At 45.7% G+C, this 144179-nt stretch overlaps 1 protein-coding gene across 1 annotated transcript; it reads left to right on the top strand.

The window, feature by feature from the left end:
• Window positions 1-33866: 33866 nt before the first annotated feature.
• On the top strand, window positions 33867-116787 carry LOC138301736 (uncharacterized). The gene is made up of 6 exons (XM_069242245.1): window positions 33867-34114; window positions 40987-41114; window positions 56628-56762; window positions 72462-72595; window positions 106116-106296; window positions 115113-116787. The coding sequence occupies exons 1-6, from the start codon at window positions 33867-33869 to the stop codon at window positions 115364-115366; spliced, it is 1080 nt and encodes a 359-aa protein (XP_069098346.1). The 3' UTR covers window positions 115367-116787.
• The last annotated feature ends 27392 nt before the right edge of the window (window positions 116788-144179 follow it).

Below are 144179 nucleotides of genomic sequence, written 5' to 3'. Positions count from 1 at the left end.
GCAGAATATATTCCGGGCAAGTTGAATGTAGTGGCAGACTAGAACTCTCTGTATCTCCGAGATCCCAGTGAATGGCGGTTGCATCCCCAAGTGTTCCAGTTTTAGAATCACCTTTGGGGTCTGTGCTCAATGGACCTATTTGGTGTCGCCTGAATGCCCACCTACCACAGATTTACAGCTGGAGACCGGATCCGTTGGCAGTCAGTTTGGATGCCTTCCTACAATCTTGAATGGGGGAATTGAGTTATGCGTTTCCCCCATTTTCCATGATTCACAGAGTTCTCTCCCAAGCTCATTGTCAAGTGGCAAAGCTGGTTCTAGTAACCCCATTCTGGAGAGCTCAGTCGTGGTTTCCGGTGGCATTAGATCTATGTTGTGCTCCACCAGTGAAGATCCTGCCATCAGGGGATCTATTGTTATATCCAATGTGGCGTCCACACCCTCTAATTCAGGAGGAACAATTGTCCCTCATGGTGTGGAGGATTCCTGGGGACTTAAGCAATTCTCTGAATTTTCAGACAACACTAGATTCTTTCTCTCTAAGTCCCTGGCGCCTAGTACATATAGAGATACGCATTCGCTTGGAAGCGATGGTTGGATTGGTGTAGTAAGAGGGGTGTGGATCCCTTAGGGACAACAGTGCAAATAATTGCAATTTTTTTTTCCTCATTTAGCATCACAAGGATTAGCCTACAGAACAATCAACAATTTTAGGTCGGCCATTTTGGCCAAACATCTTCAAATTGAAGATAAGGCAATTGATGAGCATCTTCTAATATGTAAACTCCTGCGTGGCGTGTGTATGGTACGACCACTTCTCCTGAAATATACTCCTCCCTCTAGGATGTCAATGTGGCCTTAAAATTCTTACAAGCCTGGTCAGCTAATGTGGACCTTTTCAGGGAAGCAATTATCAGCTAAATTGATGATCTTGCTTTGCCTGATCTCCTGTCGATGAGCGTTTGATGGCAAGGCTCTGGACATTGCAGGTAGGGTTTTTACCCCATTTCAGGTTCCTTTTCATTTTTCTAAACACACAAAATCAAACTCTAAATGTAGTAGTTATCTGATTTTCAGAGATAATGCTCAATTGTGTGTGGTGCAATGCATAAAGGTATACAAAGATGTTACCCATGAATTTCCAAGAGATCATTCTGGCCAGTTGTTGATTTCAGTTCAGAAACCTTTTGGTCCTTTCTCTTCAGAGACTCTGGCAAGATGGGCCATGTGGTTGTTGAAAGAGGCAGGTGTTGATATCTCCATATTTGGGGCTCATTATGTGAGGGGATTGTCAGATTCTACTTTTAAATTGTTTCATCACAAACCTATTGTGGATGTTGCATATGGTGTTATCACTCAGCTTTAAACTAGCATAATCTGAAGCCTCTGGTCCTTACATGGAAAATTCTTCTAGCATTTGCGTCAAGAAGTTTCAATTCCATTTAGGACACGGAGGCTAGGATTAACCCATCCACGCATGAGCAATTTTCATGTCTTGTCATTATGATCTCATGTTATGATAAATTGTTTCCTCACCCTATCTAGTAGATGCATTGTGCTTTAGTCTTGGATGTTACAATATTATTTTTCTTGCAGATGAAAAATCTACTTAAGAACACAGTGGAATCCTACCTGAAATTGGGGATGTGGTGAAGATTTGGTTCAAGGTTACACCGGTTGTGCTGATTCGTTGCCGTTCTGCAAAGATGGGACCAAGGAATAGTTCGAACATCTATGTTGGTCAGTGGACTGGTTTCAAGTTCTTCAAGGTGTTGTCATTAGACTTGTGATGAGCAAAGAAAGAGGATTGACTATGGCTTTCATTATGACTTTGGTGGTCTCTGAGGAAGACCGCCAAAGCCACGGGTGCCAGAAGACAGCCAGTGCTGGCCGTCTTCCGCCCGCCATATAATGGGTACTGCCAGATTTCCACCACACTGTGGGCGGATATCTGGCAGTAACCATGCTGGCGGGCGATGATTCTCTGGCGTTCCTACCACCTGCACCGCCTCCCCAGTAGGACACCACCAGCCGTATTAAGGCCAGTAATACGCTCTGGCGGTGTCCTGCTGGCAGGGCGCTGCCGGCAGTGGCAGCGCCTCTTCCCGTTCCCTGCCAGACAACCTCCTCGCTGGACAAGGTAAGTCGGGCGCCTGACAGGGGAGAGGGGTGGTGGGGTGTTGTGTGTGAGTGTGTGGTGCCTACGTGGGTGTATGAATGTGTGCGTGCGGGTGTGAATGTGAGTGTTGTGGTGTATGCATGGTTGTATGCGTGTGAGTGAATGTGTTTATGAATCTGTGTATGTGTGAGTGAATGCGTGTATGGATGCGTGAGTATGTGTGGGTGAATGTGTGTATGGATGCGTGTGAGTGTGTGAGTGAATGCGTATATGGATGCGTGTGAGTGAAAGCATGTATGGATGAGTGTGAGTGGATGCGTGTCTGGAAGTGTAGGTGAATGGGTGTATGCATGGTGCGTGTGGGTGTCTGTGTGCATGTATGCAGAGAGTGGGGGTTGGGGTGCTATGTGAGTAGGGGGGCACTATGTGAGTAAGTATGGTAGAGGGGCTGGGGGCACTGTGACTGTAGGGGGGTCAGATGCTTGCTGGGAGGGGGTGGGGGAGCCATCTACCAGTGACAGGGAAGGAATTCCCTGTCACCAGCAGCCCTACCGCCATGGTTTTTGTGGCGGTGCTACCGCCACGGAAACCATAGCAGTAGGCCGTCTCCTAATACTGCTGGCAGTCCTCTGTGGACGGTATGGGTGGAGATGTGGCGAGTTAGCAGCGGCCAACCCGCCACACTCATAATGTGACAGTCTTCACCGCCAGCCTGTTGGCGGTGATACCGCCACATTAACCATGGTGGTCAGAAGACCGCCAGGGTCATAATGACCACCTATGTCTGTTAAGGACTATATAGTGTATGGTGGGCCCTGATTGGTCGGTCATATGGAGGCTATTCATATCTCATGGGAGATATAGTAATGTTTTGTTTGTTTTTATTGGATGCTGTGTTTGATAGCAAAGAAAGAGAAAGCATAATCCTTGCCTACGTGTCCTCAATAAAATTAAAAGTTCTTGACACGAATGCTAGAAATGTTTTGATTCAGGCACACACCTCTCACACTGTGCAATCAAAGCAATCAGCAGCAGCCCGCACAGGTTTGAGCCCAGCTCGCCTGACCTAAGCGACTCTCTGTGGTGGCTCTGGTGGGGGCCCTGATGCTGCAGGTGAGGGGGGATTTAGGAGGATTTAAATCAGCTGGTAAATTGTTTATAGGTATTTTAAGGTTATCAGCAAGTTAGTGGAAATGTTTTTTTAATGGGCAAGTGAACATTGATTCTGTGCAATTTTCCTCCTGAGGCTCCTTAGTAGATTCCTGGCAGCAGTGTCATTCGAAGGCAGTTCTGACCTAGTCAAGTGTCTGTCTGGCATTGTTTTATAAGGCATTAAGGCATTCATCTTGTGAATCTCACCTTGTTTGAGACTACTTTTGCTGGCAGCATAGTGTGCATCCTTTTTAGGTTCTTGCTAGTCAGCCTGGTGCACAGTTGCAGGGATTTAGGTAGCCTTGTGTGACTTTTGGGGTGGTTTTTTTGTCTTTGAGGTCCCTTCATCATGGCAGCAAGTGGGCAAGTGGGTTCCAAGTCTTCATGCATAGAGGCGCTGCTAGAAGCATTGATGCTTTGAAGGGACGCTGTGGATCAGGCCATAGCGTCATTGAGGTCACAGACCCCTGTTTCAGTCAAGATCCCCAATGAACAGGCGGACAGGCCACGGAGGGCAGGCGTGCCTCCCAAGGAGGCATTCCCACTGGTTATGAAGAGAGTTTTGGGGCAAAAGAGTAGAGGGACTCCACTAGGCTTGACAAGCTCTAATCAGGTTGCTGGCATCAGGATTCTACCTGTGTGTCAATGGCACCGGTGGATCTGAGCCCAGCCAAAGACGCTCCTGGTCAGGCAACAGCTCAGTACAGGACCGTGGTTGCACCAACTCTTTCCTCAGGTGTTGGGCCGGCTGTTGGTCGTGCTCAGCGGGTGGTTGGTCAGGGTACTGCTGTCAATGTTTCTGGGGCTACAGCGACGGGCAGTGTTGTGCAGAATTTTGGCTCTAATGTGGCTATGGGGATTATCCCCATGGGGTGATTGGCACAGCAAGATTTGGTAGCTCATTTGGCATCTGTGTTGCCTTGGCTTTCAGAGGTCAGTATGTTGTCTGCCCCTGTAGTGGGGGGTGCCCTAGCAGGGGTGGGGGAAGGTGATGTTATGGAAAGACCTAGGTGCCTGGTTTCTCACTTGAGTGCTGCGAAACATAGTCAGGGAGTGCTGCAGAGCTCATGCCAAGCAGGGGGGCAGATAGGGCTGTTCTCTCCATCTCAACAGGCCCAGAGGAAGGTCAGGCCTCCCACGTGGCAGTTGTGCCTGCGCAGCCCTTGAGTCTTACGCTGATGATGGCAAGTGCTACAGTGAGTGCCACCCCCTGTAGGTCTGGGCGATATTTGCACTGAACATGAGTGCTTGGGGCTACATGTGCCAATGGAAATTAAAAGAAAGGTATGGAAGGGGGCTTATAAGGAAATATTTAATCTACTTGATAAGTCTGAGAAAGAGGAGGTTAAGCACTGTAAGGAATGTGTACACTCTAGGGAATGCAGCCATTGGCCTCAGAAAAAAAGGTTGAGGAGTCTCTAGTCAAATGGGACAGGGCTTTCCCAATCTATCAGGCCATTTTGGCAGAGCGCTTTAATGATGTGGGTGCTCAACTGGCTTGTTATCAGAATAGGACTGTGGGTGGGCATGATCAGTATGGTAGTGCAGCCTGGAAGAATTATGATAAAGAGTTTAGAAGGATCGAGGCCAGTAGGCCAACCCTGATGTGGGATCAGATTGATGTAACCATTTGGCTTCGATATATATATATATTTATATATCATCCCAGCAAAATGGTCTAGAAAGTGGAGCACTCTTTCTGCCGGTGCCAGCATTGGGTTAAGACCACAACCCTCGGAAAATATTCCAAACAAATGGTGCTGCACTTCCTGAGGCTTTAATTTGGCAAATTCCATTTATGCACAGAGCAGCATTACAAAAAGCGTAACGCGTTTCAACTTTCCGTCTTTCTCAAGTGGTTTCAATTTGTAGGCACATATTTTTCTCATTAACATGCCTTTTATCATCTTAGAGGAATTCTTAGAAATAATTGTACAAGTTGCTTCCTTTCAGAGTCCTTACTCCGCTGTGGCTAATTAACCATACATCCACCTTCTGCTCATTTAACAACCATTCAAACTTGTGAGGATAAATAACATTGCCTTTGTTTTATTTGCTCAGTGCATTTAATCTCCTTCCTGCACTTTTAAAAGCAACACTCCCATGAAGTTGATTTTGTCAGCAGAACGTGTTAAAATATTTTAGAGAAGTTTCCACAGCAGACACATGATTCAGAATGAATCTGCTAAGCCCTCTTTATTTCTGTTTGTGTGACAATTTAAGTTTTATTGCACTGCCTCCGGGCCCTTTCCTCTCTGAATAAGTATTTGTGACCATGTATTTGCAGGACTTCTACTCACCAAAAATCTTGACAAGGATGTCCTGTTAGTTGCAGGATATCGCTAGGCGCATTTGAAGTTCAATATATGAATCTGTCTTCAAGTGTACTGTACACATGCAGGAAATTAGTATTTCTTCACCACCTGCATCCATTCATGATGTTTCCATATCACAAAACCGGTTGCTTCCACTGTATTTCAAATCCCAGCAAAATGGTCTAGAAAGTGGAACACTCTGACTGCTGGTGCCAGCATAGGGTTAAGACCACGACCCTCGCAAAATATTCCAAACAAATGATGCTGCAATATATATATATATACATATATATCAACAACATTCATGAAATACTTCACGAACGACCGCACTCCGGGATCTCTTGTTTCACAAAATTCATTTATTCAGGCTCAGTTAACTTCGTCTACAGCTCAACAATCACCTGCCCTACGCGTTTCGGTCTGAGAGACCTTGATCACAGGCATTTCCATGTTATATATATATATTCTGGCTGCAGGGTAGGAGGGGTCAGCCCTTTCGGACAGGGTAAGTGTCTGCCACAGGTGTTCTTTGGTCAGGCCTCTCACCCCGTAACAGTGTTTAAAAAAATCCAGAGATAATGGCAACAACAAGCAGGACTTTTTGGTAAAGTCCCCTCCCCGGTTAACCTGTGGGCAAAGGTCCCTTGGCTAAATACTTACACAGACCATGTGGCTGCACAGGTATTGTATGGCGGTTTTAGGATCCCGGCCTCAGGCTATGCAGGCTCTCCTCGTTGTAGGAACCAGCAGTCTCTTAGATCCAACCCAGGTGTGGCAATTGCAAAGATGCCCAAAGAGCTGAGCTTGGACCCATAGCTGGCCCCTTTGACCTAGTCTCCTTGGAGTGTTGTATCTCTTCCCCCGGGGGTAGTCCCTAAGAAAAGCCCTGGGGAGTTCAGATTGATACATAACCTGTCAGCTCCAAAGGGGCCATTCTGTGAATTAAGCTATTGACGCTCAGTCAAGTATGCGTCCCTAGAATAGGCAAATCAGATGCTGCAGGAGCTGGGGCCTGGAGCTATGATGGCTAAATCAGATATTGAATCTGCCTTCCAGCTGTTGCCTGTCCACCCGGACGACTTCCATCTCCTGAGTTTCCAGTTGTTGGGGGGCTTCTACTTTAACAAGTGTATGCAGATGGGTTGCTCTGTGTCTTGTTCCTATTTTGAGAAATTTAGCACATTTCTTGTGTGGGCTTTTAGGCACCAGATAGAGCACCAGTGAGTACTTCATTACCTTGATGATTTTCTGTTTCTGGGGCCCCCCTTGCTCCAGTAGGAGTGCAGAAGATTTAAGGGGCTTTCAGAGGCTAATGGGTGAGCTTGGGGTTCACCTCGTGCAGAGCACAACAGTGGGCCCCTCCATCATGATTAAGTTCCTGGGTATCGAGTTGCATTCCATGGCAGGAGTGTCCAGGCTTCCGGTGGGCAAGGATGGTGCCTTTTCACAAGCCTTATGGGTAGGTGTGGGGGCTAAGATGGTCACACTTCAACAGTTGCAAGGACTTGTGGGGTAACTAAATTTTGCTTGGCAGATCATTCCCATGGTTTGTCCCTCCTCACTGTCTACAGGTGAGGCCATGTCTGGTTTGAAGGGTAAACATCATCACACCAGGCTCTCCAGCGAGATCAAGCAGGAAATGAGGCTTTGTGATTTATTCCTGCATAATTTTAATGGAACAGTCATGTGGCCTAGGTCCAATGAAGAACTAGGGCCCTCATTACAACCCTTGTGGTAAATCCTGCTTACCGCCGTGCTGACGGCATCAAAATACCGTGGCTGCGGTGGAAATCTGCTACAGGTATTACGACCCACATCTCGTAATCCGCCATAATACAGACACCCACATGAGTCCGCCACACCAAAGGTCAGTGATAAACTGGTGATAGCAAAACCTACACCGTCACGCCAACAGAACTACGCCCACACTCTCACGACCCACGAATCAACGCGGCAGTCATTCAACTGCGGTAATCCATTGGCGGTACACACCGCCGCACTCAAAATACATACACATTTACAAAACACAACCACATTGGACAATTCAAAATACACACACCTGACACATACACACATCACACCCACACCACTATAAAACACACACCCATATTACCCACAACCCCGTACAACGATTTTATTGGAAGAAGCAGAGAGAGAGAGAGAATGGCAAACACAGCACCAGCATCCACAGGCACACAACACATCACACAGCACAACAAACATCACCTCACACATCGCCCACACCACATCATGGCACCTCAAAGACACCCCAGGTTTTCTGAGAAGCAGCTCCGGGTCATAGTGGAGGAAATCATCCAGGTAGAGCCACAGCTATTCGGATCACAGGTGCAACATACATCCATTGAAAGGAAGATGGAGCTATGGCGGAGAATTGTCGACAGGGTCAACGCAGTGGGACAGCATCCAAGAACACGGGATGACATCAGGAAGAGGTGGAACGACCTACGGGGGAAGTGCATTCCATGGTTTCAAGACACCAGGTAGCAGTACAGAGGACTGGCGGTGGACCACTACCTACTCCCACACAACTAACAACATGGGAGGAGCAAGTCTTGGCAATCATGCCTCCTGAGGGCCTCACAGGAGTAGCAGGAAGACTGGACTCTGGTAAGCCAAATCTTTACTACTATATCCCCCCACCCTATCTGCATGCTATCACAAACACCTAGCCCAACCCTCACACCCATTACCCCAACGCCCCACAGATACCCCACTATCACAATCCACACTTCCCAAAACCAAGGCCTGCATGTTACACCAATGCATGGACACCCATCACAAAAGCATGTCCAGTACAGATACTCACCCAGGCCTGAGGAAATTCGATTTTTAATACGATCGTATCGACCCGCCATTTTGTGGCCCGCCGCCATTTTATGTTGCCTTCACTCAGGCAGCACAGCGAACGAAGTCCATTCTGCCTTTTCTGCTTATTCTGCAACATGGTGTTCAAAACAGTCTTCTGCCTCTATCTTTACAAGACTGGTATTAAGGTCTGACCGAGTACACTAATCCCTGTCTGGTTTTCTAATCCTTGTTTCAACTATCTGTAGGCTCACACTATTCTCCACCGATCTTATCTTATCGTCTGGCCTTCGCTGTCCTTTGCTAGTATTCTCTCATTTCACAACTGTCTTCCAAACGCACACAAACTTATCGCACCACATGCAACTTCGTTGTGGATCGGTTAATGAATTAGTTCAAGGGAGGGGTGACAAACACAGCTGGAGGGGAGGCAACCTTAAGTCACTTGATACTTTGTTCTGTCTTGTTTTCCGACATTTCTATTGACTCTGTTCTATCTTTACATCATTCTTACTGGCTCCTTTCTATGTGTTCTGGGAGTGTATGTAGTTAATAAATGTTTTTTATACGGTATATAAGATTGTGCGCCACAAAGTAAAGTGGCAGTCTCCTGAGAACATACCTTGTGTACTTCTTGGACAACTGTACTAGCTGCAGCTAATAAAATCTGATCTTTTACGCCTGACAGAGTGTCCCGTGTCTCTGTTAGTTGAGGCAGGTGAATCCAAGGAGATTTCAGGCGTACCCTGCGCCGCCAGGCCCATAAGGTTCTGGTTCTTCAACTGGCGCCCAACGTGGGGCGGCTTCAGCGGTACCGGTTCTGCCTGAAGGTCGTGAGGAACCCCGCAAGAAAATTCTGGAGGAATCGCGAGCCACGTCAAGCGACCCCTGTATGTCGAAGTGGTCCGAAGGTCTTTTTCAGCGCGGTTACTCCTTCCTGACGGCTACTGACGACTGCTGCCCTGACTGCCGCCCTGCCTTGGCCCTTTCTTTGATGATGTATGGTAAAGCGAGACGATAGACGGGCCTCTGTTGGTGTAAGAAGACATCCTTAGTTAAGTATTTGGTGGGTCGCGCCCACAAATTTTGGTCTTTGTTTTGTCCTTAGGTTCTTAGATTTGGCCATTGCAGTGGCCAAAGCCGAGGGGTAAGTGCATTTGTGCTGTGTAAACTGAAAGTTTTACCCCCTTGATGTTTGTGAACAGCCAGTAAAAATCGTGAGATGTCTGGTCTGACTAAGTTTGGAAAACTTTGTTGCTTTGGTTGTAATAGGGACTCCCAGCTTGAGGACTCCTGTCCGATTCCTTCGGTTGGAACTCCCACATATGAGCTCTATTCTAAACATGGTGTTGGTCCTATTGCCTTTAATAAGACATGGACCCGATATACACAGAAAGATGGTGTTTTAAAATGGCCAGAAAATGGTAGTTTCGAAACTGATGTGCTAGATAATTTAGAAGCAACGTTATTTAAAAGAAAAGCCCGGCCGGCAATGTTTGACTCTTTTCGCCTTTGGCGTAAGGAAGCCAAACAGAGAGAAATTAAACAAGCGAAACGAGATAGGAAAACACAGGGAATGACGATTATACAGGCTGCTCAGCAATTCAAAGATGATGAAATAGATAATGCAATGGAAATTTCAGACAGACAGCATCGAATGGCAATAGATAAATGCTATCCGACATTGCCTATCTCTTCCCTTGATAAAAGAAAAGATTTTGAGGAAGATTCCTTAATGTCCCACTTATTGAAATTGCCTCCGCCCTATGTACAAGGTGCTAATGCACCCCCGATGTTACAGCCTGTTCAGCTGCCAGTTGTGCTTCCGCCTGCTCCAGCTTTTCCACATTTGCCTCCTCAAGTATTGCCTATGCCAGCTTTGCCTTTAACTCCTTTGCCTTCTGCTCCTTTGGCAATTCCTAATGCTCCTTTAGTTAATTCACCTAATACCTTGTCCCCTATCCTTATGTCAAATTCTCCATCTACGCGTAAGCGATTTGCAGATACTGTCTCTGGTCTCTTATCACCTTTCTTTGAAGCTTTAAATGTGTCTCCAGCTTTTTCTCGAAGACAGTCTCGTAGTCAATTCCCAGACTCCGAAGAGCGAGAAAAATTGGACTCACTTGCTTGTAGATGGATCAAGAAGGGTCCCCAATATAGTACGTCTGATATTATGTCCACCTTTCTGCAATGGAATGCACCTACGCAGAGATATGTTTTTAAAGTTATGTGCGATACTCTCGCTAAAGAATGGGAGGATATGAATTTGGGTTCGGTCCCACAGGATCTGTTAGATGTTCAGGCTGACTTTGACAAAGGACTTATTGTGGGTCCTAAGGTTGAAAACGCTGTCAGAACACTTATTTCTTTCAGATCCCTATTGTTCTCACAGACTTTTCCTGATTCTGATCCTTCAGTTAGGACAGCACTGAAAAACTATCCCATGAGAGAGGTTTCTCCAATATGGAAGGAAGAAGTTGCAGCAGCAGGTGCTAATCCAGCTATTCCTGCGCATTTTCAGCGCATATGGATACATGTCCCCTGGAAAAGGTCTGAAGTTTTAGCACTTAAACAGTCACTACCAGATTCACGCAAAAATCCTGCTGGTTACTATAAAGAGTTGTCGCAAACAGTTGATGCATGTACTATGAATCTAGCAGACATTGACATGTTGATGGGAAATGTAGTTCCACAGACAATATGGGCTAAAATTCGTAGAGAAGATCACGCTCAAGAATTAGGCGGCGATTGGAACGCTATTATTGCCGCAGATAGAGGTCAAGTAGGTGGTGCAAAGCCCGACGCTTTGATCTCAGAACTCCCTGGTAGGATTATTACATTAATGAAAACAATGATGCCTGCTTTGAGAGTTAATTGGGATAAGCTAGCAGCATGTAAACAAAAGAAAGATGAAAGTGTTTCCGATTTCTTTACCCGATTCGAGGAGACATTCATTGATCACAGTGGTCAAGATACGGCTACAGAAGGGGGACAGCGATTATTTGTGGATAAGTTTGTATATAACTTGCTTCCTGAACTATCACACAAGCTAAAAGACTCCGAGAGTTCATGGGCAGTTTCTTCTTCCGCCCAGATATTGGCTACTGCACAATATTATGAAAATAGAGACAAAGAAGAAAGGGAAAAACAAGAGAAAAAGACGAAAGAATTAAAAACTAAAGTTCTCTTGCAACAGGCTTATCCTCCTCGTTATGTTCAGCCTCAGTTTCAACAGCCTCCGCAGTTTCAGAGGTTGTATCAAAAGCCTGAACCATTCATTCCAAGACCTTTGCTAGGTCCCAATCAATGTGCTTATTGTAGGGAGGAAGGTCATTTTAAGAACAGTTGTCCGGCATTGTTGCAGCGTAATGGAGCAACATCTGCTTCACGAGGTCGTGGTGGTCTTCAGTCAGCAAATAGAGGTAGAGGTCGAGGTGTGTTAACCCAAGGGCAGCGTTCTTTTGTTCCTCCAAATTCCGGAAATTACTTTGATCAGCAAAATGTTAGGTCTACACAGTATTACAGTGAGGATCAGTATATTGAAGGAGGGAATGAAAGTCTTCATTTTGAATAGGACAGCCATGGACAAAGTAAGGGGGTTACGTCAATTCCAGTGGATCAGAATGGACCTTATGTTAATGTCACTACAATGGGTGTTTCAGAGCCATTTCTTTTAGATACTGGTGCCATGAGAAGCTCTATCATTCATTCTAAACTCCCTGGCGCACCTTTGTCTGGCTTAACGGATGTATCTGTAGGATTTTCTGGCGCCCCTGTTCGCAATCCAGTTTCTTGCCCTTTGCCTGTTTCAATAGGCCCTTATGATTTAGAAGCTCCGCTTCTTCTGACGAATGGTTGTGGTGAAAATCTGTTGGGTTTAGATCTATTAAAAAGAATGCATGCTACGATATATTGTTCACCTTCTGGTGTATACCTCACTCTAGGACAGAAAATGACTAGTCCAATGTACTTATCAAAAGATCAATTCCCACCTGAATTGCTTTCTCTTCCCGAAACGCTTTGGGCTACGGGTCCGAATGACGTTGGTTGTCTTGAGATCCCACCTTATGTTGTTACTCTTAAGCCCAATGCTGAAATGCCACGTATTCCGCAATACAGAATCTCTACTGAAGGTGAGAAAGCACTTCTGGAAATTGTCCATGATTTGATTCAGAAGGGTGTGGTTAAGGAAACGAGAGGAAATACATGTAACAGTCCTGTTCTTCCGGTTCTTAAACGCACTGATCCTTCTCAGCCTCCTGTTTATCGTTTTGTAATTGATCTTCGGGAGGTAAACAAGATTGTCGTACCGCAGTTTCCTGTAGTCCCAGATATCACTGCTCTGTTGACGATGATACCTTCTACAGCGACTTGGTTTTCAGTTATCGATTTAAAGAATGCTTTCTTTAGTATTCCCATCGCCGAAGAGAGTAGAGATATTTTTGGTTTTTCCCTCGGAGGCCGAAGCTTCCGGTTTAAACGCGCACCTCAAGGTTATTGTGAAAGTCCCTCTGTTTACAGTCAAGCTCTAAAATGTCATCTTGATGCCTTTTTCTTACCGTCCGGTGCCGCTCTCATTCAGTACATGGATGACTTGTTAGTTGCCGCTGATTCAGAGGAGATTTGTAAAAACGTGACCGTTGCACTGTTGCGTCATTTGTTTGATCTGAATCACAAGGTTTCTCCTTCTAAATTACAATATGTCTGTCGCGAGGTGACTTATTTGGGTCATCTCTTGTCAAAGGAGGGACGACGATTGACCCCCGAACGAATTCAGGCAATTGCACAAATGTCAGTGCCATCCACACAAAGAGAGGTACGTGCCTTTTTTGGGCATTACTTCTTATTGTAGACAGTGGATTCCGAGTTTCTCTTTATTGGCTAAACCGCTGTTGGCGCTAACTTTAAAAGATACGCCTCAGCCTCTTCCGTGGACTGACGAGTGTCAGAAGAGTTTTACTGATTTGCGTATTGCTTTGTGTTCTGCTCCTGTATTGGGTACTCCTGATTACAGTAAGCCCTTTACGCTCTATGTCCACGAAAGAGAGGGTTGTGCATTGTCAGTCTTAATGCAGCGTTTTGGAGATCAACAGCGACCATGCGCATATTTCTCAGCTACGTTAGATCCAGTAGCTAAAGCATTGCCTAGTTGTCTTAAGGCGACAGCGGCAGCAGCAATTTCTATTCGACAGTCTGCTGGAGTAGTGCTAGATAATACTCTCATTGTTATGGTGCCACATGCAGTGGATATTTTACTAAATAGGACAAAAACGCAGCATCTTACGAGTGCTCGGTTGTCCGGATATGAGCTGACGCTTTTGGCTAGTCACATACACATCAAACGATGTAATACCCTGAATCCAGCTACTTTGTTGCCTCTTCCAGAAGAGAGAGATGTCTCTGAACAGCATGATTGTTTTCTCCGTACTGAAGAAGAGACTAAGGGTAGAATTGACCTAAAAGACACGCCATTAGTGAATCCAGATGGAACACTATGGGTAGATGGTTCTTGTTTCAAGCTCCCGAATGGAGATACAGTTTCAGCCTACGCTATTACTACTTTGCATACGATTGTGGAGACAGCACGCATTAGACATAATTCAGCTCAGGCAGCTGAATTGATAGCCTTAACTAGAGCGTGTGTGTTATCCGAAGGAAAAAGAGTAAACGTGTACACTGATAGCCAATACGCTTTTGGTGTAGCGTTTAACTTTGGGCGCTTATGGAAGGAAAGAGGATTCTTTACTTCCCATGGTACTAAGATACAACATGGTCAATTAGTGACTGAACTTCTTGAGTCACTTACAATGCCTACTCAGATAGCGATCGTGAAGTGTAGTGCACACAAAAAGATTGTGGACGATGTTGGTCGAGGAAATGCATTTGCAGATGAGGTAGCGAAAAAGACAGCCAGAGACAACACAAGTCGAATGTATGTTGCAGGTCCCGCAAACTGCGTAAGAGAAAAGGGAATGTGTGAAGATACAGTAGAGAGTGTGAAATCAATTCAAGGAGAGGCTACGGAGAATGAGTTGAAAAAGTGGAAGGAAAGTACAGGAATGTTAGATGAGATGGGATGTTGGGTTGAATTATCAGAACATCAACGTTGGCTGTTACCAGATGCTTATGTACTACCTGTAGTTACTATGGCACATGGTCCAGCTCACCTAAGTGCAAAAGGAATATGTAAACTTCTGGCTCCAGTGTGGCAAAATGAGGGGATCCCAAAGTGTGCAAATAATGTAGTAAAACATTGTATTGTTTGCTTGATGTACAATCCGGGAAAGGGAACCCCAACTCCAGCAGGTCATTTTGCTCCTCCAACATATCCATTTGAGGTGTTGCAGATCGATTATATTCACATGGAACGATGCAACAACCTCAAATATGTTCTGGTGGTAGTATGTGCTTTTTCTAGATGGGTAGAAGCCTACCCTCTGAAGGACAATACTGCTTTATCAACTGCCAAAATACTTTTGAAAGAATTCTTCCCTAGGTTTGGTTTGCCGCGCATTGTCTGGAGTGACAATGGGAGCGAATTTGTGGGTCAAGTCATGCAAAAAGTTTGTGCAGGTCTTGGCATAAAACAGAAGTTCCACGCGGCGAATCACCCACAGTCGGCTGGTTTAGTAGAATGCTACAATGGAACCTTGAAGCTTAAAATTGCTAAGGTGCAAGCTAGCACAGGACTTAATTGGCCTGATGCTTTACCATTGGCTCTTCTGTCCACCAGAACAGCAGTACACTCTCGTTTGGGGCTTAGCCCTTACGAAGTGATATTTGGTCGCCCAGCTAATGTATGGGGAGTTCCTCGCCCTAAGAAATACTCAGACTTGCCATACCCGATGTTGATTGACTACTTGCATGACCTTACAACTAAATTGCGTGTTCTTCATCAACAGGTTCAGAGTGCTCTACCAGAGGCTTCCACAGACCCAGGTCATTCCATCCGACCAGGTGACTGGGTCTGCACGAAAAATTTCCAACGACAGAGAAATTTGGAGCACCGATGGAGAGAGCCACGCCTGGTTCTTTTGACCACAAGAACAGCAGTTAAAGTCGAAGGAAAGAAAAACTGGGTGCATGCCGTGCACTGCAAGAAAGTGCCTTTGCCCTTGCCTTTCGATCAGTGGGTCCGTAGAGGCATCAGTGACTCTGAAAGTGAGAAAGTTCCGCAATTTGTACCATTCAGTGATGCGCGTCTAATTGGAACACTTTCTGAGAAAGAGGACGACGACATCCTTCAAGAAGCAATACCATCGCATCGTCGCTTGAACACGACAAATCCAGGAACATTGTTTCAAAACCAGACTGCCTCTGGACAGGAACGCTATAATTTGAGACCAAGACCAAAGAACTTGTAACTTTCTCTCCTATGTAGTACTCTATCCCGGTTGCAGGGTCACGGTAGGAGTCTTAGTTACGACCTGAGTAAGTGGCAATAGGCCTGCAGGACCTCACAGTGTCATAGGACGGTAGATAATCGTGACTACAGTGATTGAGGAAGATTGCCGTGAGCATCCACTTAGAAAGATGGAGGCTACATTAGATAAAAGAGAAAGTAAAAATGTAAAGAATAATTGTAAAGAAATATATAGTCGTTGTAGTATTGCTCTATGCGTCATTATATTGTCGTGTATTCTTTTGGCATCTGTAAACTGGATCATTATTACTCTGCAGCAAAAAGTTGTCTCTTCTCCTACCTCTACATCTTCTTCTACTATCTCTCCGCACCTATTTCACACTCTTCCCCAGCATGAACTCATCAGAAGAACTGAATACTTTAACAATTCCTTCGTCCAGTTACATCAACATCAGTTAGTGATCAATACAACTGACTGTTGGGTGTGTGGACTCATACCACATACGGTAGAAAAAGGAATGCCATATTTAGTTCTTCCATTCTCCTATGAAGGTTCCGCTTGGGCTTATTTTGTCATTTTCAATAATGCATATCAAAGTAAAATTAAACAACCTGTCAGTTCACATAGTGTTGGTTCAGATTTCAGTCATAGTTTATTGATAAAAGGAATGGTAGCTATGGCTAAAATCATGGAAAAAAAGTGAAGCTTCCATAGATGAAAGAAAAGCATATACCAATTGGAACATAACTAATTACATTTCCAGCCTCAATGATAAGATTGAGCAAGGAAAATCTCCTCCGATACGGGTCATACCCCAACAAGGAAATTTCTGTCTGCAAATAAATGGTAGAACTCCAAACACCGGACAAAGAGAAAGTTTATGTTCCCATACATATGTTTATTCAGCCCTGAATTCACCGCCGTTAGTACCATCTCAAGGTACATACTTCGTTTGCCACGATAGGGCTTATACATGGTTGCCAGCTGATTTTTCTGGTACTTGTTATATAGCCTTTCTTCTTCCCCCTACATACACCGCTCCTGCGAACCATCATAAAAATAGATATGGCAGAGGGATTGTGGATTCGAAAGACACAGCAGGACAAGAGGGAGGAGATTTCCTCAAAGGATTTCTTCCCTTCTGGGGTCCAATGGCCAACAGCAGAAATATAAGGCAATTGGTTCGTGTCGTAGAAACCACCATAGACATCACTGTAGGAGCTTTAAGTAACATTACAGCTGAACTACAAGCTGATCGTCTTATGACCTTGCAGAACCGTGTTGCCTTAGACTTTGTTCTTGCGGATCGTGGTGGAGTATGCAAATTGATCGGATCAAGTTGCTGTATTTTCATACCTAATGACACTCCGACAGTATACCAAGCTATCTCTAAGTTACACATAATCTCCGAGTCGATTCATCAGGACGAAGGAGATTGGTCCTTTTCAGAGTGGTTTTGGGGATTGCTGTCCAAATGGGGTTGGAAGGTATTGACATTCTTTGGAGTAATTTTAGCTTTTATATTCTCTTGTTGTCTTTGTATGCACTGCGGTCCTGCCGTCTGCAACCTATGTGCTACTGCATGTATTCCCAAACCCAAGTCACAAAGAGCAGAGAATATCAAAATGATGGTACAGCAACAGCTTGATGACCTCATGGCCATAGACATCGACTCAGATTAACATGAGTTTGTGTATCTTGCCTGAGTTCTGGCAAAAGGAGGGTCTGAGGAAATTCGATTTTTAATACGATCGTATCGACCCGCCATTTTGTGGCCCGCCGCCATTTTATGTTGCCTTCACTCAGGCAGCACAGCGAACGAAGTCCATTCTGCCTTTTCTGCTTATTCTGCAACATGGTGTTCAAAACAGTCTTCTGCCTCTATCTTTACAAGACTGGTATTAAGGTCTGACCGAGTACACTAATCCCTGTCTGGTTTTCTAATCCTTGTTTCAACTATCTGTAGGCTCACACTATTCTCCACCGATCTTATCTTATCGTCTGGCCTTCGCTGTCCTTTGCTAGTATTCTCTCATTTCACAACTGTCTTCCAAACGCACACAAACTTATCGCACCACATGCAACTTCGTTGTGGATCGGTTAATGAATTAGTTCAAGGGAGGGGTGACAAACACAGCTGGAGGGGAGGCAACCTTAAGTCACTTGATACTTTGTTCTGTCTTGTTTTCCGACATTTCTATTGACTCTGTTCTATCTTTACATCATTCTTACTGGCTCCTTTCTATGTGTTCTGGGAGTGTATGTAGTTAATAAATGTTTTTTATACGGTATATAAGATTGTGCGCCACAAAGTAAAGTGGCAGTCTCCTGAGAACATACCTTGTGTACTTCTTGGACAACTGTACTAGCTGCAGCTAATAAAATCTGATCTTTTACGCCTGACAGAGTGTCCCGTGTCTCTGTTAGTTGAGGCAGGTGAATCCAAGGAGATTTCAGGCGTACCCTGCGCCGCCAGGCCCATAAGGTTCTGGTTCTTCAGGCCCCAAAATCACCAATCACACAAGGGCAAAGACAATAAGCCAAGCACAGGAGTAGAGGGTAACTCACCCATTGCACAAGATGGCACACACAGATACAATAACTATGCATTTACACCCCAACAGGACCCCTACCCAACGTCACCGGACAGGAGGTGCCAGACATAGCCAGTCCCCCACAGAGGAGGCCCACAGTGACGACAGCAGCTCTACACGCCTGGATCAAGATGACCAGCTCGGCCCATCAGGGACCTCGGGACAGTCGGTTCCCCTGCCACTGTCACTAACCACCACTGAACCTCCCCTCTCAGGAAACACCACCACAGCACCCACCCAGCAGGCCCATCCCTCTGTCCCCAGGACATGTCAATCAGCAGTGTGTCCACCACTACAGGGACCCCAGGCAAACCCAAGACAATCGGGGACCTGGGGTCAGTGGCAGTGGGCACACGGTTCAGGGGACAGAGGCACAGGACAACAGGGAAGCTGGGAGTACTTCTGTGCGATGGGGGGAGGACAGGCCCAGGGAACCCACTCTCCACGAGGCACTCTCCAACATCATGGGAGCAATACCACCATTCCCAGGAGACCATGGGCACGGTACTGTCAATATTCAGGAGACCCAGTGGCTGCAGGAAGAACAGTACCTGGGGATCGGGGAGGACTTGAAGGCTATTAACACCACCCTGGTCACCATTGCAGGGGTGCTGGCATACATGGCCAACACCATGAGGGACACAGTGGCACACCAACGGGCCCCTGACACTAGCCTGAACATTTAACAGCCCTCCACCTCTGCCGGCGCTAGTGGACAGGAGGTCCCGCCACAGAACCAACAGGCCACCAGCACCCCACCCCCTGCAGAAGGAGAACCAGCCCGCAAATGGTCCCTGAGATCCAGGAACAAGACAGAGATCATTGCCAAGACCCCCGCCAGGAAATAAGACTCTCCTGATTGTCACCCTTCTGTCGCACTCTGTTACCCGGTCCACCATGAACTGCCATTACTCCGCTTCCTATGCCCCCTTGGACAATGCTCCGTTGATACCAATAGACTGGACCCCACCATGGACATTCCTCCACCATCACCCCAGCCCATTGCACAGCCCCCTCCACTTATTAGCACAGAAATAAAACCCCTTTGAATCACAAATCAATCTGGAGTCAGTCTGTACTTTCACAGATGTGTTATTGCAACCTCTCAGAAAAATGTCAATTTTCACATACCAATGTTCAACAGTTGTTGGGCAGCAGTAAACATAGCAGAAGGCAGAAAGTGGTACCCAGATCTGTGAAATGGAAAGCCAAAGTGAACTGTCAGGGTCCATACACAGATGTAAAAAGGCAGAATCATGCACTGTCCTACAGTAGTATGATATGAGAGGAGCAGTGCCAGTCTCTTACCTGTGTCTCACTGGAAGTATTGCATGATAATGTTGTTTTGGTTGTCTATATTTTGTTTTTCTGCCTCCTCTTCTTCACTGTCCACAGGCTCCACAGCTGCTACAAGACCAACATCAGGCCCATCCTCCTGTAGAAAAGGCACCTGGTGTCGCAAAGCCAGGTTGTGCAGCATACAGCATGCCATGATGATCTGGCACACCTTCTTCGGTGAGTAGTATAGGTAGCCACCTGTCAGATGGAGGCACCGGAACCTGGCCTTCAGGAGGCCGAAAGTACGCTCGATTATCCTCCTAGTTCGCCCATGCGCCTCATTGTAGCATTCCTCTGCCCTTGTCCTGGGATTCCTCACTGGGGTCAGTAGCCATGACAGGTTGGGGTAACCAGAGTCACCTGCAAATATCGAGGGACAACTGTTAGACACTCACCAACCCTTAGGGACTCTCCCATACCCAGACACCTATTCAAACTGTGTTGGGACCTTGGGCTCACCTATTAGCCACACATGGTGCCTCTGGAGTTGCCCCATCACATAAGGGATGCTGCTATTCCTCAAAATGTAAGCGTCATGCAGAGAGCCAGGATACTTGGCTTTCACATGAGAGATGTACTGGTCTGCCAAACACACAATCTGCACATTCATGGAATGGTAGCTTTTGCAGTTTCTGTACACCTGTTCATTCCTGCGGGCAGGGACAAGTGCCACATGTGTACCATCAATTGCACCAATGATGTTGGGCATATGTCCCAGGGCATAGAAGTCACCTTTCACTGTGGGCAAATCCTCCACCTGAGGGAAAATGATGTAGCTGCGCATGTGTTTCCACTTGCCAGGAAATAAAGTACTGACAGGACCTGCACTAGAGGGAGGATTCCTGTGGGATGGCGGATAGCTGACATCAGGTCTGGCTCCAACTGGGCACACAGTTCATGGATTGTGGCATGATCAAGTCTGTAAGCGATAATGATGTGTCTGTCTTCCATTGTCGACAGGTCCACCAGGGGCCTGTATACCAGAGGATGACGCCATCTCACCATCTGCCCCAACGGACGTGCCCTATAGAGAAGAAGGGTGAGCAGAGGGTCATACACCACATAGGTTTCACAAGGGTGTTTAGAACAATTTTGATGTAATCGGTGTGTTGCGCTGTATGTTCGTACTCCTGCACAAAAGTGACATGACACAGTTAGTTGCCCTGCCATGTGGATGCCTGGCCAGTAAGGAGGGACAAGGGGAAATGAGGTAATTGCGCTGGCATTGTGCAGCTTTGCGGTAGGCGGCCGAAGACCGCGGTGCAATTCAGCATTGGTTATCATTGGGCCCTATGGGTTCCAGGAGCCAATGACGATGTACGCCGGCGGTGACGGTACGCACCACCGTGGACGTGACGGCCATTTTCTATCTGTTCACTCACTTGATACCTGACCCTCAACAGGAGAGGACATACACTGCAAGTGCTGCTGTGACCTGAGTCTGAAAGCGACAATGGCTATAGTATCTGGGGAAAGGGCCCCTGCCTTCACTGCGGAGGAGTTGGACAACTTGGTGGCTGGGGTCCTTCCCCAGTACACGCTACTCTATGGTCCTCCAGACAAACAGGTGAGTACACTGTGAGCATGATGGATGGGACATGAATGTATGGAGTGGCGTGGATGGAAGATACGGGGGGAGGTGGGCAGAGGCCAGCATGTGAGGATGATCAGTGTATGTGTTTCTGGGCCAGAGTGGGAGGTTGTGGCCAATGAGTAAGATGAACCGGACGGGGGAGTTAAATCCATTCCTACCTCAGTTTTCCTCTAGGTCAGCGCCCACCAGAAGAAGGGTATTTGGCGTGCCATCGCCAAGGAAGTGTGGACCCTGAGGGTCTACCATAGACGGAGCACCCACTGCTGCAAAAGATGGGAGAACCTGTGCCGCTGGAGCAAGAAGTCGGCAGAGGCCCAGCTGGGGATGGTCTCCCAACGTGGAAGGGGTGCCCGTTGCACCATGACCCCCTGATGTTCCGGATCCTGGCGGTGGCATATCCTGAGATGGATGGGCGCTTGAGGGCATCACTGTAGCCACAAGGGGGTGAGTACAGTCTCATTCAGCTGACTCTGTGCACTTTATGAAGTTTCTGGTAGGGGGAAGTGGGCTGTGGGTTCCCCTAGGCCAGGGCAAACGTGCCAGGATAGATCCATTGTTAGGCAGGCTCAGTGGCAGTCCACCCCCAAAAGTGGTAGTGGCCCTCTACACCTAGTCAGGCTCCTGTGGGTTCCAGGTGTGCATCAAATGGGTCTAGACACAGTCTCCCATGGGCATGTGATTTTACCCTGAACTGTTAGTGCATGGCCTAGTGCATAGGGCTGCTCCATGTGTGTTGTGTCCGCCAACGGTGGTGTTGTTGCAGGAATTGACTATGTGTCTCTTCTGTCTTTCCTTCCCTTTTTGTTTTGTCACCCTGTCCTTGCGTGCATTAGCATCATCTGGCGAAGGAGCATTGGCACCGGAGCAGTAGGGAGCTGCAACCCACATGGCCCAGGAGGGTGAATGTACGGAGTCTGAAGGCACCAGTGGGACGGAGGACGAGGGGAGCTCCACGACTGGGACAGGAGAAGACACCAGTGACAGCGACTTCTCCTCTGATGGGAGCTCCCTTGCGGTGGCGGGCATCTCTGTGCCCACCACATCAACAGGTACAGCCGCCACCCACCCTACCAGCACCGCCCTCCCAGCAGCCCCTCAGCCTGTTTCCCGTGCCTGCTCACCGAGGAGGGTGGGCATTTCCTTCGCCCCAGGCACCTCAGGCCCATCCCCAGTCAGCCCTGCTGCCCTCAGTGAGGAGGCTATTGACCTTCTGAGATCCCTCACTGTTGGGCAATCAACCATTCTGAATGCCATCCAGGGTGTCGAGGTGCATTTGCAGCAAACAAATGCATACCTGGAGGGCATTCATTCTGGCGTGGCAGCCCAACAGATGGCATTTCAGGCTCTGGCCTCAGCACTGATGGCAGCCATTGTCCCTGTGTCTAGCCTCCCCCCTCCAACTTCCACTACCCAGACCCAATCCCCTCTACCTCAGCCTATCCCAAGCACACCATCAGACCAGCATGCACACTCATCAACACACAAGAGTGGACATGGCAAACATAAGCACCACACATCCCATAGGCACTCACACAAGCACCATACCCATGCAGACACACCAACATCCACTGCCTCCACTGTGTCCCGCTCCTCCACATCCTCCTCCTCCCTCCCAGTCTCATCTCCACTCACACCTGCATGCACTACATCCTCAGCCACTACCTCCATCACCAGCACGCCCATCACCACACACCGCTTACGTGCAATCATCACTCCCACTACCATGCACACGTCCCCTGTGTCCTCTCCCAGGGTGTCTGTGAGCCCTTCTCCCAAAGTACACAAATGCAGGCACACACCCACTCAACAGCCATCCACCTCACAACAGCCTCCAGCCCATGAACCCTCGCCCAAACTCAGCAGACGTATACCTCCTACAACCACTACCTCTTCCTCCACTCCCAAACCCCTTCCATCTTCCCGTCCCCGTGTGTCTAAAAACCTTTTCCTCGCTAACATTGACCTCTTCCCTACACCCCCTCCCCCCACGTCCTTCCTCTAGGGCCAGGATGCCCTGATCCCGGCCCAGCATCTCAGCCACGAAATCCTCGAGTACGGTGGTCCCTGCAAGTCCAGTAGCATCGCGGGCGGCACTCATCAAGGCTGCCAATGGGCCACCTAGTGAGGCCAAGGATCACCCTATTCCACCACCTGCCAAGGTGAAGAAGGGGCCCACATGCCGTAGGGAAAAGCCGCACCAACCACCCAGCAAGGCCTACTCCAAGACAAAAGAGGACAGTGCCAAGGTCCCAGCAGCGACTTCCAAGGTGGGTAAGGAACATAAGGCTAAAGGGAAATCAGCTCAGGGCACGGAGCCTCCGGGTGAGGGACTGGTGACACCCCTTCTGCAAGACAGAACAGCAACCTGTACAGCGGTGGTCACCGCCGCAACCCCCACCACCTGCACCGCCACCTGCACATCTGCTGCCTCTGCTACAGTCCCCAGCATCATCCCCAGTTGGCAGCCGTCCGAGGCTGCAGGACACGTCCTGGTGTCTCCCTCCACAGGTGCTGACACATGCACCACTGCTAGCATTTCTGCCACTGACACCGCCGCAACCACCGCCACCTGCCCCGCAACATGCTCAGACAGTGCTACCACAGCAGACATGAACATCATCCCCAGTGGGCAGTCGTCCGAGGCTGCAGGAGACGTCCTGGACCCTGCACAGAGTACATGAGGCACCACAACCAGCACTGGCAGTGCCAGCAGTTGGCAGGCTAAGTCGCCGCAGGGTGGATTGTGTTTCTGCCTCCCTGGAGTATCATGCTACCTGTTCCCAGGAAATCTCGTGGCTCTGACACCCAGGTGAGAGAATGGGAACTGCCTCACACCATGTGCAGCACTCTGGGCACCAAGCCCACTCCAGAACCAGTGGAGAAAAGCATCCACTCACCCATTCCTTGGTAGGATGAAGCACTCTGGGCACAAAGCCCCCTCCAGAACCAGTGGAGAAAAGCATCCACTACCCCAGTCCTTGGCAGGATGAAGCACTCTGGGCACAAAGCCCCCTCCAGAACCAGTGGAGAAAACCACCCACTAGAGAAACTGTGGCCTTGCACTCCCCAGGACCAATCAGTGGTCAACCCACCCACTTGAGAGACTGTGGCTTTGCACTCCCCAGGAGCAAGCAGTGGGCATGGAGCAGTGGCGTCGTCCCGTCATCTGGCTGAGGCGCCCCCCCCCCCCCCATCCCCCTGAGGTGCCTGTTTTTTTTTACCGGATGCCCCAGTGTTCTCTCCGTTTTGAGGCAGGTATCATGTGTGGGCTTCGCCCATGCATTTTGGGACCACTGGTCCATGGACAATGAATGGAACACTATCTGGACTTGTGTAGTTGCTGTACATATTTGTATATAATGATCTTTTACAGACCTGTTTCCCTATCTGGATTTTCGATGATTACACTTGTTACAATCATTTCATTTTGTCCTTGCGATCTTCCGGAGGGTTACGGGGTGTATATGTAATGTTGATGCATGTATTTGTGTGTATGATGTTGTAGGTGAGGGTGGGGGTGGTGGTGTTGCGTGGGGGTGTCACTCTCTTTTTCCTTCCCCCCTCCCCTGTGTGCTAGGTGCAGTACTCACCGTGGTCGTCGCCGCCGTCTTTGATGTTCCTGGTAAAAGAGGAGGTAAACCAACACTGGTAGCACCTGTAACTCGGGCTCCATGGCGTCCTGGTTCCTCGTTGGGTGTCGAGAGGTGAGAGGTTTCCCTTCCAAGTACTGTTTCCACCGTGCTTTTGTTGGCGTTGGTACCGCCCCGGAAAAGCTGGCGGATTGGTGCTTTATAATACAGTGGGCGGTACATTGTGTTCCACATGTCTGTTGGCGGTTACCGCTGCGGTGTTTGTTTCTACCGCCGTGGCGGTGGAAGTGTTAAAGTGGCTGTCTGTGTTGGCGGTTTCCGCCATGGTCGTGATTCCATTTTTTTTACCACCGGCCTGTTGGCGGTATTACCGCCGCTTTAACACCGACCGCCAGGGTTGTAATGAGGGCCTAGGTCTCTTCCCTGATGACGCAGGCAGTGAAGGATTTGGTGCCATCTTTGGTGCATCATGATGTGTGCAGCCCTGGCCCATGGAATGGGTGTAGTCTGGCTTGGTTTCGAATATACGTTTTCTGAAAATGTTGCCGACCTTCATGGCTTTGACAGTGTGGCCGGAGTGCTTTCGTAATCAGTCTGTGATTTTCTGGTCAGATAACATGACAGTAAGCTGCAAGGTGCAGAATAACCCTGAGGCTACTTAAGGACATTGTGCTTCTCTGTCTGAGGTTGAATGTGCTGTTTAGAGCCAAGCATATGCCTGTTGTTTTCAACAACGCTGCTGATGCCCCATCCTGTTTTAATATGCAGGTTTTCAGGTCCTACCATCCAGGAGCGGAAGAATTACCAACACCCTTCCCGGAGAATCTGTGGCCCGATTGCTGCCCGAGATTACCAGACCTTGTGGCAGCCAGTTTAGCGTCCAGGACCAGGAAGGCATATGAGAAGCCATTTAATGCTTATTCAGAATTCCTTGGGCATGTGGGGTTATTTGGTTGGTCTGAGGCACCCTCAACCATGGCACTTTTAGGGGTGCTTAGGGAGGAAGAAAGGTCAGTTGCATGCACTAGGTGGCACACAGCCACCATTCCTCTCTTTGTGCAGCTGCTGGGTCACCCGATGAGACAAAATCTTTCCTGATGAATAGGGCTTTGAGGGTCTAGCCGTGGCTCGAGGGATCCATACCCAATTCTAGGTGCTCCATTGACACAGCCAAGCTAGCTGCTATTTTGGGGGCTCTCTGTGATATACGTAACTCCTCAGATTAGCTTAATGTTATTCAGGGCAGCTTTTACCCTAGCCTTTTATGGGCCACTCAACCTCAGCGAGTTGGTGGCCAAAAACATGGGGGATGTGGCAGGGGCTCAACAGCTAGCATACATTCAATAGTTGGGTGGGGCGAGGGCCTTGGCAATTAACATCCCCCATTCTAAGGTGAACCAAGGAGGAAGGGGTGAGCACATTCTGTTAAATAGGGTTACTGGTAGTGAGTGCCGACCTGTTTATAATTTGGCAGTTTTCCTAACTCAGCGGCCTCTTGTGGTAGTGAGGCCGGTGTTGGTACATGCAGATGGCACCACGCTGACAAGGTATCAGTTCTCACAAGTACTGAAGCATGCTCTGTCTGCCGTAGGGTGTGACTCCTCTGAGTTCAGTAATTATTCCTTTAGGATTGGGATAGCCACAGCAGCGGTGGTGATGGGGCTCTTGGGCTCTAAAGTAAGGATAATTAGCAGGTGGTCATCAGATTGTTACAAATGTTATGTTAGACTGCAAATACTTTGAGTTCTATGCCTTTTTCAGTTTTGTCCTTTTCTTTCTGTTAGATGGCTGGGGCGGTCGCAAGTAAGTCCTGTAGGTTTCGGTGCATGCAGGAGCCGAATGGATCACGGATGTTTGGGTCATCAGCCACTCCTATGTGCAACAAGCTGGTGAACTGTATTCAAGAAATGTATTTGCAGTACATGCATTACAGGCAGGGCACTTCCTTGCCTTTTATGGTCATGGAGGGCTCTGTCTTGCTCAGCTGAGGCTAGTGCTGGACTTAATGCTGCCTCTGGGGTGCTTGCCACTGGGCATCATCATTCTACATTTGGTTGGTAATTACTTGGTTAGCCTTGGATGGCGGCAGCTTTTTGAGCTGGAGGTCTCTGAACTTGGTTGTTTGGTTGAGAGATTCCCACATACATTCCTCGCCTGGTCTAACAACATCCCCTTGTTGCAGTGGAGGAGCAGCCTTTCAGTCACAGCGTTTAATGACTCAGTGAGAAGGGTAAATAACAAGGCTGGCAAGTAGTTCAGGCCACCCAGACTGGCTGTCATTCCACATAGATACATTCAGGGGGAGCGTTTTTCCCACAGGATGGGTTGTACCTATCATGGGCCAGCAATGACATGTTTTTAGAGAACTTCTTGGCTTGGTTGGTGCACCGCCAATAGAAAGTGGGGGACTGCGGTAGGGAAGGCCAGATAGTAGGCCTACTACGCTGGCCTGTGGCAGGTTGAGATCACGATTGGTGCGGCAATTCGGCTTACCTTTCTTACCTGAGCAGAACACCAAGGTAATGAGACCCTCCAAGGGGTTCTGGCTGGGAAGCAAAGGTGACATCCAGGGGCACAGGTGGTTGCAAGTGGTCGCTGGCCTCTGGTCCCTAGGGCCAAACACCCATGCATGTGCAAAGGGCACGAAGCTAGCACTGGCCTTTGGTGGGGGGTGAGTCTAACGATGGAGGGGATGCTTGAGGTAGGTACCCTGGCAGGCAGGCGGGACCCCTGCACAGAGATTGCATCCCAAAGGGTAGAGGGGGTAGAGCGCTCCCATATGGAGTGTCTACCCCAGGTCCACTTATCCATGTATGGAACCGGGACTGGGGTGTCACCACGGGATTCAGTCAAAATCTTATCCACAGTTACTAAAAAGGATGCACAGGAACTGATTCTTAGATAATGGTAGGAAACTTGATGTATAAGCGTACTATGTTAAGGCTAGATATCTACAAATGCTAATTTGATCTGTAATTATGATGGGGTTACTGTGTAAATTGAAATTGTGTTAAGTGATGATTGATTTATGTAGTTGTTTGAAAAATAAAATACGTCTAGGGATTTATGACCCCTTAACCGAAAGGATGTGATTTTATTATCTCAAACTGATTTGGGGCCCCGGGTGGGAGGACTCTGGGGTTGGCAGGAGGCCTCGGTGGTACCAGTCCATATGAGGAATATAGATAATTTGCAGTAAACTTTATAGTGAATGACTACAGGCAACTATATGACCTGCCCACACGCACCTTCAGTGGATCAGAGAACGCACCCAATGTGGTCAGAGCTCATAGACTCATTCAGTGCATTAGGTGTGGAGGTACGCACCATGAGAGATCTAAAAAAGAGAAATCGAAAAATGAGGAGGTGAATAAAGGATATATTCTCCAGTATTCTGCCTCTGTCTCACGACTCTCAATGCACATATACTGTCCACCAGCTACCCAGACCAACTTGATGATGTGCCTCTTCTAGTGAATTCCAATGTTAGGCCAGGTAGGAACCAAACCCCTCTATCTTCCAACTACATTAACATTCCCACCTCATTTCACATGGTCCTAAAACAGCACATATTGTCCATTCATATATAGGCAGACATCTCACACTTATCACACACGCACAGCAAACCTCTTCCCCTTAATAGTGAAAAACATTCTAGTAATCTTGGCACATTCTAACTTTTGTTTCTCTTTCCACATATCTAGTGCATTGTGTGCACTACTTGTGACAGCAATAGCCCATTGTATGTCAGGACGACGACCATGCCCATCATCTCTATGCATCCCTACCTCCCAGCCAGATATGCCTCATTAATTTCAATCTCACAACAGCACTCTTAAGAAGTCAATATCTTTGACAGTCGTATCTCAACAGTGCCATTCACATACCTTGTGCGTACACACAAAGCCAATGAACCCTTTTCAAATGTGTATATTGTAAGCGAATAGGGTCAAATATGTTCACCCATAACATGTTTTCATTTGCAGTCCTTGTACTGTCAGCCTCTGTGCCACCTACTTCCACCTCCACTGCAGCGGCATTGGCTGCATCGCAATGTGGAGTGGCCTCAGACATCCTAATATGTATACTACTATTTATCTCAAATGCATATAATTTATCTCCTTTCTCATTCCTACTAATGTTAATACAATAATTGATTTTTCAATATGAAAGGAATATGCCATATCCCTCATTTATATTTATCAGCATTTGCACAGTTGGTCACAGCTATCACAGATGTTCTCATTCACATTGTTAGAACTCTAAAGTATATTTCTATGTGTAGGAGCTGCTTCATCAAGGGATCTTCAGCACTACTGGTGAGCAGCTGACATCAAGGGACCAATCCACACAGCAAGCATCTTCGGGGCTAGAAAGTAAGGCGTATCCCTACCACATGTCTATGGTCACATACCAAACAACCAATACCCTTCTATACCAATCTTATGTTCCACCAATCTTTAAGTGCTATCTATGCGTTAACATTCCCACCTCATTTCACATGGTCCTAAAATAGCACACATTTCCCATTCACATATAGGCAGACATCTCGCTTTTATCACACACGCACAGCAAATGAATGTACAAAATGTTTAGCAGTCGTCTTTACACCCTCTTAAATATCTCAGTCTCAATTCTCATTTCTCATTCCTTGTAACACTTGAGGACAAGGGCCAGATTTACAAGGCCCTAGCACCACCTTGCGCCATATTAGCCTCGTTTTTTTACGCTAATGTGGCTCAAGGAGACAAATTTTGCAGCGTCATATTTACAAAGTGGGGAAAGGCATGCATTGCGCCACTTTGTGACATCTTGTGCCACATTATGCCTGTGTCAGGCATAATGTACGCAAAGGGGGGGATTCCAAGGTTAGGAGGCCCACAAAAATGGTGCAATTAAATCTACAAGAGCTCACTGCGCCATTCTTGGTGTCATTTTCAACACCTGTTTAAAGCAGGTGTTAAAGTGGCAAGCCCATTTTAATCAATGGGCCTCGATGCACTGTGCTGCACTAGCATCAAAATGTTTGATGCTAGTGCAGCAAAGCGCTATAATAGCATAAAAAATGTTGCCGCTATTGGCCTAACGTGTGCCATGGTGCACCGTATTGTAAATAAGGCCCGCCATTGTGTCGTTTGGTGGGGCTGGGGCAACTCATGAAAACTGTCGCATCAGCACTGATGTGCCAGTTCTTTGTAAATATGCACCAGAGTTCCTCGGGATGATACTATTCAGGGCATTCCAACAAAAGGCAGTGTGAAATCCCGAGCGAAAACTCAATCCTTTTGAAAGCTGCCACCTCTATGCTTACAACCTGCCTCTATAGCGTTTCCATTACCTTTGTCTGAGAGCGACAAAGCAACTGGAGAGTGCTGCCAGGCGGCAAATGACAGAACCATGTAAGAGGGACAAAATGCGGTACTCCTGCTACCAAATGCCTAAGGACTGAGAAGGATGGGATGTAGAAGTAGTTTACAACAAGGCATGTAAAAGAAAGTAGTGTCGTAAAAAGAAAATAAAGGGATGATTTAAGTTGAAGAGGCGACAAGGACCCACTGTGGTCATGCTAAAAGCAGTGCTTAATTTGTGCTTGTTGTTTCCGGTGCTGAGCACCGGCACTTATTTGTGAGGGCCGGGACTTATTCTTATGCCTCAAGCATTTCCTGCGAGCAAAAGACACATATGGGAAAGACGGAAGACGGAAAAACTAAAAAGCGTCATAAAGGGAGAAAGTAGAAAGTTGCAGGATGAGCTGAAGGGGCAGGGGAGGCCCTAAATGGATTGAAGAGGCCCGAGATGGCTTCAGGATTACGCTGCCTCAGTATTCAGTGCTGGCAGATTTAATTACAGCAGTCTCGTGTTGAAGAGAAGGGCTTTGAGCACCGGCACCTCTTTATTTACAAATTAAGCACTGGCTAAAAGTGACCCAATCCCCCATGCACCGAAGTCCCTCACGAAAAGGTTCTCGAGGCCGACCCTTTGCAGTTGTGGCTCCCTGCTGGGGGAAGTCTTCGCATGGCCCCTTCGTGCATTTGACAACTGCTGCACGATTAGAACATTCACAATCCCATCTTCTAAGCAGTAAGCCTCATTTAGCTACACTTCTGTGCCACTCCATGGCAAAAGCCCCACTGGCTGGCCTCTGCGGCCTAAAAACGCTCCCAGCGACATAACATCTCTGAAGGCTCAGTCCAGTGCACACCGGCATCTATCACAACCCCTGCTTTCGAAGGAGGGCTGCTTTCTGCTTGACAGGCAGTGCCCCTAACGATAGGTATAATAACTGTAGCGTAACTGAACTAATATCACAAATTATCAGCCCGGGAAGGATGATACCCAAGTTGGCAGTGCTAGATTTGGAACTTTTGACCTCGGTTAGCATACAATCAGTACAACAAATACATTACAGTACCAGTGTCACGAACTTTCCAATCCACCTGCCAAAATAGGGCAGAGTGCGAGCACAGAGAATAGGTGGATTCGTAAAAGTGTCCTCTCCAGGCGGATACACTAAATTTACTCTCTGTGTGTGTACAACTGCATTACATCAGAAGTGTTGGTGTTATTATTGCTTGATACGTGCGAAGAGCACAACGTGTTTTCCTACAGGTTGCAGCCCTTTCTGAAATCTCGGAGTGACAAATGTATACTAAATAGAGCATGCTTGTGTATTACGCCTATGTACATAGTACAGCATGAGCTTGTTTATATTCTATGACTGACAGAATTTGCTGTAAGATGTCTTTAACATTTTTGGTGGGCAAAAATTATAATAGATAACTAAAATCAAGCCAGTTAATGGTCTCTGCTGAATATTTGTGTGCGTGAGAATCTAAATATAAGTAACATCTGTTTCATAACTTTGTAAAGGTGTTTAACCCTTACATTCCAGTCAGGTATTTGCGCAGTGACAATCTGGCCAAGTTAGGTGGAGTGAACAAAGCCAGTTCTCTAAAAAAACAAACTGGAGACTTCATTTGTATGCTTCCTTTCTCCGAGCAGCTCGCATTGCTGCTGTGCGTTAAACATCTGACGCAAGTGTACTCATTGCATATGTGTCAGTTGTGTCGGTTAACTAACTTTATGCCAATCTAACAATGTTTCCCCACAGTTGCACTCCGTCTGTTTGCTGTAATGGAGGGTGACGAGAGCAGACACAGTCTAGTCTCTATATGGGATCATTCAGGAAGGGGACGTAACGGGAGGTGGACGGGATTGGTTATAGGTAAGAAGGGGGGGACAAAGGGAGGGGGTTTATAGGGCTGAGGGGGAGGGACCAGCCTCTTCTGCACTAGCTCATCGGGCGGTGCAGAAGTTGTCCGCCCACCCTGCAGGAGGAAGAAGGATAGGAAGCGTGTGATGTGGGGTTTGGGTTGATGGAGGAGTGTGTGTGGGGGGGGAGAACGCCAGTTAGGGCAGGTTGCGAACAGAGATTTTCGAGGCAGTAGATGGGGGAGGGTGGAGAGTCAGATGTGGGCATGACCACCCTTCGAGGGGGAAAAAAGAAACAGGTGAAGGATGAGAGTGTGGGGAATGCTCGAAGCAGGTAGGGCATGAAAGGAAAAGGGGGGAATGGAAGTGAAAAGTGAAGGAATGAGTGAAAAGGATGATCGAGGAGAACTTAAAAGTGTGGGGGTTTCTAAAGTTGGAATTTGTTAGATAAGTTAAAAGTTATGTATAGGTTGCAATCCCGTCCGAAATAAATGGCCTTTTACACTAAGTAGACTGTGTCACTGACTGTGTCCTGATGTTTGCGACGCATAGCCAGTTCATATCCGTGCTGCCACCCTCATGTAACACGTTATCACACACGCCTCTGACACAAGGCGGTCCTGGGTACCAGCACTGCTGTCATTGTGTGATATTTGCACGTGATAGTGTTGTCCATACGACATCATCATTGGGCAGGCGTTCCTTGGATGTAGTATCAGTTTTGAGACCATTTGAATAGCTGCTTAGAAACTCCACAGACATTTAAATTAATTTAAAAAAGGTGTTTACCTTTATTAATAGTTTGCCTCTGTCTAATTAATTACTGATGCACTGAATGGTAGATTGGTGGGCCTGGCACTCGATTAATGATAAGTGGTTAGGACTTGGAATTCAATCTGTGCAGCACCATTCTGAATTGTTAGCTTTGGATATTTTAACTTCTTTAAAAATGATTCTGCACCAGTATGAGAGCTGGCATGCTTGAACTTGTTTGGCATCAAAGGCATTTTTAGCTGTTGAATCTGAGGCCAAAAAAAACCCTTGATTTTAATGACTGTGGCCCTCATTATGACATTGGCGGTAAAACCCACTTCCCGTCATGCTGACTGCCGCCAACAAACTGCCGCCGCGGCGGATATCCGTTCACCATATTATCACACTCACACACCAATCTGTCACTATTCAGCCACAGACACACGTCCGCCACACCAAAGTTCAGTGATAAACTGGCGGTATCAAAACCCACACATTTACGCCAACAGAACTACACCCACCACATTATGACCCAGGAATCACAATGGCGGACATTCAATGGCGGTAAACTATTGGCGGTCCATACCACCGCGCTCAAAATACACACACACAAACAAAAAAACACCACATTGGGAAATTCAAACAATACACACCTGACACCCATACACACACCACACCCACACCACTATAAAACACACACCCACATTATCCACAACCGTTTACGATTACAAAGCATTGCCACCAGAGACAGAAAGCAAGACCACTGACACGACCAGAGCCACACACTACTCACACCTATACACCACTCACGTACCCCACATCACACACCCCAACACATCACCCTACACACCCTCACCTACACAACTCACACAACACCCATGGCACCACAAAGACACCCCAGATTCTCAGAGGAGGAGCTAAGCGTCATGGTGGGGGAAATCATCAGGGTAGAGCCACAGCTATTTGGAGCACAGGTGCAGTAAATATCCATTGCTAGGAAGATGGAGCTATGGCAGAGGATCGTGGCCAGGGTCAAAACCGTGGGAAAGCACCCCAGAACAAGGGACAACATCAGGAAGAGGTGGAACGACCTACAGGGGAAATTACGTTCCATTGCAGCAAGACACCAACTCGATATACAGAGGACTGGCGGTGGACCCCCACCTCTGCCGCTGCATCTAACAACCTGGGAGGCGCAAGTCTTGGCAATCATGCAACCTGTGGGCCTGGCCAGAGTAGCAGGAGGACTGGACTCAGGTAAGTCATCTCTCTACTACTACTACCCCCCTACCTGCATGCCATCACATACCCCCACCATCACTCCACCACCTCCCACACACCCCGCCATCACATATCACTCATCCCAATGCCAAATCCTGCATGCCATACCAATGCATGGACACCACTCTCAGACCTGCATGGACACCTAACACTAAAGCATGCACATTAGAGAGAACTAATCATCCCACCATGCACCAACATACACAAGTGAAAGCTGCCAGGGCAAATACAACGAGGGCAACCCACTGATGCAAAATATGTCACACACAAAAACAATAACACTGCATTTACATCCCTACAGGTACCCCAGCCAATGTGAGCGGCAGAGAGGTGCCAGCACTATCCAGTCCTTCCACAGAAAAGGCCCACAGTGATGACAGCAACTCTGGTCGCCTGGATCTGGATGACTAACCTGGCCCATCAGGGACTGCTGGATAGCCGGTTACCCAGGCCCAGTCACACACCACCACAGAGCCTCCCCCATCAGGAAACACCACCACAGCACCCACCCAGCATACCCATACCTCTGTCCCCAGGACACGTCAATCAGCAGTGTGTCCACCACTACAGGGACCCCAGGGCACACCTCATACCCAAGACAATCAGGGACCTGGGGTCAGTGGGCACACAGTTCAGGGGACAGAGGCACAGGACAACAGGGAAACTGGGAGGACTGCTGTGCACCAGGGGGAGGACAGGCCCAGGGAACCGGTTCTCCAGCAGGCACTCTCTGAGATCCTGGGAGCATATCAACATTCCCAAGATACGCAGGGCCAGATCCTGGACAATGTGCAGGAGAACAGGCGCCTGCAGGAGGGACAGTACCAGGGGATCAGGGAGGACTTGCAGGCCACCAACAACACCCTGGTCTCCATAGCAGGGGTTCTGACAGACATGGCCAACATTATGAGGGAGGCAGTCTCACAACAGCTGGCCCCTGCCACTAGCCAGACATCTGAGTTGCCTTCCACCTCTGCTGCGGCTAGTGGACAGGAGGCCCCGCCACAGGACCAACAGGCCACCAGAACCCATCCCCCTGCAGAAGGTGAACCATTCCGCGAACATTCCCTGCGATCCAGGCAGAAGCCAGAGACTACTGCCAAGACCCTCGCCAAGAAATGAGACTCTCCTGATTGTCACCCTTGTGTCCCAGTCTGTCTCCCTGACAACCTTGAACTGCCATTGCTCCCCTTCCTATGTCCCCTTGTACAACACACCTGTGCTACAAATAGACTGGAACAATACCCTGGACTTTCCTCCATCATCACCCCATCCCCTTGCACTTGCACCTCTTCTTCTTAGCACTTCAATAAACACACTTTTAAAAAATACAAGTATGGAGTATGTCAAATGTTCTATGTATGCATTCGTTTAACGATGTTTAAACATTGCAATTCAACTGTACTGTATTGTTCACATCTTATAGACCTGTAGTTGGCTGCAGTGATCACACCAGGAGCTATAGGGGGGCACCAACATCTGCAAAATGAGTTGCCAAGGATACAGGGAGTGGGCATAGAGGAAATAACAGCATGCCAGTGCCAAAGATAATCCAAAAATTGACAATGAAATGTGAAGTACCACTGTCTTACCTGTGTGTCTTTGGAAGTATTGTCGAATCACTGCAGTTCTGTTGTCCTCATCCTCTGCCTCGTCATCCTCACTCTGCACAGGGTCCACTGCTGCCACAAGGCCATCTCCAGCCTCCTCTTCCTGCAGAAAAGGCACATGGCGTCTCAAAGCAAGGTTGTGCAACATGCAGCATGCCACAATTATCTGGCAGACCTTCTTGGGTGAGTAGCACAGGGATCCCCCAGTTAGATGGAGGCACCTGAACCTGGCCTTCAGGAGGCCAAAAGTACGTTTGATAATCCTTCTTGTTCGCCCATGTGCCTCATTGTAACGTTCTTCTGCCCTTGTCCTGGCATTCCTCACAGGGGGCAGTAGCCATGATAGGTTGGAGTAACCAGAGTCACCTGCAAATATCGAGGGACAACATTTAGGCACACACTATCCTATATGGCCCTCACCATACCCATACACCAACATATACTGGGTGGGATCCAGGGCTCACCTATTAGCCATACCCGGTGCTTCTTTAGCTGGGCCATCACATTTGGGATGCTGCCATTCCTCAAGATAAAGGCATCATGTACAGACCCTGGATACGTAGCATTGACATGGGCGATGTACTGGTCCGCCAAGCACACCATGTGTACATTCACGGAGTGAAAACTCTTTCGATTTCTGAACACCTGTTCATTTTGCCTTGGGGGCAAATGCAATATGTGTTCCATCAATTGCCCCAATTATGTTGGGGATATGTCCCATTGCACAGAGTTCAGCCTTCACAGTGGCCAAATCCTCCACCTGGGGGAAAACAATGTAGCTGCACATGTGTTTAATCAGGGTAGACAATACTCTTGTCAGCACTATTGAGAACATTGGCTGTGACATTCCTGCTGCCAAGCCCACTGTCACTTGGAAAGAACCAGTTGCCAAGAAATGGAGCACAGATAGGACTTGCACAAGAGGGGGATCCCAGTGGGGTGACAGATAGCAGATATCAGGTCAGGCTCCAGTTGGGAACGCAGCTCCATGATTGTGGCCCTGTCAAGTCTATAGGTGAGGATAATGTGCCTGTCCTCCATTGTTGCCAAGTTAACCAGGGGTCTGTACACGGGGTATGTCTCCATCTCCTATTCATTCGCAGCGGCTGCAGTCTAAAGGACAAAAGAGTGAGTAGCCAGTCACCAACTGAACATTGTAGCCACAACAGTACAATGCAGGTATTTGTCCAGTATGTCCTATTTTGAACTGTGACGCAGTTATTATCCAGGGCCTGCCCCACCCTGAAATGGCATCCGCCAGTCTTGTGTGGAGGGACAGGTGGAAGTAAGGTAATTCCGTTGACGTTGTGTGCCATTGCGGGAGGCGGCCGGAAACCGCCGTACAACTCCTCTTTGGCTAACATTGGGCCCTATGGGGCACAGTGGCCAATGGTGATGTACGCTGCCGTTGACGGTATGAACCGCCGCGGACGTGACCGCCATTTTCTATCTCACCCTCACTTGCTACCTGACCTTCAACACGAGAGGACCTACACTGCATGTGCTGCTGTGACCTGTGTCTGGAAGCTACTATGGCTCGTGTGACTGGGGAAAGGGCCCCTGCCTTCACCTCAGCGGAGTTGGAGTGACTAGTGGATGGGGTCCTACCCCAGTACAGACTGCTGTATGGGCCTCTAGACCAACAGGTGAGTACACTGTGAGCACAATGCATGTGGAATGAATGCATGGAATGGTGTGTGTGAAGGCCTCATGTAGGGTGTGGGTGCATGTCCCCTGGGCAGCGTGCAGGTTGTGTGCTGGGCCTGTGTGTGCAAATGGCGACGTGAAGGGATTTGGTGGGCCATAAATGTAACAGGCAGGACGGTCTGACTGAAACCATTTCTTGTGTGCATTTCTCTGCAGGTCAGCGCCCATCAAAAGAAGAGTATATGGCGTGCCATCGCCAAGGATGTGCGGACCCTTGGGGGTCTATGGCAGGCAGAGCACCCACTGTTGGAAACGGTGGGAGGACCTGAGACACCTGGCATGGAAGACGGCAGAGGCCCAGCTGGGGATGGCCTCCCAATGAGGAAAGGGTGCCCTTGGAGCCCTGACCCCCCTGATGGCCCGCATATTGGCAGTGGCCTATCCGGAGCTGGATGTGCGCTTGAGGGCATCACAGCATCCACAAGGGGGTGAGCACAGTGCCCATCATTACTACTTACGCATGGTAGGGGCGTACCCGGGTGGGTGATGTGTGTCAGTGGGTGCCCCTAGGTCAGGCCTGACATTGCAGAGAAGGTCCCATGTTGGGCAGGGTTATGAAGTCATGATCCTGCTACCTAGCTTGTAGGCATCCACAACTGGTAAGGGCTGTGTGGGTCCAAGGTGTGCTGTATTTGGCGGTATGTGCCCCTTCCCATGCCTTGGTGGCTGGCATTATAACTGGTAGTGCATTGCATAGTACGTAGGGCTGTTCACTGTGTGTGACAGTGGTGTGTACTCCAACGGTGGTGTTGGTGCAGCCATTGACCAAGTGTATCCTTTGTCTCTCCCCCCCCCTTTTTGTTTTGTCATCCTGTCCTTATGTGCATTAGCATCATCTGGCGGAGGATCAGGGGCACTGGCGACGGAGGGAGCTGCATCCCACCGATGCTGAGGGCACCAGTGGGAACGGAGGGCGAGGGGAGCACCACGGCGGAGACTGGAGGGGACAGTTCAGACACAGATACCTCCTCCGATGGGAGCTCCCTGGTGGTGGCGGAACCTTCAGTGACCACCCCAGCTACAGGTACATCTGCCACCCCGTACCAGCACCGCCCTCCCAGCAGCCCCTCATCAAGTTGCCCGTGCCCGCTCACCCAGGAGGGTGGGCATCTCCTTCGCCCCTGGCACCTCAGGCCCTACCCCAGTGAGCCCTGCTGCCCTGAGTGAGGAGGCTATTGACCTCCTGAGATCCATCTCTGTAGGGCAGTCAACCATTGTGAATGCCATCCAGAGGCTGGCAGCCCAAATGCAACACACAAATGCATTCCTGGAGGGCATTCACAGTGTTTTTGCGGCCCAACAGAGATCAATCCAGGCTCTGGCCTCCTCTCTGATGGCAGCCATTGTCCCTGTTTCCGCAATCCCCCCCCTCCAACTTCCTCTTCCCAGTTCCATTCCCCTCAACCCCAACCTATCCCAAGCACACAGGCAGACGAGCATGCACACGGGACAACACACAAGAGTGGAACAGGCAGACACAAGCACCACACATCATCCCACAGGCACTCACACAAACACTATCCAGATGCAGACATACCAACATCCACTGCCTCCACTGTGTCCCCCTCCTCCTCCACCTCCCTCCCAGTTGCGCTTACACTCACACCTGCATGCACATCCTCATCCACTACCAGCATCACCACCACCACGTCTAGCAGAACACACAACTCACTGGCAGACACCTCTACAACAGCCATGCACACGTCCCCTGCGTCCTTTCCCACTGTGTCTGTCACCACCCCTCCCAAGGTACACAAACACACTCAGACACCCAACAGCCATCCACCTCACAACAGCATCCAGTCCATGCACCTGCACCCAAACACAGCAGGCAGACACAATCTACACCCACTCCCTTTTCCTCCACTCCCAAACCTTCTCCCTCTTCCCGCCACAATGTCCCTAAGAAGCTTTTCCTCTCCACCACTGACCTCTTCCCTACCCCCCCTGTCCTTCATGTCCGGCCAGGGTGGCAAAAACCCAGGCAAGCACCACAGCCATCCAGTCCACGGGCCCAGTAGTCTCCACACCCACTCGTGGTGGGAAAGGATCCAGGGCACCAGCCAGCCTCAAAGAAAGTGTGCCTGCCCCAGCTGCTGCCCAGGAGGGCAATTAGCCTGCCCCAAGTGCTGCCAGGAAGGGCAAGGAGCCTGCCCCAAGTGCTGCCCGGAAGGGCAATGAGCCTGCACCATGTGCTCCCCGGAAGGGCAAGGAGTCTGCCCAAGTGCTGCCAGGAAGGGCAAGGGGCCTGCACCAGCAGGCAGGAAGGACAAGGGGCCTGGTGCAGGGACTCAGAAGGAGCCCCCACCACCAACCATGGTTGTGCAGCCATCCAAGGCTGCAGGGGATGGGCTGGAGCCTCCCCCCCACCACCACCAGCAACACCACCACCAGCAGTGGGCAGCCGTCGAAGACTGCAGGAGATGGGCTGGAGCTTCCCCCACCACCACCAGCAGCAGCACCACCAGCAGTGGGAAGCCGTCCGAGGCTGCAGGGGATGGGTTGGAGCCTCCCCCCACCACCAGCAGCAACACTACTGCCACCACTGAGCAGCCGTCACTGCCGGCGGACGGTATGTTGTCCTGCCTCCATGGGCTGCTGTGGTGTCTGCCACCTGCAAATCCTGTGGGTATGACACTCAGCTGAGAGACTGTGACCTTGCACTCCCCAGGAACAGAAGCACAGGGCACGCTGCCTCCTCCAGAACCAGTGGGTAAGACAGCCACCAACTTCAGCCTCCCCAGGAACAAGAGCACAGGGCACGATGCCCCCTCCAGAACCAGTGGGTAAGACACCCACCAACCCCAGCCTCCACAGGAACAAGAGCACAGGGCACAATGCCCCCTCCAGAACCAGTGGGTAAGACACCCACCAACCCCAGCCTCCCCAGGAACAAGAGCACAGGGCACGATGCCCCCTCCAGAGCATGTGGGCAAGACACCCACTTGAGAGACTGTGGCCTTGCACTCCTCAGGACCAAGCACAGTGCATGTTGCCCTCTCCAGACCACGTGGGCAAGTCACACACTTGAGAGACTGTGGCCTTGCACTCCCCAGGACCAAGCACAGTGCATGTTGCCCTCTCCAGACCACGTGGGCAAGTCACACACTTGAGAGACTGTGGCCTTGCACTCCCCAGGACCAAGCACAGGGCATGTTGTCCCCTCCAGAACCAGTGGTGTTTTTCCATCTGCCGGCTGAGGTGCCCTCCTGTTCCCCGTCCCACTGAGGTGCCTGCCTATTTTCCAATTGATGCCCTGCAGTGTTCTCTCCATGTTGCAGGTGACAAGTGGGGCCTTGGACTTTGGCCTGTGGCCCACGCACAATGAGGACTGGGCAGTGTCCCTTGAACTGTCCGTGTTGTTATTATTACACTCACTTTTGCACATTCCTGTAGTCCTTGCTTTATTCCTCAGGGGTTCGGGGTAAAAATGTTTTATTACTGCAGATGATTGTGTGTATGATGTTGGGGGTGTGTGTGTTGCATGTGTGTGTCACTCTTTTTTTCCTCCCTCCCTCCCCTGTGTGCTAGGTGGCTGTACTCACTGTGCTCGTCTTCGTCGTCGTTGGTGTTCGTGGTGGAGCAGGACGTAGAATACCATAGGGAATATGTGAAGTTTGGGCCTCATGGCGGCGAGGTTGTTCCCTGTGTCTCCAAAGGTGAGTCCTTTCCCTTCTGAGCTCAGTTTCCGCTAGGCTTTTAATGTCGTTGGTACCGCCCCAGAAAAGGTGGCGGATTGATGTGCCTTAATATGGTGGGTGGAACATTGACTTCCACCTGGCTGTAGGGGGCTACCGCCATGATGCCTGTTGTTTCCGCCCTAGCGGTCGCTATGGTAAAGTGGCTGTCTATGGGATTTCTCCCCGGCCTGGTCGTAATTTGGCAGTAGTTACCGCCAGCCTGTTGGTGGAATTACCGCCACTTTAACACCAACCGCCAGGGTTGTAATGAGGACATATGTGCCATTATAGCATGAACAAAAGGAGGAAGCATTAATCACCACCTGAAGTGCCTAGACAATCATTTTATTTCCAAGCGCTGCCTATGATTCAGTATACACAGCAGCGCGCTGTCTGAGTTGCTTGTGACAAAACACAAGCTGGAGAGCAGAGACATGACTTTGTTTTCATTACTTTTACTGAACTGAAAATGCAACACAAACATGTTTCTCATGGATGATAGCACAATCAACTTCATTTTGCATCCGGGTTTATGTAACCAACGTGACAAGGAGGGGCTGCAGAGGAATGAGGTATGGGGCAGTGCAGAGCAGTCACCTCAAGAGTGGGTAGCAGCAGACAGGGGGAAAGAGTGGGACAGCAAAAAAGGATTCTGAAAGCATGGGATTTAAACATAGATAAAGCTTGATGGTGGCGTGGAGGAGGAGAAAAAACATGAAAGAAGTATTTCTGTAAACAAACAGACAACCACGCAGAAAATATATAGCGTAACAGTCACCGTTTTAATCCATTTTTTCAAAACTTTCTTGCAGTGGGAGAACGCCCCTCAAATCCCAATTTTGTGCTTCAGGCTCGCTCGCATCGCTCGCTCATTATACTCGGTGAGACATTTTCGCCCAAACACTTTGAAAATCCACCAGCCACCACTGGTGGTCAGAAACATGAATATATTAACTATCAGTCTGAAACTTATATGAGCATTGAAAAGGGGGTTACCGCGAAACACACGTCGGCTATAGACACACATGTGATGATTGTTTTGGTAATTTGAAGTAACAAAGGAAAAGATAAAAGATGCCAACTTGTGATGAAATTAAGGCCCATATTTATACTTTTTGACGCAAAACTGGGCCGACGCAGTTTTGCATAAAAAATATTACCACCGGGTAACGCCATTTCTGTGCGCCGTGCGGGCGTCAAATTTATACTATGACGCACGGCGGCGCAAACCACAGGTGTAAGTAATTTTTTTTACGCACACCGCAGCATCACATCGTAAAGGAAAACGACGTTAACGCAGCAGAAATGACTGTGAGACGATTTACGACACCACAAACCGGATATGTGGCGCTGCTTCAAAAATCCCCGCAAACACAGCCATTTCAGCAGAGGAGAGCCAAAATGGATTCCAGATCCCTGTACAGACTCCAGGAAGATGAAAACGGACCAGGAACCAGCCAGGAGGACCCACACAAGAACCAGGACAGGGAGAAGAAGAAAAGAAAGTGTTGCTTCAGTGCAGAGGAGCAGGAAATTCTGGTAAAAGAGGTGACGGAACACCAGCACCAACTGTTTGTCACCTCAGAGTTGCCAATCAGTAGGAGAGAGGCAACATGGCAATAAATTGTTGAGAATATTAACAGTGTGGCAGAAGTACGCAGAACAGTCATTGAGTGCAAGAAACGCTGGCATGACTGCAAGTGCAGGACAAGGGAAAAGATGGCCAGGAACAGGAAGGCAGCACTGGAGGTGGGGGTCCCGCACACCAGGAGCCCCTGGACCACATGGAGGATATGGTCGCAGCCGTCATTCCTGAGGAGATCGTCACAGGGATTCAAGGACAGGACAGCGCAGACTACCAGGAGACAACGCAACATGCAGGGTAAATCGCATGGGAAACTAAAATGCACTAATGATAACTGCAACCGGGGGGGTGGGGGGAATACTGACTACACAATGCATGTAAGTCATCATATACATGGAGTGGCATGGGTAAAGGGGTACGGCACGGGGGCATGGCCTGTACAGAGAAAAGCTGGGGCACAGCATAACACAACACCAACAACATTTCCATGGGGGTATGCTGCCATGCCAACAATGTTGCAAAGGTAAAGCCACGCCAGGAGGGAAGGGCACAACGTCAAACTGACATCCCATCACACGTCAGCTACTATACCCCCTACATTAACTAGGGCCCAATTAACAACCTCTAGCCATACCGACAACTGCATGGGCTGCTGTGGTGTCTGCCGCCTGCAAATCCTGTGGGTATGACACTCAGCTGAGTGACCTTGCACTCCCCAGGAACAGAAGCACAGGGCACGCTGCCTCCTCCAGAACTAGTGGGTAAGACAGCCACCAACTTCAGCCTCCCCAGGAACAAGAGCACAGGGCACGATGCCCCCTCCAGAACCAGTGGGTAAGACACCCACCAACCGACAACTAACATCCATCCTGCAAGGACTACAACAAACTGTAAAGAAATTCACCACTGCAGTAAGGGAGTTGCCACAACACCTCACACTCCAAATCTTCCACTGCATGCACAAAGGCAATCATGACCCCCTCAGGGCAGACCTGGCTGCCTACCATTGTGACATGGCTGCTATTCTTAAGAACCAGCAGATCCTGCTTGCAGCAGTACTGCCTTTAAGACCCTCACAGGTAGCAGCTACCGGGATGTCTGACTCCCCGTCTACACACACTGACGTGTGTGTTGCCCCTTCACAACCACCACCACCAAGGGCAGGGGAGGCAACACACACATCAGAAGATGAGGACATGGAACAGATCACCTTCACACGTAAAAGTACCCGGAAGCACTAGTCCCTGCCACATGGCCACCTATTACCAAGGTCCTGCCCTTCGTAACATGCCAGTTTTGCAACAACTGTACTCAAGCACTGTTCGGCAAACCACTGTCTATCTTGTCAGATGGCCTTGTGATTGTCTCTCACTAACTCATTGGCAAATCATGTCCCTCTGCACTGTCTGACACTTCACCCCAGCATGTCCAATGAAATGTCCTTTTGCACTTGTGTAGGATCACAATGGAAGATGTCACTATAATGGACTCACAATCATGGACAATGTACATATAGCACTACAGCACTTTTCAATAAATAGCACTTACACAACCACTTTGTCTCTGTGTAATGTGACACATCAAACGTGCAGTAGACCACTGAATTTTGCCTCCTGTCAAATTACATAGCATGTCAATACAACTGTCCTGAAATAATGTAGGCTGATAACTATGCACAGTAGCCAGGATTCTACCATACTCTGCCCTTCCTAAGGGTAATATGTGAGGAAAAGAGAAACTATACACCATAATGCTGTGTTGGACAGAATAATGCTTCCTCGAAGGGATATCTAAACCATAAAATAGTGCCTTCAAAATGTTGCTTCAATGCAAAACTAACACATGTAACATTGCCCACAAATATAAGCGAAGTAACCAAACTGTATGAATGGAGGTGTATGAGTTTACATCCAAATAAGTAATCTTGCTGAACAGTGTAACAAATGATCTATGTGAGTTATGTACACTATATTACAAGAGAGCTTACTACCACTCACCTTATAAGGGTTTCCTTGGACATCAGACTGCAGTCACACATAACACAGGGGGTGATTCTGAGTCTGGCGGGCGGCGGAGGCCGCCCGCCAGACTTCCCCCACCAAAATACCGCTCCGCGGTCGAAAGACCGCTGAGGGTATTTTGGGATTTGCCCTGGGCTGGCGGGCGACCGCCAAAAGGCCGCCCGCCAGCCCAGGGCAAATCATCCTTCCCACGAGGACGCCGGCTCAGAATTGAGCCGGCGGAGTGGGAAGGTGCGACGGGTGCAGTGGCACCCGTCGCGTATTTCAGTGTCTGCATAGTAGACACTGAAATACAAAGTGGGGCCCTCTTACGGGGGCCCCTGCAGTGCCCATGCCATTGGCATGGGCACTGCAGGGGCCCCCAGGGGCCCCGCAGCACCCCCTACCGCCATCCTGTTCCTGGCGGGAGACCCGCCAGGAACAGGATGGCGGTAGGGGGTGTCAGAATCCCCATAGCGGCGGAGCCCGCTCCGCCGCCATGGAGGATTCACAAGGGCAGCGGAAAACCGGCGGGAGACTGCCGGTTTTCCGCATCTGACCGCAGCCGAACAGCCGCGGTCAGAATGCCCTGCGGGGCACCGCCGGCCTGTCGGCGGTGCTCCCGCCGACCCTGGCCCCGGCGGTCTCTGACCGCCGGGGTCAGAATGACCCCCATAGTGTCCCCAATCATAAATCTGGAAACACTGTATGTGACATTGAAAACATACTTAATGAAAAAAACACGTTGGGATCCATAGTAACTGTGATTGGTGGTTGCAATGAATGGTCTAATCTTTGCAAGGTAGCTTTGGGGTAGCTGCCAATGTTACAGCTCAGTTGGGATATGTTTGCAGCATAGGACACAAAATGTAATACAAAATAAAAACTGTACACTCATGCCAAGGCCCTGATCTACAAGCATGTCACACATAGGGTAAAGGGTTTACTACATATTTATTAATCAGGCAAAACAGAAGTGAAAACTCGGGGAAAAGCCTTACCTACCCTAATCTACTCTAACTACTCATTACCCACAACTGTCCCTAATTATCCTAAGCTAAACTTACTTATCACATTTAACGAAACGTTCTAAACATCAACCCGCCACCCCCCTTATGAGACGGGACACATGGAGGACAACAGACACTAACCTAAAAACATACTATCCTATACTAAACAAATATATATATAATATATATATATATATTTTTTTTTAAACACACAAGAACCCCAACATTGCCCACACACACCCACCCACACACTAAAAAAGAAACAGTAGAAATATTCAGGTCTCCCCCACCCACTAACACTAACTAAACTAACATCCTATACTAACCCAACACTAAGCCCCCTAAACCCACAAAGTATAAGAATCAGGAAAGAGGAGGGAGGGGAGGGAATCATGTCCGTCAACACAGCTACAGGTTGGCCCTCCGGAGGGTCCTCTTGATTGACCGCACCCACTGGTTTACATGTCGCACCTCCTGCCGCAGTCGGCTCATCTTACGAAGGACAAGGTCCAATTTACGGTGCATCTGTACAAAAGCAGCAGGGTCAATGGTTGCAGCTGGGGTGGTCTGGGTGCCAGCCGAGGAAGTGTGGGGTCGTGTAGTGTCCATGGTTTTGGGCTGCCCTGCAGGTGGTGCTGTGCTTGGGCGTGGAGCACTTGCTGAGGTGGTTGCCGCAACGGTCTCAGCTGCTGGTGGTGCCACCTAGGTGGTAGTGGTGCTGGTGGTGGCTGTGGTGAGCAAAGAAGGGCCGCCTTGTGGAAATGCCCTCCAGGCTCCAGGGGCCCATTTGTACCGGTATCTGCGGTACCCAGACTCTACTTGAAGTATGTGCTGATACCTCATTGCCTGCCGTTGAAACTCCCTGACATGGATGGGTGTCATATTTGCAGCTGTGAAGACAAATAGAAAATCTAACATTGGGAACTGCATTGTGTGAAATGGCACAAGAAGTAAATCAGACAATACATCAGTTGTACTTGTAACAGCTCATGTCATCATACAGATCATTGCTTGTCCCTGAGGAAGTACATGGCAAGCCAGCCTACAAAGGTTCTATCACACATAGCACATCCAAACCCTACAAGATGGGTAACAACTGGCATGATTTTGGCATCTATGTTCTGCCAGTTGTCAGCTAACAATCATGCAGCCCATCCTCCGCCAATGCCAGGGCTACAAATGTCATTGTACGGGATGGAAATCTAAGGCCACATGAGTTGCAAGTTGTAAATGGACTTGATAGTATAGCACTCATGTGGGAAACATGAGTGTGTATACTAGGTTCAGACAAAAGATTCACTGATTTACATGTCTGTGTACCAAACTTGTATCATCAGTCCTAGGTACACTATTCACAAACCCATGCCTGTGTTTGAGGGTGGGGGTGGACTAACAACTAACAATTTCAAACAACCAGGACACCCAGGAAGCTTAGGAAAACCAGAGATGTGTTTGGCTCAACACACACACCACAGGTAAGGAGTATCTCCAAATAAGAGATAGCAAACCCTTGACCAATCCCAGCGCCACACATGTCTGAAAATGCAGACCTTTGTCCACATCGTTTACTACCAGTAAGCCATGACTTACAACAAACACAGAGATGCAAGAACACCCCTGGCCATGAGTTGCATGCACACCTAGGCCATTGCACTCAAGTGCCACATACTCATAGCACTACATGTGGAGCTACATGCTGCTAGGAAGTTCAACCTACAGGTTAATCAGTACATTAGTGAATTGGGAAGCAGAAGTCTGTAGGTAAGCATTTTGCAGGCCCATTCTGGGAGAATTTGGGTCTGACTGGCTGACCAAATCACAAATTAGGTCCAATGCTACTCTTTCTGATACAAGTGTTATCCACATGACTCATCCCTATTCAGATTGCAGGGCCTACAGGACTGACCTAGAATCCCTAAATAAGACAATAGGATAAGGTTTGGCCAACTCAAAGATGGTGATAAAATGAAATTCCACTCATGGAACAAAACAAAAGATTGGCCAGCGCATCACACCTTGCTATGTGTTCAACACACAGGAGTCCATCACACATCACCAGCAAACACAACACATAACAGACATATCAACACTTACTGGAGTTGTCTGGGTCTTCAAATCTAGCCACCTCTCCAACAGTGTAGGGTGCCGGTCCACCTGTAAGGCATGGAAGGGAGAAATGTGCTCAATTTGTGTGCACTGTACAACAATTCCAAAGACAAATACTATGTGTAAGATTACATAAGTAAGTAAAGCCACTCAGACATGATGATACTGCATCCGATTTGGCACGCATAACATGTACATACCATGGGTCTCCAGTGAGTGTTACACACATATCTGCACACATGCAGTGGCCCTAACTATCATGTGGTGGCAAACATGCTCTTCATTAGTGAGCAGACATAATAATGGAACAACAAACTCCAAATACCAGTCTAAGATGTTAGCTGAGCGCAGCTAGAACTTTTTCCCTATGTGTCCAAATCCAGATCTGACATGTATCCGAAATGAAGAAGGGCCACAATAATCCCTAAGATTTTTGGAATTTCCATGATCGGTTTCCTTACACACTCACCAGACACACATGTGACATATGTTTGGGCCACATTGCTATCATCAATAGATGTGAAGCCTGCACTCATTTTCAGCCTCTTGTAGTGTTTCAAAAGTCAGTCTAGCTGTTGCGTCAACAAATGTTGGTAATGAATTGGAAATTTCTATACCTCACAGGCAAATGTGACCTATACCTATACATAATTGGCTCCTGATTTGTGTTGCTGTTTGACACAAAGGCGACACTAACTTACAAAATGCAAAAGTATTCAGTAAGTTTGCAGAGCTCTTGCTTCCTAACAGCTAGCAATTGTGGTCCTTAACGAAGTAGATATAGACCCTGTATGTTTCAGAAGCATTCCACACACTCAACAACATTGCCAGCATATAATGTACAAATCATCTGATGTCACTAGAGAGCATTTAATCGTGCACATTTACATGATTTGTACTCACCAATAGGGCCACCATTCACAATGCCCAGGTGGTCCAGCAGATCTTGCTCCCTGGAGATAAGGTCAGCCCAGCGGTGCTACAGCTGATGGTCATTCCTTGGTGTCTGATAAATGCGTTGCAGGTGATACCCCTGTATCACCCGCCCAACTGCCTCAATCATAAGGGGTAGGAAATGGCACACCAGCCATATATAACCACCAAGCTCCTCCTCACCCACCTTGCCAAGACGAGGCCTACCCAACATCTTAGAAGCAAAAGATAAATAGGTGATAAAGGGGAACAAAGGATAATAGGGGGAAGTAGAATAGGAAAAACTTAACACCACCCACAACAGACTCCCAACAGACTCCCAAAAAAACAAAGACAATACTATACAACACAATTGTACGCAGAAAACACTCAGAGAGGATACAACAACAATTTTTTATTCACAAAAAAGACAATATATAGACCACACAGGAGACAAAAGCACAAATTGACCAGACAAAACTCTCAACACAGCCACACAGTCAGTAAATATCACAGACTGCAAAGTGAAAGTGAAAGTACACCCACTGTACATAATCTGTAAACAGGATATCCTATTACACAACTTCCTGCCTAAAATGGCATCCGTTTTTATCGTTATGCGTCAAAAAATCTTGAAGCATACAGTCTGGGCGTAATTTTTTTTTGATGCACAGGAGTAGAAATGAGCCCGCATCCATATGTTTGGAAATAGTTTTACACATAACCAATTTTCTGAGGTACAGTGTGGAAGAGGCAATGTTTTTTTCAAGGCATTATGCGTTGTTTTTCAGGCATAAGCGTCATTGTTTGACGCTTGTGTGTCATTTTTTGACACAAATGCATCAAAATTTCAGGTCATTAACTGGGTTTGGGTCATTTTACCATTTTAATGTTATATTACATTTGTGACAAAACTGAGATAGGCTGATTGCACCCACTTTGGTCATGACGGTGTATGGGCACATGGGAGACATCATACTACTGCAGACCATGATCCGCTACTTCATTTACAGGATTTCCACTCTTGACTGACGCACAAGATGGCCAAACGTGTGACCTACATATCTGTATTGCACAAATTGGGCATGTTTGGTGTCAGGAGAGGATAGCAAGGTGATGCACATAAGTACAATACCTCAATGCCTATGGCTCAATGTGTGTGCATTGGCTACTAATGTAGTTGTTGACCCACTGTGTGTGCCTCACAAGATGCATCATTGCAAATATGCTTGTATGAATGTGAAGTCAATGTGTCCAAACCTCAGATGCAAGTCAGTGTGGAAATGAGAGAGGACATGTGTTAGTCATACATGTAGCAACATCTGTTGTGTGCACTTCCTAGTTTTTGGGTAATGTAAACACCACAAATAACAAAGCATGCACCGGATAGATGGCAGACGCTTGTTAATGTCAATGGTCCAAAACTTGCCCATCACATGTCCTGGAAATTTGGATACTGCTTCCTAGGCACTTGTTGGTGAACCCACCGTGAGTCAGGCACATGTACAGACTAAGTGGGTACCATGTTATTGACACAGAAGGCCAAAGGTGAACCACAAATGTAATATCACGCCACAGTTGTGGTCATATGACTGAGCCACAACTCTCCTGTGTCAGTGGTGGACCAGCAGACGAAGCAGCACGTGGCCACATATTTCAAGTGATCAATTGCACAGAGGTGTCTGGTTCATGTGTGTGGTCCAATGTTGATCCTGTATATTTTTATGGGTTTATGTTGTCACAGTTACGTCCAGGTCTCATCGTGAGTCAGTGGCGGCTATTCCTGTATCTACTGAGTATCCTTCGGGGATCAATGGAAGTAAAGCCGATGAGGACATAAGAACCTACATGGGGATGGGCCCACCCTGTCACTGCAGACATGTTATGAGACTTGTCAACAGGGCAACCTTGGTGTGCTGAGTGAGATCATATTTCAGGAGTCATGTCCGGCAGGTGTCATTACAACATTTGTACACAGGTTGGCCTGTAAAGTTCCCACTGCATCTGGGAACATCATAGCCTCTGTGTTGATTAATCTGCAGCTATTCAGCACGCTCACAGCCCATCAATATGTTGTGAGCAATGTGATTCCACGTGTGAACTGTCAGGGTCCTAACATGTGTGAACTTTTCATGCACATTATCAAAGGTTGCTGGTTCTGCTGGAGGCACCATACCCAATCCCTGCATACGGCCATGGTACACTGTCACACTTTGTCGCTCATGCACACCTGAGATCCAGACAAGGGATAGGCCATGATTTGGGTATTTGGAGACCAATTATGGTATGATAAATAAGCAGATTATGCTAAGTAACTTATTTGAGTATGCATTGAAGAACCACCTGACAAAATACCCCTGGAGGAATGTGAGGGTTGGGAAAGCAAGTATGATACATATGTAGCCACAAGGAACCTTTAGGGTAACGCAAAGACAGGTGCCAGTCAGGCTGACAGGATGCAGGGTCAATCAGGATCCAGCAATTTCACAAGGTACATACTCAGTGGTCTGACTAAGCCTGGTCCGAGGAAGAACAAGACAGTTGACATGGAAAACTGTGTTTGTCCTGTGTTTTGGAAGGTGACACATAAACCCAAGGGCTGTGTTACACAGCTTATTTTTCTAGCAGTGCATAACAGTGTAATCGACAATATGGCAACTTCTATGCTGTTCCAAGCATCTGCAAGGGCAGTGCATGTTCAAATGGCTGGTCTGCATGGAGGTGCTCACAGGTGTGTGCTGCATCAGTTTCTCACAAGTCCTGTAGGTGAGATTCTAGTTCAAATGGCCAACAGTACCTTTCACATGGGAAGCAAACTACAGGTGATAACAGGGCTTAGAGACTACAAGCCAGTGCATAATTTAACCTGACGTCCATGCAGACAGATGTACAATGACTATGGCATACCATACGAAAGGGTGAAGCACACTGGATTAATATTGTGAGTCTGTGTGTGTGTAGAGGAGGGACTATCTGGGTACACATATTACCATTCCAGGGACCTTTTAAGACAGGTGGGGTAAGACCAGGAGCATGGGTGTGTCAGGACTTAGGACATGGGCTGACATGTACATGGAATGTCATGTGCGCAATGCTTGTCATAGGTGTGGCACTTGTGCTGTCTATGTTCTGCTTAGATGGAATTCTAGTCACAGATAGTCCTTGCAAAGATAGGTGCTGTACGACTTACTCCTGACAAGGGCCTGGTCATACATTCCTGTTACCAATGCAATAGCACATCCACTGCCTCATGTATGAGGCTTCTTTTTCTCTTATTGACTGATTGTGTCTTAGTTGTGTGCCATATGCGACGATGAACCATGTTGCCAACATGTATGTGTGAAATAGGTGTGGTCCTCTGCAATTGCCCTTCAAAGATGTAATTGTACAGGATATATGTCATTTACAGTGTGTGTGAATGTGACTGTTGTATAATATGCATCACAATTGCTTTGGACATTTCTGTGTCCTGATCAGTATGTCAGCAATGCTCCATGAGGATACACTCTTATTATGATAGTTAGAGATAAAGGTGAGCAGAAATGATTACCCAGACCATGATATGGTGATTACTATTGGTGTTTATTTACATATGTTGATACAGTGGTGATGGTGACTTGTTTCAAAAGAAATTGTTGACAATATGTTGGCGCCTACGCAATCCAGCAGCTGTGTTTTGTTGTTCCCCCTCATGTTGCAGGCCAGCATCCTCCTCTTCCTCCTCTTCAGGCATTTGTGGCTCTGGTTCTAATAGGGGAATGTTCCTTTATACACAAATGTTGTGCAGGATGGCACATGGAAAAATGATCTTGCAGAACATTTCTGGTGAGTATAGGAGGCTGCCACCAGTGATGTCAAGGCAGCTGAATCTCGACTTGAGGATGCCAAAGGTCCTCTCGACTATGTTGCATGTCCTCCTATGTGCCTCATTGTAGACACACTCTGCTACAGTGCTTGGGTTGGCAAATGGTATCATAATCCATGGCTGGATCCCATACCCCTGATTAGCTGAAAGAGAAAATGATTGGGATCATGTTGATGTAGCTTGCCCCATTAATCACCTTGCATGGCAGTAGTTAGCTTGTGTTGTCTGTGACTCTTTTGTGTTATTGTGTTTCATCCTAGGCTTGTAGGATGTACCATCTGCATTGTGTTGTTTCCTTGGCTGAATGAGTGTTTGGCTGCTGACCGTTTGTCAGCAGTATGTTTTGGGAATTGCAGTACAGTGTGCACTCCCTATCATTGTGACTTGTGATACAGGTGTCCCTTTGTCTTCACTGGGGGTGAGATGATAGTTTCATACACAGGTTCAATTTGACAGTGTTGTTAACAAGTTAGCATCTATGTACCCTGGACATCTCATACTTTTAGACATATGCAATGGATTAATTTAAACATCAGTGAGCCGCTTACATTAGGCAAGGTGACAATTAGCCAAACCTCTCCATACGTTGTGATCATTGACGTCTTGACATTAGACTGTACACTAATTTCAGATGTGTGACAGGTTCACTGCAGACCTATCAAACATGCCTAGCTGTATCACGACCTCAATGTGTTCCTGTTCACATGTTGCTGTCGTGGTGTATGTGTTGTTTGCCCTAGAGGGTTGCTGTGCAGTGTGTATATAAGTAGGTTTCTGTACTTACCAACAAGTAGTCCATTTCCATATCGTCCATCCTGGAAGTGTTGATTGATGGTACAGTGATGGAAGATGAATGAGTCATGTCCACTCCCAGGATACTTTGCCACAATATTGGTGATCAATCCTTGGTGATCCACAATGGCCTTCAAATTGATGGAATGTGTGTGCTTCCTGTTGCGGTATATGTGTTCAGTTGCATCAGGTGGCACAAGGCGTACATGTGTGCAGTCAATGGCACCAAGGACGTGTGGGAATCCATTAATGAGGTAAAACCCCTGTTTTATCTCCTGCTGCTTCTGCTGTGTGTTTGGGAAGCAGATGTGGTGGGGTGTGAGTCTGATGATGGCATCCGGTACCTTGGGCAGGAAGGCGGAGAATGATGGCTGTGATATCCCTGCAACCAGGGCGCCAGTGGTTTGAAAGGAGCCACTTGCCAACATGTGTAGTACAGCTAGCAGCTTGGTTTCTGTTGGGATGGTGCGGGGTGTCAGCAAGCTGGGTGCCAACTGTGGCTCAATGTTGCGCAGCAGCTGCTGAATGGCTTGCCAATTCAGTCTGTACCTCTGGATGATGTCATGTTCCCTGAGGCCATGAAGGGTTGTCCTGGTGCGGAATATCCTCTCCTGCATTCTGCTTTGCCTTTGGGGTCCCTGCTGGTGTTGTGGTAGCTGCTGTTGTTGTTGCTGTGCTCTGCGTCTGTGTGCACGCTGGATGAGAAGCACCTCCATGTCTTCCTTTTGATGCTCTGCTGTTGCTCCTGTGTGTTCTGAATAAATACAGGTGTGTTTGCCCCATTTTAACACCTGCCCTGACCCAGGCGTTAATTTTTTACGCAAATCAGGCTGTGCATCATTTTCCGACTCTGCCTCACAGCCGTGCTGGATATTTCCCCGGTAGCATAAATACGACGCACAGGCATTTAAGTCATTTTTTGGACGGGAACGCCTACCTTGCATATGATTAACGCAAGGTGGTTTCCTGCATCCAGAAAATGATGAACATGGCGGGATTTTGACGTCCGCGGGATCGGGCGTTAAAGTTTAAATATCGGGCAAGGTTTGCACCGAATGTGCGTCAACTATTTTTGACGCACATTCGGCACAGACGGAGTATAAATATGCCTCTCAGACTTTTAAGAAAGAATAAAGAAACAATGACTAAAACACAAGAGAATAGAAATGGCACTTGACTGGTGTGACCTAATGGACTCTAAAAGATCAATGAAACATTAGGAAGTGACGTGTTGTATACCCCCTCGCCTTCATTAGATTGTATGATTAATAATACCATTGGGTACTGTTGTCTTCGGGTTGGAGCGCCAAGACCATAGCTTAATTTGTTCCTATTATTTCTCCCTATATTTGCCGTTCTGTGCGTTTTACTAATACATACATATATATATATATATATTTATATGAATATATATTTATATATATATATAATTACAATTACTTTTGATAAAACATTTGTGTATATATTTTTTCAATACAATTTGTTGTTTCTTTTTCCCCTTTGTGCTGGTAGTGTTACTTCCTGCCTTCCTTGATTGCTGTGACTCTCTTGCAGTACTTGCAAGTGGACCTGTGTGGGGCGTGACTTACTTCAAAGCTTGGCTGGGGTAAATTTTGTCCTGTTTTGGGAGTAGTTTAACTGGACTAAATGTGTGGGTAACTTAATGTAATTGTAATTAAGGTACACTTTTATATGTATGCTTATTATTGGCATGCCCCTCATTACTTTTCCCCTTATACTTCCATTTAATTGTAGTCATTCCCTGGTTTCCAACCACTGTCCGGTTCATGTTTTCAGTTGAGTCTAAAACTGTTTATTTCCAACAAATAATAGTCTGTGAATCACTGTGATTACCAACAAGGGATGCCCCAAACATCAACAATGGAGCAGGTGTCTCCGATACAGGGCAGAGCTCAAATATATACCCTGCTCCCCACAGTGTTTTAGTGCCAAAGGCACGAAAAAGCTCCCACCACACAGACAAGCAAGTGCCCAGATTAGCTCATGAGAACTGGTGGATAGAATTCACAAGTAACAATAATGTAAGCATTTAAGGCTCAGAGCTCATTTTCAACGTCTGTGCCTCCTGAGCCAGGAAACAGCACATATAAGGCTCAGGTGTGGGCACATCCAGTCATGCTAAATTATCATTATCATAAAAACGTGCCTGTAACGTATTATTGTTCCACTAAGACAGACTTGCTTAAATTATTCTATACTCCTTTTCCTACCACACCCATATTTACACCAAAAAAGTAAACGTACATATGCAAAGTTCTCTGCACTCCTGGCGGAGAGCGCCACACATAAGTTGTAGGAAAGGTATGGCTAGAGATCTCTGCCCGGATATCAATTATTAGCATTTATGAGTTTATGAAGTAGTACTACTGAAGTACTTCTTTACCTACTCAAACATGATTTGATAAATAATCCCCTAGGTGTTTTTTCTCCTGTGCATGGCTATTGACTTGAGTAATGTTAGGGATTTTTTTTTTTTTGTTTAAGATCTTATTTTACTAGAGATTTGTGTAATAGAAAAGCTTTTCAAAACATGAGCTGTAAAGCTAGATTCTGCACACGTTTTCCTGCACCGTTGTGTTCCATTAAAGTGATGTTGAAATGATCTTGCTTGGCAGATTTTGCACAGGTTAAGGCCTGTGTAAGAGTTTGAGAGCTTTGAAAACTTCACAAAAATGCACAAATTAAGAATTTCACACAACATGGCTACTAAAGAACAAATGTGCACAGTCCTGTTCATTGCCCTAATGCAATGTCATCTTCTAGTTGTCTCTCCCTACGCCATACTATATTTCCAACATTGTAGTTCTTAACTGGCCCCCTTGAATAGGTATCTATGTATGTATTACGTGAAGTCACTGCATTTCTCTTCATGAGGTCTCATTACCCACTATCTTCTTACACTAGGGTTATTAATTGCAGCTATAACAGTATTACCATTAATCAACTCGTAGTCCTACTTTATCAGGACTTGTCAGGTGCAGGTTGTGCAATGGATGGTCCCAATTGGGGGGGGAAGGAGGCATCGTGGCCTGGGCCCAGTGCACTGGTCATGCGTTTACAGGCAGTTTGCACTTCCTCCCTCTTGCCTCCCGAAGTGAGAGGGCGGAAGAGCAGGAATGTGGAGTCACGTGGGGCGTGTAATTTCCTGTTCCGGCTGCCGGAGCCGCATCTAATGAGGGGGGTACTTAAGTGCTCCCCGATAAGGCCTCAGCCTTTTCGTGGATGCGGCATGGGTGGTGGGGACCTGGGACCGGCATCGTGGGACTCCCGAGGTCGTGAAGCTGTTCGTCGGAGAGGAGGGATCCTGCAAGCTGGTGCCTCTGAGGCAATTTGGAGGTCTGCGCCTGGGCCTTCCTACCTCCGCTCATGTGTGCCGCACCTGGGCCCCCCTTTGCCTGGTCTAAATTGCGGCATCCTCGACGCCCGAGATGCCAATCCAGGGCCTGTTCCCTGCCACCTCACCAAGAGCTGCACCGCGCACGACACTTGGTTTAGCTGAGGGGTAGCACCCATCCTTTTGCATTTAGGAAGTCCCAGGCATCTCCAGTCAATTTTCTCCCATTTTCGGGCCTGTGGTTGTGGGAGGGTGGTATCTGTCCTGGCCTACCAGCACAGGGGCAGCCTATTTATACATTTCTAATTCCTGATACAGCATTCCCAGTCCATAGCTTACCGAATCCCTGCCTTCCTGACATGGCGGGGTGGCTCGGGTCATTGTCATTACCGTGACCAACGTCAGCCCCGGCCCGGGCTAGGAACGCGAGAGAGACAGGAACTGGGGTAAGTGTGGGAAAATATGGGGTGAAAATGTTATATAACCTGCTATTTTGGTTATTTCATCATATATATATACTATTAGTGCGTGCATTTGTTAATTTTCAATTGGCAGTCCATTGTGGTAGTGGTTATAAATTGGGGTCATGGCTTCAGGATGCAGTAGAGAGACAAAGAGGAAAGATAATGATCCTGAATTGTCCCAATTGTTAAAAATAGTCCTTGCTACGTTGGGTAATGGTGAGTCCGAGAGTGGGGACGCTGAATCAGACAGAGAAGAAGCCGGAGATATAGGCATCCGTCCTAGGCACTCTCATGTGCCTCCCCGTGCTGCATTCCCCCTGTGAAGCGCAGAGCTAAGAAGCAGGTCCCAACTATCCCAGTGGGAGGGTACCCGGCTTCAGCGCAGCAATCTACTACGGTTCCCCCTGTTGATGCTACTCCTGCACAGTCACCACTAGTAGACTCTAAGAGGGAGCCCCTGCCTCAGATCACAGCATTGGTGGCACCCCCGTTAGTTGAGATGGTGGTACCTACGCCTGATCAGGTTCTCATGATCATTTTAGCAGATGTACTGCAGGCATTGTCAGCTTTGTCCTCACCCTCAGCTACGCAGGGGGTTAATGCCTCCCCTGCATCGCTCCCCCTGGAGATAATGGGATATTCCACGCACAGTGTTCAATCGTTTTTTGCAACCGAGGTGCCCCATGATGTTACAGTGCAGCTGGTCCTCACAGCCGCCACCCAAGCGCAGAGTATTGCACCCCTTCCCATGGCCCTTACACCTCAGACACCTACACAGGATGCAACTGCACAGGCTTTGCTTTCAGTAGTTCATCGATTTTCTACCCTGGATAGCCCGTCTGCCCCTGTCCCTCCTACAGCCCCCTGGGCTCCTGCTGATACTGTAAAAAATGCCCTGGCTGAACTCAAGCGGCAGATCACTGCGGTTGCTGCTGCGCGTCTTAATGGGCCATCTGGTACTGGGAATAAAGGCTCGGGTGACACTCTGTCACCGGGTGTGCAGGCCCCTTCCACAACCAATGGTGACACAGGTAAGGTCACTGACAACAATTCAAGCAAGTCTGGGGGTGTTTGTTGGAAAGTACCGGGTAAGACACATTATTATCCAGGCCGGGGAAACTCACATCTCATGTCCCCTCAGATGTAAAAGACAGAATTTGGAAAGGGAAGTTTGTTGATATCTTTTCACTCATCAAAGCTAAGAGAAGGGATGTGGACTTAAAGGATAATGAAGGAAAGTGCTCTTCATCCAATGACAAAAAAACCAAAGTGGAAGAGAATATAACAAATTGGTTATTTGTTTTTTATGTTTACATGTCGGTCATGTTGGAAAAGAAACCAGATTTCGCACCATCTAGGATATTCTATTCCAATAAGGTATTGAAAGCCCACCACAAGTATGGGGGTAATGCATGGTTGGAGTACGATAGGGACTTCAGGTGGGCTAAGGTTGAGGATCCAGATATGGGCTGGGATCAGACCAAGGTAAATGTGTGGCTGGAGTGTGTGAATAGGAAGATACCGGGGAAACAGTCTTTTCTGCCTCAATATTCAGGTGAGAAAAAGGGCTCTTGCTGAGCATTCAACAGGAAGGTGTGCACTCGTCTGGCTGGGTCCTTCAAATTTAAGCATAATTGCTTCTTCTGCGGGCACTCATCCCACCCAGAGTTCAAATGCAACAAGAAATCCAAGGGGAAGGGTAAGGAGGGGAGTAAGCCTTCAAGCTGAGTAGGTCTTGCCTACACCCATACAGATTTCTCGAATCCTTGCGTGGTTGCAGTCATATCCAAAAAAATACACAGCAGAATTATTGTACAAAGGTTTCTCTTGTAGTTTTAGGATTCCAGCCCTCAGGGTATCCCCTATCCCTCATTACAGTAATTTATTATCAGCTCGGACGCATCCAGAAGTGGTGGCAAAGAAAGTTGAGAAGAAAAGGATGTTGGGCTGGATAGCAGGCCCCTTCTCCTCGCCCTCGTTGATTGATTTTGTGTACTCCTGCTTGGGAGCGGTCCCCAAGAAAGAACCTGGGCAATTCAGACTGATTCATAAACTTTCTGCTCCCCGGGGATCCTCAGTGAATGAGGCGATTTATCCTCAACTATGCTTGGTTCATTATACAACGGTTGACCACGCTCTTGAGAGGTTGTCCGACCTGGGACGGGGGGCTCTCCTTGCTAAGGCTGACATAGAATCTGCTTTTCAGCTTCTCCCAGTGCACCCTGATGACTATCAACTATTAGGCTTCCAATTTGCAAGGTCTTATTATTACGATAAGTGTATGCCAATGGGTTGTAGTGTGTCCTGCAATTATTTTGAGCAATTTAGTTCCACATTGTAATGGATCTTCACCAAGCGCACAGGTCACAAGGATGTTATTCATTACCTGGATGATTTTCTGGTTCTGGAACCCCCGGGTCAGGGAGGCGCTTGTGGGTCTTAAGAGCCTTGACTACCATGTTTGAGGAATTCGATGTCCCACAGCCCAGACAAAATGCCCCCACAACCTGCCTAACATTTCTCGGGATCGAGTTAGCTACGGCTGTTGGTGAGTGTCGCCTCCCCTTGGATAAGAGAATGGCCTTTGGACAATCTATTGACACAGTCTTAGCACAGAAAAAAGTCACCCTTCATCAGCTGCAGGTTTTTGTGGGGCAACTGAACTTCGCTTTAAGAATTATGCTCATGCCTCAACCATTTTCTCAGTCCATGGCCAGGGCTATGGCTGGCCTTAATGAAAAGCATCATCACACCAGGCTTTCTTTGTAGGTCAAAGAGGACCTCCAGATCTGGGCTTCCTTTTTGCAACACTTCAATGGGGCTGTGATATGGCCTTCTCGCCTGGTGTCCAGTTGTGTGTTACTTCTCTTCACCAATGCTGCGGGCAATAATGGTTTTTGGAGCTGTCCTTGGTGCGGATTGGTGCAGATGAATTGGCCGGCCAAGTGGCATGACAATGGTATTACAAGGAATGCTGCATTCTTAAGAGTTTTTTTTCCCATTGTGGTCGCGGTCACAATCTGGGCCCTGGTGTTCAAAGACAGATCAGTAATATTCTGGTCTGACAACATGGTGTGGTGAAGGCTATTAATAGACAAAGCGCTTCATGTAGGCTGGTTTTGCATTTACTGAAACATTTGGTCTTATTGTGTCTAAAACTCAATATTACATTCCGCGCGAGACATGTCCCTGGTGTTCACAACAGTGCTGCAGATGCCTTATCTTGCTCATTGATGTAGGATTTTCGGAGGTTCCAACCACAGACAGCAGAGAAGATGAAAGAGTTCCCAGCATATCTGTGGAAGATTGGATTCCCGCCCTCTCTGAATTAGTGGTTGAGTCCCTAGTAACCTTCACCCGGGGGTCTTATGAAAAATCATTTAAGCACTATTGAAAAATTTTAAGTGCTCTACAAGTCTCTGAATTGTTTTCAACTGAGGCCTATTGCCTCTTTTTAAGTAATCTTAGGGAACAGGAACCAGTTTCTTGTGTGAGGGCTCACCTTGCTGCTATTCGTTTCTTTGCAAAATTACATATTAAGGAGGCCCACCTATATGCCTTCATCATTAAGAGAGCGGTGGCCGGCTGGGCTCGCCTGGATGGTGCAAAGAAAGACACCAGACGCCCCATACCGGTTCACATCTTAGGGGTTCTCCTATCAAGCCTTGATAAGGTTTGTTCTTCCCCATTCGAGGTGACACTGTTTGATGCAGCATTCCCTATAGCCGTTTATGGCACATTCCACGTGGGCGAACTGGTAGGATCGTCTATTTTGCAGGGGGTCTGCAATGGGCTGATGTACTTATGGGCTGAGGTTGCTTATTGATTTGATTACAATACAGATCAAGAGGGGAAAGGGTCTGCCATTGAACTTAAAGCAGCGCATGGTTACCCCTCGTGCCCAGTGGATCGCTTGGGGTCTTACCTAGAGGTTTGCCCAACTACGGGGGGCCCAGCACTGTTCCTTCATTAGAGCGGAGGGTGCTTTGCTCGGTATCAGTTCTCAGCAGTAATGGCGGTGGTATTAGAGGCAGCTGGGTTAGATCCAAAGGGTTACTCACCACATTCATTTCGGTTTGGGGCAGCTACTGTAGCGGCAAGTGCAGGGATGTCACCCGAGGAAGTAAAGACAATTGGCAGATGGTCTTCCAACTGCTATAAATGTTACATTCGGCATGAGTTGCAATGACAAATGTTATGAATGCCTGATTATGATTTTTTGTTTGCAAGATACTGATGCTGGTTTCTTTCATTTCAGTATTATGCCATTTCATGTGGTTTGGGTGCTCGGTCACTCCTTTGTACGGCGGGTGGCCTACAGGTTGCAACTGCTCCATAAGCCTAAGCCAGCATCACTTCGTGATGTATCCTTTCAGTGGTGTGGGATCGGTGTTCTAAGAGTCACTCAGCTGTAGCAACTGGTTAAGATTGCAAAAGGGTGAGAGGGGCTCCAGTTCCCGGACCTCATCGTCATACATATAGGAGGAAATTACCTGGATCGACTGGGGCGCAAAGCGCTCAGAGAAGCAATTTTAGCAGAAACAACCCTGTTATCCAAGGGATTCCCGAACACTGCCATCGCATGGTCACACATGGTACCCCATCACATCTGGGGTCTGGTCGCTAAATCTAGGACTATGAATGTGTCCATGCGAAGTCTCAACTCGGAAATGGCAAGGTTGTGTCCTGGTCCAGGCCGCTTGTGGAATATCCCACACAGACTGCTAAAATGCGCAAGAATGTTTCACAAAGATGGGGTGCATTTATCTGATGCAGGCACAGACCGTTTCATTAAGGCTATTTGGGCCTTTTTCCACAGTTTGTTTGAGGGTGGGGATGCTGAAGGACCTCTGGGCCCCTGGTCACCCTTGTGGCGGGAGAGGAGATACTAAATTCACCATAAACAACAGAGGGGTCCCCAAGGCAGGATCCCCTGGATAACACCAAAGGTAGGATCCTGCAGTCCTTAACCAACCTGCGGATGTTCACACCAGGTTGGGGATTAGGGAGCCCAGATCGCTGGGGTGTACATGGTGCTCCCGCTCATGACCCCTCCGTTTCACACCCACAGCGGAGTGGGGTTTTGATGGGGGGTCCAGAGCACTAGGTCAAGGGAGGGTGAGGTACGGTTCACCTGTATGGTCCAACGGAAGTCGTGGGCGGATCCCTTGGATGTCTGGGTGTTATCAAGATTTATGACTTGACTGAATTTTTGATTGACATTATATGATTTTTATGGGATGATTTTAATTCATTAACTGTGTGTTTTTTAATTCCATTTGTAAATAAAATTCTTTCAATGCCAAAGACAGTCAGACTTTGTCAGTTTACGGGTGGCGGGTGTTGGGGCTGGGGCCGACTGGAGGCATTCAGGTTCTAAATCACAATGGTAACATTAGCACACAGAACTTTGGGTGTGTGTTTTAGGTGTATGCTTATTAGCAAAGTTCTCTGTAGTAGAGGTGGAGATCTCTGTCTACGCAATGTATACGAGAAATGGAAGACAACTGAGAAACTGCCATTACCTAAAAAAAAATCACACTCACTTGAAAAATATTAACCATTGAAGCACATAAATAATGGTCCCACGTTGGGCTCTTCCCCTTGTGCTACATGTTTGTTATGGATGCCAGAGACCAGCTTCAGCCTCCACCATGTAGCCCTGTTCACTAAAGAGGAGTTTCACTGAAGAACAGAGATAACTTGCTTTAAACTATATAGTGAATCGGTACAGGCAACTATGGGCCAGATGTATAAAAGCCTGCAATTGTGAAAACGCTTTTCCCCATGTAACAGTCCTATACTGCAAGTCGGTAACCTGTCACTGGCTCGTGAAATAGGTTTGCGAGTCGCTCTTAGGAAGGAGTGTGCCAAGGGCGTCCCTTCCTCATAGTGAGTCGCAGGGAGATGTCAAATTGTTTTGCAATTGTGAATGCGGTCACAAAACATTTGCAGTTACCTCCAACTTCAAGTTGGTGGTACCCCATTTGCTGAAGCGAATGATTCCCCACGGGACCCCATTCCCTTTGTGAATGGAAGCGAAAATATTTTTCCAGAGCAGGTAGTGGTCCCACAGACCACTGCGTACTCTGAAAAAAATGATACACAAACTTTAATTTTTTTTGTTTGAAATGCATCCCATTTTCCTTTAAGGAAAACCGGATGCATTTTTAAAAATCTATATTTAAAAAGCAGTCACAGATGTAGTGGTCTGCTGTCCCCAGCAGGCCACCATCCCTGTGAGTGTGCCATTCCCAATGGGGTCGCAAATTGCGACCTACCTCATGAATAATGACGAGGTAGGTCATTTGTGACTCCATTGGGAATTGCAAAGTGTCAAACACACTGATATATATCCAAGCTTGAGATTTTCTAATAGCGAATCACTAAGATTTGCTTTTAGGAAATCGCAAATCTAAACCTACATACACCTGCCCCCAACAAATGCCCTGCCCACACGCAAACAGGGGAGGCCTTGGTGGGGTCTTTCAATAAAAGATAATACATTTATAGAGTCATTTGTAGTGTTGGCAGACACGGTCAGAATAAAAATATTTAAAGGGATATGAGCTCACGAAGATCAGTAGGCAAGTCTTGACAGCCAAATCAGAACTGTAGTCTTCACATCGACTGTAGTGGTGCGTCAGACACTAAGGGCCAGATGTAGCAAAGTGTCTGCGCCTCGCAAACAGCGAAAAACGCTGTTTGCGAGGTGCAAAAGCCTCTTTGCTATGCAGAAATGCATTTTGCGAGTCGGATCCGACTCCAAAATGCATTTCCGACTCGCAAATAGGAAGGGGTGTTCCCTTCCTATTTGCGACTCGCAATGCAATTCAATTTCATTTGCGACTGCAAAAGCGGTCGCAAATGAAATCGCAGTTACCATCCACTTGAAGTGGATGGTAACCCGTTCGCAAACGGGAAGGGGTCCCCATGTGACCCCTTCCCCTTTGTGAATGGAAATAAAAATAATTTTTCAGAGCAGGTAGTGGTCCAAGGGACCACTGCCTGCTCTGAAAAATACCAAAACAAAAGGTTTCGTTTTTTTTTCTAAGTGCAGCTCGTTTTCCTTTAAGGAAAACGGGCTGCAGATAGAAAAAAAAAACTGCTTTATTAAAAAGCAGTCACGGACATGGTGGTCTGCTGTCTCCAGCAGGCCACCATCCCCGTGAGTGCCCATACTCGCAATGGGGTCGAAAACTGCGACCCACCTCATTAATATTAATGAGGTGGGTCTTTGCGACCCCATTGCGAGTTGCAGAAGGTTTCTGAGACACCTTTCTGCATACCAAATTGCGACTTGCAATTTGCGAGTCGCACGGACTTTCAAATTGCAAGTCGCAATTTCCTACCTACCTATATCTGGCCCTAAAAAAAGCAGACGGGCCGCCCCAACGATCCTTATTTACAGATATTATCTGAGCGTTACATCATTGGTCTTCAACACATTCTCAGCAGTGTCCGCCTGCAGAGTATTGTAAAGGTGTCTGGCTGGGTAAAGGTTCCTACACTCGGCAGCCAATCAGAGGGCAGCTGGAACAATAGAAGTGTAGCATTTTATGATTGGAAAGCAGCTGAGCAGGTGCTGTCGGGGACTAAATAGCTGCTTTTGGGAAAAGAGGGACACCTTCTCATATAGACAGGGCTACTGGAATTTTGTTCCAGGGGTGGGCCAAATTACGCTGCAGTGTTGAGTAAATTTTGCGGCAAGAAAAGTCAAGTTATGCGACAAAATGTGGCACATTTTGAGATGAGATCGTATTACGTCATTATTTTGACACTTTCACATTTGTTAACACTGTCTGGGCATTGGTTGTTCCTCAGTACGGGAGTAACACCAAAATAGAGAAATAAGCAACAGAAACGTGACCAAGTAAACTTTGCAAAAGGGCTTCCCACTGCACGGCACCATATGAAGTAAAACATTTTTGTTTGTTAAAATCTGCCGATTATGTAGCAGATGATGAATCAGGGCCCGATGGGCAGGTCTGACAGGTCAGAGCGTGGGCTGTTTTTTCAGCTATTTCTGGGCTTATTTTATGGTCCGTTTTTACTGATGATTTCCCGGATTTTAAAACAAACATTGTCAGCAAGCACAAACCCTTACAGTCGTCCATAACTTGCAAAACCTTTAAACAGTGCGTCTTTACAAGTTCAAAACTGCCTCAGTTGGAATATATGGGGCACTTTTTTTAGCTAGCTGTTTCGCTAACGGAAACCACTCTCATGTTGGTGCCCGGGCCTATTTTCTGCCCCATCCCGACCCTTCAAACAAGTAGACTGCAAGTACGTTCTTCTCTTGCAGCCAGTGAGGACAGCCCCCTTCATCTAATTTCAAGAAAACTGATCATTGGCTACATCAGCCACCCAGACGAAAGCACCAAGTGAAGCACTATATGTAGACAGTTATTTTTTTGAGAAATTTTCTTTGTTGAACAAGTCACATTTCCACAGAATGCAACGTGTTCCTTCAGAAATTAGAAACAGTGATGAACCATGTGACAGATACACAATGTAAAGAAAATGTCACAGCTGAGAAAAGAGGATAAACACAGGACATTCCTAGATGTGATACAGGGAATTTCTTCATCAGAGGAGCTAAATCCTGTGTTTCATTTTGTGCCTGAATGAGTTTCCACTTATAACCGAAGCCCAACAAATATTGTAGAAGACCCGGAAGTAGAACAATCTCTGTCACTGAAATACACATCTACAGCAAGGAGTTCACAGCACCGAACATCTTTATGGGGTCCTGGGGGGAAGGAGAAGGAACAAGGAGTCCCCCCCCCCCCCCAACACCCACCCACACTGGGGTTTATTGGGAGAGGTGGTACGGCTCGCGACACGGTTGGGCATCCGGGGTGTCAATTGGGGTCGGTGGGCTGTAAATAAAAGCTGACATTTTGTGGCCACAGGCACCATTTTGCAGGTGACCTGGTGGCCAGGGCTTACTAGTTTGGTCTGGTTCTTTTCTGTGTGCGTAGCCTTAGTGGGTGCGAGTGTAGAGCTAATAGCGAGTGTAGAATAGCTTTATAAAAAAATAATAATATATAGGGAATGGAGAGGCAGTTGGTATTGGGCACTGGGCTCCTGTACTTACAATTTTGGCAGCGTCGCCGGTGTGGGTGCCTTTGGAGACCGAGGTTGCTGACAGGATGGCCGATGAAACAGTGCGGGCGGCGTTGGAGCTGCTTCGGCAGGCCAGCCGCATGGACCTGGTGAGGGCGCGCAAGGCCTCTGAATGCGTCGCAGCGGCGGTAACGGCGTGTTCGCCTCCGCGCGCTGGATCGTCTGGAGTGCAGGTGAGGGGCGTAGGCCGGGGGGCGGGCGGGCCGGGGATCGAAAGTGAGGTCTGGGCGGGGAGGTGGGTATGGGAGTCCCGAGGGCTTCCCCTGGGGCGGGGCGCCCTCGGGCTCCGAGTCAGAGAGGGGGAGCGTCCCGCCGTGGCAGGAGAGGCGCGGCTGTAACGGCGCGCCTCCTGGCTTCGAAGGCGGTAAAGGGGAGAATGAGCGCCCCAGGGGCCGCATTTAAGCAGCAGCGGGGAAAGGCTGAGTTATCGGGCCTGGCAGGGCACGAGAGCCCAGCCCTCAAAAACATGTCGGGAAGCAGGGAGGGGGCGGAGGGGGAGGACAGTGTGTATAGCACGCCCTCGTCGGCCCCGTGGGCCGGGGCAATTACGATGGGGCCAGGAGCGGGAGAGGCAAGTGGGGAAGGAGGGCAGGGGTCTGTATTGGGGCAGCTTGGCCCCAGGGACCCAAGGGTCCCTATTTCTACGAAATGGCCCCCCATGCTACAGTGGAGTAGCAGCGAGGAGGAGGGGGAGCAGGTGGCAGAGGAGGGTGGGTGGTCGGGGGCGAAGAACCCTTGGCTGCTAGGGCCCATAAGGCCCCCAGGCGTGTTTAATGGGGCCCAGGCAAGGTGGGAGAAGGAGGATATGGGTAAGACAGGGGGCGGTGAAGACTATCCATTAGGGGAGGGTGGCCTTTTGGAGAAGGGAGTGGAAGAGTCCTTTTCAACCCCTGGCACACCGGACCTTCTTTGGCAGGATACTTTGGATTTCGAGGAGGAAGACCCAGGCGAGCAGTGTGCGGCTCAGTCACCCTGGAAGGAAGTGAAGGTGGGGCCTGGGGCAGCCGGCCGGATGACGTCTGCAGGACGGTGAGGAGGACAGCGGGAGGCTGCGGACGCTCCTTTTGGGTGGTGTGGCGGTGTGGGTTTTGCACCCCCAATGCCGCTGCCCGGGGGGAGCAACGTTCGGGCCCGTCAGGTATACGGGTGAAGAGTAGATTTACGGCTGCAGGCTGCGCAGTTTGTGGTGGCTGTGGATCTGGGTGGTGCCGCAGGTGCGGTTGCGTGGCACGAGGAGGAGTCTGACGCGAGCCTGGAGGAGGCGGAATTGGTGAATAGTGGGAGCGAGACTGAATGGTGGGAGCGCGGGAAGGGACAACGGGACACAAACCCTGTCTCTAAGTCGTTGCAGGTGGAGAAGCAGTTGATGGGGCGGGCCGGGGGCCGTAGGAAGGAACGAGCTGGAGTGGAGGTGCGGACGGTTCAGGAGCGGCCCCCGTTGCTCTCTCCAGTTAAGGAGTCGTCGTGCTTTATGGTCTCGGTGGTGTCAGAAGGGAGGGAGGATTCGGTGTGCTTGGTTTAGGGTGTGTATGTACAGGACACGGGGGTGGCCACCGAAGCCGGGGTGAGCGAGGAGACAGTGAAAGACGCGCAAAAAGGGGGCGGACTTTGCGACGGGCCGGCGGTTGTCGACGATCAGCGAGCGGGACAGGCGACGAAGGGCGCGAAGGAAGAAAAGGAAGGGGGGCCGGCCCCAAAGCGGGTTAAGTTGCCCTATATGGGAACGGCGAAGCCTTTAGGGGCTCATTTGATGCAAACCACAAAAGAGAAAATCTGGAAGGGAGAATATGTGGCTAAGCTGAAATTGCTGCACCAGGAGGTGAGGGCAAACGAGGGCTCAAAGGAAGAGGAATGGGAGCTTTCCAAGGGGCCAAAGGTGCCGGTGAACATTGAGAACTGGACGGCTGCCTTCTTGATTTTTGCCAGTGTGTACTGTGAGCGCTTTCCAGAGACGGCGGTGGCTTTGTTCAAGTATATGGATATCATTCGGAAGGCTCACCTTAATTACGGGGGTTACGCGTGGAGACAGTACGACGAGGAGTTCAGGGCTTGCATGGCTGCGGATCCCGAGGTGCGGTGGGGTGAGATTGACTCCGACCTTTGGCAGCACACTATGGGCCCGGACAAATTTGGAAAGACAGTCTTTACGGCTAGCGGCTTGCCCATAACTTACCGGCCCTTTCGAGAGCGCCCCACCCTAGGGGTGGGGTCGGGGGGCACTAGCCCGGGTAGCTCCAACACTTCAGGGTCAGGCCGGTCCGGGGCCTGCTGGGACTACAACAAAGGGTTGTGTACCAGGGAATATTGTAAGTTCCGCCACGAATGCTCGAAGTGCGCAGGACGTCACCCAGTCACGAACCGTAGTGGGCCGCAGAGTACCACTAACTCAGGAGGTGCCCAGGGGCAGTATGGCAGCAGCGGGCAGGGATATATGAGTCATATATCCTGGATCCTGTTGATACTGTTAGCAAGTTGTTCCCTACAAGTTTGGTATCCTTGTGGGTTTCCCCTGTGGATTACGTTTTTTAAACCATGTGAACTTGTAGAGTGAGAAAGCATAGCTTCATTTAGCTATATCCATGTGTTAGTCCTTCATTTTGGACTACAAATTTGAAGTTGGAGAGTGTTTAATCCAGCCTGTAAGGGATATCTAAGTTCTTTCATATCTAAGATTACAAGATGTACGTATACCAATTATACTGAATCATAAAGTTCTGATGAAGGTGTATTTATATTTTTCTTCACTCACCGAAACGCGCGTCGGCTTGTAAATTGGCATGTCTTGAACATTGGCATGAAGTGTTTGAAATTGGCAAATTTGAAGCCCTGACCAGGATTGGCTACCATCAGGCCTGTAACACGAGAATTTGAATCAGGAAATTATAACCTAGAATTGGCTGTTATTATGTTGAATTTTATACAATCCAAACTACAACGCATAATTGTAGCATCAAAGCAGTAACTTTATTGTGCTGTTTAAATATCCTCTCATGTATGAGGAGGTTGTAAATTTGTATGTATACTATTTTGTGATTTTGTTGGTTCTGTGTTATTTGTTTATTTTTGCGTATTTACTGGTATGTTATTTATGTTTTCATATATGTATGTTTCATTTAGGTTAGGGGGTTGTATTATATTTTTTTGGTTGATTCTATGTTGATTATAATATGTGCGAACTGAATGTTTAATTAGCTATAACAAATATCTAAATTGAAATATATTGTATGTTGTATATTTGAATTTAAGATTTCCATTCCTATGTTTGCTATGTTAATGGAGAGTAAACTACGTTATACTCATAGTATTGCTTCCCTGTGTGTTACTCTCTGTATCTAGCTCAGGGACCCTGTTTAGATACGAGGAACAGTGGGCAGGGAACCAGCTATGGGGGAAGGAATGGTCAACAGCAGGGCGTTACAGGAAAAGGCTTGTACTCCGGTTGACGTCGATCGACTAGAGGCGTATTTAGTAGATTATGACAGACCTTTGGACGCGGACTTGCTCATATGGGGTTTTCGCAACGGTTTTAGGTTGGGTTATGAGGGCCCGCGGGTGCAGCGGTGGGCGGAGAACCTGCAGTCTGTGCGCGGCAAGGAGGACTTGGTACGGCAGACGTTGGTGAAGGAAGTACAGGAGGGTCGCATGGCTGGCCCTTTTTCAGATTGGCCGATGCAGAACCTCATTGTGTCGCCTATTGGGGTGGTTCCCAAGAAGTAAAGCGGGCAGTTCAGGTTAATACATCACTTGTCGTGGCCAGAGGGATCGTCGGTCAATGATTTCATCCCAGAGGCATTAACAAAAGTGTCTTACGCCTCGGTGGACGTGGCGGTTACCATGGTGGAGCAGCTGGGCCAAGGGGTGCTGATGGCAAGAACAGACATTAAGGGGGTTATTCTAACTTTGGAGGAGTGTTAATCCGTCCCAAAAGTGACGGTAAAGTGACGGATATACCACCAGCCGTATTACGAGTTCCATAGGATATAATGGACTCGTAATACAGCTGGTGGTAAATCCGTCACTTTTCCGTCACTTTTGGGACGGATTAACACCTCCTCCAAAGTTAGAATAACCCCCTAAGTCTGCTTTTCGGCTGCTTCCCGTCCATCCCGTGGATTTTGAGCTCTTGGGAATTCAGTTTCAAGGGTTCTGGTATGTTGACAAAGCGCTTCCCATGGGGTGCTCCAGCTCCTGCGTGCTCTTTGAATGCTTCAGTACGGCATTGCAGTGGATATTTGAGAGGATAACAGGTCACCAATGGGTAACACACTATTTGGATGACTTCTTTTTTGCGGTGCCGGCGGCCAGCCCGCATTGCGCGGCGGTGCTGGGCCAGTTTGTGGCGATCATGGGAGACCTTGGTGTGCCTTTGGCTCCCAACAAGACAGTGGGGCCATGTAGGGCGCTGTCATTTTTGGGGATCGAGTTGGATACAGTGGCGGGTATGGCCAGGTTGCCATCAGACAAGAAAACAGACATGGAGCGCAGAATCACCAACATGTTGTGCAGGCGTAAGGTCACTGTGCGTGACGTCCAGGTGCTATTGGGGCATTTTAATTTTGCCTGTAGGGTGGTGAGAGAGGGACGGACATTTTGCAGACGACTTGCTCCGGTGTTAACTGGTCAGGTGCTCCCTCATCATCACGTGTGGTTGAAGGTGGGGGTACGGGAGGATTTGCGGATGTGAGCCATGTTTTTGGAATCCTTTAACGGGATCCCTTTGAAAGTTTGGCGCGATGGGATGTGCAGCTTTCCTCCGACGCGACGGGGTTTGGGCTCTATTGGGAGGGGCGTTGGTGTGCGGAAGAATGGCCGAGTGAATGGAAGAATGGGGGTAGCAGTATTGCGTTCTTGGAACTTTTCACGCTGATAGTGGCGGTGTGCTTGTGGGGTAAGGAGCTTCGGCACTCGCGGGTGCTTTTTCGCATGGACAACTTGACGTTGGTACAGATGGTCAATCGTCAGTCAGCGCAAGAAGCCAGTGTTTTTGTTGATGCGCTTTTTTGTGCTGCAATGCTTGCAAAATGACATATTTTTTAGAGCGAGACACGTCCCGGGCGTTAATAATGACATTGCCGATGCTTTGTCTCGTTCTCAGTGGGAGCGGTTCCATGGATTAGCCACGGGCGTGGCTCTGCACAGGATTCGCATGCCCGTCACGCTGTGGAGAGTAGGCACTTCAGGATGCTACGACTGGTACTGAATTTTTTGGCGCCGTCTACAAGGCGGGCATATGCAAAAGCGTGGGAGGAGTTTCTGGGATCCGGGGCACGGCGGCGGGTGAGGCAGGAGGATATCGTGGAGGATGTAGTGCAGTTTACTATGGTTTTGATTGAGAAGGGTCAGGCCAGAGTTAAGATATCGGGTAAGTTAGCGGCTCTGGGGTTTATGGGTAAGCTTTTGTGGGGCTACCCTCCCTCTGCGGGGGTGTTGGGGCACAGGATCCTCGAAGGGTGGGCAAAAAAATTGGGGGCTAAATGGCGTGTAAGGCGTCCAATATCCGTGGCATTGTTAAAGCGGCTGCTCCCGGTTCTTAGAGAGATTTGCCATGATGCGCGGGAAGCGCTAATTTTCAGGACCTTGATGTGTTGGTTATTTTTTGGGGCGTTGCGGGTTTCTGAATTACTGGGCTTACCGGGGCGCCCGGGCATTCAGTGGTGTGACGTACTGCCAGTAGCGGAAGGGGTGGCGTTGATCATTAGGCAGTCACAGATGGATCAGAAGGGCTTGGGGGCTACGTTTTTTCTTTGACGCTACCCGGTCAGGACCATTTGCCCAGGGTTATTGGAGGGTCAGCTGCGCAAAGAGTCAGGGTTCATGGAGGGGCCGGTTTTTCCTCACGCCGATGGGAAACAGGTTTCAGCTTCCCAGTTATTAGCGGTTTTGCGCAAGGGTTTAGCCTACCTGGGGATTGATGCCGCCCTTTTTGGTACGCACTTGTTTCGGATCGGGGTTGCAACTGAAGCAGGGAACAAGGGTTGGGGGAGAGAGGAGCTGATGGCTTTGGGGAGGTGGAGATCAGATTGCTTTAGGCGATATGTGCAAGGTTCTGAGTTTTGAGAGACGGTAGGCATGTGTTGAGTGTTATAAGTGTCTTCATTTCTTTTTCAGGTGTGGTGCTGGGGCCAGAAGCGGAGTATCTTGCCATATGGGTGATCGGCCACTCATTTATCAAATGGGCTCAGCGCCAAGCCTGGAGGACAGCTATCGGAGACAATTTGGGCTTTGACCCTGCGCAATATCGGGTACGCTGGTTCAGGAAAGGGGGGATGAGATGGAATGAGCTTTTGCCTCGTTTGCAGAGCACGGTGGGGAGGGGGCATTGTCCGGATCTATTGTGTATTCACTTGAGGGAGAATGATTTGGTAGTAACCACGGGGATTAACCTCTTGAAGGTTATGAAAAGGGATTTACAGATCTTGGTGGACCAGTGGAGGGGCTGTCATGTGATGTTCACTGCATTTGTTCCGCGTCGGGTTTGGAGAGGCGCTAGGAAACCAGCAGGGGCTATAGAGAGGGCAAGGCGCAAATTGAATAAGGAGATGAAAGGTTTTTGCGTCAAGCGGGGTTTGACTTTTTGGAGCACGTTGATTTACGTTTTGAGGATGCAGAATATTTTTAGGGACGATGGGGTTCATCTTTCCTTTGTGGGGATGGAGCTGTACCTGCTGCAGCTGAGAGAGCAGATGAAAGCCTTACTAAGGAAGCCCTGGGGGGGTTGCAGAAAAAGTCAGGGCCTTTTTCTGTGACAGTGACAGCTGCAGGGCAGCTATTAAAAGCTCAGGTGGAGGACGGAGTTGGCAGGGCAATTCAGGTATTATAGGGGGGAAGGAGCATTAGTTAGAGATGGACAGGCAGGAGACTGCTCATTAGTGGACCGGTTCAAAAAGAAGCGGGTAGGACGGGGGAAATTAAGGAGACGAGAGGAGAAGGAAAAGACAGGACGAGACTAGGGAGGGGGAGGGGAGGTGAGGGGGAGGGACATGGAATAGGTTATTCGATGTCTAGTGAGGTTTTAGTTTTGTAAGGCAAAGGCCTAGGTTGGGTATTTGTCAGGGGCACCTGTTCCAATAAAGCGGCCTTTTACACACACAATGAAAGAGTCGTGGTGTTGTCACTCTTTCCTAATAAAAGAGAGCACAACATTGTGTAATTTACACATACAGCGCTAAGACTGTTTCTAAAATTACGACCTGACAATAGTAATAACTGTATCTCCATGTCTTGCATAAACAATGAATGTCACACTTGGGATACTGAATAAATGTGTACATTTTTCATATATAATTCACATATCTTTACAGATAGAGAAGCACACTTTGCCTTCACAGAAGGCGAACATTTCTAGCAATCACTATTTCAAGTTACTTTAAACAGCGACATCACTTGATGCAAGATTGTCCACTTAAATTACAGTACTTCCCCCACCCCACCACCCCTGCACAGCAGGGCCAGCTCCAGTTACGAGAGTGAATATTCTCCCCTCATAGAGGACCGAGGCCTCTAAAGAAGTCTGAAGAAAAGTCCAGGTCGCAGTCCCCGCATTACCAGGGTCTCCACGGGGCTCTGGGGCTGTCCTGGGCGGGCTCTTTAGTGCTGCTGGGACAGGACGACTGTACGACGAAACAACGACTTCAAAAACAACTACTGCCTTAACAACGAGGTCGGAACACCGACCTCGTTGCTACTACTAATGATTTTACCACGAATGCCTTAACAACGATATTTCGTTGTAAAGGCATTCCTGATAAAATCATTAGCAATAGGCACCATTCACCCTACATCCCTCACCCCAACCCCACCCCAAAACCTAAAACCCTCTGACCCCCCACCCACTCCCCAAAACCAAAAACGCCCACCCCCCCAACCCCACCCCAAAACCTAAAACCCCCTGACCCCCACCCACTCCCCCAACCCCACCCCAAAACCTAAAACCCCCTGACCCCCCACCCACTCCCCAAAACCAAAAACGCCCCACCCCACCCTAAAACCCCCTGACCCCCCACCCACTCCCCAAAACCAAAATGCCCCAACCCCACCCTAAAACCTAAAACCCCCTGACCCCCCACCCACTCCCCAAAACCAAAAACGCCCCACCCCCCCCAACCCCACCCCACCCCAAAACCTAAAACCCCCTGACCCCCCACCCCCTCCCCAAAACCTAAACCCACCACTTACCTTCGCCAACTCACTTCTTTGTACCTTAACCATGCATGTTCGTTGTTCAGAACATACGTAGTTAAGGCACAAAAAACCAGAGTCGTGGTTAAAAAAAAGCGTTGTAGCGCTTTCGTTAACCACGACTTTCAGAAAAAAAAGTCGTAAAAAAGGATGTTCCCCGGACAGGAAGGAGGCCGAGAAGGACACACAGCCTCTGCTGCAGCCGCAGGTCTATGGAGGGCCCGCAGCAGCTTCATCCGAGTCTCTGTGGGGGCTCCGTGGAGGGAGAGGAAGTGCAGAGAGTCCTGGAGGCACCTGGAGTAACCTTCGGCTGCGGGGAGAGAGAGAGGAGGGGTTAATGTTTTTACATTTTCACAGTGAACGCACCGCGCGCACACATTACCTTCTGCATGGTACTGAAGGCACTGCTTTAAATGGGCAGGTACTGTCAAGTTACAGTGGTGGCTCCTTATCAGTTGCTTCCGGGTGCAACCCTGCTTCCTGTGAGGCGCCACGTATTGCTCCTTGCCACGAGTGCTAGTTATTTAACTGAACAGCGTTCATAAAAAATAACCTTCCTGTTTTAATGAACACTGCCAGTGCTCAGGTCAGCCTGGTCTCCAGCTCTTAATGACAGAAGGAGCAGCAGCAGGGGCCAGAGGGGCTGAGCAACCATCCATCTACAAAGTGTTATTTAAAAACACAGCATTTGGCAGGTGGATGTTTGGATTCTGCAAGTGAGCGGCGTATTTTGACAATAATCCTCTCACAAAGGACCAATCCATTTTATTAATGTTCTAGCAGCACAGTATATTTTAATAAAATGTGGCTGTGGCTGTATGGGCACACATCAGTGCAGGCCAATGAGAAGCCACACAGGGCAGCAGGGGAATGATCCAGCACTGTTCCAGCTTCTTATAAGGTTGTTCTTCTAGTCCTATCAATAAACTGGGAGAGGGACTGAGTTGAGTCTTCCCCCTTTTTAAACTTGGCCTTGCTGCTCTGTTTGATTCCTCTTGAAGACTCATGGCTTGCTGGTTCCGATATCCAGGGACAGATTCCTGTTCTGCTGCTGCCAGGGATCCTCTGAGTTGCCAGGAAAGGATGCAAAGAAATTAAAAAAATATATATTGTTTCCCTGGGCATGTGTGTGTGTGTTTGTGAGTGGTTGAGAGTGAATGAGATTGAGTTTGAGTCTGTGTGAGTGTGCTGAGAGCAAAAGTAAGTGGGAATTTGAGTTTGAGCGAGGTTATGGATAAGTGAGTGAATTCAAGGGAGTGAGTAAAAGAGTGTAAGTGCATTAGAAGGAGTGAGTGATTGGAGATTGTGAGGGGGAGTGGAAGTGAGTCAGGGGTGTAGCTATCAATGTTGTAGTAAATGCAGGTACGCCAGGGCCGAGAGTCAGTGAGTGTGAAAGGGTGAGTGAGTGTATGTAAGTGAGACCTAGTGAATAAAACTAAGTTTATGTGTGAGTCACAGAGAGTGGTAGACTATGAGCGAGAATAAGTGAGAGTTTCTGAATTAGTGTGAGTGAGGGGGGAAAGAGTGCATGCAAGAGGAAATAAGAGAGTGTGAGGAGGTAGCATGTTTGTTTGAGTGTTTTATGATTGTGAGTCTGCCACTGGCCATGGCATACTCAATGGAATTCTGGGCTTAAAGCGCCACACTAGATAACATGCCGCCGCTTAGCGATTGGCATACTGGAGATAATTCTTGGCATAAGGCGGAGCACCCATTGCAAAATGCAGGCCCTGACATACTAGAACTTATTTTTTGGCATAGGGGCCTCCGTCGAAAAATGCTGGCACTTGAATACTGGAGGAAATTGTAGGCATGGGGACACCAGTGGCAAAATGCTGGTATGGGAACACTGGAGGTAAGACTTGGCATGGGGAGGGCACCAAAGGCAAAATGCAGACACTGAAATACTGAAAGTTAATACTTGACATATGGGGACATCTGTGGCAAAATGTTAGTGCTGAAATACTGGAGGTAATTCTTGGCATGAGGGGGATACCCCATACGAGGAACTCGCGTGGCAAATTTTTAAAAAATTGTGTGAACTGCTGGCATGTATTACACCCCACCACTTTGAAAGAGCCCCAGCTGCCCCAGGTCAGATACTGGGTGAAATGGAGAGTACTGTAGGTTTAAACTTGTGTATTTGCATGCACGCTCATAGTCTACCCATACATTTTCCACATTAAAAAATATATCACCTGGTGCCGGTGTCTGCAGCCGCCGGGCCAGGTATCTCACGGCCATTTCCAGGATATCCGCTTTCTCTGCTTTGGGCGGAAGTTCCTGTTCCTCAAACTTTCTCTGCAGTAACATCCTCAGCTGCTCAATGCTGCTGTTGATGCGATCTCTCCTCAGCTTCTCCACCACCGGCTTCCTCAGCTGCAGAGACATGTGAGTTTGTTATTTTATCGGAACAAAATTGGAAAGTTATTTAACGTCGTTCAAAGAGTCCCTATTGATAACTTTGTACCATTGCGGTTAAAATAAACAAGCCCACCTGAGAAGTAAAACAAAACGAAAACACGACTGAACAATCCCTGCCAATGTAGTCAATCTCTGCCAATGTAATACCTTAAGTACGAAAAGCTGTTTGGAAATAAGTATTTGTCTATAATAATAACATACATATATATAGTTTTAATAATAATATGCATGTCATACATCCTACCCTTCTAATACATTTCCCCTCGCGCTCCTCTTCATATGCCCTCAAGGTGCTGGAAGGCGCCACCTTGCCCGGTCTGCAGTGAACCCACAGTGATCTGTAGCCGAAGAGCTCGCGCCCTCCTGCCCTATTTATCCCCCTCTGCCTGCAGGGAAATGTGTGGAAAGATGTGACCATTCAAGAAAGAACCGCAGGGTATGTGTACATACATCAGGCACCTGTCACAAGCCGACTATCCTGTTACCTTAACATACTTTTAAAAGGTGGAGGTACGTAAGGCTGCAGGTAATCTTTATAATCAGAGAACGTCTGTGCACATAACCACATAACCACTGATATTAAATCAGAACTTCCCCATGTGTTTACACTGTGGCGTTGAAGTAATGCGTACAAAGGTTACTCTCAATATCTAAATGTTGTGTTTATTCTGTGGAATTCAAGACCCATGTGCTGCAGTGCACGCCCAGATATATATTTAAAGACCTGCTACCTTGACGTGGTAGCAGTGCACGGATACCAGGGGCCCCGGTACACACAAGAACATGCTCCATGCCAACCTACCTCCGCTAATGGGTTAGTACAAAACAGCCATAATTAGAGTTGAGTGGGCCCCTAAAGCACCATGGGCCTCAATGCCAATATACCAACTGTACTGTTGATAGCTGCGCCATGCTGCTTTTAACAATGGACAGCGTGGGCTGGATGTGACCTGAAAATGCTGTGCAAGGTGTAAAATATTGTCTCCAAAGGATACTAAGTGAAAAAAACTAATGAAATTAAAATATCCGAAAATCTAAGGTATGTTTCCACCATGTTGCCCCCTCCTCCCCAATAGAAGGCGCATTCGCTCTGTTGAGGATTTGCGTGCAGGATTTATTGAATTCATACAGATAACTGTGCACAAATTGAAACAAACATGGACAATGACAATTCTGTTTTTGTACACCAACAATATGTTATCAAGCTTCTTGAATAATACACCGGAGGTAACTCTTTGGTAGCAGTAATGGCTACTGCCAAAGCAGGATTTCTGGATTTTGCTGTTTTTTGTGTGACCCCTATAGCATGGGCCCAATATATGCCTTGGCCATGCCACCCAATGTTAATTACTTCCACTGAGTGCCTCACGCTTCCTACTTCCTGTGCCCAGATGCGCCTCACCATGCTCCACCTGCATGTGATGATCTCTAAATACCCAATTAATTGCCCCTTGAAACACACGCTTTTTGGCCCAAGATACTTGCCCTACAAACACATATTAAGCCATCCTGCTTCCTTTCTTTGTGACAGCTGCCTACCACAAACTGCCCCTTTTAATTGATTAATTCATTGATTGTCTACCTCTGACCTATCCAGAGCTGGCCTTTGCTTAGATATCACTCCGGGCAAAATCAAATATGGCAGCCCTTTCCACTCGTACTGTTTATTTATATGTTTGTGGAAATCTTGAGAGAAGTGTGAGGAAGGAGATGATGCTCGGGCCCATATTCTTGCTTCACTCCTTCCAACATACCTTTTTAGGAATTGCGAAGGGTAAAGGGGAGTTAAAATGAACATGTCTACTAAATTAACAGTGTAACCTATCTGACCACACATTATTTCCAAGAGACTGAGAGTAAAGTTAAGCCAAACCTATACAAATGAGTCTGATGCTATATAAGTACAACACCACCAAAGGGGAAGTAAAGCGTTGAATGAGAGTAAATCATACAAATATAAGGCATACAAGAATTTCAGTTGCAGCAAACAAAACATGTGGAACAATGTGTGGTGATTAGTATATAGATTGCGGTCCTCTTGCCTAATCATTGAAGAAACTAAGTGAAAGTACCTTACTACTAAGCTATAAGGAAATCCTAATTATCTCTCAGGGAATATAAGGAATATCGGAAAGTATCAACACGACAGAAAAATCAGAAGTTCAGATGGAGAGGTGAGGTATGACATAAAGCTACACAAAGGACTAAAGAATAGAGATGTCTGTATCCCTGCAAATCTCAACTCAACAAAGGCTAAAGAGAATCTGCTCTCGTCTAACTAAGTGAATACCAATTAAACCTACAGAACCTTTGAGAAATTCACATCATCAACACCACTAGTTTTCCATCTTCCTTGCACAGCTGAGATTGGCAACTCCCATCAAGTTCTCATCCCACAAATCGAACATCAGGATAACTTTGAGTGTCTTGTGGAGCCTGGTACACAAACCAGATTATTTTCTTCTCAGTTCATTAGCACTCCTTTGTCATTACCAAAGTATCCTCCCATACCCCACTATCTCAGATACTCAATATTCCTTTCATTAACTGTAGACTCAGACAGGAGCACCTGAATATAAAAAAAATTGCAATGCAAGCAAACTTCACATTGAAGATTGAATACATAAGACCATATTTCAGGTCTTTAGTTATGCTAACTTAAAATGTCATTTCAATGCACATTTTAAATACATGATTATATGTGCATCCTATAATTGCAACATGATTATAAATGAGATATGATTATGTGCAGATTTACTATAATACCAGAGCCACAGTACATGAATATACATATGCTTGAGTATGTGTTTTCAGTATGCTAAAATCAAACATTAAAACACACATGTATGAACTTATAATTCTCTACTGTGAAGGCACCTTCAATAAAACAATTGAGGAGCTCCACTTTAGATTAGAGACATTAAAACCCCAGATATATGTATTGTCGTTACATCGTCATCGTCACTTTTGTGATGCATATCGGCACAACCAAAATTATGAGTTACCAATCCTCCTCTCATGATGAATTATGTCATCACAATCATAATAAAACCCCTTTCATGTGACTGACTAAAACCTTGTCGTTTTCATCACTTTCCATCTAGATTCATCCAGACTTTCATGTCATCAAAAAATTCATACTGATTCTCTTCCAACTCAACATCTGCTCTCTTTTTCTCCAGGCCTGCTCAACTTTCATCCTCTGATAGATTTTGAAACCCACAACCATAACTATTGCACATGTGGCAATGACTAACAATGTTTCCAGAACAAAATATACAACTCCACTCCCTAAGTTTCCAAACCATCTGCCTAAAGCAGCAAATCAATAACAAACAGCATTCCATGCATCTGTTGCCTCCAAACCCTTCAAATCCTTTGTCAAACCAGAAATGTTTTGAATGTAATTTTCCAGATCCTTATGTTAGTCTGAGATGTAAGTACATCATTGCTGAACTTAAACATTTAGCAGACTACACCCTCTTTTGGAAGTAGAAGGTCTAATGAAAGTCTGTTCTGCAAAACCATAGATCTTATCACTACCATCTCAGGTTTCACAAGCAATAAGGATCTTGCTGTACTAGTTGCCAGTTTATCCACTATTGTGGACAGCTTTCCCATCTTCAAATCATTCTGAATCACACCTGCAGATGCAATCAATGTACCAAAAATATCTCCTACTACTTCTCCAGCATGAACACCTCTTCTAGTTCTAGGCTTCGTTTCACATACAGGATCATTGAAATATTCCACATGATAAATCTTTGGGAAAACTATACCAAAATAACATGTACCGTGCCACCCCTTGGGCAATTTGAAATAAGCATACTATCCACAAATATAGTGTACTCCAAGAATCACAAGATCCCTTCCATCCAGAAAAAAATCATTATTTTCTCTAACATCAAAAGTATGTTTACATTCACTCTACCCTATAAATAATGGACTCAAATAACCCTGGTCAATGTATAGGCACATATTTCCCTTGTGTTGGCACTCTAGAGCTAATGCTGATAGGTTTCCTTCCACTTGATGTTACATTTCTTCTCTATTCCACCCGTGTTGTTTTCTTGGGTCTTTATCTATTTTAGATTTACTGTCTAGATCTCTTCTTCTGGCTTCTGCTAGATTAAAAAAATGTCTTCCCTACATCTGTCATTGAACAAGTCAAATTAAGTCTGTGTGCATATGCAGTGTCTTGTGGCTTGAGAGATATAATTTATTTACCTGCTATTTCTGAAGCTTTGAAATATGAAATTCTATTCAAATGTTTGAACATAGGAACTTCTGAAAGAACTAAATCATAATTTGAAAAATAATATTGAAAACTACCCTGTCTCTAAATTATACTCAATAAAAAACTACATGAAACTCCATATGTCAAAGGAATGTGGCCCATAGTGTCCATTTACTCAGATAGCAATCTAGTAAATACATTTGCGTAATAATCTCCTCTGGAATGGTCTAAGTGCAAAGCCTTACCATCTAACCTATATAATCCACTATTTGTAGGACTCAGTATTTGTGGGGGAACACTAAACAGTAACTGATTTACTACAGAAGGTGTAGTGGAAAATGCTTCGATCAATAAAATGATTAATACTACAAGGGAAACAAGCACCACTGCACCTAATATTTATTTACATCTAAGGGTTTGTTAGTTTCCATGTCTTTTCTAAAATCTGATCTTTAGGGTGGAATGCAGTAGAAACAAGTATTCTCCATCACATCCCACCTATGGAAAGCAGCAAAACAAAGTTCAAGTGAAAAATGACAACAGATTTATTTATAAGGTGTTCATGAGTCTTTTTAAGCCCTACTCTGAGTTTGTCTAAAGGACAACCCTCTCTCCTTCTGCCGACTCAGGCCTCCGTACTCTTTTTAATTCCCTGACAATGTCAATACAAAGCCTCTACATAGGGCACAGTTCAAAGTTACTAATGATCACATCAAAAATGAATTGCCCCGGTCTATCCAGTAGCATAGGAAACTCAAAATAAAATTCAAGCATAATGTTCAGTTCAAGGAGGCTCAGTTGGATATGAAAAATTATCCCAAACTCCCAAAACTTTCTCTCTCCATCGGCTGTAGCAAAGTATGTCCATTCAGGTGAAAAGTACCTCTGATAGGGCATTCTGGTTCTTTTGGATCTCCTCAGTGACAATCCTTTGATCTCGCTTTCACTTAGATCAGAGTTCTCAATGTCCTCTGGAATTGATTGAGGCACATGCTCTTTAGGCAGGTTCAGTTTTTCTCTTTCTTACCTTCTGGGCCAACGGTCTCCAGTTTCCACTTGCTTTCTCACAGCACTAGGTCCTTCATCAGGGTCTGAAGCTGGATTTGACTCTTTCACCTCTACAGGACAATACTCTTCCATCTCAGCTTCAGTTGTGGACCTCTCCAGGCTTCCCTCACACCAAACATGTGCTGTTTCAGGCTCTGTCAGATCCCCGTCAGCTTGACTAACCTGCTTCTGTTGTCTCTCTGTTACCACTGGCACTTCTGTAACCGGTGCTGTCACATCAAGGGGACTATCAACTCTGCGAGTGTGGGAAGTGTGTATCCAGTTAGGATGATCTCCACACTTAACTGCTGTCATTGTCACCAAGTTACTTGATGCAGTCCATGCAATGAGGCTCCAAACATGTCTTCAGTACGTCCTTCTTTACCAGGACCCAGTCACCGGGACTGAGGTCATGCACTGTTCCTGATGTGGAGGGGCTATGGCTGCTTCTACCTGATGAGACACAGAACAGAATACACCACATCGACTAGCCTTTTGCAGTAATCAAGGGTCAGATCATCTGTAATGTTCACAAGTGCATTTGCAGGGGTAGCTGGCATTCTTATAGCTCTGTCCATGACTTTCTCATGGGGTGACAGTCCCGTCTTCTGATCTGGTACAATGTGAAGACTCATCAACACAAGAGGCAAAGCACCAGGCCATTTTAAAGATGTTGAAGCACACACTTTCACCAATCTGGATTTTAGTGGCCCATTCACCTGTTCAACCAGAACCAAAGCCTCAGGTCTATAGCTGCAACGTAGTCTCTGTTCCATTTGCAATGATGCGCACAACAATCTCAGAACCTCATTTTTAAAATGAGCCCTGCGATCAGATGCTAGAGAAGGCAGAAAGCTGAGCTTGGGTATGACTTCCCTTAACAACAGTTTTGCTACAGTGAGACTGTCATTTCTTCTGGTTGGTTGAGCTTCAGCCCACAGCAAGAAGATGCCCACATCACCAGGACATACCTCAGCACGTTACATACAGACATGTTGATAAAGTCCAAATGCGTCCTGTTAAAGGGTCCTCCTGATCTTCCTATGTGACTTCGTGTTACTGCAGTTCTCTTTCCAACATCACTGTGCTGGCACACAACACATCTGTGACACAATGCTTCAGCCATCAACCTGAATTTGGGATTAAACCACCTTTGCCTAAACAATCACACCATTGCATTTCTACCAACATGAGCCAGACCACAGAAGTGCCTAGCCACTGGAGGCAACAAGCTGTTTGGCAACACCCGTCTTCCATCCGTTGAAACCCAAATTACATCATTCTCTTTCTTGACACAACCTGCTCTGACCCTACCCTTCTGTTCTTCCTCTGACACCTCTTCTTGAAGTATCTTCACTTCTTCCCATGTGTCTACAGTTTTTAACAAAAGGTTGTAATTGGTCCCATCAATTGCTTGTTTGGATACTCTCCATTAAAGGTACAGACATTATGAGCATAGCACTTTGCAACTACATCAGCCTATTTGTTGCCCAAAGTTACATGATCATTTCCACTATGGTGTGCAGGGTACTTGACCACTGCAACCTGTTCAGGCATCTGTAACACTTCAAGGAGATTTCTCACTTGTTTACCGTTCTGGATTGGAGATTCGGAGGAAGTCATAAACCCCCTCTGGGACCTAATTGTCCAGAATCATTCACAACACCAAAGCCATAGTGACTATCAGAAAAAAAATGTAATTTTCAGCTGGTCCGTAACACAGCAGGCTCTAATAAGAGCAATAAATTCAGCTACTTGTGAAGAAAATATTCCTTGAAGCCAAGAAGCTTTAAAAACTCCTGAAATTGTGCAGACTGCATAGGCAGCTCTCAGACTTCCTCTTTTGTCTTATATACACAAGCCATCAACATATTGACAAAATCAGATTCTGCTAGTGGCTCATCTCATATAACTGGTCTCACCTTGGTGCATAGCTCAGTTATGCTCCACTTCACAATCATCATTTTCATTGTCGGGCACAGGCCAAAGAGTAGCAGGATTTAAAAGAGTACAGTGCTTGAAGGTCATATTTCCTGCCACAAGTTAAACTTGTTCATACCTAGTAAAGCAGCTACTTCCCAAATGTTGGGTTCGAGTTCTTGTCAACTGTAACTCCACAAACAGGGGAACATAAACAGTTGATGGGTAACCCATGACTATGTTTTCGCACCTTTCTATGCTAACATTGACGCCCACCACAGCTTTAAAGCAACCTGGCAGCACAGAAGCTATGGGATCAAAAGTAGCAGAGAAGTAGGCCACAGGCCTTCTGGCGTTTCCATGTAACTGTGTAAATAGTGAGAAAGCACAGCCCTATTTCTCATAGCAAAAGTACAAAACACTTATTGTAATCAGGCAGTCCCAGGGCTGAGGCACAACAGAGATTTTCTCTCAGCTCTAGGAAGGCAATAAAACAATTGTTATCCAGAGTACCGGATCAGACACATCCTTGTGTGTCAGCCTCTATAAAGGCTTGGCCAGTAGGAAAAAGTTGGGTATCCACTGGCAACAGTAGCCCACCATTCTCAAAAACATACTGACTTCTTTCTGGGCAGTTGGTGGATTCATTTTCACAATTGTCAAAATCCTCTCTTGAGATACTTTCCTTGCTCATTTCTCACTGTGATGTCTGAGAACCTGAAACTCTTTCTGATCATATTGCAACTTGCTTGAGGACACTTTGGGTCTGATAGTGAACCCAGTAGACAGGTTACTCTGTCACAACAGTGACGGATATCCCATCTGCCGAAATCTAAATCCCATTATGTCCTATGGAATTTAGATTGTGGCAAACAAGATATCCATCACTGTTGTGACGAAGTAACTCGTCCGCCCGGTTCTTAATCAGGCCCTTTATGTCCATTCTCAGCCAGGTGGTTCAACAACGCAATGGTATCTTGCTTACAGGTCGTTGAGATATTGCACGAGAACTGCGTTACAAGGCATGGCCTGGGACTCTGAATTTTTCTTGAGAATCTGGTTGAAGATGGCGGGGCTCTCAGTATACCCCTGTGGACTGGGCACCATGCCAGAATACGATTGCCGAACCGAAATGCAATGAGGAACTGACTGTTCTTATGGAACAGTATAAAATCCTGGCATAAATCAATAACCATGAACCACTAGGCCTCACAAGAAATCTGAAACAAAATCACAGCTGGATTTGGTTCCACAGGACAACAAGGAACAACAATATGGATCCCTTTTTGCAAGTCCTGGACAATGCAATATTTCCTACTTGGCTTCTGTAAGCCCATAATAGGTGAATTGCTAACTTCCCATAATCTCCTTCAGAATCTCTTATGGGATCATAGTTTGAATTACTGGAGAAATCCCAGCAATCATTTCAGATGTCAAATTGTATTGGGGTGTTCCCGGATATATAGCATTTGGCTTTACTGTAATTTGGACAGGTTCAACACCTTTGATCAACCCGATGTCCATTCCTGAAAAATCTCAAACCTCAGACCTGACTGCATCTTTATGGTCTGGTGGTAAATCATGAATAGTCAAGATGGTAAGCAATGCAGTGTAAGAGCCATCATTTGTCAATTCAAAGGCGACATCCTCATCATGCAATTGCATCTCTATGCCTTTTGGAGTACAATAGATGACAAAGTTTAATTTATAAAGAAGGTCTCTTCCCTAGAGACTCACTACACTAGAATCACACACTACAAATTGGTGATTGTATTCAAATGACCCAATTTTCACAGGCACTTCAGTTGTTTCTTGGATTGTCATTTGTATATTCACAACTCCTACAACTTGGATCATTTTTCCAGTGAGAGGTAGGTTTGGGACCTCTACTGTTCTCAGAGTAGAACAGGTAGCCGCAGTGCCAATCAAAAATGACAAGAGGTGACACTCACTTCACCATCTATGAATGGACCACTCTGGTCTACCTCCAAGACTGTGCCAAGTATGCAATTTTCCTTCCCTCTCAGGCACCGTCAGGCTGACTGATCAGAGCCATAGCTCTTGGATGTCTCGAACATGGGGTACTTTTGGAAAGGTTTATTATCTTCAAATGCATTCAAATTCATGTTTGGGACTTCATTAGAATTCAAACTGGGACCATTCGTAATTTGCAGTGGTATCATGGGTTATGCAACGTGCATCACTGGAACTTGTGGTACATTAAAATTCTGCACTTTCTGTCTCTTCATATTTTGCATCTGTATGGGTTATTATTGTGTGGTTGCACAAAGCTTGAATTCTGAAGCTGAGTGGCTGGGTTACGATGACATTCCCTCTTCCAATGCCCCAACTTGTTGCAAAAATGACAAGGAGTTGCCTTCTTCAGACTACCCACATTCATTCCTGTCATAGGGTCTTTTGGGACTCTTTGACCTCTACCCTGCATTGGAGTATTACCCTACTGGTACACACCTTGCATAGCACCAATATTCCCTAGAAATGGCTGTACCTGGATATTTCTCTGAGGAGCCTTCATCTGGGCAACCATTAACTTCTCCTTCAGCTTCTTCTGTTTCATCTTCATTTAATCACTGCAGTACTTCCCATAGCTCAAAAGTTCGTAAACTGACCTATTCTGCCAACAAATCAAATGGTGTGGAATCATCATGCTAATTTTAGGGTTCAATCCTGTCACACACCTTGACCCAAAATGTCCCATATCCCTGGACTCAAGCATCTCCAATTCACTATAGTGCCTAAACGCCTACAACAGTCTCTCATAGTAAGCATAAATAAACTCTTTAGGTTCTAGAGTTGTTCTGTCAATTTTGACCCAATCAATATATTTGGGTGACACCTTTGACTTCAAGAATGGCTCATCTGCTGATACTTTTTCACCACCAGTGGCGAAGGGCCTTTTGTCACTAAGCTCCTCTGTGGTTCTGGCTAATTTAACATCTACCTTGTATTCTGCCCACAAGTCACCCGTAATGTCGAATAGAGTGTTCAAATTGACCCACATCAGTTGTGAAATGTTTACCAATGTCTCAATTTGTTTATACCACTCTGCTGGCTTTTACCTCAACTTTGGAAAGTCATTAGTGACTACTCCAAGACACATGAACATAACCTCCCCCAGGGATTTCTGTCAATGAGAAATGTCACTTGCCTCACTCGCTATGGGAGAAGGTGGATACCCTGTCTGTTTTTTGGTTCTTTATTTCTCGCCCATCGACTTTCCGAATTATCTAGCTCATTCCATTTCCAAATGTTCTGAATCAGCTCCTTAATTTTGATTTTCATCGTTGAAGTTGTCATGCAGGCTATGTCTTCCTCATTAAAGTATACACAGTAACTCCTTTGTAATGCTTTGGTCTTATTCAAAACTATCTCGTACCTTTGAGCCAACTCAGATAGTCTGTCACAAACTTGTCCTGCACATCTGGTAACATCCTTACACATGAACACAAGCTCATTTTCATGATGAGTCTAAACACCATTTCAAGAGTTCTGTTAATCATTTCATCAAATTGTAACTTGAGTTAAACCACATTCACCAAGTCCACTCTCACGGGTGACTGAATCATTACCTGATTCACCCCAGAACTCCCACTCTCCATCAAAAGAGTACTGGCATTAAAGGTTTCCACCCACCTATTTATTTCTTTGGCCCTGAGAGTCAGTGACACCACAGGAACCTTAGACATATTCCCATCTCCATGGGCACCGCTACTGGAATTTAAAGGCAGCTCCCATACAGGTGTACCAGCAGTTGGCAAACTCTGACCTATGGAACTGAACCCTGAGACATCTAAAGTCAAATCAGCACTTACAACACCTGAAGAACTTGTGTGAGTCGGGACTAGAGGAACAAATCCTCTTGTATCAGGACTTGCTGTAGCATTACCTGCTGCACTGGAACCACATTATAAGTTGTCTTTCCTGAAAAATCAGGTTTATATATGGGGACCCCTGAACCAATAGTAACTGGGACAGTAAGAGCATAAGCATTTTTTTGGGCAATAGAGTCAGCAGGAAAGCGAATTCCTGACCTTTCTCCCACCGGTTCATGAGGTACATTCACTTGAGTAACCCACACTGAACCAGGTTTCACATTTGTTGGGGCAGTATCTAATACAGTCTTACCACCATCAATTGTGCTAACTCTTCTCTCCTCTTGCGTCTCATTATACAGATGTGGACATTGTGACAATAATATATCCAGAAAGCTCTCATCAAAATCACTGTCACTGACGTCACTCGTGTCGTTAGCCTCTTTCTGCTCTCCATCCTTTGCTTTCTTGTCCTTTTCCTTCTCCTTCTCCTTCTTGAATGATTCACTCATTAAAGCTGGGTGCAACCTAACTCCCTCTATCATATCAGTTCTACACTTCTTTTGTTCAGCACTGTTTTTTCTAGCTCTTCCCTGATACTTCTTTTTCTCTAACACGAGCAGCATGATCTCAAGCATGAAGCATCTTATATTGTGCAGGTCTAGGAGGTGGTTTCATCTCGAATAGCCCTCTTCTCAAGTTTGCAATGATCCTCAAATTAAAGGTGCCATAACTTCAAACCTTCAATGCACCTTCCGTTTATGTAAGCTTGTGGCATTGACTAAGCCAATTACATGTATGGAGCCCTACATTTATTGCCATATAATGACCTGGGGTTTCTTCGGGAGGTGTGTTTGCTCCCTCTCTACTAGGTGTAAACAAATCTTGTACTGCCTTAAAACAATTAATCTTTCATCCACTTATCAATAATCACAGATCAAATTTTGTTGAGGATCAGGAAATAACTTGTTTTCCACAATTCCTTGTTCAGCAGCGACAACCAATCACAGCAGGACCCTCTGTTGCATATACAATCAATTCCAGTGCAACACTACACCAACCAAACAATCCCAGCGTAGAACACTTTGGCATCAATCACACTCCTTGCAGCGCTCATCCTCCTTTACAATCTATATGCACACACTCTTCTCAACATCAAACACATTTAATAAAATACATTACAAATAATCTTTGTCTGCGCCACTAAAGAATTAACAGTAATCAATCACACAAGAGCCAACAAGCACTTCAAATGACACCTCGAACAGGGGGGTATCTTTTAGATTGGTATTGATTCACCCTGCATATTAGGATCCATTATACTAACCATCTCACACTCATGCAAAGATATGTCCCTATCTCAATTGTGCCACTGACAACATCTCACGACAAGTACCACCAAATATAGCAGACAACTACAATATAGTGTTTCCTCACTTTTTATTACTATCCCAGGATCTTAGATCGCGTCGGACTCGATAACATCTTCAACTACTTTTACTAAACACCACACCCACACAACATTCAAAGCATCTCTGAAAAATACCATCTAAATTCCACAAAGCACTGCAAGCTAAACACAAACCACTTCTCCCCTGCTGATACAACTCTCTCCTGAATCTCTGGACCTCCACCAATCTTCCAAATTCTGGACATGGACACTAAGGAATGGGCTCTAGTGACTAACTAATCTAGAATAGAGGAATATAGCTTCTCTTACTTTCGGGATCCTAACTGTCCTCTGCTACCATCTGATGATGCTCGGGCCCATATTTTTGCTCCTCTTTTTCCGACTGGCCTTTTAGGATTCTTGAAGTGTAAAGGGGAGTTAAAATCAACACTTCAAATCAATTACCAGTGTAACGTATTTGGGCACACATTAATTCCTAGAGACGGAGAGCAAAGTTTAAAGGTTTATTACAAATTTTGAACCAAACCTATGTAAATGAGTCTCAAAAACATGCTATATAAGTACAAAATCACCAAAGGTGAACTCAAGTGGCAAACAAGATTAAATTGTACAAGCATACAAGAATTTCAGTAGCAGCAAACAAAAGATGAGGAAGAAGATCTGTAGCTCAGTTTATAGATAGCGGTCCTCTTGCCTAATCATTGGAGAAACTAAGTTAATCTAAATACAATAAACTAAGCTATAGGGAAATCCTAGTTATCTCTCAGGAAATATGAGAAAGATCAGAAAGTGGCGGCATGGCAGAAACTTCAGTAGAAGTTGTGCTAGAGAGGTGAGGTGTGGCATAAAGCTACACAGAGGACTAAAGAGTAGAGAGGTCTGTACCCCTCTAAGTCTCAAGGGGATCTGCTCTCGTCAAAAGGCTTAAAAAGATCTGCTCTTGTTGAACTATGTGAATATCAATTAAACTTACAGAACCTTTGAGAAATTCATGCAGTCAAAACCAGTAGTTTTCCATCATTCTTGTACAGTTGAGATTTGCAACTCCAATCAAGTTCTCATCCCATGAATTGAACATCAGGGCGACCTTGAGTGTCTAATGGAGCAGGGTGCACAAACAGAAGTCTTTTCTTCACAGTTCGTTAGTGCTCCTTTGTCCTTGCCAAAGTATCCTCCTGTACCCCACTATCTCAGATACTCAGCATGCCTTTCATTAACTGTAGACTCAGAGGGGTGCACCAGCAAATAAAAAATATTGCAACGTGAGCAAACTCCACTTTGAAGATTAAGGCCCGTATTTATACTCCGTTTGCGCCGAATTTGCGTCGTTTTTTTCGACGCAAATTCGACGCAGAACTAACGCCAACTAACGCCATATTTATACTCTGGCGTTAGACGCTTCGGGCGCCAAAGTGCCCGGAGTGTGCGTCATTTTTTAGCGTGAACCCCTTCCTTGCGTTAATGATATGCAAGGGAGGCGTTCCCGTCTTAAAAAATTACTCCCAGGCCTTTACGTGGTATTTATACTCCCGGGCAAAAATGACGCCCGGGAGTGGGCGTGGCCAAAAACGGCGCTTTTGCGCCGCTTTTTAACGCCTGGGTCAGGGATGGCGTTAAGGGACAAGTGGGCTCAAAATGAGCCCAGAGTGCCCTCCCCTGCCCCCAGGGACCCCCCCTGCCACCCTTGCCCACCCCAGGAGGACACCCAAGGACGGAGGGACCCATCCCATGGACATTAAGGTAAGTTCAGGTAAGTATTTTTTTTTTTTTTTTGTGGCATAGGGGGGCCTGATTTGTGCCCCCCTACATGCCACTATGCCCAATGACCATGCCCAGGGGACAGAAGTCCCCTGGGCATGGCCATTGGGCAAGGGGGCATGACTCCTATCTTTACAATGATAGGAGTCATGTTGATGGGGGATGGGCGTCGAAAATAAATGGCGCAAGTCGGGTTACGATGATTTTTTCGACGTAACCTGACTTGCCCCATTTTAAGACGCCCATGCGCCATTTTCCCCCTACGCCGGCGCTGCCTGGTGTACGTGGTTTTTCTCGCGCACACCAGGCAGCGCCGGTCTGCTTGCGCCGGCTAACGCCATTCAATAAATACGGCGCCCGCATGGCGCTTCAGAATGGCGTTAGCCGGCGCAAAACTTTTTGACGCAAAACTGCGTTAGCGCAGTTTAGCGTCAAAAAGTATAAATATGGGCCTAAATACAATAAAACACATTTCAGGCATTTAGGGCCATATGTATGAACACATTTTCCCATAGACATAGAATGGGTAAAACCCTTTGCTACATCTGGCCCTTAGTTATGCAAACTTAACATAGCATTTCAATGCACATTCGAAATGCATGATTATACATGCATCCTCAAATTACAATTGCAACATGATTATAAATGAGACATGATTATGTGCAAGTTCACCATAAGTTCACAGTCAAATTCCATGAATATAAGTGCGCTGGAGTAATACATTTCAGCATGTTAAAATGAAACATTGGAATACACCTATATATGAACGTATACTTCTCAACTGTGAAGGTACCTTCGATAAAACGATTTAGGTGCTCTACTTTACATCAGTATCATTAAAACACACAATATATGTATTGTCAATTATATTGTCATCTCACTCTTGTGATGCATAATGGCACACCCAAAATGATGCGTTACTAAAGGTGAGTGGGGCTTGATTAAGGAGGGCTATAGAAAGAAAAAGACTCAAAAGGTGGAAACAAGTGCCAGTAGCCTTCAGAAACAGTTTTTAAACACTCTACCCATGAAACACAGTAAGATCTTCAGCTCTTAACTTGTACCAGTAGTTCTAGATGCTGGGCACTACCACTCATATTTTGAGACCAGCACTTATTTTTCTTCGTTAGACTTTGACCCAGAGCAAGAGAAGTCAAGGCAGAAAAGGAAGAACAAAAAGATAGGTGAAAAATAGAACAACGGTGACAAAAGAAGAAAACTGGACTGAAAAGCAATGTAAGAAGAAGAGACATGAAACATATGGAAGAAGAAAAGGCATGAAGTGGAAACACATCTAGACAGCTTTGGTACTTGACAAACCCATGTTGGAGCAGAACCAGCAGACGAGTCCTAAAAAAAACTGTGGGACCCTGACTTATTTCTAATAAGTAGGTACACTGGAGAACGTGTGGCTTTATTTCCCTGATGAACTCTGCTCAGTAATAGCAATAGAGCTCCAGCAGTGGAGAGCCCTCTTAACAAGGTGATCTGATACTCTAAGAAACCTTAGAGCTACCAAGGTGTCACCCTTTAAAGGAAGTTCTGCATGCAGCGCACAAACTAAGAGACCTCATTCGCCGTTGGTGCTTGTGGGGCTACATAAAAACTCCAATCAGTAATAAGCATTGAAAAAGCCAATACATGTGGCCTTGGCAGGCTTGTTCAATTGTTATTTTTTTATTGCACGCATATGTCACACACAAAAAAAAAAAAGTTACCTAAACATGACTCTGATGTCCTTACAGTACAACTTTGAAATAAAAAATCAATGATGTGGCTATTCACTAGTGATATTTTTTTTAATAATAGGCCTTTCATTTGTACCATGCATTTTACTATTATTTACCTAAAGACCTGAAGTGCAAGCAAACACTTCTAGCAGCATATTTATACCCCAATTGCTCCAAATTTGCGTCATTTTTTTACGCAAATTCAGTGCAAACCTAACTCCAAATTTATACTTTGGCGCTAGACCCGTCTGGTGCCAAAGTCTTGGAGTTAAAGTCATTTTTTGCTAGCGGGAAACTACCTTGCGTCAATGAGATGCAAGGTAGGCATTCCCGGGCAAAAAATGACAATATGGCCTTAGCGCCATATCTACCCCGTGCTAAAATCAAACACGGGGTGGTGGACCTTAAATAATGGTGCTAAGCTTACTTAGCAACATTATTTAAGGATGGGGTCAGGGCAAGTGTAAGCAGACCTGTGGGCCTTTTTCCATGGTCAGAGACAATGGATTGGGCCCACAGGCCCCCCTCCCTAGCCCCAGGGACACCCCCACCCACACCAGAGGGACACCAGAGGATGGGAGACCCATCCTCTGGCGAGTAAGGTAAATACAGGTAAGTATATTTATTTTTATTCAGAGGTGCCATAGGGCGACCTAACTTGAGCCCCACTACGTGGCATTGGTCCCACTGGCCATGCCCAGGGGACATATGGCCACTGGGGTGGTAGCCATGACTCCTGTCTTTACCAAGACGGGAGTCACGTCCATGGGGGTTGGGTGTGAAAGGGTGATGCTAGCCTGGTTAGTGGCATTATTTATGCCTCTGCCCATACTAGCGTCATCCTTTGATGCACAACCTCCTGTTCCCCCTATGCTTCCCCCATCTAGCTAGCGTCATTTTTATGACGGTAGCCGGGCCTTACCGCCGACTACCGTCATACCATAAATATGACCCCCGGCCGGCGTCTTGGGATGGCTCTAGCTGGCGGTATACTTTTTCACGCAAAACTGCATTAGCCCAGTTTTGCGTGAAAAAGTATAAGTCAGGGCCCTAGTATCTAACAATAATATAATAAAAATGTTTGAATCAGACTGTCACTGAACAAAAAGGGACTATTTTTCAGTGTATGTGAACAATGTGCACAGGCTTTGTGCTTTCAAAGTGAAGGGAGACAATGGGTAAAGTATAGTGACCCATTTATCCAAGCTGTACAGTGTCATGGAGAGAAGCAAAATTTGAAGAACAATTTAGGAGACCAATGTATAAAGATCACTGACCAAAAACACTGTCTGTATGTATGTTATAAATTAGGCTAGATAAACACCAACAGAAAACAATGTTTTTCATGTCTGTATTTATTTTTAAAATCTTAAAAATTCTGAAAATATGTTCTTTGTACACCCCAACAGAGGTCTTCTCACGCTGCTACAATGTGAGACTAGGCAGGAGAGCAAGAGAGTCTTGCAGTGGCTCTTGTAACTCGGGGGAGCCTTGAGTATGGCGGGAGAGCTAAGGCTTGAACCGGGGTTGTGGAGTGAGCATCCACAGGCCTTGATGGCCGGTCCAGTTGCTGATTGGTGAGCGAGGGGCAGCCCACATTGCAGGGTCAGCCCTTCCACTTTAAAAGGTGCAACATGGTGGCGAGCAGGTCTCTTAGTTCAGCTCATTATCGATAGCCTCCTCGCTCCCCCCCACGCAGCAACAAGTGCACACTTCTCGCTGCAGTTACTCTGCACCACAGCCCCAGCGCAGTCCAAGGGCATACCTGGGAACCACATGGGCTTGAGCTCTTGTTTTGGTGGGGGGCGGGCAGATAGTAAGTAAACTATGCTGGCCTACAGTGGGTGAGGCCATGATTGGTGGGGACATTTCAGGTACATGTACGGCATCCTTTTATACCAAAAATAACAGTGGTGTCACTGGACCCTCCAAGGGGTGCTGGCAGCAAAGGAGGTTGCATTGGTTGGCAGAGTAGATGTTATTAAAATGTCCATTCTACCTTTGCTTTTATTTCTTTATGTGAATGTTCGTATCAAAGGGCCTGATTTAGAGTTTTGTGGATGGGTTACTCAGATTAGCTATTGTAACTTTTGCGGATTTAAGGAGCTGGGCATTTTTCCTAAAGGGTAAATGCATTTTACCATCAGTACTTTTTGAGGTTTGAAACATTAGTGTTTTTTTGGTGAATTTCTAATGCTTTAAAAAAAGGTTTACTACTATCCTTACGTTAATTCCACTTTAACTTTGCTTTTTTTCAGTGAAAAATATATATTTTTATATATGTATATATATATATATATACATATATATATATATATATATATATATATATATATATATTGTATGTGTGCATTTATATGTATGCATACATACATATAGATATATTATACTTAGGATGTAGGGAGTGACCTCTCTGTGAATAGTTGTGTACAGTGCTAGGCTTCTGGGTAATAGGGGCTTGGCCATCTATTGGGTCTTGAATGTCTGGAGGGAGTGGGCTTTCTATATACAGTTGTGTACAAAGTGAAGGCTGTACGTTGTAGGGGATTGGCCTCCTGTTTCTCAATGAATGCACATGAGAAGGTGCCTATTTGCAAGTCCCAGTATTGATGATATGGCGCACCATGGGGCACGTTAGGGAACTAGCATAAAAAAATTTGACGCTAGTTTGGCGCTTTGCAGGATTACCGTTCCAAATGAGATCATGACTGGTTTCGGGACCCTTCCTCTTAAAAACTCCTCATCCATAAAGCATATGGATGGGTCCCTCTGTATGGGAGTACCCTACTAACTGCCCTCCCATACCGGGAATTCTTGTAAAGGGGGCCTGGCTGACCTTAGGATATCTACCTTGTACACCTCCTACACCAACTGCACCTGCGCGGCTGGTTGCCCTCCCCCAACACCCGTGCCGCTGCAACGTCCTTTTGAGTTGCTGCCAGTACCCATTGGAGGGTCCAGTGATGTCACTGTTATTTTTGGTATAAAAGAATGCTGTATATGGACCCGAAATGTCCCCACCAATCATGATCTCACCTGCCAAGCGACTTAAATACGGCATACTGTTATGACCTGTTATGACCTGCAAGAGAAAAAAGGTGTTAAACATGACAATAAACAAGTACAATGAATTTAGATAATTCCAATTGACTCCTGAAAAGGAAAGGTGAATAAACATTACATCTTTCCTCCTATGCTATAACCCTCACCCAAGCATACCTTCCAGTGCCCCTTGCTCTAAGTATGGTGGGTGGGAAAAACCAAAGCTTGGACCTGTGTGAGTTAGCGACCCTCCCAACAACCTGTAACACTGCAACCTTGAGGCCTTGAGGCTTCCCCCGCAGTCCCTTAAAGCCCATAGACAAAAAAAAAAAAATTAATAGCTCAAATGTGAGCGTTGAGGGTTCGGAGGTAGGTGTGTCCCTGGTCGTTTCCCTCTTTTTTTATTCAAACATTTAAGGCTTATACTAAAAGGTGATCTTACTCTTATTAATTGACAAATACATTTGTCTTTTCAATTGGTGCAGAAATTTTCCAATCTAAGTATATCATCCATTAAGGCCTAAAAAAACTCTCTATCTCTTTCCCTCTCCCTCTCTTTCTCTCTCTCCTTCAATCTCTTTCTCCCACACACACACTTATGCACCCATTCACAGACCCACTCAGACACACTCACAGACCCACTCAGACACTTGTGCACTCACTCACAGCCACACTCAGACCCTCATGCACCCACTCACAGACCAACCAAGACAGTTACACACCCACTCACAGACCCACTCAGACTCTCACACACCCACTGACACCCTCATGCACCCACTCACAGACCCACGCACACACTGACGCATCCACTAAAACACTGATGCATGCTCTTTCACACCCAGACACACACTTTCCGAGCCACTCTCACCCCAGATACACCTTTTCACACCTATTCTCACACCCAGACAGGCTGTGGCCTACTCCTGGCACGCATGGCCAAAGGGCTGTGCACAGTATGGGATTAGGTGGTTTGTTTCACAGAGCCTCCTTTTTCTTTATTATCACATATGAGAGCACTTTTAAATACTTGATTTCAGGATGTGTGTCGTATAAGCACCTTTAATGTTTGTTTTAACAGGATATATTGTTACTCCATCTATAATAAAGAATCTAGGCGTGTTTGGGGTTTACATGACTACTGACTTGCCCTCTTAGTTCACTACTGTCTTTGTCGTGCAGGGGCGAGCCACTAATGTTTCTACGTTTATATTGATCTAAACTATCACTTTTAATCAGTACTTAATTTGTGCTTGTTGTTTCCGGTGCTGAGCACTGGCACTTATTTTTGAGGGCCGGCGCTTAGTCTTCTGCCTCAAGCATTTGCTGTGAGCAAAAGATACGTTTGGGAAAGACGGAGGAAGAGAAAAACGAAAAAGCGTCTCAATGAGAGAAAGCAGAAAGCTGCAGGTGCGAGCTGAAGGGGCAGAGAGTGGCTGTAAATAGATTAAAGAGGCCCGAGATGGCTTCAGGATTACGCTCCCTTAGTATTCCGTGTTCGCACATTTAATTGCAGCAGCCGCATGTTTAAGAGGAGGGCTTTGGGCACCAGTACCTTTTTATTTACAAATTAAGCACTGCTTTTAATAAATGTCTGTCTATGCAATGATATTTTCTGATGTACTAAGAGGAAATACTTCCACGTGGTAAAGAAATACACTTTTTGGAATTTTGAAGAGACTGTATCATATTTTAACACTATGGGGGTTATTACAACTTTGGAGCAGGTGTTAATCCATCCCAAAAGTGACGGTAAAGTTACGGATATACCACCAGCTGTATTACGAGACCATTATATCCTATGGAACTCGTAATACGGCTGGTGGTATATCCGTCACTTTACAGTTTTCATAGCTTGGCTCATGCACAGATTCTTAGAGCAATGCCAAACCCTTGACTTGGCTTTGCATGACTCGTCCTATTGAGTTTCTGGCATTCCCACCTCAATTTGCAACTCTAACTTAGTACGGGGTCATTAGTCACTTGATAAAATGATTTGCAGAAGGCAAGGACTTGAAACAAGGAAACTCGGACTGGGACAACAAAAAAAGGCCAGGCACCAGAAGAAACGTAGCCCCCATTAATGATTCAACTAGATAAAAAAGTGGCCCATGTTTGCAAATAAGGTTAGTTTGGAATGTGTAAAGACATTCTGTATAAGTATTTTGCAAGGTATTGGGAAATCAACAATAAAAACCAGCCCACCTGGCCATAAAACCGGCCAACTCACTAACTCATCAGAATAACCCAGTGGCCACTGCCTGATTGCCCTATAGGCCGGTCAAACCTACCTGCTTATGAGCTCTAGTTTGACAACTCTCCATCAAGGCTTCTTGTAGCAGAAGCAAAGCAGAGGGCGTACAGGTAAAACACATTTAAAATAAGTGATTTTAAGGCAGGGACTCACGCCGTTGTAATGTATGTGACTGTAGTCAGGAGTTCCCAGAGAGAACTACCAAGCCCTGGTGGGGGTGCAAGGGTGTAATTCCAGTGTAGGGTGCTTGGCATGTGAAATGCACCCAATGCATTCTGGGCTTGATCGTTGGGTCCGGAGCCCGAGTCAGGTTTGCTATGTCTGTGGTGTTTTTTCTTGTTACTTCAATTTCACTTCGAGCTTTCAACTTGTCAGTTTGTTTGTAGAAACTTAAATATATGTATATAATTCCTAGTTTAATAAAAAAAAATCTGCACCCATAGAATCCAATCCATGGACCGCACGGCAGCGTTATCACGCGCTGTCCGTTTACTCTCCACACCGTTTTCGTCCTACTAGACGTACGGCGATTTGAGGAATCAAGATTGGGCCCATCAGGACCCCATGTTAGCATTATCTGACACTACGGATACACCATATGACTTATTTCCATGAATACGGCAAGCCACATAGTGTAACGACAGGAGCGATAGCCTTAATTTACGGCAAGACTGATCATAACTAGTGGATTCAAAGATATACTTTAGGGGCTATAGCAGCCCTATTGGAACTAGGCTTCATCCAGACTTGAATCTATGAGCCTTGAAATAGTCCGCAAGGACGAAAACACGTGTTGGCTGTTTTCTGATCTTTGATTAAAATACTTTTTGCAACTCTACTCACTTTGGACTGTATATTTATTATAGAGACTTTGAGTGCCCTGGTCCCTGTTTCTTTTTCAAATTGTAACCCATAGAAATGCTCCTTGGATAGGTGCCAGTGTAGTACTTTTTGGAATTCACAACCATTAGCTTGGAAAGCTATGCCATTCTCAGGTTTCCAGGTATCCATCCCACTGGCATTTAAACGCTCCAGCAAGTTCCTTATTTGGTCTGGCTTTGCTTGATTTGTTTCACGTGGTAAACAATTTATAATGGGAAAAGGTCCAGGTTTTATACTATTTTGACTGATTTCTTCTTTTTCACTGGTGGAATTATTGGGGGAAATCGATGCTTTGGGGCTGTGCAGTGGTTTTCAATTGCGTTTTTTATCCTTGCTTAACTATTTGCAATAGGGGTGCTGTCGTGATATTTAAGTGACTACTTTGATTAATTTGCGATTAGCTTTTATTATTCGTTTTCAGATTGCTTGTAGATGTGTTGCGCTGACACGGCGGTACTGGATTCACACGCGGCGTGAGATTCATCACAAATGATTAATGATGATGACTAGTTGACGTATGCCACCATGTGGTGAGGTTTGAGATGACAGACGATTATAACACGTTGGTCTCGTTTGTACAGTTAGAGACTCAGTAGGTAGGGGTGAGGTCCCTCCTGGGCGGCAGAACACCATGGGCCCAATTTACAAAGGAATTTGTGAGTACAAGAATTATTCCTGCAAGAGTGCTATTTAATATACTCTTTAGATTCCTTTATGAATCGCCTAACACGTCCAGGTCCCTTTCAGTAAAAGTTCAGAGAGGGCATAGTCATTTCCATTTGTGCTGATTACAAGTTAATATTCCCATTACATTGCCATTTATATGTTCTGGGATTCATTCACAAATACATTTAAGAGTATGGAAAGGAGTGTTTCAAGAGGTTATTTGAAGTTCTGAACTTCCATTTGACATCCTAAACCATTCTGCTCAACACATTGGACAAACACACCTGATATTGTTACATAAGTGGCCAGGAGACGGCTCAAAGACAGAGGTAATGCCTTGCTTTGCACTGGAGTGCACCTGCACTTCTGTACCTGTGCAAACTGGGGCTGCACGGCCGGTACCCGCACTACAGTACAGCACGGCTAGGCATCCAGCTTCTCTCATCAGCGCAAGAGGAGGCAGAAGACGTCAGATGGCAACTAGAAGGTGGACACCTGGCCCTTTCGACGGATGTTGAGGGATATTGTCAACATTTCATCTTGCATGTGGTGCCAACAATCTATGTAAGTGCCCAGACTTTTCCGCATTACGAAAGAAAAAAATCTGTCTCCAGTGCATAAGCAGAACTCTGTACAGGTTAGGAATGTGGAATTGTGACTCGCGGCTGTGACATGTTGCTGTGTATTTCGCTTTTAGTGTAAATATTGGTCAATAATGCCAGCATGAAAAGTGATGGTGGGTGGAAAGCCATGGATGCCTGTAGGTGTCGCGTGGAACTACTTGGCAAATACAGACACAGCTATATCGTGCACTTGGATTGAACGAGGCTTCTACCTGAACACCCACATGCCATTTTATTTTGCGGGTATATTAAAACACCTTTCACCTGCATTAGATGATATATACTTATATTTTTGGTGCACAAATGAAGGACAGGAGTGTGGCCGCTTCTTTTCCTATCGGATCGCATAAGCATGGGACCAGATCCCAGTTAGTTTTGTCTCCTTAGGTCACACCTGCTATTCAGAGAGAAGTTGAAAAGCTGGCTGTTTTCATCTCTGAGAAACGGTGATGATTTCGGTTCTGCCCTCCTTAGTGCTGGTATACACCTGGGGCAGCGCTTAGCTCTACGCAACCTTTTCATTCATTCAGTTAGTCAGTCAGTCAGTCTACATGTATTCAAGTGGGTATGTCTGCATACATCCTGTGATCTGGGAGTCTGAAAAAAACAGGTTCAATCTATATAAATTGCTTTTGAAATATAGTTTTGAAGTGTGTAAAAGCAGAGTCCTAAATGCACAGCTTCTATATAACTGAGTTTGAGACTGCCTAAAAGGAGGGGTCTAAATGCATAGCTTCCATATAACTGAGAGTGCCTAGAAGAAGGGTTGAAGCTTTATTGGTGCTATGTAGGTCTAATTAGTACAGAGAAGCACGTGTTTTACTCTGTAAGACACTGTACGTGCAAGAATGCTTTAAGTCTTGAGTGCACCGTCACAATTTGCTAATTATGTAGCGCTTAGAAGTAAGGTTCGTCCACAGAAGAACATTACCCATGCTGTAGTGACTTGCTATTAATCAGATTTGTTTTGATGGTCACAATATAAATTTTCAAGTTGCCAGGTGTTTAAGTTTAACCCTCGAAATCAGCCTTCGGGCATTAAAGTAGTCCTGCGATTGTAAACAGGATATTCTTTAAAAGTATGTCGGTTACCCTCTTCGGACGTGGGAAACCGTTGTCAGAGGGCGTGCATTCGCCCCCGCCTTCCTGTCGCCTTCTGAGCTGTCAACATTCAGGTCGAATTACTGTAAATAGAGAAGCAGGTGCCGCCGGCGTGCCCTCAGCCCCGGCACTACAGAGCGTTCCCACGTCCCAGCGCCTCGTGTGCCCGCTCGTGTGATCTGTGCGCCGTCCACCTGCTGGCCGGGCGTGGCCGCCCACCCCGGGCCGTTCCCACGTCGCTCAGGCACGCTTCTATTGTCCCCAAGGGGTGCTTCCATTGGCTGCAAAGTGTGAGAAATTGGGTTGGCGGGAGACTCTGCAGCCAAGGCGTGCATAAATATGGCGGGCCCTGCACATCCCACAGCTGGAGAGAGGCTTACTGTAGGACGGACGCAGCAGCTTTCATGGCACCGTACCCTTTGCTACCAGAGTCTCCCGAAGGCCGGAAGACCACCCAGAACAATAAGGTAACTGACTGAACGTAATCATGGCCTGAGGGCAAAGAATGAGATGAGACTACAGACTTACAATACCCAGTGGATCTGACCAGCAGGAAACCATTAACATCTCTGAATAGCAACACATCTTTAAGAATGCCGACTATCAACAGTAGAAGGGGAGCAGGCTGCCCCGAAATGGCTTTCGAGGTTCCAGTGATGTAACACAGAATTATGGGGCCCCTTGAAAGATGTGATGAGAGGCTCCTAAGTCTCACATTTCTCACATATATACCTTGGGTTGGACTGGCTTGAGGGTCTCAGGGTTGGTGGGAAAGGGGGGGGGGCTGTTTTTTAGGGAGCTCCTCTGCGAGGGCCTTGCATGTATGTAATTAGGATGCTACAGTGCTCACGTTAAACCCAATGGGTACCTATATATTCGGTCACATTGCACCAGCGGCATGAAAAGGTTACTGTGCATATTGTGGCGCATTATTGAGTTTGTGTTTTTCTGATCACCCAGCTGGGATACCCGACGTGTGCGAGGTTTGTAGTGCTTGGCTAACAAAGAGCGCTTTATATCACGACTGAGATGTATCGGGGACGCGTGTCTCCTCTCAGAATTAGAACAGCTGCGATGCAGGTTTGGGCTGAGGTACCTCGGGAGAACAGGGCATGAATCCCATTGCTTAAATGGCGGGGTTTGCTCCCTGACAGACTGTGCTGCTTTGGCGTGGCTCTTTGCCTCTTGTCGTAAAAACACGATATTGTTCCGGTACATCACTGACATGGCAGAACATTGTGCGTTTTCTGTGTGAGGTCCATCGGCAGAGCTGTTTTGGAAAAGAAGCAGGTGCTGGTCTCGCTCCCAGCATGGAGGGTTGCTGACACGTGTCAGCAAACACCACTGGAATGGATGCGTGCTGCAGGCCAACACTGAGGTGGATTGGCAGAGGTGTGCGTGGGCCACGGTGCTGTAAAGACGGAAGTGATCCACGCCAAGACTGGGGTGCATTGGGGGCAGCTCGGGTCGTGCTATTGCGGAGTCAAGGCCGGACTGAGACCCCATTAGTAAAGCAACAGAAGGTCATGCACCACGAGTACTGTCCACTGGCGGAGCTGTTTGAGTTCAAGTAGTCGAAACGCTCCCCCTCACGACGGAGGTGTGTTGGCCGAGCCGCGGGGGCTGCAGGGGCCTGTGTTACTCAGTCGCTGCCAGTTCTAACTGTTCACAGCACTTTCCTAGGCCTCTTCTCTAGTCGGGACCCCAACTTTGAAGTGCGTAAGTGGGACAACAAGCAAGGCTGTTCCACGGATGTGCTCCAAAGAAAAGGCGTCTTTAAATTAGAGATGGGAGAGCCTGGCTCTAGCTAGATTTCTGGTTCGGCTTCGATCCTTGTCCGTTGGAAAATGGCTCCAAATAGTTCCAGGACAAGCACATCTGGCGCTGCGCATTCTCTCCCTGAAGCTGCACAGTTGTTACAGGCTGGACAGCTGAATGGGCATTTGAAACCCGCGATTCTGCTTGAACTAAAAGCTGCCCATCCATTCGAATGGCTTTCCCCAGCCAGCTGCATTCACGTGCCGCTCACGAAGAGCTGCAACCCAGGAGTCACCTGTCCGTTTTTTGCACCAGGGATTGGTCGGTAAATTTAACATAAACATAACGATGCTGGCCTCATTTCCCCTAATAATATACTTTATTTCTAGAAAGGTATTTCACAGATACAGGGTCTCATTGATTTAGTAACCTTTAAAATACTTGAATACTTTTTTGGTAACTGGGAGAATGAAAGAGATGTCCATGCAGAGGCTTAACTGCACAATAAGTAACCAGGAAACCCGCGTTCAAACCCAGCTTTCTAACTAGACTAACTAGTGTGATCCAATGGAAATATTTTTTAATTTTCAGTTTATTTCCCACTAGGGACCTTCGTGCTCGCCACACGGAAATGCTACTCCCGTGTAGTTTACTAGGCAGTCATTTTGCTTTACTTAGGGGAACAATATTGGCCTCTTACACAGTGCACACGACAAACATCTTTTTGCAGAACTATTTTCCCTTGCATAGATCTATCTGTTCCTGAATAACTACGTTTTTTATTTATAAACAATTATGTTTCATAAATGTCACTCGAATCACTGGTGTAGTCTTATCTACTCAAATGAATCACACGTGTAGGATTAAATAAACGTTTTTAAATTTGGAAGGGTTTTCATCATATTTGATATGACCTCTCTTGCATCTTTTAATAGCAAAGGTTTGTGTTGGCTATGGGTATCCAGACCAAGCGAGGCACGGCTGGCTCAACCCTATGAATAAGTGGTAGCAGGCGATCTTTGAAAGTGGGTGGGGTGGGAGGGATAAAATACTTGTCAGGAGCTGACCTCATTTAAAAACATCTTTACCTTGGGAGTTCCCCGTATGTTAAGAATAGCCTTCCTTGTGCCAGCGCCAGCATTCCGGTATGGGTATCTCCCCTCTCCCTTATGCCAAGAATTACATACAATATTCCAACACAGAATTTTGCCATTGATACTGCCCATATACCATGGGTAGCCTATATGTAAAAAATAATCTTCAGTATTTCAGGTCCAACATTTTTAACATTATTTGCTTCTGCAAACATGAGCCCTCAGTCCCAATATGCCACCGCTGCCATCCATCAGGCACTACATCTACACCAGTACCAGCATCTTGCCGTAGGTGTCCCCTTTTTGCCAACTATTACTTCCCATATTTCAGGGTCTGCATTTTACCTTGGGTGCCCACCTTTCTGCCAAGAACGACCTCCGATGTCTCAGCGCCAGTATTTTGCCAAACGTGCCCCCAGGCCAAGCATTTACTCCAGTATGTAAGCACCAGCATTTTCCCACAGGTGCGTCTGTGCCAAAAATTAGCTCTAGTATGTGAGGCCTGCATTTTGGCATAGGCGCCCTTCCCTATGCCAAAGATAACCTCCAATATGCCAGCAACAGTATGTTACCTTGGGTGTTGCCATAAACCCAGAATTATATTGAGTGTGCAATGCTAGTGGCAGACTCATAATCATAAAACATGCAAATAAACACATACTCACTTACTCTACCTCACTCACTATTACTCATATGCACCCCTCTCACATTTACTCTTCCCCCTCACTCACTGTAACTTACACCCGCTTACTTACTCATTCTTACTCATACTCACTCCCACTCACTATTGCTCTCACACAAACATACTCATACACAATTGTTCTCACTCTCACTTATAAATACCCTTTCACACTCACTGTGCCCTCATGCAACTGTACATACTGCACCGCTGATATCTACACCATCAACTCATTTGAACTCATTCTCACAATCTCTAATCACTCACTCCTTCTAACACACTCACACTCCTTCACTCACTCCCTCACATTCACTTATTAATACACTTTCTCAAGCTCAGATTCTCACTCAGTTTCACTGTCATTGATACTCTCAAACATACACACCCATTCTCACTTATCTCATTCACTCTCAATCACTCAAAAAAACATACACACATGCACAGAGAAGCACATTGTTTTTACTTACCTTGCTTCCTTTGCTGGTAACTTGGAGGCTACTTGGCACCAGCAAAGCAGGAACTTGATGGTGGATGATGGGTGACATTATTTCCAACAAGGAGCTTCACAGAGCCACAAGACCATGTTTGAAAAAGGGAAGGCGCACCTGAAACCCTCTCCCATCTTCTTGATAGGACTGGAAGCATAGACCTATTAGAAGCTGGGACAGTGCTGTGGATCCCGCCACTGCGGCTTTATGTAGTTTCTCATTAGCCTCGGGGATGTATGATGTGCACACTGACAGCCACATTTTAGCAGATATACTGCGCTGCCTTAGGCATGCTCAATATATCTGCTAAATAAAATGGATTGTGCCTGTTCGAGGGGACGTAGTTGAACTATGCCCCTCAGACATGCGCAATCCAGATGTGCAACTACAGAGCCATGATTATTAAACAGCACTTTGTAGTGGGATCGTGCCACAGACGCCTCAATCCAGAGAGTTACCGTCCTTCCCATGGCCTATCTCTGAAGGCATATGAGTTGTCTGGCCATAGTTGTGGCATCAGGCAACTTCAAAATGAGGCATAATTCCAAAAGGTGGTTGTCATTTCACAAGGATGGGTCAGGGTCAAAATGGAGGGAGTCATCCCAAATGGTTATCAAGTATACATTACTTTCTCCTCCAGCGGAGAAAACCAGTGGTCGAGAAGATGAGGCGTGATCGGATCAACACCAGCATCGAGCAGCTGCGGCAGCTACTGGAGAAAGCGATTGAGAAGGAGCAAACCCATTGTCGACTGGAGAAGGCTGACATCCTAGAGATCACTGTGGCCTACATCGAGCAACAGCAACGGCTTGAGGTCAGAGGTGAGAACTAGCTGCTTTGTTGTATCTGCCCAACAGGCATGTTCTGAAGTAACAATTTTGAAAGGTACTCAGCAAACTGTGGCCAAAATTAATTCATATTTATTCTGTGTCGGACTGGGACAGAAATTAGGCCTAGGCACCAAAATACCAAACTAAAAGTGGACCCTATTAGTAAATCAGATAGCTAAACAAGTGGCCCACATTTGCAAGTCAGGCAGTTTTGAACTTGTAAAGGCACACTGTATAGGTGTTTTGCAAGGGATGGGACACTGCATGCATTTGTACTTGCTGCAGGCAATATCAGTGAAAATCAACAATAAAAACTGGCCATAAACTAGGCCCACAAAATTCCAAAAATCAGCCCACACAATGACCAGTCAGACCAGCTCTTCTGGTACTGCCAGATTGCTCTACAGGCTAGTCAGACATCAGTCAGTAATGTCTTTCATTAGAAATACCTCTCTGAGATATTAGCAATAAATGACATGCTTCATCCTGTTAATACACCAAAGCTGGAGAGGGGGCCTATAAAGTCCTTGCTGAAGAAGACTGACCTTGACGTTAGTGTGGAGTCCAAATACCAGCATATTTATCTACTACCTCCTATATCTAAGCTTGTGGAAAAATATGAGGTGAGGTGACTTTTCATCCATTTAGAAGGCACTAACCATTCGGGCACCTCACTGTTGGGCTTCTGTCAGGGGATTGGGACTGGGATCACTATGGTTACCATGCTGGAAGACTTCAGATTAGGCATGGATGGCTACCTAGTAAGCCTTATTATGTGAGATCTCCCCCCACCTTTGGCACAACAGGTCACGCCGTGTTGGTTCATTGTCTGGCTGCAGTAAGCCTCCATCCGGTGCATTGGCATGGTTCTCTGGTGTAAGCCATGTGTGCGCACTTCCACCATACCACTCTGAGCCATCATAATAATCCTCTTGTGGAGTTCCAAAGAGATTGGCCTTTCCCATTTAATATTGAAATGCAGCTGGTAGGGGGCTTTATTATATATTTCAGCATGAGGTCAGTTTCTTGCACTGCAGATACTAAGCTTGTTCTATAAGTCAGTCATACTCTATCTGAACTGCAACCATCTCTTTGATCTTGTATATCTACCACCCAGGCCCGGCTGAGCAGTAGTCTGCAAAAGCTGAAAGACAACAAGGCACATGTGCTGATCATGGGCCAGAAACCGTTGTGGTACCACGCATTCTGGCCCAACAAGATGGTTAGCCCTCCTTCATAACTTCCCAAGGGCAAGGCCCTAGGATTTTGTTTTGACACCAGCTACCTATGTGGAGAGCAAGTGAGGTCTGTGACGGCCACATGCTTCCATCAAATGAGATTGATGAATGTGCCTGCTCTTTTGTTTCTCAACTTCTCTATTTTCTGGTGGTGGGGTGTGCTATTCTGTTCAGAACTGACTAACCCAGTGTTTCGTCTCTGTTACTCACCTCGCGTGCTAATCGAAAGCTACAGTTTACTAAAAAAACATGACAATTGGGCTGGCGTTTAACCCCAACAGCAATTTACATATTTCCAGTGCATGACAGGCCCTGCATTGGCTCCCTCTGCAGTAGCAGATCAACGTCAAAGTTATTTGCCTGACAAAATGTGATAGTCTCATGGCACACCCCTTCCCGTTCTGTCTGGCCATATACACTCCTTTTGTTTATGGTCCACATATTAAACATAATAGAACAGTAGGGAGAGCCAGCCCTGCCCTTGTCCCACAGCTTTGCAGAAGGTTACCTGTTGCCATTCTATAACTACAAATTATAAACCAGGCACGGTACAGTATGGTGCTTCTTTTGCTCATAGCGTTTGTTTACAGGATTTCCCTTGTATTATTTCCTCGCAAAGTCCTACCACCAAGAAGCCTTTGGGCATGCTTACAAACATATCTCTCATTCAGTCACTCATGAAAATTAAACTGCAATTTTATTAAAAATAATAAAAAAAGGGGGAGAGAACAGAAAACAATGTGTTTGAAATGAGAGCCCCATCGCCCTTGATGACTGGAGTTGAGAATTTAAATTTATATTTGGCTCTTCAGTGAGTTGTATGACATAAATTCAACCACTACCCTCCAAGCCACTACTGCTTCAAATCTGCTGAATGAATCCTAACTCTAAAGCAAATTGTAAATTAAACTAGATTAAATGTAATAAAAATTAGTGTTATTATAACTCAAATGCTAATACCAATCCTAATTTAAATTATTTAAAATTATTCTAACCACTAATTATGTTAGGTCAAACAACATTAAAGTAATGATGAACCAAACCGTGAAATAAAAGTATCTTATAATAAACTACAGAAAAATAGGTAACAGAGGGCCTGATTTAGAGTTTGGTGAACACTTTACTAAGTCACAAACGTGACGGATATCACATCCGCCTTATTAAATTTTCCATAGGATATAATGAAATTCTAATATCGCGGACAGGATATCCGTCACGTTTGTGATGGTGCAACCCCATCTCCCAAACTTTAAATCAGGCCTAGAATTCTTACCCTAAAGCTTATTTATACTCTCTTCAAAAGTCGAAAATTGGACTGCTTAGTTGAATACGTCTTAGTAATGACAGTGTAAGTAATGGATTATTTGAGCTGATGTTGAGGAAGTAAGAGCCAGATTAAGGCTCTGCATTCAGATGGACTTGACGTACATCTGATCTGTATACAGTCTGACATCCTCAGAAACTACCCTTTCTTTAGCCTGATGTCTGTACAGTAGTAGTATTTCATTCTCATTTATTATTCTTTCATGCTCGTTTATTTATTTCATTATTTGGGGTTTACTTTTAAGTGTTGTAAGTTTCATACCGTTATACTCGAACCTACTGTTGGGTTCTAGATTCTTGTGGTGGGCATTCGGTGGATGATCTTCAGAGTGGACGGTCGTCTCTGGAGCCTGTCGTGGACCCATATTAAAGATGACAACTTCTTAATATAAATCAGTTGTCAGAAGATTCATTTTAAAGTTATTCACTCCCATTCTACATTTTGGTACCAGGAGTGGGGTGTTGAAGGAATGCTGAGAGACTGGAGTCAGGAGTCATCGATTGTGAAGGGTCCACCGACCAGCACTTAACGACCAACTGACCAACTCACCGGAGAGGTTTATAACTTTATACAGAGCTGCAATTTTGTGGAGACGTAATTTGCGCAGCGCTCAAATTTGTATTAATATTACAGCTATGCTTGTTGTTTTGTGGTCGAGCGTTGCAGCCCGCGAGTCGTTTTGATCGCGTGTGAGCTGTCTGTTCGAATTTGTAAAATATCAGTGCCTAACTATAGATGCGGCGCGAGTCGGAAATCGCGTGAACAGATGGTCTTCAGTGACGTCGCTTTGGGGATTTTCCGGTATCCAGGAAGTTGTGTACAAAGGTTGCCAGGTTACCGGTTGTGCGCGTGGTGCGTTCGTCACGAGTCTCTAGTTGCTTAGAGACGTGACGCTCTCCAAGTAGCGAGGATTTAAGCTGCACACACACAAATCTAGTACTTCAACCTGTCAATGTTCGTCGCTTCGGAAAAGAAATAAAAAATAAAAAAAACAGAAAAACAAGTGTGTTCGAACTTTTGGGCAAGATACCTAATGACTCCTGGAGTTTTTCTACTTTCCAGCAAAGCCACGATTACTGGAGTTTTCTACTTTCCAGCAAAACCATGATTACGCTTCTCTTGGATTATTGCAATTGTTGTTGTTTACAGTTTAATAATTGCACTACTTGCACTATTTGCCTCAGTTTAATTGAATGTTAGTTATAATATTTGTTGTACTCTGATCTATAATAAGTATATATATATTTTAGGTGCTGGTAATTATATAGTATGGCTTCCAATCATTTAGTGGTTCAACCACCACCTTTTTTACCTAGGAGTGGTAAACCAGATATTAAGTGGAGTGAGTGGATAAGAATCTTTGAAAATTACTTAGTTGCCATTGATGCTAATGATTTCTCTCCTACTAGGAAACTAGCTCTACTTTTCAATCACCTTGGTGTAGCTGGGCAGCGTGTGTTTGATAACCTACCTACTATTGCTCCATTTAGTGGGAGTAGTGGGGATAATGTAGCATGGAATGTATATATAGAAGGGAAGGAAAGGATTAGGAAACAATTTTCAGATGAGTCCAATGTATTACTTGAGAGATTTAACTTTGCAATGTGTAAGCAATCTGTGGATGAATCTGTAGATGAATATGTGGCCAATCTACGTGTGCTTGCTGCAAGATGTGATTTTGGTAGCAATGTAGATATGCACATTAGAGACCAGTTTGTATTTCATTGCTATTCTAAGAAAATTCAGGAACGTTTGTTGGCTTGTCGCAATCCTTCTTTGGATGAGACAGTTGATATAGCCAAGGCTGTTGAGAGGTCTATTGTTACATCCAGAGTGATGGGTGGACAGCCTGAAAACGCAAATGTAAATCAAGTGACTGAGGACTCTGAAGTCTGTTATATTAAGGATAGAAACGTGAAACAAAATAGAAATTTTTCTTTATGTTTTCGTTGTGGTTCACGCAGTCATTTTGGTAATAGTCAAGTCTGTCCAGCATTGGGCAAGAAATGCTTGAAATGCCATAAAGTTGGTCATTTTCAACTGGTTTGCAGACAACCGAATCGTACGTTTAAGCCTTCGAGCAATAGTACGCGAATGAAAGTGAACAATGTCTATAACCCCGATGAACAGCCAGATAAAAATTGTATGATGAAGGACTGCATGGATAAGTTATCCAATGTTGTTTTGACAGTAGATATTTTTACTTCTAAGAAAATTAAAGGACCTATTTGTCAGGCAAGAATTGACTCAATAGAGATATTTGTCATGGCAGATTCTGGTTCACCTATCACAATACTTGCAGATGTAACATTCCGCAAGTTTTGGCAATCTACAAAGATTTTACAAAACGCTGATATCAGTCCTAAAGCTTTCGGGGACCATGACATTGACTTATTAGGTTATTTTTTGGCCACTCTAAATATTTTAGGTAGAAGTACTGTAACGAAAATTTATGTGGCGGTAAATGGTAGAGACATTGTGGGGTGGAAAGATTTAGCGAAATTGGGAATTGTGCTCCGTCCTGGATGTGACAACCCTGTATCTCTAGGAGATTTACCTGTGGAAGTATCAGAGCTTACGTTGACTAATCTTAATGATGATATTGTAACAGAATCAGGAAACATTCTTCCTGAATCTTTTGTGACTAAGTTTCCTCAAGTATTTACTAATCAAGTTGGCATGGTCAGGGGTTTTGAACATTGCATTAAGTTGAAGGATGGAGCCATTCCTATTTCTCACAAAGTAAGGCCAGTTCCCATTTCTGTGAGGGGACAACTTAAAAATCTTCTAGAGAAACTTGTTAAAGAAGGCATAATAATTCCCACAGATTCGTCGGAATGGGTTTCACCAGTTGTACTCACGAAAAAAAGGAATGGGGATCTGAGATTATGTGTGGATTTAAGATCTCTTAACAAGAACATACTTGTAGACTGTCATCCCCTTCCTCGCATTCAAGAAATGATTTCTAGTTTGGGTACTTCAAAAGTTTTTTCCACTATAGATTTACATTCTGCCTATCATCAGATTGTTCTCAGCGAATGTTCACAAGATCTCACGACGTTTGTTACCCCATATGGTGCTTTTAAGTATCTTAGATTACCTTTTGGCCTAGCATCCGCGGCCAGTGTTTTCCAGAAAATGATGGACTCTCTATTTGGTAATATTCCTAACGTATGTGCTTTCCAGGATGACATTCTGATACACACTGAGAACATGGCAGAACATAGAATTCTTTTGGATAAAGTGTTTTCTATTCTCAGTGGTTGTGGCATGACTATTAAAATTGAAAAATGTAAATTTCTTGTAAAGAGTGTGGAATACTTAGGCCACACTATTTCTGAAGAAGGAATCAAACCCAAACAAGGAAATTTGGAAGCTATTACTAATGCGCCTTGTCCTACCAATAAAGATGAGCTTCGCTCATTCTTGGGCTTGTGTGAATATTATGCTAGGTTTGTTGAAGGCTATGCCATGATTGTACAACCGCTCAGATCATTGTTGAAGAAAGGTAGCAAATTTGATTGGTGTGAGCAAGCACTTGATGCATTTACTGCTATCAAAAGAGTTGTTGTGTCAGCTCCAGCCTTGAAATCTTTCATACCTTCTGCTAAATCTTATATTACTGTTGATGCTAGTCTTAAAGGTCTTGGTGCGGTGTTTGGCCAATGGCTCAGGAATCAAGAACATACCATTGCTTTTGCTTCCAGATCGCTATCAGAAGCTGAAAGCAATTATAGTACTATTGAGAGAGAAGCATTAGCTTGCGTTTGGGCAGTTCACAAATTCAAAACTTATATCTGGGGCACAAGTTGTATTCTATACACAGATCATAAGCCTCTAGTATTTCTTATGGATGGAAATGGACTAGGAAAAGCATCCTCGAGATTAGTTAGGTTGCTTTCAAAACTACAGGAATATAACCTGGATGTTAAGTATCTTCCTGGTGGGAAAAATGTCAGGGCGGACTGCCTTTCTCGTTTGCCTCTGCCTTTATCTCGGTCAGATACTGAGGATGATGACATAGAATGTGTAGTTGGAGTCCTGGATATAGTTTCTGCTTCGGAAGGTCTATTTTCCGAGCAGGATTGGATTTCGAGCATGTCCAGAGATTCTTTATTGTCTGAAGTGATGTATCACATCAAGCATGGTTGGCCTAATAACAGGAAATATAGTGGTGATCTTAATACTTTTTGTCAGTTGGCTTCAGAGCTGTCATGTGTAAACGGAGTCTGCATGAGGGGTTCAGTTTGCATTCCACCGTATGAATTGAAACCTCTTTTGATAAAAGCTGCACATGAAGGTCATCTAGGTATATCAGCCACCTGCAGAAGACTTAAGGAGAAGTACTGGTGGCCGGGCATTGATAAACAAGTATCAGATTTTGTAGGACAGTGCCCTTCATGCGTGGTGTCTGACAAACATTGGAAATGTCATACAAAACCTTTACACACTATTCCTTTTCCTAGTGTTGCTTGGGAAAGTGTTGCTATTGATTTTTCAGGTCCTTTCCACATGCTACCTAAAAACATGAGACACATGATAGTTGCCATTGACTATTTTTCGAAATGGATTTACTTTACTTTTGTCGAACATGCTGACACTGAATCAGTCATATCATTCTTATCGTACTTGTTCTATTTAGAAGGTTCCCCTTCTGTCATTATCACTGATAATGGAGTACAATTTACCTCCGCCAAGATAGAAAATTTCATGACTAAGTTTGACATTAAACATTCACGTGTAGCTTTATATAGTCCAGCTTCCAATGGACTAGTGGAAAGGGCTAATCGTATTTTGAAGGAAGGTATTCAGTCAGCTATCGCGACTAATTGTAATGTAATCGAGTTTTTGAATGAGAAAATATGGGCATATTTGAACACACCGCATTCTACTACTGGTATTTCTCCATTCGTGCTACTCAGAGGTAGGGAATCTAGATCTCGACTATGTCCAAAATGGATTACTTCTTTTTGTAATAAAACTACTAATGTGGATTTGGATGAGTTGAGACAGAGAGTTTGCGATAAACAGATGGTGCAGAAACATAACTATGACTCACGGAAATGTGTGAATGATGTTCAAATCAATGTGAATGACTGGGTTTTAATTAAGAAACCGTACAAGGTGTCCAAGGGTACATCGAAATTTTCTCTACCAGTTAAAGTGATTAAAGTTACAAAATATTCTGTTTTGCTGGAAGGTAAAGGTTGGTGGAACAGAAACTGTGTTGTTCCTATATCCTCGTCACAAGCAGAAATATTTAAAAGTGTATACGCTGGGCGAGAAGATGATGCTAGTTCAAGTAGCACTTTTATCGGGGATCTTGCACAGATGAGGACAGAGGACAGGAGCTCAAGTCACGAAAATGGAAACAAGGACAGGAGCTCAAGTCACGAAAATGGAAACAATCATCTCCAGATGGATAATCCGTGTAATGAACATGAACTCAATAATTCTTTGTATCCTGTAGTTGATCCTGTGCATACGCGCAGTCACAGACTGGTCATAATTCCGTCAAAGTTTAATGATTACATTTTAGGTTGAATTCCTGTTCGTATTATATTATCATTAAATATATATATATAGATATACATATATTTATATTTATCTATTTTTATTTAATTGTAAAGGAGGAAGATGATGTACAGTAGTAGTATTTCATTCTCATTTATTATTCTTTCATGCTCGTTTATTTATTTCATTATTTGGGGTTTACTTTTAAGTGTTGTAAGTTTCATACCGTTATACTCGAACCTACTGTTGGGTTCTAGATTCTTGTGGTGGGCATTCGGTGGATGATCTTCAGAGTGGACGGTCGTCTCTGGAGCCTGTCGTGGACCCATATTAAAGATGACAACTTCTTAATATAAATCAGTTGTCAGAAGATTCATTTTAAAGTTATTCACTCCCATTCTACAAGTCTTCCCACCATAGAGGCGAGTGGACAGTCCTTCGAGGGAAGTAACATGTGTGATCCTCCTTCTCTCTATGCTCATCTCGTGAACTGTTATTAAGTTGTCCCTGATGGTTCCAATACACCAAAAAACTTTGGTCATGTTGTCATGCATGGCATGAAAATGAAGCTGATTTTTTTTGTCATTCCCTATGAATATTATTGCATCAAATGTAACTTCCTTATAGAGTAAAGTTTCAAAACCGACTATGTATTGTTGCCATTGATCAAAAGTAAGCATGACTGTACTGTGTATTCAAAAGTGACCTTTCCTCCCAACCTTACTTTTCAGACGCCTATCTCAAAAGTATCCCGGATACCTACCACCAAGGTTACATCAAATGCCTCAGAGAGACCGCTGTGTTCCTGAATGCCCATGAGCCCTGGAGCAATGCACAGAGGAAATTGATAGAGTATATCAACACCAACGAGTGTATGGTCAGGAAACGCGTTTCTCCATCCCAGGCTTGGCTACCTTCAGCCCTACCAATCCCTCAAAATGAAATTTCTCCAACACATAGCACAAAACTGTGGAGACCCTGGTAGGGCAGAAGTTCCAGGACTTTGTCCAACAGAAGTCATTGAAATGACCACAAGGCATACAACTGAGGGATATGGGTAAGAACAGAATGTACACCAGCATGGCCCACGCAACAGAGAAAACTGTAGATGTCCTTTTAAGCTCAATTTCTTGAAGGCCAGCGCATTAGAGTAAAGGATGCTGCCATTTTAGCCAGGTCATAAATCTTACCATAACATTTTCAAATAGGCGAGTCGACCTCTAGTTGACAGTTTAACATGAAATAAGTCTTAATTTGAATTCTGTTAAAAACAACTGAAATTAAATGATCTACAATTCGGTAACATTTAAGGTGATCTGACATCATTGTAGTAAGTTGTTTTATACATCTGTATAAAGTCTGTAAGTTATATCTGTGGCTTGTTTTGGATGCCAGCATTTATTTCAAGCTATTTCCCTGCTTGTGGGCTCTGCCTAGAAAGCAATATTTCTTCTAGCATGCAGCCACAGACGTTTCCAAAAGGATAGCGTTAGAGCAAACACAGCGTGGACTGGCTTGTGATACATTTACCTAGCTTTTGGGATTCTCCTATACTTGTTGATCCATATCGTGTTGACACACAAAAATGATGTGAATAATCATTAAGAAAGCATCCATTATAAACTATGAAATCATTATTGGTTAATAATTTAACCACTAATCAGTCTCCAGTTTTCCTCACAAATATATGCTTTCAGTTGCCTAATCTAACCTCAAAGGAGGCAGCTTCATGTTAAAAGTTTAACTCCATTATTCCATTTTACAATGAGGAATAACTTGAATACATTTACTCTTGCAATACAAGTGTAAAGATATGTCAGTTATTGTTGAGACATGGTAATGTATACATTGCATAATTCAATGTTGTAAATTACTTTCACAAATATATTTTTATGGGAAGCTAATATCTTAACACTGTACTTATGTGCTTACAAGATTAATATTTTACATCCGTGTATATAAAATAAAATTATACCGGGGTAATGTTGCTACCTATTTCTTTTTAGATTGTATTTTTGCAGAATATATTTTTTCAATATGATTTGTTTTACTACTAAAATTTTCTGAAGGTTGAAGACCCATAAAACTGTATGATCATTTTATTTTTTGTGCTCGTGTCTTTTATAAAGGCAAAATATCTGTATCCCTTTGGGAGAAAATGTAACAATTTTTGATGACCTAAGCAAGCATTTATACAGTTTTTCCAAAAAATAGAATGCTTAAATGCAATTTCTAAAAAATACACAGTTCTATTTTCTCTTTCACGAATTCAGTGTATTGTATTAAATTAATAATTAAGAGGTAAATTAAAGTGAATGTTTTGGCTATATCAGAGATGTGGTTGGTTGCTCAGCTCTATTGTTCATGCATAATATAAATAAAATGTGTTTATTTTGTTTACAAAAACTTTGAGTTCTGCTGCTTAGTGTGATGGGAAAATGTCTGAAGCAATGGGTATCTATAGACACTGCACATGATGAAGCCAGAATTTATCAATATGAGCAAAACAAAGAGCAGGAATCTGCAGTGTTGTTATTGTGAGCAGAAAAAAATCTCACTGCCATATTTACTACTCACTGCTTACTGATGGCGTCATTGGCCACGCTTGTGCAAAAATGCCCTCTAAGGCCCTGATTATAAGTTTAGGTGTTTTTTTTTAATCATACCTGATAAACAAGGATACTACGTGGTAAGTTATCAGGTGCCATAAATAACATCTATTATGAGTAGGTAGGGAATAACTTGCGGATTTTGGGTCCATATTTATACTTTTTAGCGCCGCATTTGTGCCGCCTTTGAACGCAAAAGCGGCGCAAACTTAAAAAATACAATTGTATTTTGTAAGTTTGCGCCGCTTTTGCGTTAAAAACTGATGCAAATGAGGCGCTAAAAACGTTTGTGCCTTTGTGTTTAATGCCCCCAAATCCGCATGATACAGTAAATACCCTCAGTAAATTTTGGCAGGTTTGACCTACCGAAATTTAATGAAGGTTGAAATATTTATTGCATTCGATAATTATCGGATGTGTTAAATACCTAACAACTTGTAATGTTGACTCGTGTATAAACAGGTGTTTACGCACGGGTCGGATTATTCCAACCAACTCGTTATCAGGTCCTAAGAATGTGGCTAAATACAATTTAGCATTGCTGAACGATGCAAAGGTGATAAAGCAGTATTTTCCTTGAAATATGTTCTCAAAGCACGCCCAACACTACAAATCAATACACACAGGCAAGAGCCCCCTTTTCAAACATGCATAATTTTTCTGAAATTAGGTGCCATATTTATACTTTTTGACGCAAAATTGCGCTAACGCAATTTTGCATCAAAAAAATTTGCGCAGTCTAACGCCATTTGGATGCGCCATGCGGGCGTCAAATTTATACTTTGACGTACGGCGGCGCAACCAACAGGTGGGAGTCATTATTTCGTGACGCACACAGCGTCGGTCTGTCGTAAAGGAAACCAACATAAATGCGACGCACATCACTGTGGGTCGATTTACGACAGCGCAATCGTGAAAACGCCGTTTTTTTTCACGCAATAGCGTCACATTTTTGCGCGAAAACTGCCCTTTCAGGAGAGGAGACCCAAAATGGATCCTAGATGCCCCAACAGACCCCAGGAGGATGAGAGCAGACCAGGAACCAGCCAGGAGGAAGCATACAGGACCCAGGACATTTAAAAAAAAAAAAGAAAGTGTCGCTTCAGTGCAGAGGAGCAGGAAATCCTGGTGAAAGAGGTGACGGAACACCAGCACCAACTTTTCATCTCCTCAAAATTGCCACTCAGTAGGAGAGAGGCCATCTGTAAACAAATTGTGGACAAGATTAACAGTGTGGCTGAAGAACGCCGGACAGTCACCGAGTGTAAGAAACGCTGGCATGACTGCAAACGTAGGACCAAAGAGAAAATGGCCAGGAACAGGAAGGCAGCAATGCAGACTGGAGGGGGGAGTCCAGCACAACAGGAGGCCCTGGACCACATGGAGGAGATGGTCGCAGCCGTCATCCCGGAGGAGATCGTCACAGGGATTCAAGGACTGGACAGCGCAGACTACCACGACACTACGCACATGCAGGGTAAGTCGCATGGGGAATCATAATACAATAATGGGGACTGTAAGCAGGGGGGGATACCTACTACACAATGCATGTAAGTCAGCACATATATGAAGTGGCATGGGGAAAGGGGCACGGCAGGGGGGCATGCCCAGTACTGACCGAAGCTGGGGCACGACAAAATACAGCAACCACAACAGTCCCACGGGGACATCCTGTAATTACAACAAGAGAGCCAAGGGAAAGCAGTGACAGGTGGGAAGGACACTACCTCAAATCCACATCCAGGCACTTGTATTGCAAAATCTATTCTACATCAACTAGGTCCCTATCTGTAATGCAGTAGCAAATACAACAACTGTAACTTAACTGCAAACACAGTTGACAATAACACCTCTCATCTCTGTGCAGCTATAGTACCAAATGGCAGAAACCCCACCCTGGAACATACATACCTAAATTAGGGGGTGAGGGTGACATCTGCAATTACTCCTAGAAATAAGACAAAGGTACCAGTACACTCAAATGCCGAATGTCCATAACTGACACATACATAAGCCTAAGTAAACAGCAATAGGAGCCACACAGCACTAACGATACACACATGCTGCATACGTCAGGGTCCCTCACGTGCCTGGCTAACAAGGCTACATCACTAATGTCATACTGCTCAGACAACAACATTGAGGAGGGGACACAGGCAACTGGTCACTGAAACACACCTGCAAAGTCGGACAAACAAATAGGACCTTCATACGATAAACAGGCCAATCCAATTCAAAACACATCACCCAACACCATCTCAAAACATCAAGAATGTTTACATCCATACCACATCCTAACATTGACATGCATAGGTAATGCCACGTTACATGTACAGATCATGCAATGTGAATAAAAAGTGTATGGGGCAGGGCCTGAGAGGCAAGTGTGCTGGCAGGGCAGTCACAACACCCACAGTCAGTCAAAGTGTAGTGTGGCAAGTGAAACGTATACTTTGCGCATTAGCCTCAGGCTGGAGGCCTTTGTGCATCTTACCCTGAATGTACTTATACTCATTTGCTCACATCTAAGTGCCTCAGAGCACTTTGCACTAAATGATTCTCATTGCCCTTCCTATCAGTTAATGTAGCAAATAGTCAGTCCTAAGGTGTTGTCAATTAGTCAAATCACACTGTTTTGCCTACTTCTGCACTGGAGTTTGCCAGAACATATTCACTCTGTGCCCCAGTCAAGGATACCGTCTGGTACGTTGCTCATAGATGTGGTAGGGGTCAAGGTTTGGCATTCCTGCTTATGGAAACTTTGTCATCACCATGACATATGTCTTTTACATTCACTCCCTTGTCCCAAGACACGCATGGGGGAGTTTCCAAACAGAAAATAACAACTAGATGCTGCCTGCCTTGCTGCTGATGCACAACCAGATCCTAGCCCATTCCTCTGATATGAGGGATGATGTCTCCCCTGTGATTCTGACAGGCAACCTCCAAACTTAACAAGCTGTGCTATACATAGAACATGCAGGGGGAGAGTAGAAACAGTTAGGCACCATGAAAGCTGTGTACTAATGTATTACTCTCCTGCGGACTATTTCAATTCTAACAGTGTGTATTGTTTGTGTAAATGGGGCTCACACCTAAATTCCTACAAGTCAGTTGTACAATGAAACTTCATATCAAACTAATACTGTCTATGTCATTTGTGTATGGGAACCTACTGGAAAAGATACAAATGTGTAGGACCTGAGTGACCACCACTTCCCTGAGAAGTTCCAAAGATGTCATGCGCTCGGATGTCTAAACATTCCTTTGATGTGGGAGACCAGAGGCACTGCTAGTTAGTCTTAGCTAAATTGAATATCTGGGTGACAGAGTTATTTTCAAGTGGGTCAAACTTAGTCCCCCACACCATTAGCTATCCTGCTGCCTAGAAAGCCAAGAATCACATGTTGGATAATGAGAGCCCACCCTACAAAATGTCCCTCCATAACAATAGTGAAACACCGAGTGAGGAGTTGGAGAAAAAAACACCTATTCCTAAATAATTACAAAGCAACACCTAGAGGCGACCTGGCAGACATGTCAGAAAGATCCATATCAAACATGTGACACACAGGTGGGCCATAGGCCTACAACAATGCCCTATGACGGACAGCAGATACCTAGACAAACACAGAGTACAATGTTAAGGCATCCAAAGGCTTGTATCTTACTGCAAAATTGTCACAACACAGACACACTAATTGTACCCTGTTTCATTGCAGAGGAACACGGATCTCCTGCTGATCTGCCTGTCCATGAGTTCCCTGATGACATGGATGACAACACCATCAACCTCCCACAAGAGACCATTGACATGGTCCTTGAAAGCCTCCAAACCCCACCTTCAGTCACAAGGAGGAGCACAGAAGAAGCAGCCACCACAGTAGACCCACCCGCCACCCCAATTGTAAGACCTGCCAGCTCCAACACAGCTGAGGACTCTGACGACACTGGCACCAGCTTCGAAAGAACTGTCGTTGGGGTCCAGCGGGAGCTGGTCAAGGAGGTGCGGGTGGGGATGCAAAATATGGCAGCCAGCCTTGAGGGGGTGCGTTCGTGCATGTTGTCAACTGCTGATCAGGCAGCTGCAATGCAAGCCAGAAATTTTCTCTTGGAGGACATTTCAAAAACACTGAAGGAAATTGGCACAGCTGTCATCCAGTTGACACAACAACTCAAACTGCAAGCCACTCAACGTGTGCACGAATGCAACATAGAACACCTCAGGGCCGACCTGGCTGCCTACCATCGGGATGTGGCTGCCATTCTGAAAAACCAGCAGGCCCTCCTTGCTGCAGTACTGCCCTTCCTTACTCAACAGGGATCAGCCCCCGGGATGTCTGCCTCCATGTCTTCTAACACTGAGGTGTGTGTTGCCCCTTCACAACCAACAACAACAAGGACACACCAGGCAACACACACATCAGAAGAAGAAGACATGGAACAGATAACATTCACACGCAAGAGTACCCGGAAGCCCTAGTCCCTGCACCATGCCCTACTCTGACCAAGGTCCTACGTTTTGACACATGCCAGTCTCACTACAACTAACCTCAATGACTGTTCGGCAATCCACTGTCTGACTTGTCCACCTTGCCAGTGAATGTTTCTCTCCTACCATTTGGCATTTCATGTTCCTCTGCACTGTCTGTGACATCACCCCAGCATGTCTGGAGCATCATCCACACCCCTTCTGTAGGATCACCATGTAATAATGCACCAGAAAGGAGTCAGCAAACATGGTGAATGGACATTTTGCACAACACCACTTATAAATAAATATCACTTGCACACCTATTGTGTCTCTGTGTCATTTCAAAATTCAACTGTGCAGTAGATAACTCCAAAGTGGCTGTGTGGAAACCATGTCGATTCTCTATACTACTGTCCTGATTACATGTATACTGAATCATCTGTGCAGTGGCCAGGATTGCATCATAGCTTTACTATACTGAGGAAAATAACTGATGAAGGGACTAAGCACACACAATCATGCTGTGTTGGACAGAATGATGCACCATCTATAGCTATTCTACACAACTAATGGTGGCTGAGAAATGTAGGCACCATGCAATACTAACATTTGAAATTATGCTGTAGAATGAAAGGAATGATAAACAAATTACACTGCATCAATCACCCTTACGGCGTATACTTCCATGAAGGAAAGTCATGCTGAATCAGTACACACATGATGTAGGTCAGCAATGATAGCAACAAGACAAGAGTGTGAACAAATCATCATCTATAAAGCTCTCCCTGAACTTCACAATGCTGTCCGACCTATCTATTTACCTACAATAACAAGTCTGGAAGCACTCTTTGTGAAGTAGGATACATACCAACCCCAAACCTTGATGATCAATGCAAACTACCAATGGTGGCTCTCCAACATGGTGGATACTTACCAAGTTAGCACACGGGTAGCTGGCATGTTAAACCTCATAAGCCTGGGGATAGGGAGCATGGAACACAAATGTCATACTTAACATTTCTGCTACACTGATGTCAAGGCCATGAAAAGGTAGCACCTAACGCATCAGGTAAAGGGTTAACAAATTTTTTATTTAAAAGTAGTAATAAAAGAGGCAACTAAGGGAAAGGTAAACCTACACTAATCTAACCTGACTACTACTAACCCACAACTGTCCCTAACTAACCTAAGCTAAACTTACTCTACACATGTAACGAAACGATCTAAACATCAACCCCCCACCCACCATTAAGAGACAAGACACATGCAGGACAACACTTACTAACCGACACACATACTATACTATCCTAAACAAACATATATTTTTTTGTATTTTTTATTTTTTATATATTTTTTTTTTATTTTTATTTTTTATTAAACAGGAATCCCAACATTGCCCCCACCCACCCACCCACACAAAAATATTAGATAGAAAGTATAAGGACCCCCCACCCTCTTACCTAACACTAACTAAGCTAATTACCTATACTTATCCTATAACTAACCCCCCAAACCCAACTAACAGTATGAAAAGAGGAAAGAGGGGAGAGGGGAGGGGTAAAAGTTCAGGAGGGCAAAAGAACTAAAGATTTGCCCTCTGAAGTGTGCGCCGGATGGAGCGCACCTTCTTTTTAACCTCCGCCATGTCCTCCGTCAGGTTGTCCACCTTTTGAATTAACCTGTCCAGTTTCCTAGACAATGCCTGGAAGGCTGCAGGGTCAATTGGAGGGTCACTGCTGGTCTGCGTGCCGGTGGAGGTGGAGATTGTCGCTGGAGTGGAGTGGCCACGGGACAGCCCTGCTCCCAACACACGGCTGGGTCCAGGTCTTGAGGAAGATGGCTGGTATGTCGCTGGGTGCCCTTGGGCAGACCTGGTGGTTGTAGGTGGCACTGTTGGTGGAGCCTGTGGTGTGGCATACCACGCCCCGGAGGCCCGATCGGAATTGTATCTGCGGGCCATCCTCCGATACCCACACTGCACCTGCAGGATGTGCCTGTACCTCATTGCCCTGTGCTCAAAATGGTTGCGCTCTGCGGCACTCAGGTTTGCAGCTGTGAAGAGAAAAGGGAAATATTGAGCATTGAATTTACAGTGGGTTGAATCCCACAATGGCTCATTTGTCCATTACTAGAAATATATTGTATGCAGCAATTGTTACAACATAGTTCACGGAAATGCTCAGAGGAAGTACATGTGAATCATGCATCCCTAAGGTCATATCACACCTAGCATATCCATGTCTCTACATGATGGATGACATCACCCTAAACTACTCATCCAAATCATACCTAAGGCATTTGACATTATGGCACCAGCTCTTCCGCATACTGACTTCAGTACATATGTCATTCTATGTGATTACACTCACACTCCTCACTCAATAGCATGTTTAATTAGTTGTGTGCTAAGATTGAACCCCTGGCCCAGAATCATGTGTCCACACTAGGTGTCAGATGTAGGAAATTAGGAAAATCAACTAGCAAATTGCAAAGCAGAACGGTGTCTCTGACACCGTCTTCGAGTCGCTATGGGGTCCATAAAACCCACCTCATGAACATCAATGATGTGGGTTCCAAGCTGCCCCACCTTAGCAACATGGGCACTCACGGGGATGGTGGCCTGCTGGGACCAGCAGAACTCCATAGACGTGACTGTTTTTAAATTAAGCAAGTTATTTCTCCCCAAGTGTAGGCCGTTTACCGGAAAGAAAAATGAGCAGCAATTATTTTTAAATCACAACAATTGTACTTGGAAATTTTCACGGTAATTATTGGTCCCTTAGACCACTGGCTTTTTTGCGCAGGATTCTTTTAGTCCACTCACAAAGGCTGAAGCTTTACAATGAGGACCCCTTCCAGTCAGCAAGGTGGTTACCATCCACTTCAAGTGGATGATAACAGCTACTCACTTTGCAACCACGTACTCGGTTGCAAATGGGATTGCCTACCACTGTGATTTGCAAGTAGGTCTGGTAAAACCCTTCATTATATCAATTTTGAAAAGCATTTTACTCATATGTACATGACCACCAAAGACATTTTGGATTAGGAAACGGACGTTTGCAAATCCCACACAGATATTTATGCCATTTGCAACGTGTAGACATTTTTCTCACTCTGGCCCAAGGTACTAACTCAAGTCACAAAAGGTGTTAAGTACGTGTAACATACTGGTTGCTACAGTCCTAGGTACCCTGTTTCACAGTAACATCCCAGTCTTTGTGGGTGGTGTGGGAAGAACAACCAACAATCCCATGTTCAATGCACACCCAGGAGTGTACAGAAAGTGCAACAGTTATGTGCCTTCACACACAACACCTATGAAGGGCTAGCAACACGTTGTAGTCAGCCCAACCTTGTCACATCCCAGGTCCACACATGTCAAAATGTTATGACTTAGCCCAACATAACATACTATTAGTGAGGCATGTTTAACAACACACACAGGGGAGGTAGTACACCCATTCACATGATTCAACTGAACACCTAGGGCATTGCACTCAAGTCACACACACTTCGAGTTCACCTTGTGGAAGTACATGCCCATGGAAGATCCAACCTACAGTGTACACAGTCCATCCTCAACTAGGAAGAAGCACTTGTCATCAATGCCATGTGCCTAAGCTATCTGGGAGACTGTCAGTCTGATATGCAGACTCAGTTCATGGCAAGTCCCTGACCAAATCTAACATTGACCAGTCTATTCGAAATGAGTCATACCATTCCCAATTGCCGCCCTAATTGAATGGGCTACAGCCCCTCAGTCTGAGAGATGACTACGTATTGCTTGGCAGAAACATAATTCTAATTTGATATCACACTAAAAGAACAAAGCAAATGAACGGCCAGCACATCAAATCATGAATTCTCTTGAACACACAGTAATCCATCATGCGTCATTACCAAACAATGTAAATAGCACTCAGGCGACACTCACTGTAGGTATCGGGGTCGTCAAAATGGGCCACCTCTCCCACGGTGTACGGGGCTGGTCCACCTGTAAAGCATGAAACAAAGATTATACTCAGACTGGGTGAACGGACAAAAGATTTCTGTTACAATGACACTGTGTGAAAATGACATGGTAATGATAGACTTTCACACATGCTCATCCTGCATGGATCACTTTGTATTCAACATTAACATTGGATGAGTCTCCTGCTCCAGTGTCACACCCTGCTACACTCATGCAGTGGTCAGGACAGTCAGGTGTTGTCCAAGTTAATCCTCCATTAGTATGCCCCAACAATAATGTTATCCATACATCTCAGCATGTGCATCCCCGAGAGACATTCCAAAACTGGTTCCATGAGGACTGCATGACCACTCACAATAAAACAGGCTATTTGGACAGGGTCAACAGACAGCAACCAGACACACATGTGACATATGTGTGAACAACATGACTGACTTCATGTGACGTGACGGCAACACACATGTATAGCATCATCATGTGTTTCCAATTTTCTGTCTAGCTATGGCGTCTGCATCTGTAGGTATGTTGTTTCTACATGACGTACTCACTGGCCATTATGACCAGTGGAGTACAAATGGAGCCGTTCACGTGTTGCATTTCTGACACAAAGGCAACACTACATTACATGCAGCTACAGGCATCTGGTATGTGTTGCAAAAATGATCCATCGGACTGGTAGCATAGGTCTTCATACACATTCTGCAACAAATACACATTAGGACACATATGTATACCTTTGTAGCGCAGCATTTGAAACATTTTGGGACGCAGAGAGGGGGCGACTTAGCATAATACAAATAGATGTTGAATTTATAAAGCTGTCATTGCGTGTACATGTGTTGCAAGAATGGGGATTAATGTGTATAACCATGGGCCTAGGTTTCCCTGGCATTACACACACTCAGCTACTTATTTTGCAGATTCGCTAACAATCATCACATGTTCACACACCGATTTCTGTCATTCCCATGTAATTGTTTTTTACTCACCAACATGGCCACCAATCTGGAGTCCCAGGTGGTCCAGCAGGTCCTGTTCCCTGGTGATCAGATCTGCCCAGCGGTGCTTGAGTTGGTGTACATTCCTGAGACTCCCATAGACCCGGACCAGGTGATGGCGCACCTTCTCCCACCGGATTTTCCTGGCCTCCGTGTGATACCCCTGTATCACACGGCCCCCAGCTTCCAGCATTAGTGGGAGGAAATGGCTTACGAGCCATATGAACCCCCCCAATTCGTCTTCCCCCATCCTGGACAGGCGAGGCCTACCTGACATATTGAGAGGGATAAAAATGTACCAACAAAATATAAAATATAAAGGGGGAAATGGGGAAAGGTAGAGGTGTGAAAGAAAAAGGAGAAGTAGAAAAATAGCTCAACTAACCCCCCAAACTATGCTACCCACAACAGACTCCCACAGACAATACAAACTATCACAGGTATAGACAAAATAACACTAAACAGACTGAGACAATGTGATACAACAATAATAGATTGACACTAAGACAAAATACAAGGCACACAGGACACTAGAGCAGTAAAACACAGGACAACACCTTTCACACAACCACACAGTCTAGAGAAATCTGAGACTGCAAAGTGAAAGTGAAAGTTACCTCCCAGTACAGATTTAGTAAACAGGATATCCTATTACATCACTTCCTGCATAAAATGGCCGCCGTTTTTATTTTCCCGTTATGCGTCATATTTTCACGCATACACAGTTGTGCGTCAATTTTTTATGACGCATTACAGTGCACATGATGCGGAGTGAAAAAATATGAATATTAATAATTAATACTGTACATGAAATGACCAATATATTGTGCATGTAGCGTCAATTTCACCACGCATACATCATGGGCGTCGTTTTTTTAACACGTACAGTGGTGCACATGATGCGGAGTGAAAAAATATGATATGAATATTAATAATTAATACTGTACATGAAATGACCAATATATTGTGCATGTAGCGTCAATTTCACCACGCATACATCATGGGCGTCGTTTTTTTTACACGTACAGTGGTGCACATGATGCGGAGTGAAAAAATATGATATGAATATTAATAATTAATACTGTACATGAAATGACCAATATATTGTGCATGTAGCGTCAATTTCACCACGCATACATCATGGGCGTCGTTTTTTTTACACGTACAGTGGTGCACATGATGCGGAGTGAAAAAATATGATATGAATATTAATAATTAATACTGTACATGAAATGACCAATATATTGTGCATGTAGCGTCAATTTCACCACGCATACATCATGGACGTCGTTTTTTTTACACGTACAGTGGTGCACATGATGCGGAGTGAAAAAATATGATATGAATATTAATAATTAATACTGTACATGAAATGACCAATATATTGTGCATGTAGCGTCAATTTCACCACGCATACATCATGGGCGTCGTTTTTTTTACACGTACAGTGGTGCACATGATGCGGAGTGAAAAAATATGATATGAATATTAATAATTAATACTGTACATGAAATGACCAACATATTGTCCATGTAGCGTCAATTTCACGACGCATACATCATGGGCGTGTTTTTTTTTACACGTACAGTAGTGCACATGATGCAGAGTCAAAAATATTGTGGATGTAAATAATAATTTGAAGGTGAAATATCAAGACACTTTTGGATACATTTGTATATGACTCTGCATTGTGTGCACTCATGTACGTGAACAAATTATGACGGCCATGCTGTATGCGTAGAATATGGAGCAAATTTATCCAAATGTCTTCATGTGTTTAGCTTTGGAAAGGTGATTTGTCATGGTCAAACGGTGCGATGTGAGACACATTTGTGTTTGTATATGACAAATGTCCGTACTTTTATGTATAGACGGCCTTCACACTGTGATGTTTGGGATACGTTAACTAATGTATTGACCATATTTGACAACATATTTGGTGTAATTGCTGATGGCTATTTTGAAATGATGTTTTTGATACCATTATGTATTCCGTCTCCAAAATGTCCCCACCTTTATGATGGGGATGCTTTTATCTGTAGTCCTAACAGGGAGTGGGAGAGTCACTTTCAGTTTTTATGGGGCTGACCATGTCCCATTATGATTTTGTGTTTCATATTTGTGTAGGACTTGTGACATGGAGGCCACACATGTGCCTTATGCATGTGTTTAGTTCACAAGTACATGATTCTTGTATGTTTTGGGGGTGGTAGAGGTGGAGTTAGGCCCCCAGCACCCTAGGATTTGACCATCCAGAATAGCTACTGTATCCATGGAGTATTTTTATCATATCCTGGCAAACCTGCAGCAGCGGGCGAATGTAAGGCCATATGGTATGAATGACTGTTGACCATTCATTCATCTCATTAGCCCATTTGACGTTTGCAGTAATGATGATTTGGAGCTAAGTTGCATACCATTTTCATATGACTAAGGGGGTAATTCTGACCGCGGCGGTCGGCGGGCGCCGCCCGCCAAGCGGTTCCCGCCGAAAGACCGCGGCGGTCATTCTGGCTTTCCCACTGGGCTGGCGGGCGACCGCCAAAAGACCGCCCGCCAGCCCAGCGGGAAACACCCTTCCCACGAGGACGCCGGCTCAGAATGGAGCCGGCGGAGTGGGAAGGTGCGACGGGTGCAGTTGCACCCATCGCAAATTTCAGTGTCTGCAAAGCAGACACTGAAATTCTTTGTGGGGCCCTCTTACGGGGGCCCCTGCAGTGCCCATGCCATTGGCATGGGAACTGCAGGGGCCCCCAGGGGCCCCGCGGCACCCCCTACCGCCATCCTGTTCCTGGCGGGAGACCCGCCAGGAACAGGATGGCGGTAGGGGGTGTCAGAGTCCCCATGGCGGCGGAGCGCGCTCCGCCGCCATGGCAGATTCTCAAGGGCAGCGGGAAGTCGGCGGTACACCGCCGACTTCCCGTTTCTGGCCGCGGCTGAACCGCCGCGGTCAGAATGCCCATCGGTGCACCGCCAGCCTGTTGGCGGTGCTACCGCCGACCTCCGCCATGGCGGTAATTACCGCCAGGGTCAGAATGACCCCCTAAGTTTGCAAGACTCTCAGCGTTCACGATGTGATAATGCGAAGATTGTTTTGCTTGTCTGTGTCCCTTTCTGCATAAACTGGTTTAGTGTCATGTTACAATCTTCCTGCTAGGTTCAAACTGGGACACAACTGTGATGGTCTACTTTCAAATATTAGGTTGGTTGTATGACATATGTGTACATGTGTGTGGGAATGTGGATCCAGTATGACCTGTCTGTGTGTATGTTGTCACTGTAACTTCAAGGTCTCCTCCTGAGTTAGTGGCAGCTGATGTTGTTGCAATTGTGTATTGCTCACATCATACACTTGAGAGAAGCCATTGATGACATGTTCACGTACACATGGATGGTCCCACCCTGTCTCTGAACACGTGTGATGTGACTTTCAAATGATCTCCAATTTTGGGCTGGATGAGAGACTGTTTCAGTTGTTTGGATCCGGCATGTGTAATTGTCACATTTGTACTCTTGTTGGGCTCTGTGTATGGTAATGTAACATGTCACATCCTACCCTCTGTGCATACAGTTGTGATGTTTATTTTTGGTGTGATGAATTTTAATGGCATTCTTGATCAATGAGACGACATTCATCTTCAGCTATTTCAAACTAAAGGTGGTCAGAAATGAATAGGCCAAAGCATGATGTGGTGTTTGTTATCTGTGTTTATTTACAAGTGTGGAATACAAGTGATTATAATAACTTAAGTAAAAAAATTGTTCACAAGCTGTTGGCGCCTACGCACTCCTGCTGCGGTGTTAGGTTGTTCCCCCTCCTGTTGCAGGCCAGCATCCTCCTCATCATCATCCTCAGGCATGTCTGGGTCCGGTTCAAGGAGGGGAATGTTCCTTTGTACACAAATATTGTGTAATATGGCACAAGTGAGTATGATTTTGCAGACCATCTCTGGGGAGTATAGTAGGCTTCCGCCAGTGATGTCAAGGCAGCGGAACCTTGACTTTAGGATCCCAAAGGTCCTCTCCACAATGCTGCGGGTCCTCTTGTGGGCGTCATTGTATGCCCGCTCAGCAGCAGTATTTGGGTTCCCATATGGTGTCATTAGCCAAGGCTGGATGCCATACCCCTGATCAGCTGAAAGAGAAACACAGAATGGTATCAATTAGATGTAGGAGGCACTGTTGTACGTATCTTTGATGGCAGTAGTTGTGTTGTGTTGTCTGTGACTATTTTGTGTACTAATGTGACAACCTATGGTTGTTGGTGGAAACTTTGGCATTGTTTTTTTCCCTTGGCTGAGCAAGTGTTTGTACTCTAACTGTTTGTCAGCAGGATGTATTGGTTTCTCAAGTACAGTGTGCCCTCCCTTGCATTGTGACTTGTGACACAGGTGTCCGTGTGTCCTCACTGGGGGTGTGATGATAGTTCCATGCAGAGTTGAAACATGAAAGGGTATTAGAAACGTTCATATGAACATAGCCAGGCCATCCCATCCCTTAAAAGTTATGCATTGTATTAGTGTACAGGTTATTGTGAGACTTCCAATTTGCAAGGTGACATTTAGGCAACCACAGTCATGAATGTCTTCACACTAAGCTGTGGAGTAAATTCAAATGTGTGAGAGGTTCAATGGTGACTTGTGACACATGGCTAGTGATGTGAGTACCTCAGTGTGTTCCTGTCTAGGTGTTGCTATTGTGGTGTATGTGTTGTTTATCCTAGAGGGTTTCTGTGCAGTGAGTATATAAGTAGATTTTTGTCCTTACCAACAAGTAGTCCATTGCCATACCGTCCATCCTGGAAGTGTTGGTTGATGGTGCAGTGACGGAAGATGAATGCGTCATGTACACTCCCAGGATATTTAGCCACAATGTTGCTGATCAGTCCTTGGTGATCGACTATGGCCTGCACGTTGATGGAATGTGTGTGCTTCCTGTTGCGGTAGAGGTGTTCACTCGCAGCAGGTGGCACAAGGCGTACGTGTGTGCAGTCGATTGCACCAAGGACGTGCGGAAAGCCACTGATGGCGTAGAACCCCTGTTTTGTTTCCTGCTGCTTCTGCACTGTGTTAGGGAAGCAGATGTGGCGGGGTGTCAGTCCAATGATGGCATCCAGTACTTTAGGCAGGAATGCGGAGAAAGATGGTTGTGAGATTCCACCAACCAGGGCACCAGTTGTCTGAAAGGAGCCACTTGCCAGCAGGTGAAGTACGGCAAGCAGCTTTGTTTCGGTTGGGATAGTGCGTGGAGTCACTAAAGTGGGGGCCAATTGCTGTTCAATATTTGTCAGCAGCTGCTGAATGGCCTGCCAGTTCAACCGGTACCTCTGGATGATGTCTCGTTCCCTGAGGCCATGCAGGGTTGTTCGTGGGCGGAATATCCTCTCCTGCCTTCTGCGCTGTCTTTGGGGTCCCTGCTGTTGTTGTTGTGGCTGCTGTTGTTGCTGCAGGGCTCTGCGTCTACGTGCACGTTGAAGAAAAAGCACCTCCATGTCTCCCTGTTGCTGCTCTGCTGCTCTGCTGCTCTGTTGTTTGTTCTGTGTGTTCTGATTAAGTACAGGTGTGTTTGCCCCATTTTAACGCCTGCCCTGACCCAGGCGTTAAAATTTCACGCTATTCGTGCTTTGCGCCATTTATTTGCGCCACCTGCCACGCGGAAGTGATTTTTGCCCTGGAGCATAAATACCACGCACCGCTATGTGCGTCTGTTTTTGGACGGGAACGCCTACCCTGCATGTCATTAACGCAGGGCGGGGTGCCGCTTCCAAAAACTGGCGCACATAGCGCCATTTTCCTGGTGCGCCGGATCGGGCGTCAGGGTTTAAATATGGGGCAACGTTTGCGCTGAAAGTGCGTAAAAATTTTTGACGCACATTCGACGCAAACGGAGTATAAATATGCCCCTAGATGTTTTATAAACGGAGAAAAAATCACACGATTTTTCTTTTGCTAATTGTGCCTGTTTTCGCGTGGTGCTTGGATTCTACACAAAGGTAGGTCGCACTATTTTGCGTGGATTTTGTTTTTCTGACTTTAAGTGGAATTGTAGGGGTTTCAAACTGGTAAATCCATTAAAAAAAGATCTATAAATCAGAAAGCCAATTAGCGTTGAACGTGTCAGCTTCCAGAACAAAAATCTTTCTTTTTTTTAAACTTGCATTTTCGTAGTCATACTTACATACATCATAGCATCAAAACAATTGCTTATCATCAGAAGGAGTGTCAATATGGATTACAGCTCTCTCTCTCTTACAAATAATATCTTTTAACGATCTAAGCTATCCTGTAGTGCAATCGTTCTCCCCTAATGAACAATACAGCATCGCGCTGCGACTCGCAATTAGGAAGGGGAACACCCCTTCCTAATTGCGACTTGTAGTCCCGTTTTGCGAGTCGGTAATCAGGTTACCGACTCGCAAAACGGGGATTGGGCATCGCAATGTGCTTTTTGCACATCGCAAACAGTGAACTTCGCTGTTTGGTACGTGCAAAAAGTTTTGTACAACTGGCCCTTAATTATTTTAGATTAAAAAATATGCAAAAATTGAACAATTTTAATGGGAAGGTTGATACTGCATCTCTTTCAATATTGATTTTATTTAGGGAAGCAGAATCTTCAGGTCAGATTCTACATTTCACAAGCCATTTGTTTCTATTTTTAGGTACATAAGATCCGAGAAGCTTTAATCACATATAAATGTGGTGGGGAAAGAAAGTAAAACCATAAGGGCCTCTCTTCTATCCATAACCTCCCTGTCACATGTATTTAATTTGTTTTATAGCACCTCACACCAGTGTATGGTGTTGGAACGCTTTACAGTGGACTACAAGGTGTAGGATTCACATGTGATCTATTCTGGGAGGCATTTTCTAAGAGTGCTTAGTCTGGAGACGCACAAACTCGGGATTCAGAACATAACACAGTGGTTACCGTTGACTTTAATAATAAGAGTGTATGTCTATGCAAGCAAATTTTTTTTTACAAGCATTAGGATAATAAAAGACAAGGGTAAAAACATAACTTTCTAATTTGTGCCATGCAGGATGCATGCAGCTCTTTGATGGCAGTTCATAGCTCACTGTGCTACATTACGATTGTAACTTATGAAATGCACAGTGACAAAAGAATCTCTGTCACAAAAGCAGTAACCCACTGCACATAAAATACTGTTCCTTGCATGATGTAAGTTCTTTGCAGCAGGCATATTAACCATCTGCGCTACTTAGATGAGTCAAAACTGCCACCGACAAACCTCCCATCTCTTTCCAGAGGAAATTTGCAGCGCTTTTTAAACTGCTGCATGAATGAAGTAATGAATAGAGAAACACGCACGTGTTTCTGAGAGGCCCTAGCTGGAGAAGTGCCTTCCTGCCAGCTCAGGCCTGCAGACCTCCTTGGAATGTGTCACACACCCATGCAGGACCACGGATCAAAAGTTGGCAACTGCTGCTTTAGAGAAATCCTACTATGAATGCATGAGCAACTCTAGAAACCAAAGGGAGCCATGCAGAGAACTGGGAGAAAATATCTACAAGACAGTCAATATCTGGGGCCGTATTATACATTGTGCCACGGCAGTGGAAAGGGCATGTGCGCATGCTTAGTGAGTCCCCTAGGCACAATGTTCTTACAGAAGGGGCTGAACATGCTTGTGCAGCCCCTTCTGTAATACTGATAGCTCTGACGGCCATTGAGTGCCAGAGCAATGTTCAGAATGCGTTCCCTCACTTGCATGAGGGTGCGGCCACATGCAAATGAGGGAATCTCTTTGCCTCTGCACCTGAGCAATATTATAGACGTGGACGCAGATGAAAACAGGCCCTTAGGAGGCACACTGAAAGTGTGTCACAAAAAGGTGGAGCACTGTCTTTGCGCCTCCTCAAGGCAGCTCATTAGAGGAGGGAAAGGGGGTCCCATGGACACCACAGATAATCCCGCTGCAGGTGGGTGCAGTTGCTCACTGCACCCACCTGTAGGGGCATCTCTCCCCATTCTTTAAAGTGCAGGCAGCACCCCATGCCACCTGCACTCTGAAACAGAGAGCAGCTGCTCCATATTTCCCTGAATATGCTTCCCCTAGGGCAGCACAAATTCACAGCTGTCCTGCGGACAGTGCATTCGTTGTAATGGGGCACCCTGTCCCTGTATGCGCCTGGCGCACCTGTTTAAAGATGCGCTGTAGGGCAAACAGAGACACTGCACTCTTTCCATATGAATGTCTCAAGTGTTATGAAGGGCATGTGGTTGTAGCTTAGGGCCACTCTATTACCCTCCTATAGCAATGACAATGTGTGGGAAGGGGACAAGAGTGGTGGGAAAGGGACATGAGTGGTGGAAAAGAGGTCACAGGAGATACAAAACGAGTAGGCAAGAATGAGTGAAAAAGACACTTTGCAGATGAAGTTGTCTTCCTCTAAATCATTGTATTGTACAGGGTTGGACATGGTAAATTACATGTCACCAGCCTTAAAGTTGTCAGGTCAGCAGTTAGGAAGGGATGGAGCAGAAAGAGGGAAAAAGAAGAAGGACAGTGTGAGAAAACAAAAGAGTAAATGAAGTAGACATCAGAGATATTTAGTGGTAGCAGTTAGACGCACAGGGTATTAGAAATCATGGTACATTTATTGTCATTCTAGAAATGGACATAGTTAGCCCCTGGTAGTCGAAGACTCCTCCCTCCCACAGTGTTCATTATCAAGACCTATTATGCAGTGCTTCATAGAAGATACATTTACCTTGGAGCAGGGCTGGCTTTAGGGCGGTGCGAACAGTGCGGCCGCACAAGGTGCTGACCTCGATTTGGGGGCGCTGACCTCCGGGGGGGGCTGGGTTTAGCAATAATTTACCAAACTTGTGATTTAAAAACACCTGCTGAAAAGTTCCTTGTGCGTACAGCCTTCAGGAAGCAAGTCAAATGTCAAGATTCTTCTTGTGATTAATGTTCCTGCTAGGGAGAGAGATGGGAGTTTTGTTTAGCAGCAGTTTTGACTCACCATAAAGTAGCGTAGAGGGTTAATGTGCCTGCTTCAAAGAACAGAACTATATTTTATGGGGATAGCTAGCTGAGTGGATTAGTAAAGCCATCCTGTATAAGAGCTTTAAAACAAATGAATGTGTGTGAAATAGGGGCTATGGAGAGAGGAGGGTCTCATTTGCCAGGTGGTAAGGGAATCCGAGAAGGTGGTCATGGGGTCGGGGTGCCAAAAATCACTGTCGCACAGGGCATCACCAGCTTTAAAGCCAGCCCTGTCTTGGAGTGTATGCTCAAGAGTGAGTTGGAGGAGGAAGAGTGGTGGATTACTCTTTTTTTCCTACCTGCTTTGGTTTCTCGGAGAATAGAGGCATCACTGCTGAAGGATGAGCCCTCCACAAAGTGGTAGAAGCTTGATCTCACCTAGTCTAGTGTGCTCTTGACAGTGCTTTGTGCAATTAAGACATCACCCTACGTTGTGTCGGTTCACTGAGACTCCTGCACTTTTAGCTTGATGGAGGAATAACTTGTGTTTGTGGCCTAATCCTAACGCGTGAGGACAAATTGTGCTGACCCCTGTGCATTTTGCTCCAGGATTTATGGGGCAACTGCAAGAAGATCTGTAGGACTCAGACTAGCTGCTTGCATTCAATCACAATATAATGCAGGATACTTTAAAAAGGGCTCACAAAGGGTGGGGTAGTGGTGAAGGAGGACATAGCTTTTTGCGTTATCTTTACAGATAGTTTCCAATGAATCCTGATTTATCAATGTGTCACATTTCTTCTGATATCCTGCGGAAACATACCATGCTACACTTTCATAACAGATGTTGATCACCCATGCCAAGCAGGAAGACCAACACATGTGCATTCACAATGCTGTGCAGGTACAAGTCCAGTCCCTCCTTCACAATCACCTGGCGCCAGTGTGACAAACAGCCCTACCACTGGTCAAACGAAATTCTCCAGAATCTGTTTTTTTCAGCTTGAGGAGTATTAATCTCTGGGTCTCTGAAGGCAAAGGATCACAAAAATAACCAAAGGGGGAGTGAGAAGCTAAACAGGGGAAACCATTAGCCTCCCTGAATATGTCCAATAATTACACAAGACAGGGTTAAGCTATTAAGTTATGATCTCTTTAATTCTAAGAGGTTAGTTGACTGGTCCCAATATACCCCAAGATGGTAGAGGATCTGTGCCCAGGTAAAATAGTGCGATCCTGGCATCTCATGGATATATTAGTAGGATCCTCACCCACATGTACCACCAGTGGAATGCTTCATCATCGAATCCTCACCCACCATACCTAGTGTGAGTGGGCTCATTGCAGTTGGTAAGTGGAGCTCTTTTACTAAGGGATTACACATGCAAGGTAAAATCTCCTTCAGGGTCTTAAATCCTGTTTACTATCAAGGTCCTTTGGCAAGAACAGTGGGATGTTCAGTGGGTATGATGACCCCTTACACCAATGGGTTGGCATGTTTCAGGCTGTATCTAGTACCACTGAGGGTCAGCAGCCCTTCTTCAGGCCCAAAAGTATTTGTAGAATCCCTACGCAACGTAGTTGGTAGTACCAACTTTGAATATTGGTTCACACAGACATCATGAAGTATGCAAACTTACAGACCATAATGGACATTTTCCTCTTTATTGTCTCTGAAACATAGTTGTTTTTCTGGTAAGGTGTAATTATGGCCCCTTTATTTGGTATTGTCTCCTTCTGAGGCACACCTTGGTTGACACGTGCAACAGTGCATGCAGATACGTAAGTTACCTCACCAAGATGTTAGACACAACATATATATATATATATATATATATATATATATATATATATATATATATATATATATATATTAATATATATATATTTATATATATATCAAAAACGAAATTGTCTTCATGTGAAAGCGCACCCCAACAGGTTATATAAACGGGAAGAAAAAGCAAAGCCAGCAACTCACAATGAATTCTTTAAGCAGTTTCATTATTCCAGGCCTTAGGTTATAAAATCTCTGGACACGTGTTTCTGGGTCAATCCCTTCATCAGCAGAGAAAAATATAAAAGTGTTTCACCCTGGTAGGTGCGCATGAGCTGGAAGTGTTCCAGGCATTTATTTCTTAGTGAAAAGACCAGCACAGCTTCAGCTTGTCTAATTACAGGTACCTGATTAGTCTCTTTAATTACCAGTCCACCCCAGTGGGCCTCTCAAGTGAGTAACAATGCATGCTGGTTTTGGTAGTCCTGCAATTTTTTCATTCTGCCCCAAGTGGGTTGCTGGAGCCAAACAAAATAATGAGACAAAGTGCAAAACCTATGTAGGCGAATCCAAAGTAAAATTGTCAGATTTGCTGTGAATATCCCAACCTGATTGCTCTTATGTGACAATCCATTTTTAGTCACACAGACCTGCTTCAATATGCAGTGGTGCTGCTTTCCCGGCTGGACAGGCCGGTTAATTATCAAAAACGAAGTTGTCCTCATGTGAAAGCGCACCCCCAACAGGTTATATATAAACGAGAAGAAAAAGCAAAGCCTGTTGGGGGTGCGCTTTCACATGAGGACAACTTCGTTTTTGATAATTAAGCGGCCTGTCCAGCTGGGAAAGCAGCACCACTGCATGTCGAAGCAGCTGCATCCAGTTGCCTCTAGTTGTCTTCCTGGTACCTCCGGCGCACCCGCAGGGCCCTCAGGATGCACCAGGACGCACCCTTAGTGAGGCTAGGAGGCTTGGAGATTTAGAGACTTGGTGACAGGCAGGAGGCAGCGAGGATTCTAGCCTCACATCACGCCAGCACACCAAGGCACACTATGGCACATCAGGGCCTCTGGCCCTCGCCGAGAACAAAACAAAAAGGATGGCAGCTGAGATGAGTAACCGGCCAGAGGGAAGGAGGAAGATCCTCCCAGGTCCGTGACCGTAGCGGTGAGTGGGGTGAGTTCCATCTCCCATAATCCTAGCCAGAGCCAGATGTGTTCATATGTACCTGCAAGAAGCTCGTGACTTGTGTCTTGTGGCGGGTGTGACTTGCGCATTGTCGAGTGGAAGAAAGCATAAATCGGATTTCAGATTGCGGATACTGTGCTCGTGCCCACCGCCTGTGTATGTATCCCCTGTGCAACAATGCTAGTATTTTAAGAAAACGGCATGAAGCTCAGAGTATGAGCATTATTTGAACTTTATTTGAAGTCTATTGAAATCTATTGAAGTCTATTGAAGACTGCTAAGGCCGTAGGGGGTTAAGTTACACGGCGTGTGGAGGCGGCGGTAGTGGTGTCAGAAGTGAGAAGCCGGAGGAAAAATTCCCTAATAAATATATATAGACCATCCACCCCCAGGAGGAAGATATACAGCATGCTGGCGAGCAAAGTTCGGTTACGCGGAACGTGTGTTTCACAAAGAAGGGACTGGAGAGCGTTTCTAGAATAAAGGCGGTCCGAATAAGAGTCAGATTCTGGGGGTAACAGCTATCAGCCAAGATGGAGGGAATATACTTCAAACATTGCAACAGGAGGTCACCCTGAGAGACAATGGGGAAAGATCCGTTTTAACACCACTGGGTGCATCAATTAAAGAATTTGTGGGAAAATATTTTTAAAAGACTCCTAATGTATCACAGGTGATAAAAGGGAAAAATACCCATGATTCTTGAATTGAACAGTGCATAATGAATAACTTTCAGACTTCAGATTCGCTGCAGATTGGGAATTTATTCCTGGGGGGGGCCAGATGAGTCTATTGGGGGGAGGCTCCCGTTGGAACTTAGGCAATCCTCATCACCATGTCTTTCACCCCAAGTAAGGGGTAGCCTCGATATTTTAGAGGAAAGACTCCAGTTTTGTTCTGCATTAGAGAAAGAGAAAGAGGGTTTAGGAGGGGGCAACAGAATTACAGTAGTAAAATGGGTACACCCACCCCCTCGAGTAGGCAGTCCGCTCTTGCCTAAGATAACACTGCCTTACCTGCTGAATCCTTACTAGATATAATGTTCCCAATGCAGAAAACCCTACAGGCTATTCTAGAATTACTGACAGCAAATAATGGCTTGGGTAAGGTACATACAAATCAATTGCAAGGGATAAAGAATGAATTGAAACAAATTGACAGCTGTATGCTGGTATGACCTGCACCTGAAAAAAGGGATCAGGAGACAGTTACACCTGATGAAAGTAGAGAAGGAGAGCGAAGAGATGTAATAAAGATAACAGAGCTCCGATCAGTATATGTTTCTAAACAACCAATGCTGGTGATAAAAAGGAGTCGAGGATGGGGAATGAGAGGCTACATACCCTACAAACCCTACTTCAATACCCTAAGAAGTAAGCAAAGAAATACTGAGAGGCGGGGGGGCAGTCCGGCATAAGAAATCAATAACAATCCCAGGACAAGGACATGAAGCGGCTGCCCCAAAAAGGGGGAGCATGCCGCAAAAGGTACCTAGTGTACCATATATAGAAGACACCCAGTTAGTAAAAGGGAAGAAGCATCCCCTAAGGAGTGTAATGGAAGAAAGTAGGGGGATAAAAGAAGGGATTGACACTAGAAGGCTGGTAACAAGGGGGAAAAGTGGAGAAGAAGATAATTTAGATTGCCAGGAGAAGGGTAGCCCCTTACCATTACCAAAGGGCCCCGGAATTAGGAGGAAGATGGAACGTGCAAATGGAAGCAAGAGTAGATGGGTATATTTGGAACCCTGAGGAAGGGAGATTGGGAGGAAATGGCAGAGGAAGCTTAAGCCCTTGAATCGCTCGCGCCTTCTAGAAGTTATGGCCCAAGATTATGCGAGATTGGGTAGGAGGACATAAAGCAAATAGGTTTTACCTTAAACTCGAAAGCGGCAGAGGTGACAAAGGCTCTCTTTTACTCAGAATGTGTCAATCAATTGGTATTGCAGTGATGGAGTTAGTGAAGGAGGGTATAAGATAGGTCCAAATAAGAGAACCAGAGCTCGGGGAAAGAAATAATAGAGCTCTCAAGTGCCATGCAGGCCTTCTCCCCAATCAAGTGCAGTACAACTTAGCAGGTTCTAAAAATCTAAGATCGTGTGTGGATGGAAATAAGGGCAGACTATGTGTAACCATAGCCACCGAGTATAAAGACCTAAAGCTGAGGAACCGCTTTGAGCCCCTTGTAAGCCCCCTTGATAACTACAGCGGGGGGAGCTGAGTGATTTGGACTAGGAATTAAGATCTTCGCACAGCCATATGATTTTTTCCTGGAAATTAGGAGGTTATAAAAAGCACTTAAAACAAGATCTATTTAAAGGAAGGCTGGAAAATTGTGATAAAGTGTGCCTCCAGGAAACTTGTTTGTGTGAAGAACCCAAACCAGTAAATGGCTTCATGAAGCTCTTAAGGGGTGACAATCGGCAAGGTCTAGGTCGTACCTCGGGGGTCTAATTACTCGGGGGACCTCGACTAGAATAGCCAACAGACTCACAGAGGTAAAAACTAAATGTCGCTGGCTAGTAGTGGGTCAAGTAGACCTTCATAATAATGTTGGAGGGTCTAGACAGCTCATGATAATCAATGTATATATACAGCCAGGGATGACACTTGATTATGATATTCAGTGAGGTCTATTGGAGGAAGATCTGGAAGCGATATGTCTAGGTAAAGTGGAACACCTGATCTTAACATTGGGAGATTTTAACCATAAACTTGATCCCACTAGTAGTGATAAATTGTATAAAGAGCTGATAACAGCTGCAAGGATTCCGCATAGTATTTTCGCAAATACAGAATGTACCGCCTGGGACAAGTCCCTAGTAAGAACATTAGGATCTCTAGGTCTGTTCTGCATTAATGGATGCATGAATACAGATTGCCCAGCAAAGCAAACTTTTCGAATAGGCAATCAGGCATGTCCTATTGATTATGCCTTCATAAACACTTGGCATTTTGGAGAAGTATTGGACTTTGGAATCATGCACCTAGAGGGCAGCGATCATTGGCCCCTACAGCTATCTATCGGGTCAGTAAATAACACCCAAACGGAAAGAGAAAAAGTATTGGCACTGGTGGTAGAGTACCCATGTAGGATAACTACCCGAATCACAGAACGTAGCCTAAAAGTGCTTAATGACTTGACAGTAAATTATAGAGATCTTAGGATGGAGGAAGACCCCAATAATGTTTTTAGGGTATACAATAGGGTAATTGAGTTAATAGTATATTGTCTGAAAGTAAAATTAAAAACAACACAGTAGAAAAAGACAAAGGGAGAAGTATGCAGGGACGATAAAATACCTGGTATAACCAGGAGTGCAGGAACCAGAAGAATAAGGTGCGGAAAGTAGAAAGGGAACTCAGGAAAAGACGCACTTTTGAAGTAGAACAGAAGCTCCGCCTAGCAATCTTAAGGCTGAGGAAATGGGAGTACGTACATAGGAATTGGGAGGTAATGGTAGATGTGATAAGAACACAAAACATTAGGGGGTTCTGGCAGTGGTGAGCGAGGGAAAAGCCACAGGAAATATGCGGTGTTTGGTTGGTGAAGATGAGTGGAATAAACCTCTGAGTAATGTATAAAGAGGAAAGGATGAAGAGGGAGAATGTGGAGTTAATATGAAGATAGATAGGGGTGTAAGATCAGCTTTTCCACTGCAAAAGTAAAAGAAACAATTGCAGTGCTCTAACTAACTAAAGCAGCGGGACCCGACAACCTTCCAGCGATGATAATAAAAAATAATATTGATTGGTGGGCCACCCTCTTTTATGTCACTTTTCATAAAATTCTTTATTCCGGTTGTTTCCCTGAGAACTGGAAGGGTGCCATTATTAGGTCCATCTATTAAAAAGATGACCCAACTCAACCAAAAATTATCACCTAATTAGTTTATTGGATGTAGGCGAAAGGTTTTTGCAAAGTTATTGCTGGGCCAAATTAAATCCTGGGCAAAGACAAACAACTTGATTCCAGTAGAGCAAAGCAGATTTAAAGAAGGCCACTCGACAATTGACCACTACTTGTGGTTTGACTCTGAATTAAGATGGAAAGAACATATTGAGGATGTAAAGATCAGAGCTTTAACATCAGTATGAGGTTTAAAACAGTTTAGCAGGAAATATGGGGGACGGTCCCTTTGTCCTGTTGTCTCTGCTCTTAATGCTAGTAGAAGTCCTAACACTTTCTGGGAAGTTAAGTTGTGAGGTGGAAGAAAGTAAATATGTAAAACGCTTGCTATTGCTGTCTCCCTCAAGTATGATACAAGCTATGAGGGCGGAGGGCCAAATGACGGCAAGGAGTTACCAGGGAACACAAGCCGCAATGAAATTCTGGTTGAGCCTGACAGATGAGGGAATTTCTAAGATTGCAAGATTATGCAAAACAGAAATAAAGACAAGTGAGTTAAACCGGGCATCACAAGTGAGAGGACGGTTAGGAAAGATTTGTGTCCTCTTAGGCTTAACCGTTAACCAGTGGCACAGAGAATAAATTCCAAAGCAGGAGCTGCATGCCATGGCAAATAAAAGGGCAAGAGAAGCAGATTTAGAGTACCTGGAGAGAAAAGTTCCACCCAGTGTATCGGCCTAAAACAAAAAGGTAGTGCCCAACATATTTTATTGGATTGTTTATTGTTTTTAGAAGTGCGTAAGAAGTTTTTAAAACCAATTTTGAAAGAATATTAATAATTAATAATAGGGATCAAGCGCTTAAATTACTAGTAGATATGAGATTTTTGAATGTGACTTCTGCAAGGCTGATTTTTAATTGAAATATGAGGTGTCCTAGCGGGGCTTACAGGGCCCCCGCAAAATGTAAGAATGTAGTATGTGAAGTTTTAAACTAGGGATGGCACTTTTTAAAATAAATGAAGAGATTATAAATTGACTGCTTTTATATTTATACAGAATTATTGTAATTTTTTTATAACTTATATTTGTTATCCCCCCGAGCAACATAGGACACCTGTTTTATTATAACATGTAGGTTTAAAGTAAAAGCACTTGCGCCATATGTAAATTATAAGAACTCTTGTTTTATTAGGAATATAATCGGGTTCAGCTGGTATGCACAGCACAAATAAAATAGCAGGTAAATTAAACTTGAATATGGGGTTAGTAAAATAATACTGATCCACATTAGGAGAGCATTGTAAATATGAAATGCTACGAATTAAGAACCACTGTGTGTATACGCATAAAAAAGCACACACTGAAGGGTAAATAAAAGAAATAAAAGCAACATAAATTAGCAAATAGTGCTCAGCATGCACACACAGCTGTAATCAGGAGTGGAGTATTCCTGTGGCCTATATCTCTTATATTTAGTAAGGCTTCAATGACGTAGTAGGTGATCCATGTAGTCACACTCTGAGGGGATAAAAGAGAAAGTGGTGAGCTTCTTCCTCTTTGCATAAAGGGCAGATTGTTTCAGTCTTCCAGTTAAGGTGAAGAGCCCCCGCACTTACTTCGTCAAGGGAGATCATTCTCCCTTTCACTTACTTGGCTCCCCGCACTTCTCCGATGTTGGCCGAGTTTGGCTGGGCTTCTTTTATGCGAGATATGTAAAACATTGAAGATTATCATGTGACATTGTCACATGATCTATCATCGGAGCACGTTGGTTTTGAGGCATTTGAGTCCACAAGGGCTATTCCAATGGACTACGGAGAAGCGAGAGGGTCGGGATTAGTAGTTCTGATATCCCCTGTCTAGTGTATTGTTCACATTGGCTGGGATGTGCTTATAGCTGCAACAACTCTTCTAAGAAATATCAGATGGTATGGTGGAGCAAGAAGGTCGGTAAATGTAGTCCCACCTC

This window comes from Pleurodeles waltl, chromosome 6 (assembly GCF_031143425.1).
Source record: "Pleurodeles waltl isolate 20211129_DDA chromosome 6, aPleWal1.hap1.20221129, whole genome shotgun sequence".
NCBI lineage: Eukaryota > Metazoa > Chordata > Amphibia > Caudata > Salamandridae > Pleurodeles > Pleurodeles waltl.
The sequence above is the reverse complement of the archived record's forward strand: the minus strand, read 5'-3'. Positions and strand labels throughout refer to the sequence as shown.

What these genes read in the sequence shown, in the direction of transcription:
- LOC138301736 (XM_069242245.1), top strand. Translation starts at nt 33,867, where the DNA reads ATGGCAGAGGATCGTGGCCAGGGTCAAAACCGTGGGAAAGCACCCCAG. An exon ending in GCCTCTGAGGCAATTTGGAG is followed by an intron (nt 56,763 to 72,461) that starts GTCTGCGCCTGG and finishes TTTCTTTTTCAG; the next exon opens with GTGTGGTGCTGGGGCCAGAA. An exon ending in GCAACGGCTTGAGGTCAGAG is followed by an intron (nt 106,297 to 115,112) that starts GTGAGAACTAGC and finishes CTTACTTTTCAG; the next exon opens with ACGCCTATCTCAAAAGTATC.